The sequence below is a fragment of the Cheilinus undulatus genome, linkage group 6, assembly GCF_018320785.1.
Source record: "Cheilinus undulatus linkage group 6, ASM1832078v1, whole genome shotgun sequence".
Classification (NCBI taxonomy): Eukaryota; Metazoa; Chordata; class Actinopteri; order Labriformes; family Labridae; genus Cheilinus; species Cheilinus undulatus.
Genome location: NC_054870.1, coordinates 11,389,832 through 11,534,010, shown reverse-complemented (window position 1 = coordinate 11,534,010; position 144,179 = coordinate 11,389,832). Strand labels below are relative to the sequence as shown.

The window sequence follows — 144,179 nt, the reverse complement described above, 5'->3', positions numbered from 1 at the left end:
GTTGATATCCACATCATACACGGGAAAACTATGGTGTTTAAAGTGAAGTTTCAGTAAGAGAGGGGAGTTTCAGGTGATGCTGAGCGAGCAAGAGAGAATAAAGCAACAGGCACTGATCTGAATCATCATTCACCCATCTCTCTGTAATAGTTCCATGGTTGATATCCACATTATACAAGAGCAAACTTTGGTGTTTAAAGTGAGGTACTGGTGGTGAGCAAGCGAGGTGAAAGCAGCGAGAACAGTTTTGAATCATCAGTCACCTTGGGCTGATACGAAATTTCGCATAAAATCCAACCTGTTCCAAAAAAATAAAAAAAAACGGAACCAATAAAAACGATCGTTTCTGTATCAGTGTGCAGATATGATTAGAACATAAAACGGGCTCATTGTGCAAAGGCCTTGACACTCTGCATGCTGACCTGTGTACTGAGACACCTGCAGCAGCCTCTCAGTGTGCTGTCAGCTCGGAGACCAACACGCTTTTACAAATCTACAGTGTTGAGGTCAGTGATCCAGCCTAATGGCTACAAGATTTTTAATATATTAAATAACCTCCTTGATAGTCCATGTGTGCTAAATGGAAAAGGTGCATCTGTCTGTGTGTGTGCGCTGAAATTCAGGCTCATCCTCATCATTCCCGACAGATTGCAGGACAGCCTTCAAAATTTTCTGTCATCCTTCAAAAAAATCCATCAGTGACGGAGAATATTCGGTTAACGCGACCTCTGGTTGGCACAGACGCAAATCTTCAGCAGCAGCACGGCCCGTTGCCTTGCAGAGATCTGCTGGGTCTCTTTATAGTTAACTTACATAGAGACAACATAATGAATTATATGAATATTGACATCCTTGTATTATATTGTTTCATTTAACCTTTATTTAACCAGGTCAAATCCAATTGAGATTAAGAGCCTGCACATTAGAAGTGTGGTAGTAGATGAAACTGAATAATCTCTGTTTATGTGACTTGAGTACAGGTTATTGCAACACAACAGAAACATTTATTTTGTAGGGAAAGCCTTTGTTTTATTATTTTATACTCTTACATCAGTAGGCACCCAACCTTACTCACTCTTGGTGTTTTGCGTTAATTGGGTGGTGGTGGCCTGGGATGATATCAAATACCCGGCCTGAATTATTGTCCCAATCTGTCCCTGTCTTCAAACATATCTACATGTTTCACTGGAAATGAGTTCCTCTCCTGTTTGACTCATGAAGGTGTTATCAGTCTGATAGTCTACACAGACAGAGAGAGAGCATTAAACTCTGTGTGTGTGTGTGTGTTTGTTTGTGGGTGTGTGTCTGTAAGTGTGTGTGTGAGTGATAATACCAGTGGTAGTGGGTGTGTAGGTGTGTGTGTTAATGTTAGTCTTCTTCTATTGACACCCTCTATAACATCTTCAAACGTACCTCTGTTTCCTGAAAAAGGACCACCAGCTTTCAATCCTTTGATTGGCAGTTGAAGTGCCATATGGCTGAGAGGTCCCGTGAATTAATCCTTGTGGTCCTCTCTTAATGAACAGTGGATGGCAGCCATGTCTCCGTTTTCTGTCCCACAGCCAGTCCAAAGATGTGCCGGAACTAGGCCACAGTTGGAAGCACACTGCAGGTAATGGTGCGCTATTACTGCAGGGTCGTTGTTGGTGCTGCCACTACTGAGCCACATAACCCGCCTGGAATACACTGATGGCAATCCCGAAGGGCTTAAGTTTGTCATAGCCATCTATGTGCCACACTTGATTGGATCCTGCAGCACAATAGGATCGCCTGACGAATCGGTGCCTATGACGGAGAAATACTCTTTCTGAGTGCTTGCATAACATTATCTCGTCTGACAGTCAATGAATGCTTACTGTTGCAGGGTGTGCCACATAGCCCTGTAACCCAACAGCTGTCCTGAGCCATTCAATTCAGTCCTGATGGCAGCATTCACAGTCTCCTGTGGAGTATAACCTTCCCTCCGACTAAGGTTGAGCCGTTTCAGCCTTCTTTTAAGAGTTTTCAGGCTCATTACAATCCCATGCTTGGTTTCCAAAAATATCCGAACAACTTCGTAGGAGTGGCCCTTTCTAAATTAGTCCTGGATTAGGTCCTCCTCTGAAGCTTCATCTAAAGTCATGGACACACACACACACACGCAGCAGGCTGATTAATTAAAATGACTAATATGACTTACTGGGGGTTGATAAATTGTCGCCTTGCTGACAGCTAAAACCACGGGACATTATGATGCAGCACAGTGGAATAGGAGCACAGTTAGGCATGTTACCTGTGGGCCCGTGGCCTTCACTTGTCAATGTGGAGGGAGTCGATGTATGCTCAGCGAGGAACCCCACATTTCGCCCACATGACGGGCAAAACCTGGGAGTGTCTCCCAGTTGCATGCCACAGAAAGGCCAGAACATTTCTATCTAAAAAATAAATAAATAAATGGTTAAGATATCAAGCCTACTCTTGCATTACCAGGGCATCATTTAACACATTGTGCAGTACATTGGGCCTGGGCCTAGCCTAACCTCTACACCTCTGGATGAGACATCACATTTCACATCTCAAGCACCACCTGTTCACCACAGCCTACAGTCTTCACTAAACCACCCCTTACACTCATCCTACCCCTCACATAGTTTGGCCATGTCTATGTGTTCCTGTAAAGCGTCCTTGGGTTTCTTGAAAGGCGCTATATAAATTCAAGATATTATTATTATTATTTGACATCATATCCAATATATTAGGTGCCCATCAGCAGATAGGCACATTGAAGGTAGCATCTTTGACCCTGAGGCCTAGAACCTACTTGTTACTCTTAGGACAAAACTTTTTTAGCCATTTATCATCTGAGGTGGGAATCCTGTAGTGAATCCTCTACGTCCAGAGAGAGAGAAACATGTGGTGATGGTGCTAGGCTGATATATAGTGATTTTACTATGTGGTAGTTATAGAGTCCGTTACAGAAGAGGGAATGGTGCTAAAGAAGGGACAAGGTGTTCATATCAGCACGAAATTGCACTATGAAATCAGAGTTGACATACATACTATGAGACAGTGATAATTTTCAAAAGTAGTGGTGCGCATGAAGAGGGTGCGGTGCGCTCCACGCTCGGCTAGGGACAGCAATGAAGAAATGCCGATAATACATCTATCTAGTGGCTGGGAGTGAGCTAGCTTCAAGCTAACAACGTTTGAAGAACATTTAACAGTTTTCTGCATGGACTAATATGTTATGGGGACAATGAATGAATATGTTGGAATTGGTAAAACACAAAACCATCTGTATCAGACATCGATAAGTCTGTTAAAAGAACACTTACCTCTTTGGAAACAACTCCGTTTTGGCGAACATAAACAGGATGTGGGTCTGTCACTGATTATGGTCCCCTGGAAACATTCCCGTTTTCTGAGTTTGCATGTGTTTTCTGAGTTTGCATGTGTTTTCTGAGTTTGCATGTGTTTTCTGAGTTTGAGGGTGTTTTCTAATTTGCGGGTGTTTTCTGAGTTTGCATGTGTTTTCTGAGTTTGCATGTGTTTTTTTGAGTTTGCGGGTGTTTTCTAAGTTTGCGGGTGTTTTCTTAGTTTACGGGTGTTTTCTGAGTTTGCATGTGTTTTCTGAGTTTGCAGGTGTTTTCTTAGTTTACGGGTGTTTTCTGAGTTTGCATGTGTTTTCTGAGTTTGCATGTGTTTTCTGAGTTTGCATGTGTTTTTTTGAGTTTGCGGGTGTTTTCTAAGTTTACGGGTGTTTTCTGAGTTTGCATGTGTCTTCTAAGTTTGCATGTGTTTTCTGAGTTTGCATGTGTTTTTTTGAGTTTGCGGGTGTTTTCTAAGTTTACGGGTGTTTTCTGAGTTTGCATGTGTTTTCTAAGTTTGCATGTGTTTTCTGAGTTTGCGGGTCTTTTCTTAGTTTACAGGTGTTTTCTGAGTTTGCATGTGTTTTCTGAGTTTGCATGTGTTTTCTGAGTTTGCGGGTGTTTTCTTAGTTTACGGGTGTTTTCTTAGTTTGCATGTGTTTTCTAAGTTTACGGGTGTTTTCTGAGTTTACGGGTGTTTTCTGAGTTTGCGGGTGTTTTCTGAGTTTGTATGTGTTTTCTGAGTTTACTGGTGTTTTGGCATTTGCAGCGCACGTGTTGTAAAATCGATGCAGGTGTTTTCTGAATATGCAAGTGTTGTGGCATTTGCATGTGTTGTGACCCTTCTCAGCCACCGTACTGGACTCTGTGAGAGAGCGAATTGCAGCTGTGCATGTTGGTTAAATCCTTCATCTCAGAAAACACATGAAAAAACATCAAAAGTACACAAAATAAATTAATCTCCTTCAGTGTTGAAAATTATGCAGTCTGTATCAGCCTATTTTTGGACAGCATGTTTGCAGAGCTGAGAGGATGCACTGGTGTGCGCTCTGTGGTGCGTCTTTTTACAGTGTTCCTGCACCACTCTAAAGATGGTTCAATGTAACATATTAAACTCATTTATTGAATCGTATTACAACCTTTCCTTGCTATAACTATAGCTAGATCATGTAAAGTGAGTTAACATTTGTATTTGAAATCTGTAAATATTTAAAATGAATATTAAAAAATATCCATCTTTTTCCCCAAATATCTCGCATGGCAGATGACACCTGCTGGCACCAAACCTGGCCCGCTGGCCATCATTTGGGGATGGCTAGTGTAAGTCAGGCGGTGTGTTTACAGGTGCTGAAGAATAGTTTCTTCTTCTATGGCAAACTATCGGTAGATTTAATCAGTGCACATGTACACCTATGACTAAACAGCGCATGTCAGAAAATTTGTATTCAGATCAGATTGAGATGCATGAGCATGAGTGTATGAATTTAATCTGATCGTGAAAAAAATACTCATGTAACTGCAGCTAGTTTCTCTAAACGTTATCAAGTATGCAGAGGTCACAGTAGCCTATGATGCACTGAGATTTTTACTGAAGAGACCAAGATAATACAGTGCAAGTGAGAAGTCTGTAACTGTAGGAGTTAATACTCTACGTATTAAGGATTCTTTTGTATAATTTTATCTGCTGACTTCATTCAAATGGGAGCAAAATCATTTTGGCCTTGTACTGTTACTTATGTCACCATGATGGAGACAATTTGTACATATGCCTAACATAAGGTAGTTATGGTAATATCTGAAAACATCCATTTTTGCCTTCAATACAGAGCTCGTCCTTTGGCATGAAAGATTTCACGCCAAAAAACTGTCAAGCTGACCATGCATACAAGCTGTATGCAGAACTGTTTGTATATTGTGTATGACATAAGGCTTACAATTTAAATGTAGTTTTCAGACACCATATGAAGTCATTTGTGCTGAGTGAAGTGATTCTAGGCCTGAAGTGTATATCTGAGCAAACGTACATGATCTTTCTTTTTTATTTGCTTGCTACTGCCACCCACTTACATGGAGAAGTATTACTCTTAACAGCCACCACATTGCTGGCACAGGCGCTGAACAATTACATGCAGTGACTAAACAATATATTTTTTAACCTATTAAGTGAAATTGGATAATTTCCCACGGCACACCTGGCGATCTTTCACGGTACAGTAGTGTACCACAGCACAGTGGTTAAAAATCACTGCCCTATACAAATCTGCTTAAAAATACAGAACTATCTCTTTAAGTACAATTTTAAAATCTGACTCAATACGTGGTTGTGTAACCTCAGAGTTGCTACCATTCCTGTAAACTCCTCATCTTGTTTTTTCCTTCGTTTTTCTAGTTGCACTTGTGTATCTTGAGTGTCATTCTCATTCCAGTGTCTCTCTGTTCATATTGTGTCATTTTGATCTGCACAGCTAGAACCCAGAGAACCAAAGAAGTGCACTCTGTACGCAGACAACTCCCTCAGGCTCAGCTACCATCAGTGAGTCTAAAATATGCTACGCTGCATGAAAAAAAAAAAAAAAAATCCAAGAAAGAAACAAAACAAAACCCAAATCTTACAGTGAATAAAAGCTATCACACTCAGTACTTTCCTTTGCCTGGGGATACAAATAACTTCAAAGATCTGTCATGGAAACAGCAACCATGTAGAAAACGAACCCTTTCCCCCTTAAAGTGCTGCTCTTCCTCCTTTTCTGCTGCTTTTATTTCCATAGAGGAGGGCGGGAATGAATGCACGGACAAAGGTATAAAGTTTGCTGATTCCTCCACAGTCGTAATTGCAGATGTGATCAAAGATATTATGGAAAGCTTCCAGCATCATAAAAACAACTTGACTGGAAAAATGTAAGAAAAAAACACATTAGCAGTTTTACTTTCAACTTGCAAGCTCTTTGCATTTCCCTGGAAATCATGTCCTTCCAGCCGCCACAATAATTACGATGCAGTATGCACAAATCCATCAAAGGCCTCCGCTCTGTATGTGTGCATTTACATTATGTGCTGTGTATTGTGTTTTTAAATTACGAGCTGGAGAGTGAATTATAGGCCCTGTGAAATGAGTGATAAATGTTCAAGGAGTCCATTTGCAAAACCCCATACTTCCTCATAATCACAACTTTATTGAATCCACTGTGAGCTGTCAACACAGTTGTTTGCTGAGCCTTAAGAGCATATAAATATGCAAACACAGCATATCCAGAAAAAAAGCCTTTATGTGCCATTAAATATTTAGAAGCTCTGCATAAAATGCTTACAGACTATGTAAACAAAAGAGAGACACATGCATGTCATTCTACAAGAACTGAAAACTCATCTCATATGATGCATTTACTTCATTTCTTGTACATGCATCCACCTACCTCCTGCTGTGTGCCATCTCTTATATGTAGAAGAAGACATCATCATCATTATTAATGCAGCAGGGTTACATAGGCCTCTGACAGACTTCTACTTCAAACCGGCTAAATATCAAAAGAAATCTGCACAGCTGTCATGAATATCACACTGTGACAATGTACAGCATTAGCTCTCTTTAATGATCTCCTCTTTTTAAGATCACATCTGATGTCTGCTGCTCATCTCCCACAGTAAACAAATCACATATGTCATGATGGACTGATTTATTATTAATTTGCTTATTTTACACCTAAAAAGGAATTTGCCTTCTGCTCTGATTGCAATGAAAGCTCTTTAAATGTCATCATGTATTGAAAAAGAGCTCTGCTGTAGCTGCTTGACTGCTGAGTGCTTGGCAACACTGATGCTGGAGTGAAAAATGTATGTAAGACTCTGTAGGGAAGGTAGGCTATTAAATAAATTAATTGGCATTCAGCTTAAAGAAACGCAATGTGAGTAAAAGTATGAAGCTGGCTTTATACTTTTATAAGTACAAAGCTGTAAAGCCACATTTATTTTCCTATCTAGTTTTAACCTCTTAGAATATTTGTTGTGACTCAAAAACCTTTCCAAGTAAGATTAATACAGCTTAGTTAAATGCTAAGTTAAATATCCTGGCTGTGTTTTTCTACTTCAAGGACTTTAAAGAAGCAGTTTAACATGCTAGTAAGTATTTGATGATCATTTAAAAAGTGATTTTAATTTTCTAAATTCTGTTTATGGTTTTGATATGAGGTATAAACATATATATATATATATATATATATATATATATTTTCCCTTCGGGGATAAATAAAGTTCTTGTATTTGATTGTATTGTATTGTATAAAGCCTTTCATGGCTGACCCGCTGTGCCCCGAGAGCCCACACTGGGAATTGTTGGTATAGAGGATGAAGTGTAGACCAGCAAGTGTTATTATTTAAAAAAAGACTCTGAAACCTCAAATTTATTTTGACAATTGTGGATGTTGTAGTTGTATGAGATCTACATGTGGCTCTGCTATCACTATGGAAGGAGTTTAAGCAGCCAGCACAGTTGGCTGATGTGCCGCCCTGTATACTGTAAAGCTAAATTTCTAGACTAATACAGCTTCTCTACCTACATTGCTTTTGAGCTACATTAGCAGTAGCCATATTTGTTTAAGCTTACGTTACCAAGCTTAATGTTGCTAAGTTGGCAAACAGTGACCTTTCATAGCCGTATTTTCTTTTGATATGTAGCTAAAGCTAATGAAGCCATCGTTCATCCAACTACTTCTGAAACGGCAAGCATAATTACCATGTAGCTATGTTAGCTTTAGCTATGTTTGCTTAAGCTATCATTGCTAAAGCTCACATTGCCGTGTTGGCTTACATAGTACTGCTTACTACACAGCTATCATAGCTATACTAGCTTTCTCCACATAGCTTAAGCCTCTAGAGCCACTGTTCATCTAATTACTTCTAAAATGGGATATATTGTCACCTTAGCTTAGCTTAGCTTACCATATCTTACGTAGCAATGGTAGCCTTAGCTACATAATGTTACTAAAGCTAACATTGCTACGTTGGTTTAACAGGTGTGTTTGCCTTACAGTGGTTCTAAACCTCACTGGATGCACACCCTTTACGTCATGTTATGCCTTGTGTTCTGTTGTGATGAAGGAAGGAGGACTTGTAGCACATGTTAGAACTGGTTGCTCATTTAACCGTGCTGGTCTCACTGGTACAAGTCAAAAGAAAAAAGCCAAAGGCTCTGTGACATGCAGTTTCTCCCACACACTCCCCAGTCCATGTGGGAAGAAAAAAGAGACACCTTTTAAGTTTGCACTCGACTGACACAGCTCTTCTACATGTCAGCAACCTTAAAATAAACTATTGCACACTGCAGTGTTTTTTTTTTAAAGAAATAAGTGGTTAAAAGTTAGCTGAGAGCTAAAACCCTTATCCACTCTAGCATGGTGCGAACTGAGAGAACGACAACACTGATGTGTTTTAGGCATAATTAAGCAGAAATGTCTCCGTTTCTATCAGGATTTGGTAAAGTGACGTACATGAAACAGAGATAACTATTGATTTAACTTGGCTACACTGGCTTACTTAGTAACATTAACTACGTAGCTATCATAGCTACATTAGCGTTTGCTACATGGCTAAAGCTAATGGAGCCATTGTTCATGTAAGTACTTCTAAGAGGAAAATAAGTTGTCCTAGCATATTTCGTCACTTCCGTTCTGACAGTGGTGGTGCGTCTAATGGTCGTGGTCTGCAAGAGGGGCGTCCGAGAGCTGCTCTCTGCAGTCAGACCTGTTTCGAAACTAGAGAGGAGAAAATTAGTCAAATGTAGGACAAGTGTTGTGTTAGTTCTGACTTTGCATCAGCAGTTGCTCAGTGACAGCAGGAGCTGTAGACTACCTGTTAACATGTTCTTCATCCATTCACTAATGTCTTGACAAAAGTTGTTAAAATTGCCAGTTCAAGACATCCCCGGTCATAAGATGGGTTTGGGTGTGTAGTTTGATGGGGTCACCTTTATTTTATAATGATGCCAGTCCGTGTTCAGAAAAGTCCGAATTTCAGTGTTAACCATACCCGTTGAATTTGTGCTCCTAATGACTATTAAACTGTATAGTTTTTGTGTTTTAAGTCAAAAACCACTAAAGATGCCATCTCCCATTCACCACCATTTGATCACATGTTTCTACCCATAGCATTGTTAGGGCAAAAACGCAGATGGCTTGCTCTCACATAAATAATCCATTTACACATATCCATATGTTCTGCATGTTTGCCTGGCAGATACCACTGTTGCCAGGTTGTGTATGTTTTATGATACACACACGATCAACAATATATCAAATTTCAGTCATCCTGACCCTGCAACCTGGCAACAAACAACCTGATTCACAACGTGAAGAGCCAAAAGAGGGAACAACCTAGCAGAGGACGACACCCTGGTTTTGCTTTTTTTGTCCGTACCCCTTCTCTGCATCATCATAATAATTTCACACATTATTTAATTAATAATCAGCATCCTCATATGTTGGCTACAAGACGTAAGTATTTCATTAAAAACCTCTGAAAAACTGAAATGGTCTAGAAGTGTTATACTGGTATTGTAAAAGTGCATATTTTGATCATTAAGGGGAAAAAGAAAAACATTATTGTGACAATTCTGTGTGACAGAGAAAGAGAGAGATTGGTAGTTTCTTACAGTCAGGAGCTGTGCTAAAATAAAACTTTATCTTCATATGTTGAATTTCTGTATGAAAAAAGACACCTCAAGTTGAATCCCCTCTGTGATATTAATACATGAAGAATATTTCATGACCAACGGTGTATAAAAATACAACAAATCACCTGTATTTTAAAAACCTACCTTGGCAGGTATGCAACACTAATACATGTTATTTTAACTCTCTTACCTCCCTTGCTTTGATTGACCTACTTTTTAAGATGCTAATAAATCAGTAAGGAGATGTTTGGAGTAGGCCTGTCAGATTAGCTCACTGCAAGCTTACTTGACATTCCTGTCAGACTATTTATTGTCGATGAAGTCACTTCTTTTTAAGGTGGAGAGGCAGGAAGAGGAAGATTGAGACGTGTCACTCTGAAGCTGCAATCCCTTTTTTGTTTTTGGAACAGATATTAAGAAAAACAAATACATCTTAGAGATGCAATTTTTCATGAATAAGAGAAGAAAAGTGCCTAAAGGCTAAGTAAGCCTCAGAATTGTGGCTGACATGCCTCTCGCCTGCAAAAATGTCTTCAGATTATCAACAAGAGGAGTGTGAATTAGATGGAGGAAAGCAATAGTTTTTCAACCACATCTTTAATGGAACTACATGTAAGTAACTTTTTTACTGGAAATATCAACAGTACATACGGTGTGGGTAATTTCTCATCTAACCTCAGGCAGCTAAATTAAGCATATTTAGCATATTTTATTAGCCAGTACATCCTTTACTCCTACCACTTAGCCCTACCCTTACATTTGGAGCATTTACATCAAGAGGTAGGATGTCTCAATGCTTGTTGAAATGGAGAGGTATGATTAAGTGCTCAGGTACATGGCCCTTCGAATGAACATTTTCACATTGTAAACAGAGTTTTTCAGTTCAGGGCTGTAGATCTAGGACCCTGCTTGTGCATGTGTGAGTTGTTTATGGGCATTCTTTTAAATACAGATTGCTAGCTATTGCTATTTGTATTCATGACAGTGGTAGATTACAATCAGGGTATAGTATTTAATGTGTTAAGTATCTCACATCCTTCAGAATGAGGTGTTTCGATAAAAAAATTAGTAGGGCAAAACTAAAACAAGTACAGTTAAATCAAAAAGGACTTGAAGAGTCTGTACCCAAAAAGATTATTATCTAGCCTGTACTTAGCAAGCAGTCATAATGTTAGTGGAAAAAATATGGCTTACACAACTAAATATGCTCAAAACAGTTATATAAAATTAAGGAAAAACACAACTATCATAAAAAAAAGCACTTCAAGTGAACTTTGGTTTCCGCCAATCAAAGTTGTGCCAATTCAAGCAAAAACCACGGGTCCTAGATCTACTGTCCTAAATCTGCAGTCCATAAACTGCTGCAACTTGTTTAATTGCAATGCTCCTCCACTTCGTTGGGTAGCGCTGCTGCTGCTCAACAGATATTTTCCCTTTTTTGGACCGTTCGCTGTAAACCCTAGAGATGGTTGTGTGTGACAATCCCAGTAGATCAGCAGTTTCTGAAATACTCAGACCAGCCCATCTGGCAACAACAACCATCCCATGTTCAAAGTCACTTTAATCCCCTTTCTTCCCTATTCTGATGCTCAGTTTGAACTTCAGCAAGTCGTCTTGACTACATCTACATGTCTAAATGCATTGAGTTGCTCCCATGTGATTGGCTGATTAGCTATTTGTGTTAGCAAATTGAACAGGTGTACCTAATAAAGTGGCCGGTGAGTGTATGTCAAATAAAGTACAGATTGCCTCAGTTTACCCGGGTTAATAGGCAGGAGAAAGTTGGAATCCATGCCTCATATCCTCTTCAATTATATGTCCAAAACTACAGCCTCCACACTGCGTTCGTGTGGAGAAGTGTCTTAATCGAGTGAGAATGAGCAAATCTCAGAGATGTGTGATCATCTGATATCAGTCATTGTGAGAAAAGCTCACACTTATTTGAGTGGGGTCTTGAACCCACAGTTTGCTCTTACAGGCTGAGAGTTAATAATGAGCTCCAGCAGACACATGAAAAAGAAATGATTCACTCTTACACAGAAGAATCTCTAATTTCATATGTCAAATGCCTCTCTCGAATTAGTGATGTTTTAATAAGTAATGGCTTTATTTATGCTGTGCTAAATGATGCTTATGCCCTGCATTTATAATGGGCCTACTGTTGAATATCTCTGAATTAATATGTACATTAAAGCACTGTGTAATAGTTTGAAGAAACCACATGGCACATACAGGCGGTATGTAATCTGGCCATGCCTCACACAGAGGCAGGTGGTAAATTGTCAGCTGTGAATGTGTGAACTAAAGCACAATTATAACTTCCCCACATCACCTGCTCCACATTAGCTCGGCTGATCCTTGGATTCAGGCTTGGCGCTGGACGCAGAGAGGAAACGACAGCTTGGAAATACTTTCTGTCACACACAAAGTGGATCATTTAAAACCAGACCATTCAGCTTCTCTGTTCTGCAGCTGAGGATACATAAAAAATAACCAATACAATGAAAAAAGAAATGCTTGTTAAGGCCACTGCTGCTGCTGCTCTCTCCTTTGTGTGTGAATTAACTTCAGCCTGATCAGCCAATCAGAGGAGAGTACATTCAGTTCACCCCCTAGAAAAAGCAATTGTTTTTCTTGTTGTTGATCAATGTTCTGAAATAAGCTGGTTTACTAGTTTTCTTTAAGAGCTTTCCACATTAGACAGGATTGTTTTGCACCATGGCATGATTTTCTCCAACAACAGTAGGGATGCAAAATATCATCAATATGGTGTCAGCAGATATCAGCACAAAAAGTGAATGATCAGTATAGGCAGATATGAAAATTTCTATTTACCACTGATATTTTGGTTATAATAATCTGCCTGTTTTAACTGTAAACACTGGCCATCTAAACAAATAAGTTTGGTAAGTTTTAGGCTGGACCAACAGACATGCGTCAGCTAAAGTTGCTTTCTTTATTCATCATCATTCCTTACACTTCAAAGTTAGTTTTATGGACTGAAAGGTGTTGATTTGTTAATCCTTAAACTTGAAATCTGGTATTTAAAGGACTTAAATTTTAAGTCTGAACTTGATTTGAATACTGGTATCTATGTTGAGGTTGCCCAGGAGTGCCCAGGACCTATGAGCTGGTCCAGACGCTTGGGGCACACGCATGCATCATGAAGGAAACCGCTAAGAGATGGGGCATGGGCCTGGCACTGGCTTGGGGATGGCCAGAGCAGTACAGGACCAAGGTTGATGTAGTGAAGTGCCACAGCTGCATTTTCTCCCATACCTGACCTGACCTAGTCAATCTTTTCAATCCCAAAGACTGCTGTCTAGTCTAGTCCACTCCCCTTTCTCTGCTCGAGATACACACCAAGTATATTTTCAGTGAAGACCTGCCAAAATCCATTAATCTAAGTAAACACACGCACGAATACCTGATTGTAAGTATCACTTCATCAATATGTTTAGCCCTATTCAGTGCAAAAAAAAAAAAAAAAAAACACAGGTGATCAGTCAGTCACAGGGTTATGGAAACAAAATGATACCATGGATAAATAATAGTTCATTTTTTAGGTTAAAAGACACAGAACTTTATATGACACCACATGACCCTTATAGAAAAAAATGACCTCCGAATTTCCTAATGTACCTATCCATGGTAGAGCAAAAAAAATCATGCAATAATATAGAAGCAAAGAGTAAATCAACCTATAAAGGTAATCTGTTGTTTGCATACTATTCTCACATTGGACTCATTGTTGTGTGAATTGTAAATGTCTGGCATGAATTCATAGTTCTCCAGTGATCTTGTGATCTCTCTTCTCCAGCTGCTTGGGCTGGCCTCCACTGAGCATCACTCTAGAAACACATCCATTGGGCAAGAGTGAACACTGTAGAAACTGCAGAGTATGTGGAATTTGTGGGTTATACTTAGCCTGGATTGTTTCATTCACAAACCGCAAGATTCACTACATTCCATGCAAGTTTGGTACTTTTCTTAAGCCTTTTTCAGTCCTTTAGTCTAGCAAAAAAATGAGCTTGTCAGTTACCACAACTGGAAGAGTGTCATTCAGTATGAGACACTGTCTTTTAAAATCTCAATATCTTTCAAAATGATTAGCCTTAGGGTGTTGTCTGTACGGCCTCACTTGAATCGTTTAATAATTCAGTCTCTGCTCAAATGAAGCTGGAGGCAGCAGAAATGCCAAATAAATGAGATGGATTCAGGACATGGGATGATAAAGGCCTCATATCCTCACAGGTCAGCCCCAGACTCTCCTGTGTGATCTGACTTTATTCACTGTATAATCGTTGCCCTGTTCATCATAAATCATCATGTAGGTCAAAAAGCAGCTGAATGGTAGATTTGAGGCCTTGATTCCTTCCTCCAAGAAAATGAAGTATTTCGTTGCCTTCCAAAGGAATGATGGGGAGGCTGCATTTCTGTCACCGCTGAGATTGAGTAACCCCCCTCCCCCGGTGGTGCTCTCAGAGTTGTTCCCTTCGTTCTCTGTGAGAAGCGGAGAGCAATCACAATGAATGACCTGAAGTGTTGGCTTTCGCTCTCGCAGAAAATCATACTAAAACTGAGGCAGGAATCAGAGTCTCTCAAAAAGTCACTATGGAGCTGTGAGTCTTTTGAAAGGTTCATGTTCTTTCTCTTTTTTCTTCTTTTTTAGACAGCACTTTATTCTGAGGGTCCACACAGATAGCTCAGCCCTCTCTAAAGGGTGGTGCAATTTCATCAAAAGGCACTGGGTGCAAATAGGTGCAGACTCACTTTAGGCAGTATGGATTAAAGTGACTCTCTAAATGTATTTAAATAACTGTTTGTACTTCCATGCAAGGGCACTGATGGAACCATCAACTGGTGGGCAAGAAAAGCTTCCTTCTGCTGTACATAATGGAAAATTTATCAACCACAAACACCACTTATGTGTTTTCACTATTTTTCAAATTTCAAATGACAGAAAGTTCTTGTCCTCTGAGGAGAGAAACCCACGTTTGTACTTCAGAATCCCGTCAGAGAAAGAAAGCTCAGAAAGGGGAGATAGTGGATTAATGCTGTTAGACGTTTGGCTGTCCCTTTAGGGAACAGAAGAAAAGACTTCTAATTCTGCCATGAAATATTGTCTTAACTTGAGCAAAATATGACTGCTATTTAACTACCTTTACTGCCCCAGGACACTGACTGCAAGTTACAGCTGACAGCCATCCTGATATCATCATTAGGTAACCTTAGCTAGCTTGCTCTCCCCTGTGATTTCATGGTGAACAATTTCTTGGCCTTCACTTCCCAGAGAGCAGTATTATTGCCCCAGCCAGGATCAGAATACATCAAACCTTCTGTATTTTAGACCTTATTCCTGGCAGATGTCAAAGGGGAAGCATTTTCCATTTGGTATGTAAACCTCACTGTGGTGGAGTTCTGGTAAAAACGTTTCTCTGTTACAGAGTACACTGACCCTAGACCTTGTACCCCCATACTATGCTGGAGCATGATTGGCCCCTCTCTCCTGTTCCCTGCTGGCCAGCACTCACATTGCTTTAGCCCCAACTGGGACTTGAGCTTGGTTTCCTCTAGTCCATACATAATCAAGTAGTACAATCATGTTGTAGTCTTACACATGTAGGGTATTGCTTAAAAAGAAAGTTCAGTTCATGGAGAAAACAGAACATGGCTGCATCTTTACCCACTTTGTGGCTTACTTTGATTTTTGTTTTCAGACATGGTCCTCTATTAAGGCGGGCATGCACTGTGCAAATTTCATTTAATTCAGCCACAACTTGGAAGTCGTGATGACTTTCAGTCAAATCATGCATCATGTACAGGGGGTTACAACGACCGACCATGGCCAAACTACAGCCTGACCAGCTGTTTCCGACTGGTCGGATGGATTTCTGACATGATTGATATTTTGGTTGTACAACTTAAGACGCTCCCACAGTGAGAGCAGAACCATAAGCACAGTCCTCATCTTTGGGTTATTTTTTCCTTTCTAAACTGTCACACAGCATGTTAAATCATCATGGCAACAGCAGAAATGACTTTCTGATGCTCCCCTCCCCCCATGCCCCCTAAAGGACATAGTGAAAAGAAATAAATGAGCAGGGAATATTCCTACCTGCAGACACAGCTGACACAGGTGGCAATGCTGTTTGTGTGTGTGGGACAGAGAAAGATAGCAAGGTGTAGACATGACTAGATACGACTTCAACCTCGGTGTATGAAACATTCAGAGGAAACTCCGCAGATTTATTTTCACAGTTGGTCCCAACTTCGCTCCTACAATTTCAGCACTCCAGTCATGCTGACCATCGGACCGTAAAGTGTGAGCACATAAATTGTGCGTGATGGTCATTTGTCATAAGCGATTCAGTCGCACAGTATGAACTGACATTACGCCATGACTGTCACAGAGTTGGCTTAAAATCACACAGTGTATGCCCAGCTTTACTCTGCCTTTGTTTAACAGCAATATTGAGAGGAATGACCAGATGGAGTTATGTCTTTGTTGTTTACCTGTACATGTGCATCATACTTAAGCCCTCCTCTTCCATCCCTGCCAGGGCCAAGGACATGGACCACCCTTGACCTCCAACAGCTCCACATACAACAGCTGTGCTACAATCCACAGAACTGTTCTACTGCCCGCAATCCGGTCCAGCATGTCCCTGAAAGGCCGCTCCACTCTGTTTCATTGGAGATGCTGCATTTCTGGCAGTGGCTGCTGCCAAACTGCCTCATAGCATGTGCAGCAGATCAATCCAAACAACCAGGAAAACATGCAAAGTATCCGGTCACCTTCAAAACACAACACAATGCAGACTGCTGATTGTAGATCACTAGCAACATTACTACTTACAACCTGACCCGCCAGATCTACTGTCTCAAATATCCACTGCATGGATGTATTTCACATTCATCTGGGAAAGCTCCTATAGTGTTGGGAAGCATTTGGAAAGGGCAGGAATTTTTTAAAAATCTCAGAAGGTGACTGGAGGAATATTCTATCTGCCACATTTATGTCAGGCCAATCAGAGCACCATGAAAAAATGGAGTTTACACATGCGCCTCTGACAGCTCACAGGTTACCACTGTCTAGTTGTGAATTGTGGGACCCTTTGGTGAATAAATTCATGCCAAACTGCCACTTTCCCACAGCCACAGCCCAGCTAACAGCTGGAGCAGCAGCCATCGGCTACACCGGCAGGCCCCACCCATAATGATTGCAAACCTGTCATGAAAAGCTTTCAGTATGGCCAGTTCTGACAAAAACTCTGCCCTAACTAAGTCCAAGCTATTCACTCCACTAGCAGCTATTGTAAACAGTCACTCACAGTACAACTGACCACCAACCAGTAACGATCACAAACGAGTGCCGAAGCATTTCATGCAGAAACATGGTCCAGTTCTGGTAAAACAGCTGTTACATTGTACCTACATCCGAGCTCATCACTGCACTGGAGGCAGCCATTGCAAACGGCTAGTATAACCCTGCCCGAAGCAACCACCTCAGTCTCCTAAAATGACACTAGCTGTGGTTACTGATTGGTCAGGACAGTGTTTGGTTTGGCACAAACATTGTGGATTGGAGCTTTTTCAAGATGGGTTTGACATTAAGTCTTGTTCGTTCTCCATCTCCACAGTGTTCGACGGTGGACGTACTTGCTTAAACTCCTTTTTTCTCACATGTACATCATGCTGATCACATGACTGGAAGCTATAAGCTCTAATGGGTCGCATATGGAGTTAAAGCTGGCATTCATGCCGAAATATAAAATCCATAAAAACATTATACACTTTGACATCATTTAACTTCTTGTTTTGGTTTTATTTATGAAATGTCCCTCTCTGAAAGCACTACACATCACTCACTCCATGAAAAAAGAGCATTTCACGACATTAAGATTCCATTGTGCCCTGACCATCTGATTTGCTTTCTAACCTTTTTCCTCAAATGTTCATCTTCAATTGTTATTTTCTGTTTTATTGTAGTAAACATTCCTCTTCTCTTATTTTAAGGGTGTATTTATTTTCTGCTCCTGTGTTCCCTCTCAGTTTGATTGTCTCCCCAGGCTTGGTTGAAATATAATAAAGAGTACAGTCTAGACATTCTCTTTTTTTGTAAAATGTCTTGGGAAAACATTTGTTGAGACTTGGCACTATACAAAACAGAAATCAATTGATCGATTGTCCCTTATAACCATCCCTCCCCTGTGAATTCAGTCCATGTGCTTTACTCATTTTTTGCCAGCTCTTAGATCTCTGTGGTTGGTGCTCTGGCATTTTCATTTTAAGACTTCTTTCCATATTTTTAACATATCTTTTGCCAATAATGTTTGATCTGATTTCCTGTTTTGGATGCCTGTTTACCAAAACCAGCTCTCAAGTAAAGACTGAGATTCTCCTTCTCTGTGTCTTCAGTCTATCAAGTTTTTTGCTAATCTGGGATCAAAATAATCCCCTTTGATACTGAGTTGATGAACTCAAACTCACTTTTTTAAAAATCTGACTTCCACTGATGTTTCAGGTTCATTGAACCATTCTGCAATACCCAGGTCAGGACAGACAGGCCCATGCATTTGCCTGATGCTCAGATTGCAATGCACCCAACTTCAAAGCCAATCCATGCCACAGGGAGACAGCTACATGAAATACCTTTGGGCTGCTCTAGGTCCAGTCCTACAGTTCAAAGGCTGGCTACATGTTGCTCACACCTCCTAGGATTGGCTTTAGGTCTGGCCCCACTTGCCTCATTGAAGGTGAGCTGCAACAAGCTTTAGATAGAAACCATTTGAAGCCAAAATGTGTATCTCTGCAGGATGATGGGCCAAGCCTTGTAGATTGGAGAGCCCTTATTACCAAAACGGCTGTGGATTAATAGGCGGAGCTGGTTGTCTCTCAACTAGACCAGACCACTCTAGATAGCAGCCTTCACTGTGTGTAAATGTGGAATGACAGACAATTAGGTTGGTGCTAGATAAGCTGAGGTCCCACTCCAAGACAATACCAAAGTAAGGCTGCAGCTTCTATGTGTCCAATGCATCTAGTATTGTCATTTATTCGTGGAAAACATTGCAAGCAGAACCAAGGATAACAGATTGATAACCTATTGTTCTCTGCACTTAATATTGTAAATTGGAAGATTATAGGAAAACCGTAATTCATGTCAGAATCATAAATATTGATGTCTATAATTCTGAATCAGTCCAAGCATCAGCAATGTGTATTTTCACCTACTGCCTGTCTTCCTCTGTATTATCTTTTTCTTTTGTTTACCAGCAGTCAGTCTGAGCATGTCAAATAGTGCTGTCATATTCTTCCATGCAGCCTTTCCACCTTTTGCAGGCTTATGCAACAGGGGTTGTGTTGGTACTGACTCTTGTGCTGTGCTTTTAGCAGTAGCAGCGCAAACTCTCAACAGCTTGTACTGCCTGTGCTGGAGTACAGCAAATATGGTGCTGTAATTGTCTCCCGTACAACCTCTTCAAGTTTTTGCATGGATGGAGCAGGGTGTGTGCCAGACAAGTACTGGTACGTTAGCTGTGGTGCTAACATTAGCTTCGCTAGCTCTTAGCGTTGGTGATATTGTGTCTCACATATAATCAAAGGGCCTTTACTGTCTATGGAGCGGACAACCCTCAGCTAAAAATGCACTTTGCATCTTACATCCCCATTTGAGAAGAAGCCTGGCTAGGATATCCTGAGTCTGCTGAAGTGAAGTACTTTAGGAAAAAGTTCTTTTCAGATATATTTCTAAACAAGATACATAGTTAGACATTATTGTTTTTCATTTTAGCCTCTACCTTTACAAGCCTTCCAGGGCTGACCACGCATCCCCACAGCATGATGCTGCCACCACAGTGCTTCACAGTAGAGATGGTGTGTTTGTGGTGATGTGCAGTGTTTGGTGTCCACCAAGCATAGCATCTTGTCTGATAGCCAAAAAGCCCCGTCTTGGTGTCATCAGACCAAAGAACTTTCTTCCACTTGACCTTGAGTTGCCTTTAGGTGAACCCTTGTCAGGACTGAGTTCTCTTCAACAGTGTGTCTTTCTCTTTGCCACTCCTCCGTAAAGCTTTGACTGGTGAAGAATCTGGGAAACAGTTTTATGCAGAGTCTCTCCCATCTCAGCTGTTGAAGCTTGTAACTCCTTCAGAGTAGTCATAAGTGTTTTGGTGGCTTCTCTCAATTGTCTCCTTCTTACACTCAGTTTTTGAGGATGGCCTGATCAAAGCAGATTCACACATGTGCCATATTCCTTTCATTTCTCGATGATGGATTTGACTGAACCCCTGGGGGATGTTCAGTTCCTTGGATTTTTTTTTAGAAATCCCCTCATACTTTTCAGTAACCTTTTATTTGAATTGCCAGGATTGTTCTTTTGTCTTCATGGTGTAATAGTTGCCAGGGATACTGATTAACCAGTCACAGAACCTTCCAGACACAGGTGTCTTTATACTACAATCATTTGAGACACTTTCACTGCACTCAGGCGATCCCCATTTCATTAATTGTGAGACTACTAACACAAAATGGCTGAATGTCTGTTAAATTAGCTCAGTCACTTTGGGGGGGGGCATTATGTTGTCACTTATTTTATATTACATATATTTATATAATTGACATTGCTTGGAAGAAATCAGTTTTCATTAAACTTTAAAGAGGGTGTTTTTTGTATTTTTTGGGGGATCAAAAAAGCCCAACTATAGTGGCAATTACTAATTTATAAAATCAATTAAAGGGTGACCAGTCCCGGGGTGAATACTTTTTAGTCACTGTCTGACTCACTGTGTTTCCTTTAGAAGGAGTTACAATGAAAATGTCTCTGGAGTGAGCTGTCTTCACTAACTTGCTTATCTTGGCATTCCTGTGACACAGTGGCAGATAAGAGGGAGTAAATGGAGAGAGTGATGTACATTTATTAACATGATGTATAATGAAAGAAGAGAGATTGGCACAGTGTTAGCCTGGAGGCCGCTCTGATCTCCAACTGTTTAAATAAACATGGAGCATATGTCACTGTTGCAAACTTTGGTGAGACACAGAGTGCCAAAAGCATACAAGCATTTTCTACACATTAAAATATCTAAACCAATTTGAAGTGATGTAAAATATCTTCAACCTTCCTCCAAAGTACTGGAAAAGCAGTATGGGGAATAGAAAAGATGTATTACTGCACATCTGTGTGCTTTGCTTGAGCCAAAAACAAATCTCAACTATCCCAGCATGCTTGAATCAGCATTAAGTTAAGCATACACTACTGCCAGGCTATAAAAGTAAAACGTGTTTTATTTTGCACTGAAACGTCTACATTAATGTAAAAAGCTTGTCATATGGTACATTTATATTTGTAATTAAGTGCATTACCTCACATTCTTCCAAAGCTTTCAAAGCCAGAGAAATTCTTAATTTTTGTTGTAGGAATGGGACATGTCTCATAACAGTGGCTGTCAAGACAGAGCCACCATGACAGTACTTAACATGTTTATGACATGTTCACATTCACCAAAGTTTCCTCATCTCTGATTTGTTCTTAGCTAAGAACAAAATCTAAGAACAGCATTCTCACAATCATTTGAGTTCTGATATGAGAGGATAAAAAAAAATGCATTCATCCACACTTTAATGAGAATGACACAGAGAAATAGAATTTCTACGTCTATTTAAATGCTTTTTTTTAAATCAGTTTAACACTTTATTTGATTTACAACATGCCCAAATACAGAGCATAAGAATACAAATGTACTGATTTACACATGAAGTATTTGATCTGAACTGCAACATTTTATACAGCATCATGCATGTTATTGCTGATGAAAACCCATCTGAACCAGTGATTTCATCCAGTAAATATGGTTGTAGCATTGATTTCAGATTTCAGATTCAGGTCTCAGGAAAAAGGCATCAGGAAAAAAAGATGTCAGGTCTCAGAAAAACATGTGGGTAACTCTTTGTATGCCCCCCTCTTTGTAATGCTCTATACATACCTATAATGCTGTATAGCCTTAGCTATAAGCACTCATGACAATTTATAATGCCTTAATCATAATGATTTATAATTTGTCTATAATGATGTGTTACAGTGTGTATATATAGGTATATGCATACAGGAATTTCATTACTTTACTTCGAGCGTCTAGCAACCACTTACAGTGACTTATAATGACATTATAATGTATAATAACACATTTCATTGAACTGTATTATAGATGTACATATAAAGTATTATAGAGAGGGGGTATTGAAGATGTTACCCACCTGTTTTCCTGAGACCTGTTATGAATGGTTAGATTTGTCAGAAACTTGATAGTGTTCCCCACAAAACTCAGTGAAAATTTACCCTGCTAGGTGCACCTGAGATGGCTGCTCCCAGCTGAGAGCTGTAGTTGATCAGCAGGGCTGGGAGGCTATATAGGGAGCAGGTTGCTTCTTAGTTCAGGTGGGTCATGTGTGTCAGAGGGCCAACACCATCAGTTGGCTCTTTCTGTATTTGAATTTGAAAAAAGAAAACTTGTTTGAGTGCCTTTGTGTGTGTGAGAGAGGAGGAATCAAATATATTTTGTTATTCTATCCCAAATTTTTGACTCCCACAATCCTTATTTTGGGTCAGATTTTTAGTTTATCTATCATTTTGAGGGACTTAGTGGGTGGCAGTGTGAAAACATAATCCCTCGCCACCTTTCAGAAATCCAAGACCCGTGTTATCAAACTCCGTTATTGTTAGTTTCCCTATCAGCGACCATTGTTATAAATTTTGTGTTTCTTGGGGGGAAACTTGACAGACCTGACGGCTTTTTTCTGACACCTCTTTTCTGACGCCTATTTCCTTAGACCTGATCCCTTTTTCCTGCTGCCTTTTTTTCTAATGCCTTTTTTCCTGACATCTTTTTTCCTGGCACCTTTTTTTCTGATGCAACTTATTCCTGAGACCTGATGCCTTTTGGTCAGACGCAGTTTTTTAAGACGCCTTTTTTTCCCAAGACCTGACAACCTTTTTTGGACACCTTTTTCCTGAGACCTTAAGCCTTTTATTCCAACACCACTTTTTAAAGATGCCTTTTATTCCTGAGACCTGATCCTTTTTTTTTTTTTTTTTTTTAATTTTGGTTTCTAAGGGAGAAATGTAACAGACCTGATGCCTTTTATTCTGATGCCATTTTTCTGACACCTTTAGTTCTGAGTCCTGACACCTTTTATCCTGACACCTTTTTTCTTACGCCTCTTTTCTGACGCTGTTTTCTTGAGACCTGTTCCCTTTTTCCTGACGCCTTCTTTTCAAATGCGTTTTTTTCTGATGCAATTCATTCATGAGACCTGACGGCTTATTTCTGACACATTATTCTAAGATGCCTTTTTTTATGCGACCTGATGCTATTTTCCTGAGACCGGACACCTTTTTTTCTGACACTTTTCTTCCTGAGACCTGACGCCTTTTTCCTGTTGCCTTTTTTTTTTTTTTTGACACCTTTTTCCTTAGGCCTTTGAATCAGAGGCCTTTCTTCCTGAGACCTGACGCTTTTTTTTACCTTGACGTCTTTTTTCCTGATGGCGTTTTTCCTGAGACCTGATGCTTTTTCATATGACACCTGACACCTCACTTCAAGACTTGAGGATGTCCTAAAATGTACACCGTACTGCAGAGAAAACACTCCATGCTGTCAAACTAGGGCCCGTAATCTCTGCAACAGTCATAGATGCCTGCTTCTATTGCACTCTTTGATAAATCATTGTTGTCTGAATATCTGCATTCTTTAGTTCACACAGATTTGACTCCCTGCTGGGCTTTCTGTGAAGTTTCTTGTCCTTTACTGAACTCAAGCAGAAAGCCTTGTTGTATTGACAGTTAAAGGACTCTAAAAATGCTCTGACGGAAGAGTGCCACATTGATGGTAAACAACATCTCAGTCTTACTACATGTTCTCAAAAACCTCATTGCACCTTGGGAAGAATCAACCTCAAACAGAATAGTTCCCCTCAGCTATCAAGACATCAAATCCACTCTTAGTGGCTCTTGATAGAATGATATCAGTACAAGCTGATGCAACTCGCCGGGGAATCATGAAACTGCGCTCAGCCTCATCTGCTCAATGAAAATTTCATCAGGGGAATCTTTTCCAGGCTGGGACGGGACAAGTGTGAGCGGTGATGGTGCTGCAAACACAGAGAGGCGACAAACACAGCACAGTCAAATTACAGCAAAGGGCATTTATATTAGAGCTGCTGGCAAGTGATAAATGCATGTAAGGTCGGTGTCACAAATAATCCATCTGCAAATGATCTGCTCGAACAAAAAACAGAATAAACGGGGTAAAATACCCGTGAAATGAATGTGAAAGTTATTAAATCCCTCTTTAATAAATACCAGCCTGCAGTGCAGATTTAATGTTGGACTCTCTCCTGAAAAGTTAACAGTATTAAGGATGTGATTTGAAATATCGCCCTTATCTCTCAGGATATCATTGAGTCAGCATGAAAAGTTCATTTTGAGCTCCAGACCTCGTGACTCAAGGTGTCTGGCTTGCTGTGGGCTGTAGGTTATCTGTGCTGCTGGGGGAACAGGCGCCTGATAAATTATCAAATACATCTGCAAAGTGCAGCCTGCAACTCTTCCATCTCTTATACTCCAGTTCTCCTCAAAGTGGGGTCAGAAACCCTTGGGGTCTCAGATTTTCCCATTTCCCAACATTTTTTATCTAACACAGCACTATATTTTATTAAGAAGGACAGAATTTGAGTTTCCACTCCCTAAACTGTTGAAAGGGCTCTTTTGTGCTCAATTAAAGCAAAAACTGACTTTTTAGATTCCCATGTTGGCTTTTCTTGTGCTGACTAGGCTGCAACTTGTTCAGTGCCCCAATTTCTGAGCATAGGCTCTACGTGCAGCGCCCATATTTCTAGAACAAACACCATACATTTTTAAGCAATCAAATATGATCTCTGTCAGTTTCCTTTCTCTAAAAGTGTACTGGGCTGCTGAAATATGGATGTGACCTTCACTTACCCTCTCCCTGGCTCTTATTTTAAACTTCTGACAACAACAGTGAGGACTCTGAGCGAATTTCCTTAAAGAGGCAGACAATGGAGTCGAGTCGGTGGGGATGCTGGACACACACTGTTAGTATGAACTAGGATTTATGCTACTCTCAGGCTAATCCGACCCTTCAATTTTAAATGAAACTAGTCTTGCCTTGACAATCTAAACAGTTCAATCAGCTCCCTCATTGTTCCTACCGGAGTTACACTTCAGTTTGCCTAATTCTTAGTATTTTTAGCAGTTTAAGTCCAACTAAAATTGAGTCATTTGCTGGAGTTTGAGATCAAAAAGAACTCTATGTGTTAATCTGACTCACGATATTCTGCAGACATATGGTTATGAATTACAGCTTGTATTTAACGGTTTGATATGAAATACTGTCAGATCACCCAGACATTTTGATCCATTATTATACAGCTAAGTAAACAGAAAGAGGGAATTATTTGCTACAAGTTAGCTAAACAATGCCAGAATGCAGGCATATGACTCATAGAAGCATTTATGTCTTTTTAAAGTCTTTTTAAACCTTATTCAACACTGCATTGTTGCCATCTAATATTGGTTCTATTTTTGCATACTCCAAACTACTTTCTGTCCCTAAAGATACGTTCTTGCTTTTTTAGCTACTGAAAGGAATAATTCACATATTTACAGGTCTTTGGTCACCAGTTGAAGTGAGGTTGAAATTATGTCTGCTGACAAGACTGTCTTCAATTTGTGCCAACAAGTACTACTCAGAAATTCAAATGGAGAAAATTACATGTTTTCTTGATAATATATAGGGATGTGTACCGAGTTCCATACTTTAATCGGTACTGACCAAATTCCACCAGTAATGCTGAGTACTGATTCACGTAAAATCAAACTGTACCACATTTTAGTGCCTAACACATCCTGGTGACTGTGAGAGAGTGGTAGAGTAGGCGATTTTCCATGCCGGATGCAAACGCAGTATTGCATGCATGCGACAGCGCGATGATGTTGATAGCAGCTTATTCAGTTAACAAAGCAAGCATGGCTGATAGGAGGAGGTAGAAGGTTTGGCTCCACTTTTCATATTACGATGCAGATTAGGCTGAAATTTTTGTGGTGGGAAGAGAAGGCTGCCATGGCAATACAAAACTAGAAAAGCACTCGAAGAGTGCAGACCTCTGCCATTAGCCCTATCTCTCAATAGTGAAGAACCCTTCAAAAAATTCCTGGAACCGTCTCCATGTGCCCCCCACCACTGCACTCACTGACCACTCCCTCCCCAGTGGGTCAGAAACACAGAGAGGCAAAGCACTGGCTTCACTACGGGTGCCAACAGATGCACCCAAGATCTCACTGGATGATTGGAAGTCATGGCAGAGGGTAAATATATTCCTCTGTTCCTACCAGCTTTGTGAGTTTTCTGGCTACAATTTGCTGTCTTTCTCTCTGTTACACTCCGACTCATCTCCTCGACCAGGCATGTATCTTTGAAACTCTATAAACTCCAAAACCTTGAATAGAAACACACCCAAAAACTGCTGCTCCAAAAACGGTTGCTGGGATTGAAGTTACCATATCCTGGTGTAAAGTGGTAACCGCACATCTCCACCATTAGCCCTGTCTCCCAATAGTACAGAATCCTTTAAAAATCAGACAGTGATCCGGATCAGTCCCAAAATCTAATCATTTCTTCCTTATGCCATTTCTAACATTTCCTGAAAATTTCATCAAAATCTGTCCACAGCTTTTAGAGTTATGTTGCTAACAAACGAACAAACCCACCCAATCACATAACCTCCTTGGTAATGAAGCACTGTTATGATTGATGATTCAACACAGCGCTTGCTGCTTCCTTCTCTTTTGCTTGCTCCCCCTCCCTTTCTCTCTCCCTCTCCTGCACAGAAACCTCACCTCCAACACCCCGATTATGTGGATATCGACCATGGAAATATACCAGATGAAGTTTGTTCTCTCAGCCACCTTACAGAGACTCAATCAAGCTCAAATGCGCCTAGGCACGGTATGGACTGCCTAGTGTGAGTGTGTCCTAAAAGTTGCTCTCTATCTCTCTAACCTGGCACAGCTAGTGCTGGAGGCTCATCCTCACCGCTTAATTCCATCACAGTATGAAACAATTTGCCACATTCTACAAATTTTCACAGTAAATACAATACAAAAAGGTGTCAGAAAAGAAGTTGGCAGATCTCAGGAAACAGGCATCAGAAAAAAATGCATCAGTAAAAAAGGTGTAATGTCTCAGGAATAAAGGCGTCAGAAAAAAGGTGTCAGGAATAAAGGCATCAGGAAAAAAGGCATCATAAAAAAGGCATTAGGAAAAAAGGCATCAGGTCTTAGGAAAAAAGTCGTCAGAAAAAAGTGTCCGAAAAAAGGTTGCTTGATTGTGCTTTCTTTATGGAGGGCCACACAACCAATCAGTGTGGAGCGGGCTCTGCTCTTACCTGAGAAATTCAACATGTTAGTGTTGAAAAAGAACTGTGTGTGGAAAGAAGATGCACAGTGCATGTAGCTCATGGTAGAAGAAGCAGTTTGTTTACTTACATGTGTAGTTTGCAATACCTTATTATTATTATACCTTTATTTATTTTGACTCCATCCTCTATTGTTCAATTGTTAAAACTTACTTGCCCTCCATGGACCCCAACACACATTTTTCAAAGTGGGGAGAGAAGAGGAATAGGAGGTAGCAGGGCTGAGTTTTATTTTGTACAGTGTAGAGGTTCATTACCTTTTCATCTCATATTTTTTGTAAACGGACTTGAATATAAACGTTGACTATTAACATTTTTTCAGGTCAACATCTACATTCCTGTGCTGAATATCATCACTCATTGCTTCCTTGTACATCATTATAGCCTGAAAGCCACAGTGGTGCTGTGGAGCAGCCATTATATGTGGAAACTGCGGGTAAGATAAAGGTAATCAGAGTTTACCATTTGGTGTGCAGCTTCATTAAAAACATTGTCATTAAAGACAAAGGACTACTGGTGCTGGGCAGCAAGTTGCAGGTTAAATTGAATTTGTGAATATCATCATTTCTAATTGTTCTGAAGTCAATTTAGAAAGCAGACTAAAACTCAAAACTCTGGTAAAATCTAGTTATGCTGCTCTGTCTGATAGGATGATCTGCTGTCTTTGACAGACATCTTTGGCTCACGTTAAAGCTAGGGCTTTAGGCTGTGGACTGGTCTCTGGTTTGGTCAGAGAATCAAAACCTGTTGCTCAAGAACACAGCTCTTATGCTGTCTTGTTTGGTCTCATCACTGTAAATGTTTTTCTCCTGACACCGACACAGTTGCAGGGAGAGACATTAGAGATAAGTATAGAAAACCAAGCTTATAGTTCTGAAGGTCTTGTTTACTGCTGAAGGTCAGTATGGAGGCAGCAATGATAGATTCAGTCTTTTCATCACCAGCAAAAAACTCCACACAATTTAACTTGTGTTGATATTTTTTATATTACACTAGGGTGAGACCTATGTTTCTAAGGTCAGAGATACACTTTTGATTTTTGGTCTCTTCTTTTTAAGTACATCCCTCATCTCACTCTCTGTAGATGACTCTTGAAGACACTTCTTCCTTAATCTACTTGAATGCATCTCATGAAAATACACTGCCTGGCCAAAAAAAGTCGCCACCAAAAAAAGGTCACACACTCTAATATTTTGTTGGACCGCCTTTAGCTTTGATTACAGCATTCGCTGTGGCATTGTTTCGATAAGCTTCTGCAATGTCACAAGATTTATTTCCATCCAGTGTTGCATTAATTTTAATATTGATGATGGGAGAGTCTGACCACTGCACAAAGCCTTCTCCAGCACATCCCAAAGATTCTCAATGGGGTTAAGGTCTGGACTCTGTGGTGGTCAATCCATGTGTGAGAATGATGTCTCATGCTCCCTGAACCACTCTTTCACAATTTGAGCCTCATGAATCCTGGCATTGTCATCTTGGAATATGCCCGTGCCATTAGGGAAGAAAAAATCCATTGATGGAATAACCTGGTCATTCAGTATAGTCAGGTAGTCAGCTGACCTCATTCTTTGGGCACATAATGTTGCTGAACCTAGACCTGACCAACTGCAGCAACCCCAGATCATAGCACTGCCCCCACAGGCTTGTACAGTAGGCACTAGGCATGATGGGTGCATCACTTCACCTAAGACATATATAAGACATATTTACATTTAGTCACTACCTGTAGTATGAATATTTTTATACGGTTATTGCGATATTAGATTATCACTTGTCTTTAATTGACAGGGGTAATTTACTACTACTTTTTCTATATATCATTTGCATGTCACTATGATGAAGATGGTTCTCACCCATTTTGAGGTATTTTGGACTCACTTCAAAATCTTGGATCATAGACTGTGATCTAATAGTGTACAATTGTCTGAAAAATATGTGACTTGAAAAATGTTTACAGAATGTAATATGTGACTTGCAGATGTGTATATATATTTTTTGGTATGTCTTATCTTTTCACCGACATTATTTTGTCACATGACTTGTCAGGTGATCCAGACCATACATATATGGAGGTGTATCCCCTGTATCTCATTGTCTGATGAAGGGCTTAGGCCCGAAATGTCACATGTGGTGGTAATCTTTCTTAAATAGCCCTTGGAGCAGCTTCTGGTGTGCGGACTCATTTACCTGTTCTGCATCACTTCACCTGCCTCACTTCTTACCCTGATGCGCCCATCACTCTGGAACAGGGTAAATCTGGACTCATCAGACCACATGACCTTCTTCCATTCCTCCAGAGTCCAATCTTTATGCTCCCTAGCAAACTGAAGCCTTTTTTGCATGCCAATGATTTGACCCTTCTTAAACAGACTAACATCTTTTCCACGACCACAGGATGTGTCTTTCAACATGGTTGTTTAAGAAATGAGAAGTTACTCATTGCATCAGCTGGGGTTAAATAACTTGTTGCCAGCTGAACGATAAGCGCCCATGCAGTAATTATCCAATAGGAGGCTCGTACCTATTTGCTTAGTTAAATCCAGGTGGCGACTTTTTTTTTGGCTGGGCAGTGTAGTTTGCTCTGCGGCACTAGTCAACAGAAAGTTTATTGTACCAGCTGTTTTTTTGTGCAGGTCATTTGGGGAGAACTTTAAAGCTAGCTGGGCTCTCTGGCAAACCAGAACTGCTGTTGTGACTGTACAGTGATGATTAAAAAGTATAAAGCTTTACATAAACATGATAAATAATGCCTTTCCATCAGAATGCAGAAAAGACAGTCCTTTAACTCAGCAAATTCCCCAGGTAATGCAAGGCTAGCCAGTAATTAGCTGTCCCAATGCTGTGCTGGGTTGTATTTACAATATTCTGTATATGTTTTGATATTTACTTTGACTTTTGCTTTCTATGGAAGCTATAAAGAAGCCTCATTTATGCTGCTTCATTAACCTTAAAGTATGGCAGAAAATCTGTTAACACTGGTGCTTTATATTTGTAATGCATTCTCTCCAGCCCCAGTCCAATTACAGAGAGGGAATAAGGGGTGATATCTCCCCCCAGAAAACCCCCGTTACCAGAGTTTGTTGTTATATTTTTACACCGACTTATGATGGAGCGATACAGTGTGGTGACCGTGATGTTCTGATGACCTTGGAAAGCTTTTCCCCTGGTATTACAGTGTGTCTACAGGATTAAAAGTTAATCTGCAGTTTGTTGCAGACCTACAGTATGTCTGATGTCCTCCAAGGTAAATACAGTCGTAAAAATGCTGGGAGGCAATTCATTATAACTGTTTCAATGAGTGCTAAAGTACCATAAAAATGCAGATTATGATTTTTTTTTCAATTGCAGGTTTTTTTTTTTGTATACTAAAAGCAACATAATAACAGCATAGTACGATGACTTTCAACAGAAATTGATTTCTATCCTGTTTCCACAGAGCACTCTAGTCTCCTGCTTACAGCACTATGTAACTTTTTAATTCCCAAGAGAAGTATGGCTTTGTAGCACTAGTTCACACACCTGCCTCCAGCTAAAAAGAAGTCCATCTCTACTGTAACATTTAATGGCTGAGGCTAAGGGATGGAATAGGACAGTGACGCTGAGGAAAGAAAAAGGGAGTAAAAGCTAGTTTAGAGTAAATATTGACCAGGCCAGCCTTTCTTAATCAGGATGCTGCAGCATGTTGGGATGCCTTCTGGTATCATCAGGTTCCTTAAAAATGTGTGAATTCAACCAAGAATTAACCTAAGTTGCAGATCATTATCTATCCTGGTGTATACAATCAAAATTATCCTCAATGCCCTTCTCCTGAAATCATTTCAGGGTACGTTAATAATTTGGTTTAAGTCAACACACATTGTGCAAGAATAGTGTAGGGTTTTTCCTAGTTTGGCATGTGTCCTGAAACACATCAAAGAGTGTTTTTAAGGACTGTACATTTTCCTGAGTAAGGTGCGGTCTACAAAACCATTCCATTAAAACATAGACATTTATATTTTGCTAGGAGAGATATTTAGAGATTTAGCTGTCAAATCTATTGATGCATACATTTTTCAATAAATGTTGACATGAGTGACTTCAGAATTTTTCTGTTTTTATTCAGTGTGCCATGATGATACTCTGCAATAGACTTTAACAAATTACTGATAGCTCTATGTTACAAAAGGCTGCAAATGCCAAGCTGGTTTTGTTGCTGTTGGAAGGATGCAAATGAGTTTGCCAAGCAAGTAGATTTAATAAGTTATTCCAGCATTGATGAGAGAAAAACAAATGCCTGTAAATTTTATTCAGAGCAGACAGTGGTGTAACATTAGACTGTGTTGTTTTAGGGATGTCAGCGTTTTCTAGAATACCAGCTGCAGAAAGTCATCCATCCCAAATCATTTTATGTCAGGACTGCATTTATATCTCTTAGTTTATAAACCTATCTTAACTAGCATGTAAATTAGCCTCCTTCACAGTTAGCCATGGACCATAGCAGTGTTACAATGGAGAGCTTTTTTAAACCCTCAGGCATCACTTTAATTTACCACCCTTTAAAGCCATGAAAGACAAAAGTGTCCACTTCCAAAAAACTGCTATAAAAACTTAACAGATTAATATTTTTTTCTTCTTTTTTGCACTGATCTCTTCAACAACTTCAGCTATGCTCAAAAACTACCAAACATTCAATCGTTTTGAGGATTTTAACCCTTCATATGCCAGTTTGATTACTTGAAGTCAATGTTGTTTTTATGAAAAAAAGGAAAAAATGTGATATCTTCCTTAAACCAAATGTTGGATGGCTGGAGCACTATTTGTAAATCCAGCTTGGACATGTCAGTGATTAGCCAACATACTGACTTTGATGCATTATCAGTTTTTGTGTAGCATCCAATTTAAAATATATTATCCTTTGGAGTCATGGAGGGCAAAAACAGCAAAAAAAAAAATAAAATAAAAAAATAGTATACATTAATATTTTTTTCTTCTTTTTTGGTCAAATCTTTTGATCAACTTCAGTTCTAATAAAAAATGATTATTGAATAATTTTTAAGGATTTTAACCATTTAAATGCCAGTTTGATTACTGGATGGTCATATTTAAAAAAAAAAAAAAAACACAACAAAACAGTAATTATTTTCCAGATAACTAATGGTGGGGGGCTGTGGTGTGTGTTTTTTTTAAGTCAGCCCTGGGTATGTAAATGATTAGTCAAAATATTGATTTTGATGCATTATTAGTTTTTGTGTGGCATCTGAATTAAAATTTACGACTCTTTTGAGTCACTTGTGGACTAAAATGTCCCATTGACCCCCATTTAAACCACATTTTTGATCTCAGGGCCATTGCATGATATAATCAGGCATTCTGTATATCATGGTTTAATTTTTGAGAAAAATAGTCAAATTTGTCATTTTTACTGTTCATCACTAATATCAGCAATCATAAGTAATCAAACTGGCATTCAAAGTGTTAAAATCCTCAAAATGATTGAATGTTTGGTAGTTTTGAGCACAGCTGAAGTTGTTTACGAGATTTATGCAAAAAAAAAAAACAGAAAAAATATTAATCTGTTAAGTTTTATAGCAGTTTTTTGGAAGTGGACATTTTGTCTTTAATGGCTTTAAAGGGTGGTAAATTTGTGTCTCAGTGTTCCCCCGACCTATTGGAGCAATTGAAATTTAAATTAAAAAATGTGCCTAGAAAGAAACTTTGTTGCCAAAAATTAGAGCATGTGGACTAACAAAGCCAAAATGGTGAGCAGAGAAAGAGGAAAAAATTGCCAGAATGGACAAAAATGTCCCTAGTGATGCCTGAGGGTTAAGCTTATGCTCAGTGTTTTGATCACGTCTTTTAGTTTTAGTCTGGTTTTAGTGGAAGAAAAACTTCTCACATTATGCTCTTTAGTTTTAATCCAAGCATTTATTCTCTTGTCTAAATCTGGTACCAAATCATGGTAGTGTGTTCTCTGCACCCTGCTTTCAGAGATTTTCCCACACTGGAGATATATTATGGAATTTTCATGTCCAACAAAAACTACATTAAATTTTAGTCCAGTAGTCTAGTAATAGTCATCTTGATGAAAGCTAAACTTACTTCTTGTCAGTGTTAGTCATCATATATGTATCTTTGGCTAGTCTCAGTCTAGTTTTTGTCATAGAAAAAAAGGCTGTTGATGAACATTTTCAGTCATAGTTTTAAATTAACACTGGACCATAGACAGCATGGCTACAGCTGAACACACACATACTCCACATGCTAAGAATTTTGGAGCTGTAGAGGCTGGCAAGGTCATATTTATGCAAAACCTGGAATATCACCATACCTTGTCAGTCAGTATGGTTGTTTGGCTTGTCACAGTTACTCTACCACACTGTAAACCTGGATTTTGTTTCTAATTAAACTTTTGAGTATTCACTAACTATTCTCTTATGTTTTGTAAAAAAAAAGTTGGCATTACTAAATCAAATTAGTTGTCTGTATTATTCAGCTGAAAGATGTAATGCAATAATCATGTTAAGCTGAGAAAACTTAGTATGTTTAGTTCTTTAAGAGGGGGGAGGGGCTATTTCAAAATTCTGCCCATCAACAACGTGACGAGCTCTGTTGGCAGTGTTTTGGAGTTTATAGAGTTTGAAAGACGCACGCCCGGTCAAGGAGACGAGTCGGAGCATAACAGAGAGAAAGACAGCAAAGTATAGCGAGAATACTCACAATGCTGGGAGGAACAGAGGAATATTCACCCTCTGCCATGACCTTCAGTCGTCCAGTGAGACCATGGGTGAGACTGTCAGTGCATCTGTTGGCACTGGCAGGCAATGCCTCCACCATGACAGTCCACCCGTGGTGAAGCCAGTGCTTTGCCCCACGGTGTCTCCACCCCACCAGGGAGGGAGTAATCAGCGAATTAGATTTTGGTAGTCATCCAGATCACCATCTGGATCCAGGAATGTTTACAAAGGATTCTTCACTGTTGGGAGATGGGGCTGATGGCGGAGGTCTGCGCTCTCTGAGTGCTTTTCTAGTTTCATATATTTTTATGTAAGTTAAACTTAGCATTGTTATTTTATACAAGTTAGACTTCATTTATGTGAACTAATGATTTTTAGTAAAGACTACTAATGTACACTTGATATGCCTACTGCATAAAATTAAGGTTATCTGTTAATACAACTTGACCTCTTTAGTATCAGTTTGTGTAAAAACTAAAGTGGTATAAGGCAATCGGTTTACCCGTGCTTATTAGTAATGTCAACTAATTCTGGTTTAGAGTGTGGCTTCACCACCCTCTGTATGTCACTAAATCGCTGGCGTTGGGCCAAAACCTCATATCTTTTATTTATTTATTTATTTATTTATTTATTTATTTATTCAGTGTTGCTCCAGTGCTACTGGTCACCCTTTACATTTGTCAGTGGTTTTTAAAGATTTTAAACCAACTGAAAGTGTAAAAAAAAAAAAAAAAGCTGACCATCACCATTCAGTGTTTAAATTACCTGAAAAATATGTTTTTTGTTTTTTGTTTTTTTTTCATGCCCTGAAAAGTTGTGGGTTGCCAATATGTACCAAAGTGAATTCTGAAGTATTGTTGCTATAAAGTACTAGTTTTAAACCTCAGTGGGATGACTTGTAAGACTTGTTTATCTTATTAATTTATAAAAATATAAGATCAAGTAAAATAGAGACTAAAAACCGTTGCAAACATGAAAACCAAACATTCTTTTTCATGTCACCTATCAAACTCTTCCCTCTTCTAATCACTTAATGATGAAAAACTCCTCTTTGTTTTGGTTTATTTTATTTCTCTACGTTGAAATCTTTTGCATAAAAAAATCTAAACTACAAAAAAATGAGGTTCATGTGCCACCATGAATGACCACTGATCACCTGGCCACAGGTAATCTCCCCCAGCACGGACCAACATCATCAACAGTGAGGGCTTTAAAGAGCTTGGGCTCTGGTCGGGCTGGTTGAGTCGGTGTGAGCTGCAGCTCTGCTCAGGCTGAGAGCGCAGAGCTTCAGTGGTGTGGAGAGAGGAGAGGAGAGGAGAGCACCTTGTCCTGATCATCTGACGGCAGACGGCTCCTCCCTCCTCTCCCTCCATCAGTCTGTACGCAAAGCAGCGGCTGGGGCACAACTCTACTCGCGTTTCTGCACACAGGCTGGTCTGCGAGAGCCGAGGCTTCGGAGTCGAGTTCTCCACTTTGAATAAAACGCGGACTCCGATCCTCCCCTCTGGTGTCTGCTTACAGCCGATCCAGTGATGAGAGTGGCCGCGAGGAGAGACGGACGCTTTTCTTCAGTGGGGACCAGCAGTGCGCAAGAGTGCGCTCCGTGGTTCGGCACCGTCTTCAGCCTCGTCCTCCGCTCCTGAGATCGACCCGAACCCGAGAGGCGCGCGGAGATCCTCACCGAGACCCCCGCACGAGGTAACCAGATCCAGTCTGTGTATTTCCTCCACTTTGTCTGTGTGAGTCACATCCCTGTTGTCTGGAGCTCCTGTGGCTCACACATGCTCTCATGCGTCTGACAAAAGCATGTTACATGCTTGATGCATGATTAATTTATCACGATTAAGCAAGAATAAACCCAGGGTCGCCTCCTAGCAAGCAGAATCTGACATATTCAAGCATTCACTCATGTGAAATGAGTGATGTCTTTCCCAGCAGTTCCTGATCAAATCCTCTTTAATAGAGTATTGATCCAACTAATTAAAATGCTAAATCTAATAGATTAGCTTTATAAGCTCCCACGAGGACAATCCTCAATGGATCCTCCGGGGTTTCCATTTTAAACTACTTCACAGTAACACTTTAAATGCATGGTAAGTTTTCAGTGTGTGGTGTTCAATACATCTGAGATTCATTCATAGAAGTTGGACTGTTAGAGAGGATTCTCCGTGGATCCTCCTCATGTCAAAGGGCAGGCGTGCAGCTTCTTGTTGCCTTGATGTAGCAGCATCACCTCTCCTGTATCTGCTATCAGATCAACCTACTGAAATTCCAGCAGCCGGGGATTAACGTCACAGGATGCAAATTGCCACAGGCTGTGCAATTCACCTTTAATTATGAGCATGTGGGTGTTGGCTTACGTGAGCCGGTGCCTTTAGCTGCAGGGTTTCTCTCAGGTATCAGCTGTGTTTGACTGGAACAAGTTCTCTGGTGGGATTCAGATGAGCAGCTCCAGTTGTAATGTTCTCACAGCGACTGTGCGGCTGCTGCTTAGAGCTGCTGTGAAGGCTCATTTATGCTCCCTTAGTGTAGGAAAATAGATCCATGAATTAAAAAAAACACAGTCGTCACTACCTATGCATACTCAAGTAGACCTCCACCTCTTCTTCACAGCTCCCAGTAGGCTTCTAGTCTGTCTGTTCTTGTACATAGGCAGGCTTACTTCATGTTTATAGTTTTTTAACAACTTGAACAATCTGCAAAGTTTCACTGTTTTCAAACGTACTCTATAGGGATGCACATTATGATTGTAATGCTATCAGTAAATATACAGTGCTTAACAAATTTATTAGAGCACCCTAACCCTAACCAAAGTAAGGTTTCTGCCACAGCTGCCCTAAATTAACAGCATTGGTAATTACCAAAATCATTTTTTATGTTTCTGCAATGGTTAATACACCAATATGTAGAAGCTCTTTAACCCAAATGATATTTTTAATGCTAAAATAGAATTATTATTGTTATCCATGAATTTTCAAGTTTACTGATTGAAAAAAACTGAAAAAATAGTAAAGCACATTATTACTTCTTGATCAATATGTCAAATTATAGTTATTTACTGTCATTCCTGAACAGAAAAATTAGTTTTAGTGGTTGAATGTTATGCTTGATTCATTTCTGACTTCTCAGAGAAGCCCAGTGAGCCGGCTCAAATTTGGGTGAATTCAGTTTGAAATTCCTCATTCCTGTTCAAAATGGTAAAACGTGGAGGGCTCACTGAAAATGAAAGAGTCCACATTAAAGCACTTCATGATGCTGGATGGTCTCTGAGACAAATATGACAGGTGGTCTAATAGATTTGTTAAGCACTGTACATTAGCATTTTATCCCACTAGCCACTGTGGCTAGTACCTTTCTATAGCTAGTGGCCACTGTGCATGCTCACCAACTACAATTTTGATGGATAAATGTTTTAAATGATAAAGATTGAGTGTGGCATGTTAGAAATTACCCGAATTTACCCTCATTTCAAGTCTTTTCCTCCATCCAACCATGAAAAAAAATATTTTTGGGAATATTTCACCCTCTATGTGTAAATTGGCCTTTTATGATATGATTGAAACACAGCTTGTGCTAATGATAAAGTCCACCTGTTTAAATAGATAGATAGGGTCACATAGGTATCCGCCACAGCTGAAATTCACCATATTTTGCAGGTCGGTGGGTGTTAATGTCAAGCCCTGAATATTGGTATCAATATCAGTATCTGCTGAAATGATTTTGTAAATAACAACGTATTGAATATTGGAAAAAATCCCAAACCGTGCATTCCTATATGTGTGATCAGATATGAACATTTCTGTCCATATTTCCAACTGGAATATTGCCTGTAAAAATCAGCCTGTGACAGCTGTAGATATTGGCTGCATGCACCAAAAATGTTTGAGGAGAGTTAGGCAGAACCAAGAGATTGATGCCAGCTGAAGCTTTTTCTTTGTTCATCCTTATTCCTTAGACTTTAAGGTGTTTTTAAGGACTGAGATTTTATCTCTGAACTACAACTATAGACGGGTGTTGATATGAATATCAGCTAAATGATTCTGTAAATGTCAGAATATTGGCAAAAATCCACGATCATGCATCTTTGTTGTGTTTTTTCTTGTCTGGCTTGAACACTGCTCAACAGTGCCGTTACTACTGTAGTGTAATGTTTGGTTTGTATCTCAAACAAGGCATGGAGGGACCACGTCTTAGCAGCGTCACAGTTTGATTTTCATTTTGGCTTGCATGTTAGCCAGTCAGGGCTCACCTGCATGCAGAGCTGCTAACCTGTAGAACCGGGAAGATTCCCACTGGATTGGGCTGGTTTTGGAAAATCCAAGGATGAAAAATGAGTCCCACTTTGGCCCTTATCTCATTTCTGGAGACTTCTTTTTATGTGCGCTTGTGTGCATCTCTTAGCCAAAATAGACAGGAAAATGATTAATAGAGAGCCATATTTACCTCGTATTGTCAGATGTGTTTGTCCACATTAGTAGAATATGTTTGCAGTTTGTTTCTTCACCCTGATTGCCACAAGCTGAAATGTACCAATCTGATAAAGTTGTCTTCTAAACCAGTGGTTCTCAAATGATCTAGCCTCAGGATCCACCACACTTTAATGACAAAGCACGACCATAATTTCCCACCATTTTCACTGAAAAATGATGCAGTTAGGAGCTTAGATAGAACAAATAGTACTGATTGCAGACATGGCAAAACAACCTGTTTTACACCCCATTTCCCAGTAATAATGTGTAAATTTATGTCAATTTTCCAGAGATCTTGAGGAATTACCTCCTTATTGTGGGAAAACAGATTCATTGAAAATTATCATGCCACTCATTTATCTCAAAGAAAAGGAAATAAATTAGTTAAAATACTGAGAAAATGTTTAAATCAACCCATTATCACACTAAAACAGAGTAAAATAAAAATGTATGGCTGTTTCTGAATGCTTTCTGCTGTCACATTGGTAGAATATGTCACAGGAAAGATTAACACAGGACAAGTATATTTTTGGGTTTTCAAAATAAAAGTCAGGTTAACATTTTTATAGAGAACTCACCTTGTTTTTACAGAATGCTTTTATTCTGAACTTTTCCTCGCTAAAATTGGCTATGCAACGAATCAGGTCACATGTAAGGACATTATTAGAGATTAGATATTATTAGACATGATTAACTTAAAATGACAGACAGGACTGAGACACAGCCAACGCACAGCACACTCTCGCCCCATATGAAAGCTGTAATGGTTAGACTGGAACTGACTCGTGCCACAGCTACATGCAGCAGACACACCCACACTGAAACAGGCCTAAGATTTAAGAGAGCGTGCAGGAATATGGATGAGATGAATACATAGCATGGACAGAAGTCTCCATATCTGTATCCATGAGTATCAAACATGAGGCATTAATGAGCCTTTGAGGAAATGGGTGCACTGGAATTCCCTTTTTAGAAATCTCAATGAATTCTGGAAGCAAAAAGCTCATTAAAACACTTGCAACAAAGAACAAATGAGTTAAAAGTGAACATAATGATAGATTCAACATAATGAATGCATCAAAAGTCAGGGCTGAAAGGCTTTCGCTGTAGAGAGAGATGAAATTGGAAGAAAAGTGGGACAGACGGACAACAAAGGGCAAAAGGTCGAAATGAAAGAGGGGGTCACCCTCGTTATTTTCATACCCGACTAATCAACATGAATGAGGGTCCTGTTTACCCCTTATTAAACCAGGACATACTCTGTTTGCTTTCATTTGTTTGTGAAACAAAGCTCTGAGCAAAGGTGAAGAGAGACAGAAGACGGTCTGAGGGATGTCCTGAGTCACTGTTTAATGGTCTGATCGTAAAGATGATGGTGGTCCAGGGAGGCGTTATGATCTCTGAATCTCCAAAGAAAACTAAAGGTGTCTCAGTGATGTATGACTGGACAGACACATGGAGCCTTTGGATGTTACAGCGTCACGCTTTCATGCTGCAGGATGATAAAAAGAGGAGGAAAAGTGAGGGAGAAAAACTGTTCCTCACCAACAATTTCCTCCTCTGATGTTTTGTTTGATGGCTCCAAAGGAACAAAAAGGGGGCTGAGAGAGGCAAACAACAAAACAAAAGCACATTTTCTTTTCCTCAAGTTTTCCTAATCAAAAGCAGCAGAAAATAACAAGAGAATGGGATTAATATTTGATGAGGTTATGTTTGTTGAATTAAAGGAAAACTATTAGCAGAGGCACGCAGGGATATTTGTTAAAAATGCAAATTAATTCCAGAGTTTTTCTTTTTTTTCTACGAGTGTTGGTGTGTTGGTTCGTTCTCCCTTAGGAGATTAAAAAAAAGCTTTTATGAAAGAAGCAGAGCTTTTGCTCGTTATGCTCGGTGCAATCTCAAGGCCTTAATTTGTGCATTAAAGTTCAACTGAAATTAAAAATGCATTTATGCTCAGAAAATCACATTTACAGTACACCCTTTTGGCTTTGAATACTAGATGGTTCAAAAGGAATACATGTATTGTTTTATTTCTTTGTAATTTATTTGATGTTGTTTGAACTAAAAATGTTAAATCCTGAACTACAACAGGCACACAGATAGTTTTGGAACAGAGAACATTTGTCCTTCAGTGTTTGATTCCAGATACAGCTTGTTCTGAAGTCAAGCACACAGTGAGGCAGGTACAGGACTTCACATTAGATGTTTTTTTTTTTAAGATTAGAGTGACCTCAGAGGCTTCACAATGGAAAAACAGCTGATTGTAGCATTATCCTTTTTCTAACATGAGCTTGGGTTGACACAATGCCATGATTACAAACGTTGATGCAATACTAGCAAAAGCCAAGCAAGATTGATACCTGATTTGATACAACTACAATAAAATTAGAAATCAAAGGCACTCAAGATCAGGTAAATTCTTGCTTTTGATTAACCAAATTGCACACACAAGGCCTAGATTGAACAAATACACTGGCAATTGGCCATGAGGTCAAAAGAACTGCCTGCAGAGCTCAGAGACTGGGTTGTTGCAGGGCACAGATCTGGGGTAAGCTGCAAAAACATTTCTGCTGCACTGAAGGTTCGTAAGAGCACAGTGGCCTCCGTAATTCTCAATGGAAGAAGTTTGGCACAACCAAGGACTCATAGAAGAGCCGGCTCACAGGCCAAACTGAGCAATTGAGGGAGAAGGGCCTTAGTAGGAAAGGTGACCAGAACCTGATGGCCATTCTGACTGAGCTCCAGAGATCCTGTGTGGAGATGGGACAAAGTTCTAGAAAGACAGCCATCACTGCAGCCCTCTATAGATCTGGGATTATGGCAGAGTGGCGAGACGGAAGCCTCTCCTCAGTGGTAAACACATGAAAACCCACATGGATTTCATGGATTTTGCACTGAGTAAAGGCTTTTGTCCATAAGTGAATGTCCACGGCAGTGTGCAACATTATATGCTCTTGCCACCTCCAGGAACAATGGCCACTCATGTCTTTGGCGTCTTTATTTTGGGGTCCGGGCCAAAAGTTGTGGTGGTGTGCAGTGTCTGCAAAATAGCGTCTTGTCTGATGGCCAAAAAGCACCTTATCAGACCAAAGAGCTTTCTTCACTTGACTATGGAGTCTCCACATGCCTTTTGGGGAACTCTAGTCGAGATTTAATGAGCTTTCCTCAACAGTGACTTTCTCTTTGCCACTCTCACATAAAGCTTTGACTGGTGAAGAACCCAGGCAACAGTCATATGCAGAGCCTCTCCCATCTCAGCTGAAGCTTGTAACTCCTTAAGAGTTGTCATAGGTGCCTTGGTGGCCTCTCACTCGTCTCTGTGTCCTCACTTCCTCTGTGCTGCATACCCATAAAATGTGAGCGCTGATAGCTTGGTGGTCAGCTCATGCAATGAATTTATAGAGGCTGTTATCCTTGATGTGGGTGGTCTTGGTTCAGATCTGATCCATGGCTCCTTTCCCACTTGTCCTCTATTCTTTCTCCCTCATTTCCACTTCTCTAATAAAAGCATTAAAGAAACAAAGAATAAATCTTTAAACAAAAGTGTAACATAGTGATTTTTAGTTTTTCTCCAAAAATAAGAAAATGGTATAAAAGCATTATATCCAGTGATCGTGCACAAGAAAGCAGTTATTGGATGAGTGGTCAAAAATCTAATGTCCTTATGTTATATATCCAACAGCTGCTCACTCTGTAGAATTATGCTTCAAAAGGTTTAACACGTTTTTGAAAAATGTATTAATTGTGCATAACAGCAGCAGAATGGTCACTGTTTCCATTTAACCCAGCAGTGAGAAGTATAAACATTTCAGTAAATGTTTCTTTGTTAGAACCAGTTCATCCTGGAGACTGTGGGACAGCGTGAAGGAGCAGCTTCCTCTTGTTACCATAGTGACTGGGTTCACCAGGGAGAACCAGGTACCATAATTTCCTGTGCACCCTGTTAAATAGAAGCTGTCAGCTGTCATGAGCGTGATGATGGACTTTGATGGGAGCTAATGATTGCTCTGTTCATCTCCGAGCCGCGGGACTTGTTCATTATGCTGAGCTGAACACGTGTTTGAGTTTAAGAGTGAGCCGTCTGACCGAGCCGATCCTCCCTCTCCTGCTGGCTCCTCGATTTTGGATATTTACTCAGAAACGATTAGGTTCCCCAATTGCAATCACTCATGCAGCATTGTGGTGGTAATGTCATTCAGAGGCTATTTTTTGTCGACTTGGCTGGCTCTCTCGTCTGCCTCCCCTGTGGACTGATTGTTGATCAGACTAACATTTCATATCAGCCTTGAGGGGAAAAATTAGAGGATTAGCAACAACTTCATGCTTATTCCCCTACGCATCTTCCAGGCCTCTAAATCCTGTGGAAGCCATTGTTATTTTAAGTAGCTTGGCAATTGAGCGTGGAAGCAAGCTCTAATTCTCCCAAGTGTTTGGAGATGGGGAGAGGCAGCAAGAGCCGGCGTTTTGCAGTTACCTCCCCTGCTATTCATCCTCTTTCATGATGTGAAAGTGAGCAACAGAGAAAGGGCCGTGAAGCTGCCAGCCAGGACCCTTTCACTCCAATCCTGCATTCATACATAATAGATAAGTCACTGTAACTTACAGTACCGGGGCAGAACTAGGCTAATGCCCAGATTTGCATATTTGTGCCGAATTCCATAATTCATGAGTGCAGCAAGCAGCCATCCGTGGTGCAACGAGCCACACTGGTCCATGTGCTGTATCTCTGGGCTTGTTACTCGCCATGTGCACCAACAGCAAAGTATTAAAGCCTCCGGCAATTTGGCTTCAAACAGTAAAAAAAAAAAAAAAAAAATCAAGCATGACATCAAAGTTGAGAGTCTCATAAAAATCTGAGTGAAACATATGTTCACAACTTGTAAGAACTTGGTAAAAAAAAAGAAAAAAAAGAAGGAGGACAGTTGGCCATTCATATTTTGATTGACGCCTGCTTCCATGCATATGACTTGTTCATTTGATGTCAGGGTTTTGCAGCCCTGAGGGGTATATTTGAGTCTGGGTAAGAATCAATGGAGGAAGCATAAGCCAATCCATCTACAGTAGAATTATAGGAAGTACCGTACAACATTTTTCCAGTTTTGGATTATTATTTTTTTAAGATTCAACTTATTTCATTAACAGAATCTTTTAGTGACATTCAGTAACATTACAGACTAAAAGAAAAAAGATCAGAGGTGTAACCCACATTTGAATTATGTATAGACCTGTTTTAGGAGTAGTTGCGCTAACGGTGGCTCACTTTTAGCTTTGTTTGCTATAGCTAAAGCTAGCATAGCTTTCATAGCCACTGGTTTAAAGTTACTACATAAGCCTAAGTGGCCAAGTTATCTTTAGCAAATGCAAGCTTATTTAGCTATGTAGATAACACATCTACATAGCTTACAAAGCTGGTTTGTGAACTTAGCTTTAGTAATGTTATCTGCATAATAACATTAGCTACATACGTGATTAATAGCTTCGCTAGTGTTAGCAACATGACCTGTAAACTTAGCTAAAAATAATCTAGAAACATATAAAACATATCTATGTAGCTTACATGGCTGCTTTGCAATGTTAGCTACATTATCTATAGCTAAGTTAGCTTTAGCAATCTAAGCTTCAGCAAACGTAAGCCTATTTAGCTAAGTAGATAATGCATCTACATAACTAAATAGCTGGTTTATGATCTTAGCTTTAGCAGTGTTATCTACATTGCTACTTAAGCTAAATAGATAAGTTAACAATAGCTTAGCTAGCTTTAGCAATGTGACCTTCACTTTGGTTAAAAGTAACCTAGCAACATATAAAACGTATCTCTGTAGCTTACATGGCTGCTTTGCGAGCTTAGCTTTAGCTCTGTTTGCTGTGTTAGCTATATTATCTATAGCTAAGTTAGCTTAAGCAAAGTGAGTTTTAGCAAACTTAGCTACAACTATCTTAGCTATGTAGAAAATGTATCTCTGTAGCTTACAAAGCTGTATAGGAGTTCCACTTTAGCTACATTAGCTATCTTAGCTGCGCTAGCAACATTATCTATAGCTAATGTAGCTTTAGCAATGTGAGCTTTAGCAAACTTAGCCAAAAGTAACTTAGCTAGGTAGAAAATGTATCCATGTAGCTTACATACAGTACCTGCTTTCTGAGCTTGTCTTTAGCTATGTTAGCTACATTATCTATGTTAGCTAACAGAGCTACGTAAGCTACATTGTGTGCTTTAGAATGTTTTCTTGTAGTACAAGCTTTTTCCTGTTAGCAGATTGTTTACTTGGTTTTATTCTGCATTTTGTTATCAGGTTTGGCCGTTACTAACATAACATACTAACCCTTAATGAAAGCTCCATCTGATTTATCTTGGAAGTTTTAGCCTGTATTTCCTTACTGAGATGTACAGCGTCTCAGATGAACAGTCAGTGAGAGTGGTCATCAGAGATTAATGATCTGCATCCAGACTGTCTTGGATCAGATACCCTTATTTGTATTCAACCACAGGAAGATCATCTCCTTTTCTGAAGTTCCACAGTGGAATTACTCTGTTTTTATGACTATTTGGGGTGGCAGCTGGTCACTTTGGTTCCTACCAAAATCAAGTTTTATGTATCATGACTAAAATTTAGCCTAAATTATTGTATCTGATAACATGAAAACATACTTTCATTGAGCCTCTGCAATAAAGGTACTGCAGTGGGTTACAAGAATAATTTATAAGGACTTTAAACCATACAAATAATAGTAAACAATACAAAACTCATTTGAATAATCAGAAGATACTTGATTATATATTATTATTTTAGTTCTCAGCAGTAGTAAAACATTGCCAGAAATTTTAACTCATGTCACAGTTGTATCATGTATTTCGTCTGATCTATGGAACAGCTGTCACACTTTAAGTAGTGCTGGACTGGCCAAACTGGTGACATCAGCACCCATTCTGCCATGCCAATCACTTCCCAGTTCTAAGATGTGATCAGTGTCTTCAGAGACGTTAATGCTGTTAGAGCTGAGTTTGCTGGGCCACAAGGTATATTTACAGAAATTTTACAAAAGAAAATTTGCATTTAAGTTACTTTGCAGATGTCTTCTTTTTTTTTAAAGATTTATTTTTGGGCCTTTATTAGTTAGAGGAGGACAGTGGATAGACTCGGAAACAGGGAAGATAGTGGGGAGAGACCTGCAGTAAAGGCCGCAGGATGGATGTGAACCAAGGCTACCCATGTATATGGTGCATGCTTTTAACCACTCGACCATCTGCACGCCCAGTCTTTGCAGATGTCTGATCAAAACAATATAAACATCAGTGGCCAATCAACTGTACTTTGTGACACCGTAAACACGTGATCAACTAAGGGTAAGTATTTGAGGCTCATGTTATGGTTATAGAAGGGTTGTTTGTGGGCCCCAGAAGATTTTCTCATCTGCTGCAGTGTGCTGAAATTTGGGAAAGTCTGTCCTAAACTATACTCTATTCATTTGCTTCTTTTAAGACATTCCTCTGTAGAAATTATACAGTTGAGACTGCTTTAATTCACCTGCTGACTTTTAATATTTTGACTGGCACATGCAAATGAAGTACGCTGCCCTTACCCAGCAAAAATTGTCTGCTACAGTTGGTGTAGCTCTGCACATGCATTTTCAAAACACCGTGATCTTGATTCTGGCTGAAACTTCCTTATTTTTGATTACTGTGATTTTTATAGAAATGCATTGACAGGAGAGAGAGGCTAGATCATGAATGGGTGACATTTAACAAGAGCGAGAGCTGTGCAGAGCACTGTCTTGATCAGGTTATATCTGTGCCCCTTTTTCTTTTAAACCCCCATTCTCTTATCAACCGAGCCATCCGCACTGCAGCCATTCATAACACACCAGTAAGTGCAGACTTTTGACTGAGGTGCTCAGCTAGGGTGCTTTCATATTCATGGGCAGCATGAAGTTTGTATCCACAAGCATCAAGGATCATCACTGATTTACCCTAAAGTCTTCTTATATAATCATATCTACTTTAACACAAGAGTATGTAACATATATCACAGTAGGGTAGAATTTTTAATTTTATAAAGAAAATGTACTCCCACCGGGTGCCACCAGGCGACCACCCCAAACAAACAAACCTAGGGGAGACACTGATATATAAATCTAGTTGACACTCAGTTCCTGTGGCTGTGAATATTTGGCACATAGACACCACAAGCTCTAGGCATAAAAAGCTGAAAAACCGTCTGTGTTTTTCATATGACGGGTGTGCAGGAGGAATTTTGTGATAAATAGCCTTACTCTGCTACAACCCATTCAAACCAATGACCAACATCACATGTACAGCCAGCCTATGTACTCAGGTACTGGTGGGTTGCAGACATATACAGACCGAAATTACCTGCTTCTCACTGAAACTGGCTTAAAGTCAAGGTACACTTACACTGAGTTATTTTCTGTGTGCAGGGAACATTATTTTCAAATCAAAACATTTTAATACAAGAGGAAGTTATACTTTATTGGTCCTAAAGGGAATTATCAGTGATTCTATCTTACAGACACACAAAGACTAGGAATATACACAGGTACAAACCCTGGATATGATGGCAAATGATATTTTTGAATGCTCAAGTATTTTTTTCTTTAATTCAAAAAGTTAGTTGACTTTGATTTCACATATATGTTTTTTTATTTTTATTTTCTCATCATTCATTTTTACCAATGTCTGGTAGTACTTGGTAGAATACAGTACAGTACAAATAATTTATAAATTTAAAGAGAGGAGCATTCATTTTTGAAATACACAGACAATGCATCAGCAATTTCACTTAACATTATTTCATCAATTATCATATTTTTTGATTTTGGAATGCTGTATTGTCTGATATGAAATCTTCAGTGTTTATCTTCGTGATGCCAGTTTCTATCATGTGTTAGCATCAAGCTAAATCATTGAGATGTACATTTCAGTCTCCGTGTGGCTTGCATTGCAGTGCAATAAAGTTACTGATGATTTTTTTTTTTTATTTTAATTTTTTAAGATTGTCTTTTGGGCTGTCCTGCATTTTATATGTTGCTAGGACAGCTGAAGAGAGACAGGAAATGTGAGGAGAGAGTGGGGTAAGACATGCACCAAACATGACATGCACTGGGTCTGGAGATCTGTCCCACTACCAGTGGGTTTAGGGCCTAAACCTAAACCCTAAACTTTAGGGCTATAACCTCAGCATATGGGCGCCTGCTTAACCAACTGAGCTAAAGTGGCGCCTGTTACTGGTGTGATGTGATAAATAGGTTTTGGTATCTGTCAGTATTGGCCCTGTTTGCAAACATCAACCGTTGGCCATTTAACATGGCATGAGCAGATATTAGGTACCGATGTTTATTTGTTGTCTCCCATAAGTTTTAAGCTGGCATCTGGTTTATCTAGATGCTGGTTTAAAGAGGATATTTTCTACCAGTTACACAAACTCTGACCTGTTTTTATGGTGAATTGTGAGAAAATATTTGATATAAAGGGGTATTACACCAAAAGAAGTTATAAAAAACACAATTTTCAGCTGAATTGTGATGTTAAACACTGGTATCAGGCTCATTTTCACAATTGGTGCAATTCTGTTTCTCAATGTGAATCCATACGTCCCGCTGTGATTGTCTTGTCTGTTTTCTTTAATCACTATTTTCTGTAGTCACTCTCTTTTCTATTCTTCTTGCATCCCTAGAGTACATTTCACTTTCTCTCTGTGCTGCATCGCAGTCTGATATCATCATTTGGTGTTTTTAAAGGCAAATGAAGGTGAATGAGGCTCTGTGTTTGTTTGCATATGGAGTGAGAAAGTGTGGTAGAACTTATTTGGAATTTAATCAAATGACTTTCAAATAATAACTTTGCACAAAATTTGGCATCTATTGTACAAATGTCCTAATAATGAGATGTCACAGTGAGGCAGTTACACAAGAATAAGAGCTCTGAGCAGTTGAGATTCTGATCCTTTCTTAAAGGGGATTTCACTGGTGCCAGGAAATAAAATGGCATCTTTCCACTAACCAATCCCAGTTTTCATATAGGATATTTACACCCCGGGACTTAAGCCAAGGACAATCTGGCTCCTAATCCAAGTCTCTAGAGGGCTACTGCCACCCATGGATAGAATCTATAGTTTGTAAGAACCTGATTATTTAGCAATTTCAGCCAAAAGAAAGTTTATGTTTTGGGAGGCCATTTACACTAAGGATGGGATTTTGCTATAGTTTCAGTACTTGAATACTTGCTTGACCTCATGAAAGAGATTACAATCATGAAATAAAACATCAGTCACACACCCACCTGCTACTGACTATGTGTTATGTGGTGTGCTGCTCATCAGTTCTTCAAATCCTAAATCTGAATAAATAAGACAAGATGATCATGCAACTAAGGATTATTAACACTAAATATACAGAAAATATCAACATGGAGGACCATATTATGAATGAGCCATACCCAGCTTTATTTGGTCATTAGTCAACTCTTGCGTGGACCACAATACGCTACTCTAAGACAAGTACCTAATGGACTCCATGCAGAGATTTATGCACAAGTCTGTCTACCTGTCACTTTGACATGCCTTTCCTCATACATTTGTCCCACTCTCATAGCTGCTTGTTGTCTATGATGGTGGCTTTTACTTCAGCTTGGCGAACACCATCCGCTGAAAGGAGCCTTCTATTCCCACTGAACTTAAAATGAGCATATCTCCTGTTTTGCTATGATGAGGCTATTCTCCTCCACTCTGGTATATTCACAAACAATGCATCAGTGGTAGTTTGCCTTTGAGTGATATGTCCCCTAAGATATCGTAGCTGTCATGAAGCATTGTTGATGCTGCAGTCTGGCTCACTGAGCTGATACAGCAAACCATGGCTGGTGAAGATATATCTTTGTAGAATGACAATTATTTTCACACTTCTTGATATTTTATAAAAAGTATATTTAAGTTAGATAAACGCAAAAAGTTGAAGTAAGGCTTTTAAATGAGTTAAAATATTGTAGCCTAAAGCACTATGTGCAGAGTGCAAAAGAAATGAAAAATTGCTTTAGTATTGATAGCCACATGGTAACTGAACTCATCCCTGATTTATACAACACCAGCATTTTGAGTGGCTAGAAGTGCAGTTCTGAAAAAAGGGTGTCTCTATGAAAATCTTTGGACATGGCATTGTCTGTTGTCATGTTAGCTAGCATTTCATAGTTCATCTGAAAACTTTTGCCTCCTGTTGGTTCCAGCCAATAGCAATGCAGGAGTCAGTGTATTCCAATGGCAGTGGTGGACACCTAAGTTCTGTCTGTGCTGCTCTGCAGCAGTCAACATAAGTGAAGTTTTTGTAAGGTTAAGGGTAGTTTCACTTTGTACTTTAGGGTCACTCTGAGTAGCAACTCACTCTTGTTGTGCACCCATAGGTGTTAGCCATTTTTAGATGTTTACAATGGCTGTCAAACAATATCAGGATTTTGCATCTCAAACTATTTTTGGTTTCGTTTAGAATTTTTGTTCTGTCTTGAACTAAAGGTAACTGACATCCTGTTTGGATATAGACAAGGCCACCCATAAAGGGGGGATAATAGGGAGAGCTTTTTGGGGCCCAGCCAAATGGGGGGCCCATGGAGGTCAACAAAATCATGGTCCATTATAAAGTTAAGCTGTGGTAACATATGTTGTATTTAACATGAATAATAACCAGTCTTAAGCAACAAAAAGTGAACTTTAACTCTTTATGCTGAAGTACAACATAGTGTTTTTCAAAAGCAAACCCATTTCCTTGAAACTGAATTACCTTTTTATTTGTAATATTATCAATACGGATGGGCTTATTGGACTAAACCATCTGGAAAGTAATGTCAGATTTCATAGCCAAGCCATGGTGTGCACAAATTTAAGGATGCCAGAGAATAGATAGAAGGAACTGAGATAACTTTAAGAAACAATTATTAAATTAAAAAACTGAACATTTTCAAAAATTAGAAAAAATGGGTTAAAGGCAGTATAAATGGGTTCAAAGTTGCAAAATTGTTCAAAGAGATAAAGGGTGGTTAAAAAGGGATAAAAGCGGCAAAACTCGGCAAAAAGTTGCATGAAATGCTGGATAAAGTAGTGAACAGGGGTTACAAGTGAGAAAAAAATGTTAGAAATTGGTCAAGGGAGTTTTAGAGTTTTGAAATGGGCAAATCAACAATTTTAACATCAGAACCCAATGATAGCTTAGCACACTCCTCAGCTCCAAAATTAAGAAACTGTTAGCCAGGATGCTAGCACTAATGCTACTGATCCAACACACATGCATTGATTCCATCAATAGATCACAACTGAGGAGGGCCCGTTCTCTGGGTTTGTCAGGGGTCCAGCCAATTCTGCCCGCGTTTGTTTTTAAAGATAATGAAGAACTTCAGGTAGATCAAAGCTCGTGATGTGAATTTAACCACAGAAAAAAAGAAATTGTTATGGAAATAAAAAGGAAATAAGGGAACAGCAAAAAAATAAATATTTAATGGCACAGTTGTGTAGATGACTTGTCCACTCTGAGCTGTGTGGGTTTTTAAAGTGAAATGAGACAGTAAGGAGCTGTTTTTAGCAAAGATTTATCTGAACCCTGAACTTTTTATAAAAACAGAGATGAAAATGTAAATTAAATCCAATACTTACCATAATGTATAGAGCCTTAAATCATATAATGAGATAGATATATCTTGTTTAGGATTTTGTAGGCTTAAAGAGCAGCGTTGAAGTTGTTGTTGTGCTGCGTGTTTGTCATCAAAAGCCTCCGAGTCTGAACTCAGCCTTTGGGAAAGCCTCATTAAAGGCACACAGGATCTGATGACAGAAGAAGACAACAGACTTTTTCCTGCTTCATTTGCTGCCATTCTGACATAACAGGCCGGAGGAGGGAGCGGGGGATGAGCGGGCGAGGGAGGAGACGGCGGAGGGCGCTGACACCTGCTACTGAAACAGCTTTTACGGACCACTTTTTCATGGAGAGGTTCAAGAAGGCCTGACGCCGCTATCGTGGCCGAGCGTTATGAAGTAGATTTATCATTCCACTTGATGACTAGCAGAGTTATTTATTCATTACCTTTGTTCTCGGCTGCCTCAGATGAGCAGGCACATGCCAACCACATCACTCACCGTGTGTCAGACATCCTAAATTTTTTTCTCTTACACCCATGTCTTGTGTTTGTCAGGCTGATGCTATTGCCTATTTGGAGGATCGCAACCCTGTCAAATGAAGTGAGATTTGTTTTGATTCAGATGTCTCTGCTTCATCATATATATCTGTTTATTTTGTGTGGGAGGATGCGTATTTCTAATGGGCTGCAGAAGGATAACTAACAGACAGCGATGTATAAAATTATCACTTGTTTCTGTTCCTGGAATATGCTCCTCATCTGTCAGCTGGCCTGAGAGCAGAATATTTAAGTAGCATTTTAATGAAATAATTTCCAGGGATGAAGGCCTTTTTCATTAGCGTGGAGATATTGAGATTACCAGGGATGAGAAGGGACATCATTTTAAGGAGGATTTATGAACATTTTGCATATTGAAAGGAGTCACATTACCTGTCGGATCCTCTCAAAATGAAGATCAAGTGTTTTGTAAGACTTTTAGAAAAGAAACCCCTGGAGGGGGCAACGTTATTTCACCTTTACTTTCTTTTCTTTTGTCTGCTTTCTCTTGCTTTGCACATCACTGGGAGTCATTTTAGAGAAGCAGATGAATACTCATGAGGGGAAAATGTCGCACATTGGTCGCCTCTCGTGGCTCACGCTCTCCTTATCACCAGAAGCAACATTTGACATTTGTTCTCAAGACGAGGATCTGGGTTTGACTAAATATAAAAATGTGATCTTTAGAGACATTGATTCTAGGTTTATTGTGGGAAGGTCAGACACCTTACAAAGTCAGAGCTGAGACAATCTGTGCTTTGTTTTTTAAGTTAAGCACAGAGGAGAGTAAAATAAACTCACAGTGTCCTTCACAGCCAAATCTGTAGTCCTTGTAGTCCTCTTAACAGAACTTTAGAACTAGAAAAGTGATTACCAAGAGGTCTACGGGTCTTTCACTGGAAAAAATACTGCAATCGCAGAATAGGTTATACCCAAGACTAAGTACCAAGACAGGTACACAGTAGTCACCAAAGAAAGCCATCTAGCCGGTGTTAATGACCCCTCTGTCGTGCTTACTGATGGAGGGTTCAGCAGCCTCCTCTTCAGGCTGAGTAGGGAGCTGTCCGCGGTGCTGAAGGAGACGCTTCATCTTGGTTTGCAGGAAGGAGAAAGCCCAGACAAGCACTTCTCCCTTTTCTAAAAGGAGAATACTCTTATCTGAAACTTGGAAGTGAACTTTGGAATATGCTTTTCCTCTGCCGAAGACTTTTCTCCTTTTTAGTTCCAGTCACATAGATGATGCCTTGTGCAGTATACATGTTAAGAGTCTGGGATAAAATGCAATGCAAGCAATATGGGTTAAAATGAATGCTGGTTGATGAGTCATCGACTGCCTCATAACTAGATCAATGTTGAGCTGTAATTATAGAAGATTTTGAGTGCTAGACTTATCCTTGTATTCGGACATTTTACACTGTATTTTACTGCTTTTACCTAAGTATGGGCGTCTAATATCATTGGTTAATGCATACATGAGCTGTTAAAGGTGTACAGTCTTCAGAGATAAAAACTCCTCTGTATTGCTCTTGTACGTATTCACTTATACCAATTCAAAATTCACAACCATCAGCCCCCCCCCCCCCTCCAAATTTTGCTGTAAATGGAAAATCAGTTTCAAATATTGGTCATCAGTTTTGTGAGGAACTAATAATCAGTATCGGTCACAAAAAACAATATCAGTTGACGCCTATTTTAAAGTGGGAAAAATGATTCCTAACACTCCATGCCAGGCTTTGACCTAGAAACGCTGAATAAATGTCAAAGTGAAGCTTTGGAGTATGGTTTTGTCGCCCGTCTTAAGATATCCTCAAGTTAAAGGTACATTGTTTACCTCTTCTACCAAAATTAAAGCATAGATTCTGTATTAAGATCTGAATGCTGAAGGGCAATAATGGAGAGTTTTCTGAGCAGATAAGGCAGAGACAGTTTAGCATTCAGACATTTAAGTAATGGTACTTAAATGAAGTGCCTAAATCATGATTTGGAAGGTTTGGTAGGTATCTAATGTGTTGATACTACATCGGTATCAGTTTTCAGTTCCCATCCCTGCTCATGAGGTGAGACATGATGCAGAAACAATAATACAGAGATGGCAGATAGTATAACAGACTCTGCTATGCAATGTTGTAATGATAATATTTGCCTTCAAGCAATGCCACGCATAGTAAAACAAATTCATGGTATCAACAAAATAAATAATTACATATTGGCAAAAAGGAGCATAATGAAATGCATTCACACATTATTTAAAGTGCATTAGTCTGAATCCAGGGTGCATCCCGCCTCTCGCCCAATGGATGGATGGATAGTCTGAATCTTTCTGCTAAAATCTAACATCAGCTCACCCTGACTTTACAAGACTTCACACATATGTGAAAAGGAAACTGGTATTTTGGAGTTCTACAGTGGCTACAAATTACTTGCAGAATTGAGGATTAAAGCCTATAAAGCCTACTAAAGTATTATTCTTAAACATGTTCAATGAGAACAAACCGCAAAGCAACTCTATATGGCTGCTTGACCATTAAACTAACAGAAAATTCAAATACATGTACATTAATATGAAGTTATAAGTTAATTTAGCAGACTCTGTTGTCCGATTTGAAGCCAGTGATGTAGAGCACTGAGCTAACTAGCCCACATAGCATTGATCTTGCAACCATAAAGGGAGTCAAACCCTCATAACTCTGAGGCTGACACCTTATCCATAAGGCCTAGTGGTTGTTCTGTTGGCCCTCATCAGCCTCCACTCTTCTAGGAAGGCGTTCTGCAAGAGTTTTTCTGTGGGAATTTGTGCCCATTCATTCTATAGAGCATTTATGAGGTCAGTCGCTGATGTTGGACGAGAAGGCCTGGCTCGCAGTCTCCATTCCAGTTCATCTCAAAGGTGCTCAGTTTGATTGAGGTCAGGGCTTTGTGCAGGCCAGTCAAGTTCTTCCACTACAAACTCATCAAACCATGGCTTTTTCAGCCTTGCTTTGTGCACTAAGGCACAGTCATGTTGGAATAGAAAAGGGCCTTAGCCAAACTAATGCCACAAAGTTGGAAGCATAGCATTGCCCAAAATGTCACTCCATCCAAGCTGGGAATGGTGCCAGCTTGGTGATGTGAGGCCTGCATGCAGATGCTTGGCCATTCCATGAGGCTCCCACTGCACAGCTTTTGTGCTAACAGTAATATCAGTAAAATCAGCAGAGGGTTGGTGACTTTTTTACACCATGCACCTTACCAGTTGTTCACCCCACATTTTTTTTACATGGTTTTCTGCTTCATAGTTGAGTTGCTGTTGTTCCTAAACGCTGCCATTTCTAATAATTTCTCATTTCATTTCTATAATTTCTTTTATTCTAATAATATCACTTACAGTGGGGATGAAATGCCATAAACTATCTTATTGTGAAGATGGCAATCCATCACAGTTCCACACTTGAAGTCACTGAACTCTTCAGAACAACCAATTTTGTATCACAAATGTTTGCAAACGGAGACTGCATGAGTAGGTGCTTGATTTTATACACCTGTCTCAGTGGGTCTGAATAAAACACCTGAACTTAATAATTAACAGGTGTAGCCGAATACTTTTGTCCATTTGGTGTATGTCCTATGAATCAAATTTCCTTTCACATTCATATGTGAAATTCATTTTTAACTTACCTGTCACCTGCTATAAATTGTCAGCTGTTGTATCAAATAGCATCATCTAGCATGGATTTTCTGATGCCAAAAAAGAAACATAAATCTGAGTCTGAAATCAAAATTAGGAAGAAGTAAACAGGATTTATTAAAGGGGCACCCCCCTGGTGATGGAAAATGAAGCCAATAAGAAAGTGGCTGCTCATGGATGGCTGCAAAAACGCCCTGGTTGAAAACAGGATTTAGGTCCGAACAACTCATTGTGTACTGGAACACAATATACAGTTAGAGATGTTCTTTGAGACTCATTGGTTTTGATGATATTGACCTGAAGAGTTTGTTATTGATCAGGTTATGGTTCATCTCAGTGGTGGGAGTAGCTGTAGCCAGGAGACATAGAGACTGCCCAATATCCACCTCTTTACCAATGATCAGGTCAACCATATGAAGGCTGAGATAGTATTCCCAATGCTGCCAACTCACCTCTATAGATTGGCTTCAAAACTAGGCTTTAGAAACCAGTGGGCAATATCACTCAGACTACAGATTTATATCACTGAGCTGCAGCTCTCAACTATATTGTTTCTGTATTTTTCTTTGAAGGGGACGGCAGTTGAAGAAAGCCAGTGCACATCATAAAGTGCTCTTCAGATTATGATGGTACAGTGATGGATTGTACTAATTTTCACAGACTTTTTTTGTTTTTACAACAAAAATAAATGGACAGGGTTAAGGTGAAGTGAGCTTAATCAATACTTCAAATGCTTTTTCACTCAAATAAATATGGTTAGATATATTGATGTACAATACACGATAACTATCACATTACATAACATGAAATACTGTATCACTTTACTGCTAGAACTCTTGTGTGGAGCCCTGCTCATCTTGGAGTTTGCATGACTTGTCCATTGAATTTCCAGATCATAAAATGTTTTCAGTCTGCTTTAGTATCTGGTTGATTTTTCTGCTTCCACACCAATGATAGCCAAGGTCGAAGACATTACCTCTTCAGGTTGCTCATCTGTCATGGCCTTTTTTTTTTGTGGGAGCAAGAATGCTTTGATAGATTTTCTTTAAACTTAGCACAAATGTTTACTTTGACTCAGGGATGAAGTCATTAGAAGCTGGAGGACACAGGTCAGATGGTAAGGCCTCTGAGCTTCATGTTAATCCTTAGCTTTCTCGGACATTCAAATGTCCACTTTGACTGACGGATAAACTGGTTTGATTTTGGAGGTTAAAGGTCAAGATTACTGGGACTCATGGTCAGCTCTTTCCCATAAAATTTGTAGCACAGAAAACACTTCAACCCTTCCTTTTTACCCACCTTTTTACTTCACTGTACATGAATGCCTTTTAGAGGCATTCAACTGGTAGGTGGTAGTATTAGAAATCTTCTTTAGTGTTTGTGGCTGTAGTCTTATTATCTTGTTTTGTAAAAACATAATCAGCACTGATCCTCTAATGAAACTGTGATCTCTCATTTTTAAGAGACGTTTGGATTAGTTTCCTTTCCCGTTTTCATGTTTGTTGTGTTTAGTCCCATTCCACTGATATCACATTTGTTTACTTGTTTAATCTTGTAATTATATCGTGTTATTTTCTCTGATCTTCTGTATGTGTGCAGCAGATGTTCAGCTGTTTATCATGAAGTGGTTATTGTTTGACCAGTTTATAATTATGAGCTGTGGTAATTTGGGTTTAAGAGGATAATGAGGAAAATTTTCACATTTGCTGGTAGTTTTTTATCATGGCTGAAAGTGAGCTGAAAAAAGCCACATTATCTCGACAAAATGGGACTCAACAATGGGACATTAGCTAACACACAGCAGCTTAATCTGATTGGAATGATTTGTGTTAAAAACCTCATTTCCTCTCTGTGTTGTTACTAATATTTATAAGTTAAACAGGATGATTCATTTGCAGTGCATTTTGCTCAAATCTGTGCAGCATTATAAATGCGTAACTGTAAATTAACCCATTTACAATCCATCATGCAAATGCAAGGTAAATATTTCATGCATGCAAAACATTCTGTTGAATTTATGTGCATATTCTACTGTTCTGCTACAGGGTTTGTTCATATATGAGTAGGCTAATATATCTGTCTGAAGTTGCTCCTGCAGTGATTATTATTCAGTTCCACATCAAAACAGTGTTTGTCACTCACCAGCCACTTTATTAGGTATACCTTCCTGTACCTGGCTGGACCCTTCAGAATTGTCTTTATTTTTCATGGCGTTAATTTAACAACGTTCTTCTAGAGTTTGGTCCATATTGACAAAAAAAGCATTGCACAGATTTGTTAACATTCATGATGTGAATCTCCCAGTCTGCCACATCCTAAAAGTGCTCTATTAGATCAAAATCATGGGGACTGTGGAGGCCATGTGAGAGCAGGTGAGCTTTGAGATACGGCCTTCCAAATCTCAGTCTGCATATAGATGTAAAAACACCGCAGGGGTAGTGATTTTCACTATGTTGTGGGGAATTTGTAGTCTGAGCTGTATTGACCAGTCACGTATCAGCAGACTTTGGGGTTCTATATCTGTGTTGGCAATAACAAACAGGTAGACCTTAGACCTGCACTGCTGCAGAAACAGATCCCATCAGCAGTTTTCTTATGATTTATTTTTTCATGATAATTAAACATCTGAATGAGATACAGCTAAAAATATTGTAACTCAAATGTTGAAACTTGAGCCACAAATCTGCTTGACACCGTGTAAAGCCAGGACGGATCGAATAAAACTCCGTTCAAAAATCATGCTATTAAAATTAGCTGTTTTCTTCTTGGATTCATTGGATTGGAGCATAGAAGTTGGGGATCAGGTCACCTATCTTGGCTGCGTACTCCAACTGTGAGGCTTAGATCTTCTGATGGGTTCACTGGGCAAGGCAGAATGGTCCTTGGTCCTGTTGTACTACACTTTTGTGCGGTTTGGATGCTGACTGATGGCCAGAGATGCCAGCTAGACTCCTTTATGACAACTTCTCTTCAGTGCATTTTTGGGTATTGTTGGCAAAACCGTCTCCTTAGGAGAGTGGAAATGGGAAGAGTCAGCTGCTTGATACAGGAAGGGCAGCTGTGGTTCTACAGGTACCTGGTGTACTTTCTTGGGCCTGATCCAGCTCACTTGACCCTATGGGCAGGATCAGACGGCTGTGTGAGGGGTCGGCTGGGATGATACCTGGATGAGGCATGGGATGGCCATTGGGGGGCCAGAGCAGTACAGGGCTAGGGTTTGATATGGTGAAATGCTCAACCGGCATATGCTCCCATACCTGACTTGACCTGTCTTCTTCTACTGTAATGGTGAGACCTCGCAATGCTTGACTTTTTACAAACATGTACCATAAAATTGTTATTTGGGCAAATTCAAATAATCTTAATTGTACAAAAAGATGGAGATCACTGTTTTGGGGCTAAAAGTGAGTAGAGTCGCTGTGTCTTATGTACAGTCTGCTGTTGACTCATGAGTAGGCAGCACTATCCCAGAGAAAGAGAAATGACAGCCTTTATGTGGCAGAGGTAAACAGCACATGGAAGTCATTCAACACATACTTTTAGCTTCTCTGGAACAAGAGAAAAATCCATCTTCTGTTGCCAGAGGTAAAAACAAATAAACAATGACAGCCAATGGGTTCTGAGATTTTGGTGTGCTACACAGCTGAAGGTAGCCTTTAGAAGACATTTAGACTGTGATCATAAAAGGAAATGCATGGTCAGCAACAACACTCATGTTAAACAAAGCTCAGCTGGTACTAAGGAACCTAAAATGTGCCAAGAATATATCTCCCACACCAAAACACCAGCCTAGTTTGTTGATACAAGTCAGGATGGATCAATGCCTTCAAGTTGTTCCCACCAAATATAGTGTTTTCCTAGTATTATAGGGCAAATTTGGTAAGGCATTTTAATAAGAGCCTAATAATCCTGTTCTTTCCTAACCGGAGTGGTGCCTAATATGGTCTTCTGCTGCTCTAGCCCGTCTGCTTCAAGGTTAAAAAAATATGGGCTTCTACACCCCTAGGTTATTTGAGTTTTATTTGGGTTTCCATCTGCTTGATCCAGTCTAGTCTTTCTCCTCCGACCTCTGCCATCAACAAAGCATTTTGGCCCAGAGAACCCACTGGATATTTTGTCCATTTTGGACCTTTTTCTTTGGACCATCACCATAGAAATTCCATTAGATCAGCAGTTTGGGGAATACTTGTAGCAGCCCGTCTAGCACCAACAACCACAGCAAATTCAAAGTCACCTTTCTTCCTCTTTCAAATGCCCAGTTTGAACTTCAGCAGATCATCTTGGCCATGTCTACATGCCTAAATGCAGTTGCTGCCATGTGCTTGGCTGATTTCCATGAATAAGCAGTTGAACAGGTGTACCTAATAAAGTGAGAGTGTTTTATTGGGGTTATTATTACATGTCTGCATATTTATCCAGACATTTTACGATAAGCACTGCCCCAGTTAAATGGGTAACTCCAGACTGTGGCTGGTCTCAGTAAAGATCACAGCTTTTAGTCCTCACCTCACCGATGAGTTTTCATCACACAGCATCCTCTTTACATCATTTCTCCTCAATAAACTGCAATAGGATTACAAGTGTGGGCTGTGATCTGCTCCACAGGTCTGCAGCACAGAGGGGATTAGGTACGGTATTTGATGTCTGCGTCTGAGGGACCAAAGGATAATTTATCATCCTCATTTCATCAGTGTATGTCGAGTACAGAGACGGCGTTCTGGTTATTGTCCAAGCTGAGGCAGAGAAAGAGCTGGGGTTGCTGACATTTTTGCTTTGGGAGGAAGTTTCAATAATTTCAGATTGAAAATATTCAGGGAATCAATCGATTTGTCAAGGGATGGAAATCTCATTTGCATGGCCAGTTTTAAAGTTGATTAGTTTTACTTTTTCATGCAGAAATACCTAATGTTTACTGGTTATATGTCCTCAAATGTGAATTAATTCTGCGCCTTTATGGATTTATTCAATATTATCGAGTTTCTGACTGTTTCTCAAGCCATTTTCAAGAACTTGAGTTGAGGGCGGATAAATTTGTCAATAATTCATGACATTTTAGAGGATATATAATGAATAAATTACCATCACATTAATAAAATGTTGAATTCTTGAGTTTTCTATAAATTCATGAAAACTTTACTCAAAGTATGCTGTATCTAATAACTGTGCATTATTACATTATATAAATCTAAAATGGGCCAGAGTGCTTAAGCACTTTACTGTTTTGTTCTTAAAATTAATCGTGATTCTCTTATTTTTGCTTTACGTTTTTATGACTAAGGTGGAGAACTTCTTAATACTGACTAATTTTAAACATCACATTATTGAAGAATATCATAAAATGCCAAAACTAAAAAAAAAGAAAAAAAGAAAAAAAAAAAACATCTTTTCCATTTGACAGGGTCATCTAAGTGTGATGCATCAATAAAAAAGTCAAAAATAATAACTTCACCTCAACCCTGAGAAGCAATTTCTGCCTTCTCTTTTTTAAAGAGGCTGAATTTCTTGGTGGGAGTGAGTGCTGGCGGTAGTTTGAATGACTGTTTTAGGTGATAATCAGACATTAAAAGAGTCATTTCTCCATATTTAACTCCAACTGTGGAGGTAATGGTTTAATTTGCTGGACAATGAGTTTCCCCATGTGGAGAGCTCCTTGCATTGAAACACAGCCTGATGCAACTGCATCTGTTGCTGTAGGAATCATTACAGCACAGATCGAGCTGCGCAGGCTCTTCATAGGGGACAAGAAAGAAATGTCTACAAGTAACTCCTGTTTTGACTTTCTTTGCAAACTGCACTGTAACCTTCAACTTGTGTAGCTCTGAACATCTTTACAGGAACCGGCAGAGAAGACAGAAGAAGAGGAAGAACACTGATCTTTGTCACACTAAAGAAATGCTATACTAGAAGTAGAGTTGTTGTGAAACCAACATTGTAAACTTCAATACTGGTTAATGCCAAACAAGTTTGATACGATGTCAACAAAAACAGAAGTCCCTGGGGCTCAATATTCAAAACTTTCCTGTTTTCAACTTTCAAAAACTGAAGGCAAACTCATTCTTTCTAGTTCAGAGTTTCTCAACCTTCTTTCTGTTAAGGCACGCTTTAAAACTTTGAACATTTACAGTCATCCTGGTAAAAATGTATGAATAGAAAAAAATGAAAATTCTACATCAATATGGCAGCAACATTGTACACACAGGGAGTTGTTGTGAGACAGAGTTAGGCCTTTACAACAACTCATGACAGGAACTATTAACAGGACACCTGAGGCTAGGACAGTTCACACAAATGCCCTATTCTAAGATGCTGTCATTTCAAGAAAAAAAGTGTACAAGACTACTTTGATTTTGATGAATTTACCAGGAAAGCTGATGATTTGCATTTTCAGGATAATTCTTGGTTGAATTTAATCATTTTGAAGACACTCCTGAATGCCAGAGGACACCACAGCAACCTGGTTGAGAAGGACTGGCCTAGATTGCACAAAAACTTAAAGCATTAACAGCATGCTGTATTTATACGATTAACAAAGTTTGTAGGATTGCCATTTTTGATTGCTGAGTGAAAAGAAGGTTTCCACAATAAGTGCCTTGGATTTTTTTTTTTAAGATTAATTTTGGGGAGTTTTATTATCATTATTATTAAATATCTACATCAATTTAATAAAGACTATGTATGTTCTGTATATGTGTGTATAGATAGTACTTCATCTCAAGTATCTTGTACATTTTTTAAAGCCATAACATTTTCAAAAGGTCAAAGGTGGGCTAGTTGTTAAATCAAGCCCCCCATACAAGGGAGGCCCAAGTTCAAGTCTGGCCTGTGGCTCCTTTCCTGCTGGTCTCTCCCCCATTCTCTCATTACTGTTTCTGATTCTGTTCACTCTCCTCCACCATCAATAGAGACATACAATGCCCAAAAATATTTATATTTTTTAAATTCTAAACATTTTTACTGTAATGGGAAGTGTCATGTTGTGATGGCTGTTATGATGGAGCCACTGTGACAGACAACTTGATTATTGTTGCCATAGAAACATTGGATGTCACGTGAAAATATAGATACACCTTATGTAGTTCCGTTTTCAATGAACCAGGTCCTCAATTAAAAGAAGCTGCAGAGATGGGCCGAGCTGAGAGTGTTGGTCTCTTCCAGTCATTTTTTGTTATTGTTTTGATTTAGAACCCCAGGTGTAATTTACATACTGTTTGTTTCATTATCCGTGTGAAGGGTTTTTTTATATTATTTGAACATTAATTTGGCTGTGACCTATGCCGATATTTACACACTTTTATCATTGAAAAAACAAAGTGTCTCCTTTGCAAAGAGAAGCAAAGTCATGCAGAGCTATGAAAGAAGCAGGGAAGTAGACAGTTAATCCAGCTGTTTTATGTTTGGGGTTTCATTCACAATTGTCAGGGCTCACAGCAGACCTCCCATCCCTCCACAGTAGGGTTACCCTAACCCACCACAGTAAAACATAAAAAGGCTCTACCAGCCATTAGATGGCAAAAGAGCTAAAGTCTTGGCCAGTCAAAAAGAAATGCATTGTTACAGACCAGACAGCTACTGAGGGCCCAAGGATCGAGCATGCAAAGAAAGCTGAAGTGACACAGGTGAAGTGGTCCAGGTCAGGACTAGAGGGAGTCTGGAATTCACATTATCCAAGCTAGCACCAGCCATCAGCCCAACCGACCAGCCAAGGATGGCACAGAAGTCCAACATAATGAGCAATAACATACAGCAAAGAAAGTTGTTGAGTCAGTGGGTCAACAGAAAATACGTTTGGGAAACACTGCCTTAGACAACCATCTTTACCTGATTGTACAGTTGGACACTTTGCTGATAAAGGCAGATATATCATTTATACTGCTGATATGTATGTCCAACGGATCAGACGTAAATATCAGCAGAAATTTGAATATCCGATATCATGCTGCTGATAATGTGCAGCCCAAATTGAGATTAAACCTTTCACTGGTTTTGGCTCATGAGAACTGCAGAGCTGTTTTTGTTTATAATATGAGCAGAATATTAGCAGCATTAGCATATGTAACTGTAATCTTAAGAATCATGACTTTCCAGTGATGTATGCCATAATATTTAAATATGGGAGTTGTGTCAATGATAATGATAATAAGGAGAAGCAAACTGGAGCAGTTATCAAATTGATAGCACTTTAGCAAATGATAATCTAAATGTTAATTTTAATTTCCATGAATTTTCAGCAGAATCAATGATTAACTTTTATCATTGTTGTTAACATTTTAATGGAGTTAGATATTTGATGAACTGTGCCCAGGTTTTTATTCACTCAGAGTAGTTTGCTGTATCTGTACAGTAAAGATTCTTGCAGCAACAGATGCAGTTGCATCAGTTTGTGATTTAATGCAAGGAGCTCTCCACATGGGGAAACTCATTGCCCAGCAAATTAAACCATTACCTCCCCAGTTGGAGTTAAATATGGAGAAATGACTCATTTAATGTCTGATTACTGCCTAATACAGTCATCCAAACAATGGCCAGCACTCATTCCCACAAGTAAATCCAGCCTCTTTGCAAAATAAGGGCAGCAATTGCCTGCCAGGGTCAGAGTGAAGTTTTTATTAAGAGATGCAGGCTAAGAACACAAAAGAATTCATCTGTTCGGACTCATTATGACATGGTTCTCCGGTCCGAAGATTCGTCTTCATTATCCAGCCAAAGCACCAGGCAGATAACACTGCCTCATTTGCTTTCCGAGCCTCATTTTTCCCCGAACGATAATGCAGCTTCTCTTTTGTGTGGCTGTGTTGAAGACAAGCAAGCCATTTTCAATATGCACGCAGGATTACAAAGGTTAATCATCAATTTAAAGCTAATCTTTGTTAAATACCAATAGAGGCATGGTGTGTGCTCGAGACAGATATAATCAGGCAAACCCCAAAACAATCCTCCATCTAAATGAAGTGAAAGATGGTTAATCTCGGCTTTGCGGCGGGGGTTGATGAGCCAGGAAAGGGAGAGGGTTGCATCACACTTCTACACTAATGCTCTGATTTTTGCAAAAAGTAGTTGTTGAATCTCTTGGACTAACTTTGGGAACAGTTCCACGCAGATGAAGAAGTTTGCATACAAAGCACGTTCATGCAGCGCTTCAAAAGTCCTCAGGAGAAAATGTAAAGAATCTGTATTGCCTTACTGTTGCCATGGAGTTGAGGTAATTGTGGAGTTTTTAAGAAATTATGCAATCAAGGTCAAGATCCCCCCCCTCCCACCTCCCTGTCTGGGAAAATGGTTAATTAATTTCCCTATTTTTTTTCTCTGTAAATATGCAAGGGACTGAGAACACAGGATCCAGCCATTATCTGCTCTGCTCTGGTGAAACATGTCTGCCAAGTTGGCTAATTAAAACTGGAGCTGGTTTGATTCCACCAAACCCTGTTTATTTTGTCAAGGGGGCCTCTAAAGTATACCGATACAGACATCCACAGCCAAGGCATGGAACAGGCTGCCGCGAACAGTCATGGTGCACAGGTGTCAGTCCCACATTCCACCTGAAACTGTCTTTTCTTATGAGCAAATAAACTTGAACCCTAGTAAGCACCCTGGGGTGTGTTTGTCTTCAAATGAGGGGTGGTCCGCTGTAAAGTTGGCATCTTGGAGCAGTCTAAGGTGAGAACTACTTCACTTTAGACCACCTAAAACCAGGTCAATGTATAGTCTTGTGAGAAAGAAAACAAATGTCTCCATTATAGGAGGTTTTTATTGGTTGATATTTTATTATCAGGATTATAAAAAGATGTAAAATATATGCAAGTACATATATGCGATAAGAATATTGTGAGTCCCTACTTCTGAGTGTCTTCAAAATAGAAAAATAGTGTAAACTGTCAGATTTTCTTGGTTGATTGAAGTTAAATTTATACATTTAAGTAAAATACTGGAAAACATGATCAGAATCAGGAGAGTTAGTAGTAGGGATGCCCACAGTTAAGCTAATTACTTTTGATTTTTTTTATGAACACGCACACAAAATATAAACAAACACAGGCTTGAAATCTCAGTCGAATGTGCTTATAAAACTGCAATGAAGCCTCCTGCCACTAGTAGCCGCTGTAGCTTCAGTTAATGGCTGCTGCCTTTCTGTGAGAGCTTCCCCTGGCACTTTGCCGGACATAAACATGAAGCTTGGTGGTAAGTAACATTATGGAAGGACATTTTTTTGACCAAGAAAATGGAAATAAAGTTGTGTGTAGACTGTTGAGGGTTATACTCATGTATAACTACTCTACCCAAGTGAAACGAGGCCACACATCAAAGCACGATATTAATCTGCAAAGAGGAACAACGGCATCATATACACTGCTACAATGGCCCTGTTATAACCTGGACTGTTTTCTCCTCTTTAGACTAGTCGGTTAAACACAAATTAAAGTGACGTTTATCTGAAATAGGGAATAGATGCCTGAGAACATCCTTAGTTAATATATTGTTAAATATTTGGACACCTGGGCTGCACAGCAGTGCAGGGGTTAGCGCTGAAGCCTCATAGCAAGAGGGTTCCTGGTTTGCTTCCCGGTCAGGGCCTTTCTGTGTGCAGTTTGCATGTTTGCATGCGTGGGCTCTCTCTGGGTACTCCGGCTTCCTCCCACCACCAAAGACATGCTCATTTGATGACTCTAAATTGGCCGTAGGTGTGAGTGTGAGCGAGACTGGTTGTCTGTCTCTAGATGCCAGCTCAGTGACAGCTGGGATAGAAGCACCCTTGTGACTCTGAATGGGATAAGGGGTATAGAAAATGTATGTTTGGATGGCTGCCTAGTTAGTTTAGCATAGTTTATTCAGCCAAGTAAGTCACACCATGCTCCATTCCTGGCAGGCCAAATTCTTCATTAATTTTTTGACATGCAATATTGTCCTTTTTTGTCCCAGTATTTCTCAAAATACATAATTCAAACTACTGAATGGCAAAAAAAAAATAATAATAATAATTATTATTATTATTAAAATATCTTTTCTCCATAGCTACATGTAGTTTCTATCAGTTTCTCTGAGGTAGCATCCATCCCTAAAGGAGAGCACTACCTTGTGGTGGACACTTTGAGCCATCATCTGTATATTTACAGACATGCACATCAGTCACATATGGAAGTGGAAACAAGAGTTAGCATTCACAGTGTGTGGGGTGTAACTAGCAAAATGAAGTCAGACATCCTATTTCTCTTCACACCAAAGAATTTTCACATTGCAATTTAAAATTTTAAATAGAGCCCTTGGTGCTGGAGGTAAATTGCCTGTGTACTTTGTTTTGTCAGATTTGGCTTCTCTTGGGCAAGAATTTACAATATTAGGAAATAGAATCAGCTCACCTTAATGGCTGAGGCTGTAATTCAATAGACAAAGTAGACTCCTTTAATAAAGATAAGCCCTGCAGAAAATCAATAAACTGACTAATTTCCAAAAGGAGTCAGACTTATCTAGACAAACAGGTCCGTCACACAAAACCAAACAAACCTCACAAAGATGCTTTTAAAGCCCTTTTCACAGATATTACTCTGAGAACAGACCAGGGTTGTTTTCTCATCTTTGCCACAAGACAAGCAGGCCAACAAGCGTTCCTGCAGATGCCCTCTCTCACATTCTTTTTATCCCCCCATTAGGCCTGTGATGCTGGGTCCACAAACTTCTCTAATTAAGAATTCGTCTTCAGCAAATTCCCCCATAAAATGGGCCTCGCTGCAGACCGTGGGGCGATAAAAGGAGTTATTGGGCCTGCGACCTCCTTTGCCTCTTATCTCCCATAAACACTTCAGTTGGTTTTAAAGGGCCACGGAGGCGGCAGAACGAGCAATAAGCCAAAGGGGAGCAGTGGGGGACTGATGACTTATTCATAAGGAACAGCAAAACAAGACAGCATGGACGAAAACGACAGCGAGACGTCCTCACTATAGCACGTTGTGATAAGACTTGTCTTCTAACTGGAGCTGATTCATCTGTAGGCTGGGTTTCATTGGTTTGAGGAGGATCAGGATAAGAGTCTTCAACCTTCCAAAAATGGAACACACTTCCTGTTTATTAATCCTTGTCTGTTTGATTAGATCTAAAAATGTGAGAGCCCTCTGCAGAAAGAAAGTTTCCTGTTGTGCTTGTCACCATGGTGCACACATAACCTCACTGTGTTTTTGGGAATAGTTAAAATTGAAGAAGTGCTGCTGAATGGCTAATGGGAGATCCCATTTAACGTGATCAATTTTAAGTCTATCTTGAATAGATACAGAAATTGAGAGTGGAGGATGTGTTTTATTTGATGTTATCGTGATCCTTCTGCATTGTGATAGATCAATAGACTGATTTCAGGGATTTATTTCCCTCATTAAAAAGGCCAGTCTTGAAGCTAGCATTATGCGGGTGCCATCAACTAAAAGCCTAAGGGTTTTTTCAATGGGTTTTTGTATTATTGCTGATAATAAAATCTGTGGCAAAAGTTTTCTTCTTCTTAATCAAGATAATCTTCATAAATTTGATTTTCTTTTCATAATTTTCAAGTGGAAATGCAATCGACAAAAGTAAAAAGCTAATATTAGGCAACAAAGGAGCCACACCATGGTCAGCTGACCTCAGCATTACCACCACTAAGCTTCCACCTTTTATTTGGTGCTTTTACCTCATCTACAGCATACTTTCTTCTAAGCATAACTGTAGTTTTACTGCAAAAAACACTGACTTTATATGTTTGGTGTGATGACATTTAATATCCCCAATCACCTCTGAAGTACTAGTTTGTCACTTGTTTGCAATTGGGAAGTTAAAAAAGGTCTCAAAATCTATAAATTGGATATTTTCAGATGTATTTTTTATGTGATAGAAGAAAAATATCAAAATCTCTTTAGCTTGTGTTTACCACAGACTTTATTTCAGTCATCTAACTGAATAAATCAGTCACATATCCTAAGGACTTAGAGACCAAGAGATCGAACACACTTAAAGCCCTATAATAATGCTAATAAACTTTAATTTTTTTTTATTAAGTTACAGCAGCACTCTGTATCTTTATAAATGTTTCTAAATCCAGTATTTCATTTTTCTATCAGTCATTTTGCCTTTAAGCTGCAGCATCCCGTCACTCTGTAGCACAGTAATATGCTGTGATGCAAGAATAAAGAGAATAACATAGAGACAGCAGTGATTTTTCCTGTCTGAGGTTGACTTGCTGTTTATTTACTTCCTGTTTTGACATAATAGTGATGGGAAAAACTGTGTTTTATTTTGAAATTGACTGTATGATCTGTGCATTGCTGTGCATGTCTTCCTCCAATCTGCTCTGTGTAAATTGACCAAGAGTCAACCTCTTTGGTTGAAAATGAAGCCACTGTGAGTGTCCACAAGAGGTTCAAAACGTGAGTTTCAATAGAGGCTGAGGTGTTGGAAAGGTGTTTCTCCTGGGCCAAAACAAAGATCCAGACATTTGGGGATGCTGCCATTAAATCTGTGTCTGTGAATGATGAGCAGTGTTAATTTTGGCAGCTGTTTTTAATCCAATTTTAGTCACTTCTATCCTTTTTAGTATTAGTCTAGTTTTAGTCGATGAAAACTCAAAAACATTTTTGTCTAGTTTTAGTTCATAAAAAGTCCTCACATTTTAGTCTTTACTTTTAGTCCAAGCATTTATTCTCTTGCCTAAATCTGGTACCAAATCATGGTAGAGTGTCCTGTGGACTCTGCCAAACCTGGGGTCGCTGCTTTCTGCTGAGAGGCAAAAGAGATACTGATGCACTGATTTTGACAGATTTACCCACAGTGGAGAAATATCATGGATTTTCAATGTATGATGAAAACTAAATTACATTTTAGTCTCGTTTTACTCATCTGGATGAAAAGTAAACTTACCTTTTGTCAGTTTTAATTATCACAGATCTATCTTTCACTGATCTTAGACTAGTTGATATATGGAAAAATAGGCTGTCGCCGAACATTTTTAATCATAGTTTTAGTCGACGAAATTAACACTGATGATGAGAAGGTGGTCCAATAGTGTGGCATTCCTGATGTCTGCATGTAGACAGAGTCAGAGTCTTTTGGTCCTTGGTCCTCCCAGGCTTAATATTCTCCTGTGAGATCTGGACACTTACAGGACTGATGTGTCTACCGGATCTCAGTCCATAGAGCACCTTTGGGGTGTGGTGGAACAGAAGAACAAATCTGCAGCAACGTTGTGATGCAATCATGTCAATATGGACCAAAATGTCAGGAATGTTTCCAACACCTTGTTGTTACTGTGCCACAAAGATTTAAGGCAGGTCTGAAGGCAACAGGGGGTCCAAATCTGTTCTAGCAAGGTGTACCTAATAAAGTGGCTGGCTAGTGTATATTAAAATGACATTTTTTTTTATAGACAAAAACATATTTTCAGCCTGGTTCAGCCAGTTTTGGTCAGAGTAGTTAATGTCTTCAAGGGCACACAGTACATTGGGTGATTTTTTCACAACTCATCTGTTAGATAAGGGTATTGAATTATGCATTGTTAGGAACATAACTGATATAACCACATCCAGCACAGTAGCACAGTAGCTGTTTTTCAGAGGGCTTAGACCCACCCCAGCCCCACTTCTTTGTCTTTTTGTAGGTTGGCCTAGAGCTCGTTTAAAGCAGTGTTTTTGATTTTACTCAAGAGCCCCCTTCAGTAGCAGAAGGCTGACATCGCTCAGGGTTTGTCACATTTTCTACAGTCTGTGAGACTGAGATGTGCTGGCAGCAGCTTTGTTAAAATTACGCTTATCTTGAGCAATGCAAGGCAGGGCTTCTAGCACATGTCAGAGATGGAACAAAGAGTGTGCTGTGGAAATATGAAGGTCGAGTGAACAGGTTTGCAGTCCGCTCTGGAGTGTCCAGTATGGAAAGACCGCCAGACCTACATCAGCTAGCTAACAACATCTTTAAGCTTCGGCTAGTTTAGATTTATGATCCTTTTGAAGATACTTCATGGAAGAACTCCCTAAAAAGATGTTTGTATTTCAAATATCACAATGAAACAGTCTCTATGCTCTGCTTATGAAAATCAGAATAACTCAAAATATAAACCACAACTTTGAAAATTGTTTCGATCAACATGTTATGTGTTTTTATGGAGCAAAATGTGATGGATCCTTTTATTAGTCATAAATTTCAATACTTTCCTTGAATATTATGGTTCATTGACTTACTTTTTAGTCTTTAGTTATTCAGATGCAGATGTTGCATTTGAAGACTCCTGTATATTGCAGAGTTCAAAGCTTTAAAGAAATACAGAATCATACTGCTCTTAGCTCAGCTCTAGCCTCGGCTGGTGGGTTTACCATCCCGGCAGAAGATACAAAGCTCTGCTCTGAAAGTTACCCTGCCACTGCAATGATGTGGTGTTTTATTCCCTCTATCTTCTTAACCTGATTCTGTCACAAATCCAGAGCTGCACATGCACGGATATTGTCATTAAGATGCAGACAGGCCTTTTCAGCTATTCAAATAAGCCCAATTTCCTCACATGCATCTCACCTAGCAGCCCTGTTTTCTTTCCATGTGTATTAAATTCTGTCCAAGTAAGTGATTGTTTTTTTCTCCTCTCACCTCATCTCAGTTTGTGCGTGCTTCAGTGATTTGAACTGATGGCTAATCCCACCTTGCTATGCAGGTTGAACACAAAGAGCTAGGATTGCATTCAAACCGCTCACTTGTCTTGTGTTTGCCAGAAGAAGAAAAAAAAACAAGAGGGAAAAAGTCTAAAGTAACAGAGAGTGCCAATACTTGTGGTTAGCCTTCCTTGAAAAAGCTGGTAAACAGAGTGGGAGCTCAGCTTGGAAGCAGATGTAAAAACCAGCTGGCATCAGAGTTTTCATTTCCTCTCTGAGAGAAGAGGATTTTTGCTCTGAGGTAAGGCCGACTAGCTGCCCGCTGCTACACAGCCAATGATGTGGAGCAGCATAAAGGTAAATGCTGTAAACAATGTGATGATAGAACGTAGGATGGCTCAGCTGTAGAGCTTTTGATAGTTAACGCTGTCTCCGCTCTCTGCCCAGTAAGACCTTTGGGCTATCGCTGCCAGAGAGGGAGAGACTCGATACGAAGGAAGGAAGCTACAGATTGTTATTATAGATAAACACTTCTCTTACACTCCAATTTACCCTGCAAGTGTGAAATTACAACGATGTTGATGGTAACGATGGGAACTGATTTCATTTGCCTTAAAGACGTGAGGTGTGCACAGTCAATCTCTGCATCTAAAATAATGTTACTGAGCAGATTGCATCCAATGGATGGTCATTTTTACAATATTTTTAGGCAAGGCAAGGAACCTTATATGGTCACTCTTTGTACTATCTCTATTATCTATACTAGATTCCACCAAAGGCTCTAAGAATCAGTCATTATACCTCTTTTCACGGTTACCAGCTTACTTCTGAAAGCAGTTCAAACCATTTACCAGCTTTGACTGGTTTGGGTTTAGCCAGCAGGTTTCTGACTAAATGTCAGATTTCCAGGCTACAGTTCCTTTTCATACTCACTGGTCATGCTCTTCAGTCTGAGCAGCATCTTGTATGGTGTTGGAAATTCAAGACAATGTCATACAAGACTGCTTAGATATGCACATATCTGTTTATGGAGAGTGATAAAATGCTAAATGTTTCCAGACAAAAGACAAGGATTTGTTTCATCTGATGTGTTCTCTCTCATTAGCTCTCCACACAGACAGTTTTCCTGCTTCATCATAACCGTCTCATAGGCAATTTGTCAACATGACTCAGACTTCAAATTGCAACTAGAACACTTCTGACACCAAACATCTCATCCAACCGTCATCTTCAGATTCTGCTCTCATATGCAGAAATCTGTTTATAGACATTATTTCAGACAAACTGTAAAACGATCCCTCGTCAAACTCTGTGGAAGTGTCGGATACAAACCCGACTCATTAAAATAATGACTGAGCAACTTTTCGACTTCTGTCCTGATAAATGAGTCACCACCTCGACCCACGCGGCCCGATGCCTCTGATCATGTTCCAATCAATGAGCAGCATGTGAAGCGACAACTTGAATTACTTATGCAGATGAAGACGCTCGATACTCTCAAAGTTCCAGTTCAAGGTCGTACGCTGCAGCTAAATGGCATTTCCAGAAATGTGTTTGAGTCCGGGTTGGTCTGATCCTCCTTCATCTCTGATCTGCATACCACAGACACGCTCGGCTGATTTGTCATTCACACATACTGCACAAACAAATGAAGCTAATCCTGGGTCCACATGCTACACGTCAGAATCACTGTAGGTCAGATACTCCCTGACTATTCAACTAAAGCTCTATTCTCTTTGTCGGAGAGATAATTACATTTTTTTTCTTCATTATATGATTAATTCTATAGGCAGAAAGAGCGGAGTGTATAAAGGCTTAGCTCTCATACAATCATACAGTGCAGTGCAGCCATAAAAGCTTGCACTCCTTTTGGAAGGCTTTCCACAAGATTTTAGAGTAGCCCATTCATTCTGTAGAAATTTATGAGGTCAGGCACTGATGTTGGATGAGAAGGCCTGGCTTGCAATCTGCGTTCCAGTTCATCCCAAAGGTGCTTGATGGGGTTGAGGTCAGAGCTCTGTGCAGACCAGTCAAGTTTTTCCTCACCAAACTTATCAAACCATGTCTTTATAGTCTTTGCTTTGTGCACTGGGGCACAGTCATGTTGGAATAGAAAAGGGTCTTCCCCAAACTGTTGCCATAAGTTAGAAGCACAGCATTGTCAAAAATGTCTTGGTATGCTGAAGCATGAAGATTGCCCTTCACTGGAGATAAGAGGCCTAGCTTGAGCTCTGAAAAGCAGCCCCACACCATCACCCCTCCACCAAACTTCACAGTTTGCAAACTGCTCTGCAACCCACTTTTGGGTCCCGACCCATCAGTTGAGAACCACTGCTTTACACCACTCCATATGATGCTTGGCATTAAACTTGGTGATGTGAGGCTTACATGTAGCTGCTTAGCCATGGAATCCCAGTCCATGAAGCTCTTACTGAAGGGTTTTTGTGCTTACATTAATGCCAGAGGAAGTTAAGAAGTCTTCGGCCATGGAACCAGCAGAAGCTTGACAAATTTTACGTACCATGCACCGCTCTGTGATGTTACACAGTCTTCTACTTCATGACTGAGTTGCTGTTGTTCCTAAATGCTTCCACTTTCTAATCTGCATAGCTAGGTGCTTTATGTTATACACCTGTGGCAATGAGTCTCATTGAAACACCTGAATTCAGTAATTAACGGGTGTGGTCGAATACTTTTGTCCATATCTCATTTTCAGTCAGAATGCAAAGTGAGCTCTTGAGGGTTAAGAACAAAAAAAAAAATAAAGCTTTTATTCACCAAGCAAACTTCTCTCGAGTAACGACCTATAGTGGGGGAAAGATTGCTGAGTGGTGAGGGCACTCTGACATTATGAAGAAATCAGTGTGAGTCCTGTAAACAAATAAAAACTGCATGATGATGAATGGTGGACATTTAGCGCTGTAGGGGGGAGAACTTGAATGCAGTAGCTACATGTTGTCAGTGTCTTTTTTTTTCTTTTATTTGTGACCCTCCTGCTGTATCAAACAAGCAAAAAGTGTGTTGTAATTGCTCCCTTATTCATAAGCACATCAGTATCTGTTTTGGAAAGTTTATTCTCGTCTGGCTGTAGTCATGATTCAGCCCTAAAACCTGCCAGCTCTTTTTTTATGATTATTCATATGAGTAGAGGGCAGAATAAGAGGATGTTCGTCTTGCTCAAATTTCCAGGTGCATTTATAAAGAGAGTGGCACATGCTGGTGGGCATATGCAAAGTTATATGAGCTATAATTATTTTTGCAAATGCCACTTGCAGTTTTTGGCTCCAACAACTCTGTTTAAATAAGTGTTTACATAAATGGATTTTAGTATCCCGGTTATTAGCCTTATCCTGATTTTGATTAAAGTTGGCATACTGTGTTTCCATGTGCACATTGAAACCTGGTTAATCACATCTCTGTATACATGAGAAATACCAGCATTCAGGTTTATGATTACTGCATCATATCTACATAGGCAGCTGTAAAATCTCTTTGTGAATTTTGTGTTTCTAAAAAGAAAATGTCCCAATTAACACTCATCTATAGAATAGACATATTACTCAGAATTGTTCAAGCTGTTTGCCATACCTTTTTAGAGCTTATTGGAGTTACTACGCTGGAATAAGCCCTTAGAAAATGAAAGAGTGAAAGAGATCTCAAATGACTAGGCTCACATGACTTAGTGTGTTAAATTCTTATGAATATGAGGTGATCATAATTATTTTAAATCACTAAGGTTAGTAAAGATGCAAAGAAAGAGCTCAGCAATCCTGCAAGTGACTTGATTGACTAAATAACTGTCCCATCAATAACTTTAGATAAAAGCATTATGAGAAAACACAGGTAGCTAAGAGGGGGCCTTGATAATATCAAGCTTTTACTTTTAAAACTACACCAAGAGAGCTATCATCTCTACATTTCAGGCCTGGAATGTGTTGACAGACTTCCCTGCAATTTCCACGTTCACGTGCTCCGTGGTTTTGCTCCGACCAAAGGCCAGCGGCCTTGCACACTGGAAGCATTTCTATAGGACTGTGCAGCCCTTATCAGCTTGAGACAAGAGGGCAGAATTCACAAGAGAACTGCAAGCTCACACAGGGTTGGTGTGTCAGCAGCTGATTCTTTTGACTTCTTGGGGTTAATTTTCCATAGCGACATGATTCCAGGATTTTATTGCTTCTGCCATGGGTGAGGACATTATGAAGCTAAAAGGTTCATGTTTCCTTCTAAAGAGTTCTGTGGCTTTTCACCTTAAAAGTTAAATTTTCCCAGTCTATTTTGTCATTGTAGCTCAATGACCTTTTGCTTGTGCTGCAGGAGAAGACGTAATGTTGATATAGTGATGAGTTATGATCAGGAGTCCGTATATTGTGTTGTATTTCAAAGTTGGCCGGATGTCTTGCATGTTTTCCCAGCTGTTTGGGTAGATCTCCTCTATGTGAACTGACAAGGTTTGACAGTGGTGAGCAGTGGAAATTGACCTGCAACCTCAGAGGAGACCACAAGGCAGACCCAGAACTCACTGGAGGAGTTATACATCATCTGGCCTGGGAGTGTCTCAGAGTCCTTCAGGAGGAACTGGAAAGCGTTGCTGGAGAGAGGAGCGTCTGGGTTGACTTGCTTCACCTGCTGCCACCGCAGCCCGACCCCAGATAAGCAGAAGAAGATGGATGATTAATAGAAAGATGGACGTATCTCCAACAAAGTGAAAGGGAGTGGTATTTCAGGGACATGCAGGTGCTGGACTGAAGCTGAAAAATCAAACTGTGAAGTTCACTGTTCATCTAAATATGACCTTATTTAGACACAACACTGCCATCAACTCACACTGACTGAAGTTCAAGGAACAGTTTAACCAAAGTCACACCTGCACAGGTGCTCTGCAACAGCCAGAAAATGGGATATGGCACAGTATCCCATCTTCCAGGTAGCAAAACTGTGTTTCTTAAAACTGGGTACTGGCATATGCTGGGTCCTGAAAATGTATACATGCACCAACAGAAACTGGGATACTCAAGTCTGTGTGAACACAGTCAATTAAAACTCCAGGTAAAAGATGTTAGAGAAAAACAAAGACAAGCCTGCATTGCATGTAAGAAGATAAAAAAAAAATACACAAAACGAGATCGGTATCATGTTGATGATACGCTGGTCTTACTCATAGGTGATCAGTGATTGGCTGAAAGAAACCTTGTAGGGGCCTATCTATTAAAAAGTGTTGGAGGTACACAGAATAAAAGTATCATTTTCCTCCATATAATATTGATATATTGTCAATTCAGTCATCTTTATGCTGAAATATGACCAGATGTGTATCACTAAATACTGACTTTTCCAATGACAAACTTTGAATGTCCTAGAGGAACAGTGGGCTTCATTCACCAACTGTTCTTGGATGGAAATTCATGTTTTAAAGACTTTAGTGAAGGTTTGAAAAAGATTCTGATATTCAACAAAGATTCATTGTCTGAGGCTTTTTCTATAACAAGATCTCATCACACTTGAGAGAACTTCGATGCTCATTATTGGTGGAAGAATTGTTTTTTTCATATTATTACAAACATTATTCATCTTAGGTAAATAACAACCAGGTAGCTTGGTTTGGTTTCATCCACTTTTTGACTCGGCATCAGCATAAGAACGACAGAAAGAAACTAGAAAAGCACTCAGAGAGCGCAGACCTCTGCCATTAGCCCTATCTCAGTACAGTCCTTTAAAAATTTCCTGAATCCAGATGGTGATCTGGATCACTACCAAAATCTAACCAGTTCTTCCTTATGCCATTTCTGACATTTCTTGAAAATTTCATCAAAATCTGTCCTTAACTTTTTGTTATGTTGCTAACAAACTAACAAACCCTGCCGATCACATAACCTCCTCGGCGGTGGTAACAATAGCAGTCTTGTTTCAAATCCCACTAGTGTGTTGTGATTTTGTGAATACTAAACAGAAAGAAAATTGTGAGTTGAGAGAAATCAAGTTGAATTTATCTCTTTCTTTTCAGTAGGATATTATGTTTTGGAATTCCTCCCAAAACTTCATTGAATTGCCACTGATCAACTAAAACTAACAAGTTTGATTCAAAATACAGAATGAAATATAACATTTTTATCAAAGCATTAACCCCCCACCAAAAAAAGGCATTTAGAGGATGCAAAACTTCCTTTAAACCAAGTATTATAAATGAATGCTGTAAAAATGCCAAGCCTTCTAAATGTTTAAATATTTTTTAAAAATTAAATTGTGATCCAACGTTCCTCTGTTTGCTTTCTGAGTCTGACAACAAAACTGATCCTGCGCTGGAGAACACCATGCTTTTTCTTAAGCCAACACAGCTGAGCTTTAGGAGGAAACAACAGAAAAAGTGGAGATTGGGTTTGGCAACGTTGTAAAAAAAAAAAAAAAATCACAGATTTTATGTGCAGGAAAGCTGCTGCAAAGCAGTCAGTGTGCTGACAGCTGGGTACACTAACTGAGGCCTCGACTTTAAAGCAGGATTTTCACTTGTTGAGGTGACGTCAGGGTTTTCAGCACTTTGAAAGTGGTTCACATGTTACCAGTGTAAATCCCCACAGTTACTTGTGTCAAACACCTAACCGGCTCTGTAGCAGGATACACCTACCTGTAAGAAACACAGCTTATTGACCAATCAGATCTTTTTATCATCAGGCCCTATGTGGTGATGGGAGGAGGACAAACACTGTGTTTCCTGTAGGTTATCAATGTGACATACATTTAATGAAAGCTACAAGTAAGTGCTGAAAAATCATAAATTATGTTTCATCGTCAAATACATCTTCGGCTTCCCGCAATCAAGAAAACAAGATAATTTAGATTTCACAATCAGGTTTAGTCATGTGTGGTAAATGGGGCTCACTCTTCCTTCCTGTATAGCGAGTGCTCTGCCCCTTCCACCAAAACAGCTCTCACTTAAATTTAAGAGGAGCAGAGAGAGCCACAGCACATATTCCAACCACTGGGGTTTAATCTCTACAGGGATACAACATACTGAAATAAGAACTAGTAAACAGATCAGTTTCATGGCCTTATGTTTTCTTCTCTCCAAGAATGGCATGAAGCCAGATCATTTTTCCCTGTAGCAACTTCTTCTGCCAAACAGATTTCTTCTGCTGACCTTGCAAAAGCCTAAACATGAGACCCTTTACAAAAAATACTGTAAAATCCAGAATATGAGTCACCCTTGTCTACACGGTGCAGCCAGGTTTTTAGAATCTTTAGGGCATTATCTGATATTTTGAACAAATGTGCTTTTATTTTGATGAAAAAATGTGCTTAAGGTGGCAAAAGTAAAATTGTACAATCCAAAAAAAATGAAGGAAAGGACGCAGATGGCCTAATGGTTAGGTCACGCCCCATGTCCATGGGTGGCCCGGGTTCAAGTCCAGCCTGTGGCTGTGGCCTCATTACCCTGTGTCTCATCCCTGTTTCCAGTTTTCTGTCGATTTCTGCTGCTCTGTTGAAAAATGGTAATGCAATAAACAACAGCAGAGTCTAGCCCTCACCCTGACCCTAACCATTTACCCTTACACACGTTTCGATAGCTGGCAGAAATCGACAGATCACCGGCTCTATCAACTGTCCTATTTCTCTAATTAAGGCAAAAAGCCCCCCAAAAATCTGAAAGAAATAAAGGAAAATAAACAACTTACGCCCAGCTCAGCATTAGAAACAGCACAGTAGCAGTAACAGTGATGCCATTTGCTTACTGTGTCAGTGGAACCCAGGCTTAAGCGCTGATTGGCTGGTACTCATGTGACATCTCTCCAACCAGATTGTATTGTGCACATGACATTTGGTGAGACTCTCGAGCCTTGGTTCCCAACCTGGAGTCTGGGACCCCCTTGGGGAGGGAAGGTCTGTCTGCTCTGAGGCTGTTAAAATTAATGCCCTAATTGGTGTATGCCAAAAATCAGCCCCAATAATCAGTTGGGTCTATAATTGGTCAGCTTCTATTTATCATCTGTTTTGTAGGGGTGACAGCTTCCATTCGATTGGTCGATTGTTCAGTCAAAAAACTTTTGTCAGACCGAGATCAACCTGGTCAGCAAGTCACAACCCCCTTGTGATTTTGGTCGACCAAGTTTTTCTTTGGTTGACTACAGGCACCAACCCATTAGTCCCTCGGCCTTTCCCTGTCAGTCACTCGTCCTTACTAAGGAGTGTTTCTAGTCAAACCAGCGCTCAGTAGTACTGGTACCACTAATGGCATATGGCCTGTTTTCTTTAAACAGGTATGACAATGAATTTCCAAGGAAGAAAAGCTGTTAAAAAGTGGTGCCAAACCCACTGATCTGGTCTGTGCTGTCATGTTGTCCATTATGTATTCCTAGCAGCTAAATTGACATCTGCCATGACCAATGAGTGAGCTGAAGTTTGATGGCGTTAGGGCTTGTGCAGTGTGACAGTGGCAGCTGCATGTACTTGCAATAATGACGTTGCATGTGATTGTACTTTAAACTGCTATCAAAGTCAGTGGGGTATATAAGCCACAGGCAACATTTTTAGATGAAAAAGGGAATTAAAGGCACAGTTTACAGTCCAGATTTTACTGTAATTTCACAAAAGATCTGATTATTGGAGTGATTACAATAGTTGGCAATAGTTGACTGCTAGAATAGTCAGAGGTTGCATTCTTGTACCTAATGACACATCTGCTACCCACTGAGAAAAACCTTGTGACCCACTTGAAAGGCGTGACTCACCAGTTGAGATATTGGATCTATAGTGGCTCTTATATGGTCTAAGTGTGTTAATGGGAATTTAACAATCACACATTATCACTAAGGTACTGTAACATGTTTTAAACAGGCTACTTTGCATTCATATGAATATGATTTGCCTTTAGATTTTGGCTGGATAGTAGGTGTACCTTGGCCAAAAAAATGTGACAACCAGCAGATTTCAGGATCCAGAGTGTAGAGTGTATTATTTGGTGTAGCAAGCTAAATTGTAATCTTCAAAGACAGGCTGTGGGAGGACAGTGTGATGTTGCAGCCTTTGCTCTCTGTGTCTCTGGCACCATGGCGTGTTCTCTCTCTGGTTTATTTTCTGTCCGTGTGTTGGTGTTACTCCTGCTGCAGCAGCAGGAAGCACCAAAAAACCAGCTCTGACACATCTAACAGTGTAATACTCCCCCTCTGATGTGAGCAAACACAGGACATCCCTGTGGGAAACAGCTTTAAGTTGAATGAATTATCATCAGCTTGCTAACTGCGGCCTGCTGTTGAATCACTTCAGCGTTTGGCAGACACAAGCACATCACAGAAGGTCCAAACACTGAACTTCCAGCTCTGCAGTGCTGAATACATATTTACTATGGCGGGAAAAACACGAGCAGATCTGCCTACCAATAGGATGCCAGAGCGAGAGAAGTTTGCCAAGTGATGTAGAGGTGCATGCAGCAAGCTGTAGTTTGGGAAATAAACATGAAATATCTGAGCTGACCTCCTGGAGGAAAACAGCAGGCCCCTTGTGTACGCACACCTTACTTATTATGTATTACATGCTTTGCCCTGGAGTAAAGCTTGCACTGTGGATAACACCGAACTCAGTTGAGGTTGGATTGCACTCGGTGTGTTACATAATGCCGCCTATGAGCTGTAAGATTGATGCCGTTTAATAATCAAAGCTACAAGAGAATAAACTCTCTAAACATGGTGCGTTTTTCTGCACTTTCCTCATCAGAGCGGTGATATTTTTGTCAGCACCCAACAGGCCTTCCTGATTTTTTTCATTAAACTATTCATCACATCAGCCTCATCAAACATTAAGAGTATCCTCACAGTTCATTACAAGATGCCCTCCTTTTTATTTGATGAAGTAATTCATCCATTATGTATGTGTGTTTTGCAGTTTGCAGGATGCCTGTGAGACTGCAAAACAGCGTCAGCTTTCCGAAGGCTTACATCCAAGAGGAGAGAATAAAGTTGGTGCATTTGTTTTTGATTAAGTCGGCATTTCAGAGCGTTCCCTCTACGATGAACTGTAGAGCGATTACTAAACACGGGAAAGATCAGACTCATTGTGATAACAAGGAGAGGCTTGATGGGAAAAGCTTGATAAGGACTACAGCAGCACTGAATCAGTTTTATCGGAGCGTCTGCGATGAGGAGGCTGCACACGTGGGGAGATCAGGAGGCGATGGGAAGCAGAGGTGCTTTATCAGAAGTGGCAGGCTGAATGAGGATCATCAGGCCTCCCTCTGATTGAATTCTTTCTCATCGTCTGTTGTTGTTACTGAACGACCACTGAATGCTTCCCTGAGTGAGTCAGCTGCTCTGGGATTGGTTGCCTCCACTCATCCAAAGGTGATGAGCGAGTCAGATGGTTTATATCTGTGTAAACGCCTCCCGGGAATCCAGACAAAGTCAACTGATGCTTGAAATAAATCTCAGAGCATTGACAAATGTCAGAGCTTGACTAGAGTAAGACTTTAGTCGGGGTATACAGCTGGACAACAGAGCGCCGTGGTCGTACTGTGTCAGCTTCACAAAGCTGTGTTCAGGCTGTAAATCTGCAGGGTTAGTATCATGGGAATATGACAGCGTGGGGTACAATACAACATTGTTTATTTGCTCAGATCCGGAAAAAAAACACCTTTAATGTCTTATCAAGCAGTGATTCTCCCCTGGTGGGTCAGGACCCAAAAGTGGGTCATGAAGCTTTCTTTCTTTTTTTGGTCATGAAGGTGTACCTGGGAAAAAAACATCCCTGTAAGGATGGGTAGAGTGGGCATGCATCTATCTTTCTAATTCTACCTCATTTTAGCACAATTGCAAGTGTAGTTTGGATGTTAACATGAGATTGGAAGTTATCAAATTCATAATCTGGACTTACCAAGTCCCTTTTTCCTCATGACAATGTCTTAATTTCTTGAGATCTCAAGAAAGCAACAAAATGTATGTAGGGATACACAGACACATCAGTTAACATTGCTGTCCACCAACACTGGCCCGTTTACAGACATTGGCCATATTATGCAGCACATACAAGTATCAGTCAATGTTTATCTGACATTTCCAATCAGTTTCACACTGGCATCTGGTATTTTTAGCTGCTGAATCCAATAGGCATGTGACACTGTGATCTGTGGGAAAAAAAAAAAAAAAACGATCTGTTTCACAGACAAATGTGGGAGAAAATGTTACAGGGGACATATTTAACCCCTTTAGCACAAATTTATATTGGTCTCAGAGGTCCCCAAAACATGCCTGTGATGTTTGTTGCTGAAAAAACACTCCAGTATTGGATTTTTTTGCATGTCTAAAAACCCTCTGTTTCAGCCCTGCTCAGAACGAGCTCTCAGAAGCTGAGTGTCCATTACAGTTTTTTTGCAAAATAAAAGCGATATTTCTTAAATTTCAACTAAGTACAGTTGCACCTTGAATGTGTTTCCATTGAAGAGTTTTGGACATGAGCAAAAAAATCTCATCTCATGAGACTGCTGCAAGGAAGCTGGACGCTCAAAACCTGTTGTGTGTTGGTACGATTATGATCACATCTACAGCGGTTGCCTTTACAATTTTGAACTAAAGACGAAGGCAACGGATGATAGTTCAGAGGCAAAGTCCGTCTGTATGATAAAAGCCACATATAAGGGTATAATCATGATGTTAAGAAAAGTCTTGCCTCCTCTTCTGTCCACACGTACCATGCCATGTTGTCTTGGAGTGACCTGGTCATGCGACACTGTACATCACGTCTTGTAACTTGTGTTTCCATTGTACTTTTGCGATACATTTCTATATTAAAACGTCTGAAAAACCTCCTCATGAAAGCGCAAAAACTTTTTACAATATTTGAAAAGTTTTTCGAAATTCAGGTGTTTCCATTATCAGTTTTTTATTGTTCTGTTTAGATTTTGCACATTTCTAAGAGTAATGGAAACACAGCTACAGACAGCTCAGTGGACAAGAAAAAACATGTAATCAAACATTTTCCCTTTCACTGTTCCTCTGACTTTGTAACACAAGGCACTGGTGCTAAAGCAAATGTTAAATAAAATAAAAATGGCAAAAGATACAACAAAAAAGTAAAAAAAAAAAAAAAATTAAAAAACACAAATGGCCAAAATATACAAAACCTAAAGCTCACCTAAACACCACGAGGAAACACTGGAGAGAAAGACTGAAGAAGTCTGAACATGCAGAGGAACCATAACAGCTGACAAGGACTCAGAGAAAACCCAGAAACTAAATAGACAGAAGGTGATCACAGGTGAAGGCAATCAGGGTGGAGGGAAAAACACAAAGGCAGAAAGAAAGCAGAGATCACACACAGGCAGGCAAATTACAAAATAAAACAGGAAACAATGAAGAGAAAACTGGAGTTAAGGAAAACAAAACACAGAGGGATAGAACAAGTTAGCACATTACTAGAAACCAAAGTGGGAAACAGTCAAGGACTAGAAATCACAGGAGGTAGAGACAAACACAAAGAGCTAAGTAAACAGGAGGATATGAAAACAGAAAACACAAGAAGCAACTGGGACAGAATGATACAAACACACAATTACCTGAAGACGAAATAAAGGTAGAAACATGAAAAATACACTTAGAATTAACACAGGAAAAACTCAGGAACATAAATCAAAATCATGACAGCCTCTTTTTCAGTCCATAACAAATTCCTCGTTCTGGGGTTCAGTTTACTCCATGATCTCTGATACCTGAAGTTATTTCTTCATTCAAAACTAAAGCAGGTCGACGCCCAAACATGAGTGAATAAAGGAAATAAAATCCAAAATGAAAACAAGGTTTAAATGCAAAATGGTGGCATTTCAAACTGTGACAAAAAATCTTGATTAACTATGATTGTAAATAAAAACATTTAAGCTCAATCATATTTAACTATTGCACCTATTTCACTTTATTCTCAGGACACTGAGGTTTCTATCATTGTCATTACCATTGACATCACAAGCACATTAAAACAAGAAAACAACACAGCAAGCAAATACAATTAATTAAGAACTGTAGAAATCAAGCCAAACAGTTGAAAGCAGTGGCTAGAAATTGACATCCTACAGTCTTTGAGAAAGGGGAGAACCTGAAACCTTAGATTTTGTTGGAGGTGAGCCATGAGTTTTGTGAATCAAAGGAAAATGCAGTGAAAGTCCAGAGCAAGCTTAAATGGCATTAAGAACGAGCCAATCAGTAAAATGGGTCATAGCGTTGCCAGACCAGAGATGTAAAGTAAAAGTTTTCCAATGAAGACCTTAAAATACATAAAACCAGTGTTGTTGTTCCCTTCTTCAAGTGAAGGTCAGCCAGCCGGCTCAGACAGGACACAATGATGAGTGCTGTATCTGTCACCCGTTATAAATCTAGGGGCAGAGTGATGGACAGTGTCCAAAGGCGTGAGTGGAAACTACAGCATGTCTATGAATTACATCCCTCTAATCCATAACTGACAGTAGCAAAGCTTCAACTATTCTCTTCCTACAGGGCAATGCAAAACTTGAATTATTTCTGTACAGGAAGCCAATTTTACAGTTTTCATTAGGAACTTAAACGTGGATTCTTCATCAGGCCACATGCCCAGATATTTATACTTGACTTCATTTTGACCTATTTATGGTAGATATGTGCACCTTCTCCTAATTAATGCCCTGGAGAACATGAATTTGGTTACAGTTGCAAGTTTGTGATGGGAGAATTACAAAGCAAGTTGTTTGGTTTTGAAGTCCAATTGCAAAGAGCTTGCCATACAATACAAAACAGTGCCGTCTACATGGAGACGAGCATAACAACCATTTAAACAACGTCATTGATATACATACAGTCATGTGCATACGTTTCAGGTCGTTTTCACACCTTATAGTCCGGGGGACTCGGTTCATTTTGGACCTCAAATTGCAACACTGTTGCACTTTCCTATTGTTTGGTTCGCATTCACATCACCCTTGGTCAAACGAACCAGACCATACTTTTGTGGTGCTGTCATCCCAAACAAAGAGCGGTGAAGAGGAAAAGGAGGCGTAGAAAAACACAAAACCAGAAATCCACCTTCTTCCAGTCATTTTTTCCACATAATGAAAAAAACACCAAATTTACGCTGTCTTTGGGTTTCTGCTTTTGGGGCATTATGAGCAGCCAGCGAAGCAGCGAACTGTCCAGCATTTTGTTCTTTACATGAGACAAATGAATCCACACCGAAGAGAAAGGCGAGCCAACATGTAAGCGAGCGACTACGACGTGTTGCTATGGCTACAGATGCGAAGCGAGGTACCGACATGTATTTGAGTGTATTAAAATCACATATGTAAAACCATAAATCATTACACTTTATGCCACTTATTGGCTTAGGCTCACAAGTTGGTCTGCCGTGCTTTTACACCTCAAACCAACAGCACCAGGGTTTGTTTGGAAGGGAACTGAACCCCCTGTTTAAAGTGGACCAGAGTCTGCTTGTTTGGTCTGCACCAGTTCCTATGAGCTTCCACACCACCACTCAAAATGAACCAGACTATCTGGGAAAACAGGCCAGAGTTTGTTTAACCCATTAAAGCCTGAAAACACACATTATAGCCAGAAAATTCTCATTTTTATTACTTCCGCCAAGGGGGTTGTGTGATCGGGTGGGTTTGTTCGTTTGTTCGTTTGTTAGTTTTTTTGTTTGTTAGCAGCATAACTCAAAAAGTCATGGACAGATTTTGATGAAATTTTGAAATGTCAGAAATGGCATAAGGAAGAACTGATTAGATTTTGGGACTGATCCGGATCACCGTCTGGATTCAGGAATTTTTTAAAGGATTCTGTGCTAATGGGAGATGGGGCTAATGGTGGAGGTCTGCGCTGTTACCATTTTACACCAGGAGATGGCAGACATGAGTAACTTCAACCCCAGCAGCATTTTGGGTGTGTTTCTATTCAAAGTTTTGGAGTTTATAGAGTTTGAAAGATGCACACCTGATTGAGGAGACGAGTCAGAGCGTCGCAGAGAGAAAGACAGCCAATTGTAGCAAGAATACTCATGATGCTGGGAGGAATAGAGGAATATTCACCCTCTGCCGTGACTTCCAGTCGTCCAGTGAGACCGTGGGTGAGACTGTCAGTGCATCTGTTGGCACCAGCAGGCAATGCTTCCATCATGACAGTCCACCCGCAGCATAGCCAATGCTTTCCAGGAATTTTTTAAAGGATTCTTCACTATTGGGAGATAGGGCTAATGGCGGAGGTCTGCGCTCTCTGAGTGCTTTTCTAGTTTGGAACTGAAATGTTTAGTTCACTTTCTTCTGAAATCAGAAAAATCAAATTTTCCATAAAATTTAACATATATATTTTTTTGTATCTCATTTGATACATTAGGTCTTTTTGGTAACTGATAATTACGGCATTTTTATCATTCATCAGATTGTATTCAGAAGTTTTTTTTTGTTTGTTTTGTTTTTTTAGTAATTTATGATCATATTAATTAGATAGAAGTATCATAAAAGTATGTATCAAATATGATACAACGGGCTTTAAGGGGTTAAAGCGGACTGAACAGCTCTGGTGTGAATGTGCCCTTAGGCACGTAGAACTCTCAGGATTCATCACTGGTCCCGATGTGTCAAGCCAAAGGGCTGGACACACACTGTGTCACTTGGCAGTAAAGGTTAACCTAGATGGCATTTCTTTTGGCCAGGTTTTTTCACCCTGATGGTATGCCCGGAGACCGGCGGTCACTTTCAGTCCCTTGGGACATCAACAGCACAACCGGGGCTTGTGGCAGCCCTACTACCCACCAAGGCCGTGCTTTTCCCATCCATCCCTTGCTCCACCCTAAAGATGTAGGCTTTGATATTTTATTGATTATTTCTTCCATGCCCCTGGTAATATGAAAAGACATACAGAGCACTGCCTGGTTGTATCAAACCTCTTTTTCATCTCGAGACCATTTTCCACTGTATTCAGCTACTTTGTATAACAACTGATGGTTCAGTATTATGAACTCGCCCCACATCATTCTGTAGTGTGTAGATATAAACTTATTCATATCAGCTTTAGCTCTGTTTCACAGCTCTGTGCTATAGCTCCTAAAACTGGAGCTCATCCTTGTTTTACCCACATCACACTACTCATATTTTTTTTTCTCATTACCCAAAAGATCCAGTTTTCCACTCGGTTGCGCCCCTAATATAATGTAAAATGGAGCGAGTTGTTGTTTGTTGATACATTTCTTTATGCAGATTTTGCTAATGTAGCATAAACATGCATTTGTTTATGAGTCCTCTCCACGTTGTGTGGCTCCAGTTCCTCTTGTGCACAGATGGCAGTGGGCAGAGAAATTGCTAATTGGAGACTTTGTTGCACATTGAAGCGTTTCTGCAGTTTAAAAAAAGAGCTGAAGGATTTCTATACAGTGAGAGTTTAAGTCGACGTATAGGCGATTACTATTAAAACACAGGAATCTGACACATCTTTTAACATTTTGGCTTTATTCAAGAAACAATCCAACCATTATTTACATGTAGTTTCTCATTGTATGTTTACTCAAAGTTGTGAAGTTTCCTCCCTTCAGTGTATTCTCAAACAGCAGTATTTAGAGAAAAAAAGACAACAAAATTAGTAAAATATTTCTAAAATTTCACAAAATTATCCCCCAACAGAAAAGAAGAGTATACAAAGACATTTCAAACAAGTATAAATATCTGTTCTTAAAATGACGGAACAACAGCAGCTGGAAGTGAAGCCAAAAGGCCTGCTGTGTGACAGCAGTATGCTTATCAGAAAAACAAACATAAAATCTGGGAACATTATTAATATTTCAAATTTACTGCATTTTTTAAAAGATTATATTTTTGGGACTTTTGCCTTTACTTTGATAGGACAGCTTTAGAGAGACAGGAAACATGGGGAGATAAAATGGTGAAAGACATGCACCAAACATCACATACACTGGGAATAGATACTACACCAGTGCGTTGAAGACTATAGCTCCTGCTCTACCCACTGAGCTATAACATTTTTTAAAAATTAATTGAGCTTTTATATTATCGAATATTATGCTTCACCTGTAGTGGTTCTGTTTGCATCATTAATAAAGTTAAAAAAAGCCTGATAGAGGTGGGGGTGCTAAGCCATGTAGAATCTTATACACTAGACAGACATTTTTGTATTTAATCAGGTTTCCAAACTGAACTGGCTATACTTCTTAAGGATGTGGCAATAATGAAAACTGGTTTCTTGTCTTTAATTTGGAGTGCTTGTTTATATAATGATTCCAGTGGTTTTAGGGCTGTAGTGTATTTGGCCAACATAACACACAATAGGTGACGAGAGAGAATCAGTGAGTGTAAGTACAGCCTAGCTGCAGCATTTGTTAGGGAATTTCTGATAAACCAGAAATTTGTTACTGACTTTTTGGGTATGAATGAGTTGAACTGATGAGCCATCTTTAATAGTGCCATTTTTTAAATAAGTTCCAATGAATCATATTAATTTTGAAAAATCAATAGGCTGTGCCTCTGATCTAACTAATCTTTTAATCCATTTGGATTCATCTTTTTCTTATTGGAGCATGATGCATGTCATTTCTGATGACAGGGCTATCTAAACAGGTGAATCATGTATTTTATGTGTTTGTAGCATATCTTTAATATCCACTGGAGCTAATTATTTACCTGAATCAATCTTTTTGGTTTAATTTTGAGCACCTTTACATCCATTACAGACCTGTGTAAGAATTTCTTGTACTTGGACATTTGAACATTACTGACGACTTACTACTTCTCTTTCCTGTGTGCCTTCTGTGATTGCACACTGCCCTGCAGTCTCATGCCTTAATGTGGACATAAATGGGGCATTTGCTAATCGGGAAGACTGTGCATTACTTTCCAGCTGATGAGCACATAGCAACCATCAATTTCAGAACATACATGCAAAGAATTGAGCTTCTCTTAAAAACATTATTAACAACAAATCTAAGATAAATCATAAGATGATATTGGCGAATGAGGCCTGTTAATGTTTTATCTGTGAGCAATATCAGTGTCTGTGGGGATTTTGACTTCACCTTTGTACAATGGGAGGAGAATGAGAAGCCCTGTCCATATTCATATATAGTTATTGGTGTTAAAGAACAAACAGACCATTTTAAAAGAGCATCAATATATTAAAAAGTTGCTTTTCTCTTGTATTAAGAGGTTTTTAGGAATTATTTCTCATTCTTTGAAATGATCTTTTATCTAAGAATCAGTTATCTTAAAGTCACTTTAAATTAAGGCTCTAAAATAAAACTTCTGTAGAAAATACCATAATAAGATGAAAAGAAGTCTTGATGTGTAAATTGTCCCATCAGTGTTCAGTATCAGTCAGGACTACATGACTTCTGTGCTGTGTTGTCTGATTGGCACTTAAACTTTATATGTTTTATCAAAATATGACTTAATTATGCAAAGAGATCTAAATATCAGGAGAAACCCGCCTTATTTAAGGTATTTAGATTTTGTCAGATGATAAAGCATATTTAAGAATATATAAGATCAAATGCATGATGGGAAAAAAACACTGGAAAGAAGGGATTCCATGTCAAACAAAAAGTTAACCTATACTGCTGGAGATTTCACTTTTCGCAGAGCTGTAGTCGTCTTTGGGGTATTGCAGACTGTTGCAGGAGATCTTTGAGCCTTTTTCTGCAGAAATTCGGCCTCTTTTCTCAGTTGGGGGTTAAATGCCTTGCTAACGGGCAGCCCACTCAAGGGCACCTCTGTTGTGGTTGTATATGGAGGCGAGATCATTGCTCATTCCTCCCCTGCATCAACCGGAGCAGTGAGGAGCCTCAATGTGGCAACTCTGTCTTTTACTGCGACTGCTATTTCCTCAATATTTCTTCACATCGTGGTCGGGGGGATTGAAATTCTCAAAGCGTGCAGATATAGTGTTTTCTTGGTGATATAGATCGACACTTTCTCGTATGGAGTATGTGCTCCTGATATTAAACAAGATTATTTCTTAATATTGTTTCCTCAAAGTAGAAAATGTTAGGAGGGCTAGAGAGGGAAGAAAAGACTGTGCCCGTTCCTTTGTGTGTATCTGAAGCCTCAAGTTGTTGCAACAGAAATTAATAAATTGAGCAAGTGTGAACCAAAAAGCATCCATAATTTAAAACCCATTGCATTCGTGGGAGTACAATCTCAGAGTTACACTTGGATGTGTGTGGGAGGGAAAGATACTGGTGCTGGTTTTTGAGGGCTGGTTTGAGAATGACTGAGGAGGAGCAGAGGGAGCAGAGGGGAGAGAGCAGGAAAAACAGAAAGAAGGTGAGAGTGTTTCTATGATCGCCTTTTTTTCCTTTTTTCATTGGGAGGAGTGTGAAGGTTGCAGCATCTTACAAAAGATCATCTAACAACGCTGCCAGCCAGTGAAACAGAACCAAGAGATGGAGAGACACTGCACGAAGTGAAATCTCTCTGAGAGTTAATATATGATATGTTTTTTCCCTTTTAAATTTACATTTTTTAAGATTGAGCATTGTCTGTTTCAAACTTTCCATCTGTAGAGATCTTTAAACATTGTTAGTAATTCAAACTACCATTTAAAGTACTTTATAATGCAATCAATCAATACAGTATCAACGATTGTTTCATTCATTTATTAGCTGTTATTGATGAAGTCCTGGTGTTTTTATCTATTTATTTTCTCATATGAGTTATAGTCTTTATTGTTTTTCTCTAGTTCTGGTTGACAGAACTAGAACACATTTTAGTCCAGTTTGTCATAGGACAAAGTAACTACATTTTAGTCATTGCTTTAAGTTGAAATGCTTCGTCTGTTTAAAAAAAACCCTAACTAGAAACCATGAATACTTGATTTGATGTAAACTAATATGGAGTCATTATAGTTGCAAAACTCAAGAGCATATTTTAATGTTAAAAAGACCATGACCTGTTGATTTTGTTGTCAGTTCCTTGATGGGGGGGGGGGGGGGTGTTTATAGATCACATCCTAATCTGATGTGTTATTGAATCAAAATTATGATAGAATTTGTGCCCTCTCCAGTGACATCATTTTACAAGTACCCTCTTTAGAGCCCTAGAGTGGAGATAATTTGACAAGTACCCTCTAATGCCCTTACAGGGAGCATATGACAAAGCACCCTCTTTAGTGTCCTTCCAATGGACGAAATTGGACAAGGCGCCATCTTTAGTTCCCTTCCAGTTGACATTATTTGACAAAGCACTCTCCCAAGAGCCCTTCCAGTGGACCATCCCTGACAAAGTGCCCTCTAAAGTGCCCTTCCTCTGGACTAAACTTGACAAATACCCTCTATGGGCCTTTCCATTGGACATAATTTGACAAAGCACCCTCTTTAGTGTCCTTCCACTGGACCAATCCTGATAAAGTGCCCTCTCTATAGTGCCCTTCTGCTGGACTAAATTTAAAGTACCCTCTGAAGTGCCATAATTTAACATAGTGCCCTCTTTAGTGCCCCTCAAGTGGAAAATTGGACCCCCTTGAGTACCCTCCCAGTGGACTTCAGCGGGTAAATGTCCAACAGTGGGTTTGTTCAATATGTCTGAAACTAGATTTATTTTGAGTCTACATTAAACAGCTGAAGATGTCTATGGGTCCTGTGAAACTCCATATATTTTTATGTGTTTTACAAACCACAGGAAGTGAGTTATCTTTTATGTTGTCACATTTTTTCTAATGTACCTTATGTTTCCCCCATTATGTTGATTTGTAAAGTCTTTCTAGAGCTGCCTTTATGCAGTATGGAGAGAAAAGGCAGACAGAACACAGGAGATAAGGAGCTTTGTATCTGCACGTTATTCTGATTCAGATTTTTGTCCTAGGAAATGCAAATAAATAAGAATTGTAAACTCTTGATTGTACTTACAAGTGTATGTAAATCCTTTAAAATGTGATTATAAGTGGAAATTGAATTTTTACAATGACTAATACTTCTGATGTCCGCTCTTGAAATGACTCTTAACTTAATGGCTCCTTTGTAATCCAGCCTTATCGCAGTAATAATTATTTTGTACTTATGTCTCTAATGAGTGGTCATTAAAAAAAAACAGGGCCGTCTCTTTGGATACTCGATGATAGCAGGGGCTGTGCTGAATATGAATGAGCGTTTGTTCGAGGATGTATGGAGGCGGCTGTTTGGGTTAATTAGGGGGAACCTGGTTTCCTGTAGCACCTGTGGAGCCCTCATGTCAGCCTGCTGGGATATAATGAACAGAGCAGATCTGTGGCGGAGCTGTCGGCTCAAACGGGAGACTGCTGCCCTTTTTTGCCCCGGTGTAAGAAAAGTTTCGAAGCAGGGATAATGTTCACGGAGAGCAGCTCTCATGTGTGGCAGCTGTGAGTTCAAGTGGGAGCAGCATAGGCTGGATTAATGCTTTTGTCTGTAGCGAGTTCAATTTTCATTTTCACTGAGTCATAACCAGGGTCAGAAAGAGGTTAAAACCACCCAGTGTGTATGGAAGAGACATTTTATTCATGTGACACACACGTCCCAAAAAGATTACACAGTAAAACTAACTCCTGTAATTATCTGTTAAATTTATGATTATGGTAAGAAGACTTACCTGTCACAAAGTGATCCCTCCTCATTCCTAAAGAGATTAAACTTGAGCTTCTTATTAAGGACATGTACAAATGTCAGCCCAATTTAAAGACAGGATTAATACCAGAGGAGTTGAACGTTCATATTAGGTCATATTAAGTTACCCAACCTATTCTCCATATATCTAACACAGTTCTTCAGTGCTCTGTATTTGTCAATCCAGACGGATTATTCTCTCAGAGATTGCTGTAATGAGTAATGAGGGATGACCTTATTGATCATCAGCCAGTCATTATTAAAGGATTGTCATTAAAATACTTGATTCATAAGTCTTCTTCTAGTCCGATCCCCTACTTTGATCTGAACATAATGCTTCCCTCCAGCCCCACCACCACCTCCTATACTCTCTGGCTACATTCACACTGCAGTTAAAAGTAACTTGAATCTGATTTTTTTGCTCAAATGTGACTCATATCAGATTTTTTTCTGACATTGAATCTGACCTTTTTGAATCAGGTTTACACCACTTTTGTATGTGGTTCTAAATCAGATATGTATCATGTGAACAGGCAAAAAAAAAAAATCAGATCTGAGTAAAGATCAGAATTGAGCATCAGTATGAACGGAGCTAGAATCTCTCCCTCTTTCTCCTTCTTTATCAGCAGAATAAAATACAAAAGTTTTGTTTTTTTGCAATCCAGTTTTCCCAGCATGCGAGTCAAGTTTAGTGGCATAACATTTCAAAATGATTGAAACAAACGTGATCCTGAATGACACTGGAACTTTTCACGGTCTGTTCAGGAGTAAATCTGTGTTGAATGGGAAAGATCATGTATAAAAAGAAGTGTTTAGTGCAAAGTACAGCACATCTGTGCATATGTGACAGAAAAGCTTGTGCGCGCATCTTGCTACAGGCACACAGGCGTAGGAAGAGGAGGCATTGAGGGCAGAGTGCCATGGATCACAAATGATGTTATCACTGAGATGGATAAGATATAAAAAGTTAAAAAGCAGACAAAGTTTTGGGATTGATTTCACCAAGTTTACATATCTGTGACGGATGGTTGTATGATGAGTGAAATATGAGTACGAGTAAAGGGGATAAATTATTTCAATCTAGTCAAAATGTAGTTGGAAGTTGTAATAATTTGTCTTAGCAGTATAAAAATAACGTCATCAGTTGCCTTGTATTTATTAGACTAATTGTCTTTGGATACTATTGAAAAAAAAGATGTGAAATCTGTGACATTGAGAGGAAGAGTGTTTCTCACATTGTAATATTTAACAGCTCCAGCCACTGTCCAAGCTGCTGTATTTAACAGATTGTTTGTGAGGGTTTTGTCTGAGTCCACCTTCACGCTCACACCTGTAGGGCATTCATACAGTTTCACCTCAGGAGTCTCTGAGGTGAAATCGACGGAGCAAAACATGCAAACGCCTTCAGCAAAAAGAGTGACCCGAGCTCTTCGACTTGGCTGTGGACCGAGGAAGCAGTGCCCACACACGCACATGCTTTTCCTACTCCAGAGTCTCGGTGAGGTCGTAGTTCTTCCCTAGAAACATGTTGTGTAACCTTCCACCTGCCCCACATCCCTGGGTGGAAGTGGTTTCAGTTTAAGAGTCTTCTAGATACAGACTGCTGTTAGGCTGCAGAATGAAAAGCTGAAAAGATATGCATCAAGTGCTGAATAAAGCAACCCAGCCCAGTGGTATGTGAAACAATGGCTGCTTCCAGGTGGTGATGTGCTGCGAGAAGAGTGGGGGGGTGAATTGGATAAGACAGAAAGCTCGTCTGGCTGCCTGGCTGTTAGCATTGGACTTGGCAGCTCTCTGCCAGGGAAACGCTGACAGGCAAGCACGCCTGTCACAGCACATAAGTGCCTCCTTGCACAACCCTGAGCCCTGCAGGGCAGGTCATCTCTCCCGTGTGCGGCTCACAGCCTCATTCTAACACCCGTGCCACAGGTCAGAGAGTGATGCAGGGGCGCGTGTCATGGCCTTTATACGGCTGAAAGACTCTGTAAGGTGAGAGAAAGGCCACTGGTGACGCTGTGGAAATGAGTTCAGCACATCGGTAAATCTAATTAAAGGAAAAAACTTTTGTCATTAAAAGGTGCTTGAGGTATTTCTGCTTGTAGAGACTTAATTAATAGTAACAGCTGGCCACTAAAAACAAGTCACGCTGCAATTTGAGCTGTTTTTTTTATGTGTAGCCATTGTTGTTTTCCCTCTCTTGTGGTGTGTTGAACCGAACATAACCTTTAACATTTGGCACCAGCTAGCTGTTTATTATCATAACAACAGAGGCAAATGAGGTTTCTTACAGCCACTGTTGTAGTAATAAGCTCCAGAAATACACAGTGACAGCACAGAGCAGATAAACAAAAATGACGTGTAAATAAAATTAGATCTGTACCTGACAACAGAAGCATATTAGGACTCTTACAGTCAAGCTAGTGATAAGCTGTAGTGTGCTATAACACAGAAACAAATCATTTGTAACACTAGTTATGCAATTACATGATTAATAGTGAAGCTATGGTTGGAATAGCACAACAACATGATAAGACTACATTTTCTGAAAAAATCAATATCATACCAGAAATGTTTGATATTGATTTCACAGATAGGTGACATGGATAAATGGTAATTTCAGCTACAAAAACACACTTGTTTTAAACTTGTAGGCTTATTAAAAATCTACTGGAGCATCACTGTGCAGACAAACTAATAGATACTGGCTGGACTACTCAAATCTGCAGGGCAGTGGGTGCTTATGACAGGGTTCAGTACCGATTAGGGGAACAGTATTTTGTTATGAGCTCAGTGCCACAGCGATGTGTATGATGTGTAAAAACAAGGGGTGTTTAATCTGTAGTTTTATGAAAACTCAAAACAGCCTATGTAATTCATAACACACCTATCCTCCCAAAAAATAGCCAAACCATTATATTTTTTAAAATTCTGTTATTTAAAGATTATAATTAACCACATAACTGTTACATTTACAGGGCTTTATTAGGAATATGGGAAATCAAATCACTGGCTCTCAAAATTGTATCTACTTTACCCACAAATGTAATGTGAAAACAAAATATGAACGTTACGGTCACTGTTTGTTGTAGCCTTTTTAAACTGCCAGTGGGTTCATGTCAGCTTAAACTCGAGTAACATCAAGGAATCTAGTTATGCCAATTTTTTTGTTCGCCATGAAACAGGAAGGTTTTTTTTCCAGAGTTTTAAAACATTCCTAAAGCCATGACTCCTAGCAGAGTGGCTTAAAATGTGTCAAAACACTATAAAAACTACTTCCTGTTCCATGGCGAACAAAAAATCGGCAAGACTACAGTTTTTGATGTGACTTGAATCTAAGCTGACAATGGCCACAAGCATTTATTTTTCACGTTGATATTAGATTTGTGGGAGATTAATACAATTCTTTAAAAGCTGAAGAATTTACCTCTTCATGAACATAATAAACCCCTGCAAATGTGATAGATATTACGCTTGCAAGGAATTTTGTTACTACTTGTCAACTGCTCTTACATTTGTGGGAAATGTGTTACATTTGTGGTTGTTTTTTTTTTACGTTCTTTGGCAGTTTTAACATTTGCTGGTGTAACACTTACCCCAACAGTAACAGGACTTCAGGACTTGTCGGCTCCAAAAGTCTGTTTCGTCCTGTTAGAGTGTCATAATGAACAACAATCAAGGGCACATCTAAGACGCCTCAGGACAGATTTTTTTCCTGACCATCACATATTTCTGGGCCTCAGTGACGTGAACTCAGAGCACTCTGCACATGCAGCAGTCACAGATGTAAACAAACCAAATGGCATAGCAAAAGAAGAGTGTTGGTGCTGAGAGATTTAACTGTGAGAAAGAGGAAAAGTTTGTTGAGCTCTGACAACATCATCCCTGCCTTTATGATGTGTCATAGAGGAACAACCACGACAGACTGAAACAGTGAAATGTTGGTGAGAAATAGCAACCAGTGAGTCACTGCCATTAGCATAACATCAATAATTCATCATAACATTTGGTTAGAGAAACAATTACAATATAGCACAGTAAACACAGTATGTTGGTTTACAGTCTTCTTTCTGGTTGTGATCTAGCCCAGCTCTTTTTTCTTCCATCATCACATCATCAGCTGCAACAATTCATCGCAGGCTGTCATGTCGGTCGATGAAGTCACAGCATGAATCTATTGCTCTGTGATTGCCAAATCTGATACAGCGACCATTGTAACGGACAAAATGTGTGTGTCTGAAATGTCTGACCTTGGCTTTTGCTAAAGATTGGATTGAAGAGCATGCCAAACTTTTTTATATGTCCTATATTAGTCCAATGTTGGAGTTGTGTTACATGCACAAAAGTATTTGGCCCTTAACCCCTGTTAATTTTTGAATTCAGGTTTTTCAATTAGACCTGTTGCACGTAGCCATGCCGTCTCCATTAGCAAATATTTCTGAAACTAAATAGGTCAATATGAAGAGCTGAGTGACTTTAAGCATGGTACTGTGATGGATGCCATCTTTGCAATAGGATGGTTCATGAAATTTCTGCAGTCAGCTGTAAGTAATATTATTAGGGAGGCCAAAGGTCAATGGTTGTGGTCATGTGCCTCATGTTCATCCATGCAGTTCTTTTTCCTAAGTGTTTTAAGGGGATTTCATGAGACTTTTCAATAAGGTCCCCTCTGACTCAAAGAAAAACGGATTACAAATTCAATCAATCAATCAAACTTTATTTATATAGCACCTTTCAAACAAATTCAATTGCAGTTCAAAGTGCTTTCCAGGGTTGTACAAAAGTGATTGACAGAGAGGTAAAATAGTTTACTAAAACAATTAAAAAGATGAATCATAAGAAAAGAGACAGAGATAAAAAAAAAAAAAACAGATCAGAAAAGGGAAGAGTTTAAGAAACATTAGAATTTGCATAAAAGCAGTAAAGGTTAAAATAAAACAATGATAAAAGATTTAACATTGCAAATTGGAGGCATAAAGTCAAGGTCACTGTATCCTCAGCTCTTCTGAGCGTGGTATTTCAAGAATGCACAGAGATTTTCTTTGAAACAAATTTGCACTCAGACATGAGGGTGAACTGCTGCAGACATAGGAGGCCAAAATGTACCAAATTATAGCTCATTGGTAGCTAGTATGCTCTTGACCCACCACAGCACATTCAGTGTCTAGCCATTGCATACCTTTCAGATGCATTTATAGGCAGACAGTTGTTCCAGTTCAGTTTTTTAATGTTGCAAAGATGGATAATTTTATCAATAAATAAGTGTTTGTGACTGTACTTTAGTCTTTAAAAAAACCATGATGTTAGATGATGTGATATGTTTTCCTGGGATCTTTGCAGAAAAACACTTCTAGGAAAATAAAGCCTTCTAGCTTCAATAAATGTCAAGGAAAATAAATAATTTAAATTATCCTCCTGTCATCTCTAAACCCAAGAAGACTTTAAAACAGTCACTGCTACCTCTATAAAGTGACTCAGCGATTCTAGCAGTGTATTCCTGCTGCATGCAAAAAACCCAGAAAAATGAATTCGCCATCATAAAAGAAGACAAGTTCTGAAAAGCATATATCTTCCTGTACTATTTTTAGCATAAAGAGAGAGTAATGAATAATGTGCCAAACAAAGTCTGTGTGCTGAATGAATTCAGAGGGGACTTGTGTACCAGTGGTGCGTGTTTGCGTGTGTAAATGTCTTGGTTTGTGTAGATTACCTCACCATGACCTTTGCTGTTGAAGCTGATGTTTGCATAGCTGGGCCCTGTTGTTTTGACTAGTTCAGACTAAGCAGCGGCTCTCTCACCTTGTTTTGCTCATGAAGATAACTTGAGACTCTTTAAAATTCATTCCATGACATTTTAAAAATGCTCTGATTCCTGCAGCAGAAGAGGAACGTGTGTTATGTCTTGGTTTAGTCAAGGCAAACCATTTGACGGGGCCTGATGAAGGCAACAATGCAGTTCAAAAATACAAACTATGGTTTAAAAAATGGGACATTTTGTAAATGTGAATATAAACAGAATTTGGCAATACAACATGACCTTTGACCCACAGGTAGCACTGCATTAAAAACAAGCATTATTCTGTGATGGATATTACAACATAGGCTCTGGATCACTTCAGAAAACTATTCAGTTTACACAGTTTGTCAGTGCATCTACAAATTTAAGTCAGAGTCTGCAATTCAAAATGAAAGTCATGTATCAACAACGGTCAGAAGCACCACAGATTTCTCTGGGCCGGAGCTAATCCAAGATAGACTGACTAAAAGAGGAAAAGTGTGCTGTGGTCTGACTGATTACATTTGAAATTGTTTTTGGAAATAAAACCTGACAAATCCTCCGGGTCAAAGAGGAAAAGGGAGAAGGGTCTGGCTGCAGATCTGTACTGTCAGGCCCCCCTCCAGGAGACGGGTTTTGCTGTAGCCTGGAGACCTCTTGTGTCATACCATCTCCTCTCTTATAATACGCTTTCATGTCACACTCCCTCTGCACAGTGTCTTTGCATAACTAACTCTTGCCCTTTTTCTAACACAGTGATTTTTGTTACTCAGCATCACATGTAATCTAGCAAACTAAAAGTTTTCAGCCTAACTGAACTTTACTTAACTCCAGTGATACATTTGAGAACACAGTCTCCTCTTACGTCAAACATGCGGCTAATCTCTGCTCCGGGTCAGTCAGCTCTCTGAATTACTTCAGCAGCCTTAATATTTTTAGTAACATGATTTAGATCAGTGTTTCCCAACAGTTTTTTTCCTTGGAGCCCCCCCTACATGTACCCAAGAGAGAAGAAAAAATGACACACTGCCACCGATAATCAACATGGATTTTAATTATTTAACTTACAAAACCTTAAAAATCATGGTTTTAGTCAAAATTCGAAAATCTAATTTTCACGCCCTCAGAGCAGACAAAGCCTTGTCTCATCCTTATTTTATCTATTTTGCTTATGGTAAAGAAGGATTTATCGCTCATGTTTGTTGAAAAATACACAGGAGATGGAACCTAAAAAAAATCACATATTAAATCCCAGTTGCAATACTGACAAAAAACCAATAACAATTCATTTATTTTCTGAAACCATGCCAAGCTACAGTGCTAAACAAATGTATTAGCCCACCCTAACCCTAACCAAAGTAAGGTTTATGCCACAGCTGCCCTAAATTAACAGCATTGGTAATTACCAAAATCATTTTTTATGTTTCTGCAATAGTTAATACACCAATATGTAGAAGCTCTTCAACCCAAATGATTTTTTTAATGCTAAAACATAATTATTATTGTTGTCCATTAATTTTTAAATTTACTGATTTACAAAAAAAACTGAAAAAAATAGTAAAGCACATTCATATTTCTTGGTTAATATGTCAAATTATAGTTATTTACTGTCATTCCTGAACAGAAAAATGAGTTTTAGTGGTTGAATGTTATGCTTGATTAATTTCTGACTTCTCAGAGAAGCCCAGTGAGCCGGCTCAAATTTGAGTATAAAAAGGTGAATTCAGTTTGAAATCCCTCATTCCTGTTCAAAATGGTAAAACGTGGAGAGCTCACTGAAAATGAAAGAGTCCGCATTAAAGCACTTCATGATGCTGGATGGTCTCTGAGACAAATATGACAGGTGGTCTAATAAATTTGTTAAGCACTGTACCTCGAATTGGCAGACGATCTTGTAAAACACACTGCAGACTTTTGCAGCACAAATGTTTTTTAGAATCTGCATATTTGCAAAATCCTGTCACTCCTGATGTGCATCGAAAAGCACAAAAAAAAATAACCTCTGAGTTATTTGCAATCTTTTGCCATTTATTTGCATTATCCTTGAGAAGGGGCATGACAGTAGAGGTCTGACTGTCTTCAGAAAATTACCATCCAGATTGTAACATGAAGTTCAAAGCCAACATCTGTGATGTTGTAGGGATGCATTAGTGCCCATGGCATGGGTAACCTGCACATCTGTGAAGGCACTATTGACAATGAGAGGTACATAGAGATGTTGGCGTAACATATCCAGACAATATCTTGTCAGTAGGGACTTCTTCTTATTTCAGCAAGACAACGCCAACTAGGGCTGGGAAATTTAATTAAAATTTGGATTAAATCACAATATGTCCGATTTCAATTTTTCAAATCGCAGAAGCTGCGACTTTGAACTGAAATGTGTCAGAATAACTGTTAAATGCATTGTTGCAGTAGAGATGTTACGTTCTTTACGTTATACATTATATATATATATATATTAAATATTCAAGTGTCCTTTTTTTAATAGTTTGCAAAAAATCCCACTTGTTTTTGTATGTTATCTTGATCAAAATAACAATCATTCCCTTCAATACAATAATTCAATAAAATAATCACAATTACTGTACATATTTTTCCAGAATGTGTCATCCTTAGTTTAATCTATCTAGCTAATGCTAAAGAAGGATTTATTGCTAATGTTTGTTGAAAAATACACAGGAGATGGAACCTGAAAATGATCACATATTAAATCCCAGTTGCAATTGGAAAAGAAAAAACAATCACAATTCATTTATTTTCTGAATCTTTCAGCTGTAATGCCAGCTATGTTTTGCACAAGTTACAAAACATTTGGGTCCAGACTGGCCTGCATGCAGTCCAGACCTGTCTCCCATTAAGTCAAAGTAAAGTTTATTTTGAACATGTAAGAAAAAAGAAAAAAAAAGTTAATATATCTTCAGTAGACATACACAGAATAAATAAAACATTGAAAGTCCAAAATATAACAGACAAGCAATAATGCTGTAACATTTGACCTTCAATATTTCAACAGATAGTGTCTTCACTCTCCAAATGACTCTTGTTTGAAGAAAAGGTGGTTAACAAGCTCCTGTCCCATTTTTTTTGGAACATGTACCACTAATCACATTTAGAAAAATGTGTATTTCACAAAGAAAAAAAGAGTATCTGTTTGAACATGTTGTCTTTTTGCTGTGCGCGTTTGAATATGAGTTGACAAGGAATTGCAAAACACAGATGCGTTTTTATTCACATTCTAGACGGTGTCCCAACTTTTTTGGAATACAGATTTGTATTTTACAACCCTTGCTATGAGAGATATAAAGTTTAAAAAAACAAGGCCAAATTTTTAGGCTTTCCCATGCTTTTGAAGGTTTCCTCAGCAATATCCTAAGTCCAGTCTAATTCCCTTAATCCATCTCTGTGTGTTTGCTGGATTTCATTGCACTAGTATTGATCCGTCTTATAGGAAATCAAAGTCCCCTAGAAGTGGGAACTCATCTGATTTCCTGCAATAAATTTGTCTTTATAAGTCTCAGTTTGCCTTGATTATGATGCTCCTGCAGGCTGTGTTGAGTGTATTGATTCTAGCGGGGATTCTGACCTGGTGAAGGAAGACAAAGCACACCAGCTTTATCTGCCGGCCTTCAGACATGCTTACATATTTCACATTTCTAACAAGGTGTCTTGCTAAATTGTTTTCAGTTGCAGAAATTGCAGAATGAATTGAAAGTGACTGTACAGAGTTAGAAGAGGGAGCAGATGGCAAGAGAGAAAATGAAAAGAGACTCAAGGAAAGATGAATTGAGATTATCCTTTTGAGATGATACACTTTAACAGACACAGATTGTATTTATGGCTAGATAGCTTTTTTAGAGGAATGAAGAAAGTGCCATTTCAGTATAATACAGACATTCATTCTGCTTTATATGCCTGAAATCTAAATGCCTTTCTTCTCTTTTCTCCCTTTGTTCTTTCCCACAGATGTGCTGTGGACTGCCGATGATTTCTCCTCCTCCTCCAGGTCAAACTCAATGGCAGACAAAGACTGCACTTCCCAGCACTCTTGTTCCCCCTGAGCTCAGAAAGACAGAGCTCATCCACAGCTAAACCACTCTGTTCCTTTCACTCTTTGTCTCCCGGCCCATCACCACTCTTCAGTCATCGCCATGGCTCGTCTGCTCGCCTCTGCCTTTCTCCTGGTTCTCCAGACGTACGCTGCTCCGCCTGAGGTCATCCAGGCAGGATTTGACATCACACTGGACCCGATGGACCTTGATTCTGGACTACCAGCTAATTTCTCTGGAGCTCTGCCTTCTTCTCCACCCCCTGGGACGAGTAAAAGGGCCCCACATAGCATCATTATCGGGGTACGCAAGGGAGGCACGAGAGCGCTGTTGGAGATGCTGGACATCCACCCTGAGGTTGCCGCCGCTGCCACCGAGGTGCACTTCTTTGACTGGGATGAGAACTACGCCAAGGGCTTTGAGTGGTACCGTGAGCTGATGCCGTACTCATACCCACATCAAATCACAGTGGAAAAAACTCCAGGTTACTTCACATCAGCCCTCGCACCGGAACGTATCTGCGCCATGAACTCATCCATAAAGCTGCTGCTGATCCTTCGAGACCCGGCAGAGCGCGTCATATCTGACTACACCCAGGTCTACTTCAACCGCCTCGAGAACCACAAGCCTGTGCAAGCCATCGAGAACCTGCTAGTGCGCAACGGAGCCCTAAACATGAGGTACAAGGCCATTCAGAGAAGCCTGTACGATATCCACATGCGGAACTGGTTGCGCCACTTCCCTCTGGAGCAGATACACATCGTAGATGGGGACGCCCTCATCCGTGATCCTTTGCCAGAGCTCCAGAAGGTGGAGCGCTTCCTCAACCTGCCACCCAGGATAGTATCTTCCAACTTCTACTTCAACCAGACCAAGGGGTTTTACTGCATTCGAAGCGACGGTCGAGAGCGCTGTCTACACGAGTCCAAAGGGCGTCCTCACCCGGCGGTAAACAGCACTGTCCTCCAACAGCTCCGCTCTTTCCTGCAGGAGCACAACCGAACCTTCTTCAAGCTGGTGAAGCGCACATTCACCTGGCAATAAGTAACCAGATCAGACTCACGGGAGCCGCTGCCTTGTCTGCGATGAGGACAAAAAGGGGGATTAAAGCACTTTACAACACTAAACTTAGACTCCCCCTTTGTATAGCCTCTTAGTAACCACTGTTGGGAACTCTGGTTTCAGCAGAGCTCTTCTATAATCCCACAATAAGGCAAAAACACAACAAACTGTAACTAGGGGCGTAAGATTAACTGGAAGAAGCTTAAGTCATGCTATCTCTGCTGGAAGCGTTAAATGATCAAATTGCAGCAAAAACAAGTTTGTGAAACTTTTTTCTTCTCTTGTTTGATATTCTCGTACTTGATAATAAATTGTTCTGCTTTCAAACATACCTGAAAAGTGGCATGTTTCCGTCTCCCAGCTTTCTTTCTAGGCATCAAAAGCTGTCTCTAACGGGTGTTATTTAGAGAGTATAGGTAGGTAGGCAGAGGCATTAGAATAAGCCTTTGATTTGCTAAGGTGGAAGGTAGACATTAATGCAAGGAAATGGGTACCCTGGAGCAGCGCTTTAGTACTACATGAATCACTAATGGCTTTGGACATTGAAGGTAGCCTGTGCCTGCAGCTAAATCAGTCACATCTCCACAGTCAGCAAGCTGAACTCCAGGGAAATACTGCTGCATTCTGCTGCTCTCTCTGCAACAATTTGCTCAGGTGTTAAATATAGTCATTAAATCATGAGCCCAGCAGTGTTAAGAAACATTACAAATGCTTCTGGATTTTTTAAATGTTTCCTCTCTTTCCTCAATCACACTTGGCATGCAGTTTTTTCTTTTTTTCCCAGAAACATCTTGTCGTGTCCTCACATCAGATAGACGCGGGTCATGTTTCTTTCATTGATTAGGCTTTAAACAGCAGCCAAAGCTACAGCTCCACTGGGAAGTGATATTCATGTGATCTCCCTGCTCTGTCTGCTAGAATAAGCACTATAAGTCTCCTGAGGCAAGTAGTCATTGATGCTACATTGGATCTATATCCAGAACACAACAGAGGAGGGGGGCGTAGCTGTAGGCTACATAGAATTATGCTGAATATTTATATAAATAGTTCATGGAGATCTGGGCATGTACAGTATAATTAGACTGGAAAATGATGCGATTTTTATGTGTGTACACAACTTGTGTTTGATGAAAAGGCAGCCCTAAATCCCCTCTAAGTCATCCCACTCTGGGACTTTTCTTACGCTGCTCACCAGGGGGCACTTTGACTCCAGAGAAACTCACGAGGGAGCAGCGTGAGGAGATGAGTCTAGACGTGCTCTCTCCAGGATCCCCTCTGCGGGTGCACTCACAGGTGAAGGGCTCGTGACGGTTACCTCCTGACCCCGGTCGAGGCCTGTCTGCTCTGGTATGACTCAGGAGGAGAACGGCTTGAGTGGCCTTGGCCTATTGCACAACACGCACACACATTTTTTACACACAAGTTCCCAATCATTCCTGTGGTGTTACATTGGTTTAGCAGCGTATCCATTAAGCAGCTGTGCAGGAAGGACAAAAGGGCATGTTTTACTTACAATGTGAGAGTACACGCTGAACAAATTCCCTCTTATAGCTCTCATTTATTTGAAGCAAAGTTGACGGTGTTTGCTTGTTGTTTTGCAGAAACACTGCGAGCTGCAGAGTGCATTTGTAGCTGTCTCGTGTTGAACTGCAGTCAGCAATGCACGGGTCCTCTAAGGAAAAGGACATTCATATCAGCAAATCCCCTAAAGTAACACTGATCAAACATTGCAGTATTAACTGGACAAGTTCTGCAGAAATGTGCCTATACTTAAGAGTACACAATACAAGGAAATCAGGCTAATTTGGGTCAGATTCCCTCCTTTGACCAAAGTCAGCAAAGTTCTGATTATCTGATAGTTCCGATGTCTCAATGTCTATAAAAAGCGTTCAGTCCTTTGGATGTTCTATCATTTTACTGATGTTATAAAGAAGTCAAGGTATATAAATTATATATATATAAAATGTGTGTGTGTGTGTGTGGGTGCTTGTGCTCATAGGTGCCCAAGGGAGAAGACCATTATAGGTTTTGTAGATTTATTGGAGACAGCATTATAAACAGGTGATAGAACTGAGGCTCATCTCTTTAACAAGGCAATCTTGTCATCAACTTATTTACACAATATAGATAACATCATGCATGCATGTTGAACTTATCTCACTGAGCTCATACATTAGATCAAAGCTTAGAATAATCAAATCATACTTACAGTTGTATAAGGTAATCAGCAATAGTAGTAGCTTTAGCCTCCAGAGACTTCAGTGTGCATTGCTCCTTTAATGCAGATTGTGCTGGTGGAAGCTAGACAAGGTGACAACAACAACAACAAACTATTTCAGCTCAGTTTTACACTACAACAGCTGGCACATTATTTTCATAAGATAAACATGGGTAAGCATAGGCTGTACTTGTCTAATTATCAGCCATCAGAAGAATAAAACAATAGATGAAGCGACTTACTTGGATGACAAGTTTCAATTTATCCCCTCTGGTTGGGGTTGGTTTTTAATATTTGTCTTCAGAAAGTTGAAGGTCAATAAAACATCAGTGGGAACTCTTGATGGGGTGGGATGCAGGCTGCAGGCATCTGTGAGCTGCTATCCTCAATCAGAAATGTCCTAAAAAAGTGTTGTGAAGTCCCACTTTACAAACCTATATCACCAGATAACTAGGGATCTCTTCTGCTCAACAATTTCCCCGGCACGCTGAGTCTTCATCTGCAGAAGATGTTTCTGTGTACTTTAGGTCATAAAAGTATCCTATAGTACCCACAGTAAACAGCATGCCATCACCACTTGAGTAAAAATCATTCATTTAGTTTTGTTTAAGCGTAGTTGGTTGTTGTCTCGGTTGAAGCCTGTTAGCCCAAACAGCTTATTAAGAGGTGACGCTGTGATGAAAGAGCATGCAACCGAATGATGCATTGCAAAACAGTCTGAAACACAGAGGCTTTCTGGGTGAAAAATAAAATGCCTAAAATATTTCAATATGGCGCACAATTGAGTCAAAAGTATTTTTTGACCCCTTTATTTACCTTAAACTCATTAAATTACATGGAGTGACTGTACCATCTGTAGCACCGTATAGCCTTGCCAGTGGCCCCAGCATGCTCTCCCTAAAGAAGCAACATACCCTGAAAGTTCCTGAGGCTAAAGCCATTGTTATTGCTAAATACCTCATACAATCCAGCTCCAAAATTTTGAAATATTCCTTTAAAAATGCACAATTACAGGAGGAACATTTTCTGTTGAATCAGATCACCTGCACTGAATGATGGGGCTGCTGTGAGATAATGATAGCACATCTTTTATTATTTTACAGATAAATTTGTTGCACCTGTATGAAGGACGCAGCCAAAGTTTGAGATGCAAAAGCAGGCACTAAACATGTTTTTACACACCAGATTTTATGATGGACCATGGCCTCAGAGGTTTGTGGACTACTATTTAAAGTCTTGAATTCATTACAGTCAGAATTATCAATTATTTTGTTTCAAAATGATCTTTTTCAGACAGGAGTGTGGACCAGTTAAATATGTCTTTATCACAGTTGACAGGAGGATTTGTTAATTACTTATCAATCACATGCTGCCAATACTTTACGCTTACTCTGCTCTATCATCTCTTTTACTCTTAATTGGAGAGGAATTTACAAAATAAGCAAAATGTTTGAATTAATGAAGACCTTAGTTGAATTTATTCTGCACCAAATATGATGGAATTTATCCAAAAAAAAAAGTCAGTCAATGCTACACGGCTGAAAGAAAGATTCAGTGGGCTGCCAAGTGAGTGATTGGCATTCTCTGGGATCTTTAATTGTTGTTATAAAATTTCATGGCAACCTGACAAAAAATGTCTCCAGTATAGCCTGAAACTAATTGAAACATTAGAGCCACAATACTGACTGGAAAACACCCTGCATTTGTAGAAACTTTTATTGATTATAAATTGTATTACATTATAACCATTATTATTATCTTTTTTATGTTTAAATTGTTACACAATTAAACACCAGCGTTTCACCTGAGGGGTGTCTTCAATTTAGGGCAAACCCATCTCAAAGCCTTCTGTCTAAACCTGGCCCAGCTTGACTTTTTTTAATAAGTTGGTTGTTATGTTGAAGTCTAGACTACAATTCAAGGAATGTTTCAGTGAAAGAAATTTGTTCAGATGATGTCTTAATGAGTGCAAGAGAGTCACACCATCACAGGCACAGCCTATATTGTTTGTGATAAGCAGAGCTGTGAGGATAACAAGAGAAAGTGCTCCACCACTGTGCACTGACCATGCAGAGCTTTTTAAAGACAGCATCAGATGCTAAGGTCTGCACTGATCTTTGCTCCCTTCATTGGCAAACAGAATTACATTAGAACATCCATCCACCCATTTTCTACACCCTTCATCGCGTTTTAGGTAGCTGGGGGCTGGAGCCTATCCCAGTTGTTATTGGATGAAAAGCTGGGTACACCCTGGACTGGTCACCAATCACAGGGCTGACATATAGAGACAAACAACCAGGAATGCTCACAGTCAATTTAGAGTCACCAATTCACCTCAAAAGCATGTTTTTGGTGTTGCAAGGAAAAGACTACACAGAAAGGTAATGACTGAGATTTGAACCAGGAACCTTCTTGCTGTGAGGCAATAGTACTAACCCCTGCACTGCTATGCAGCCCTACAGTAGAGAAGAAGATTAATTCATGTTTTTTTCTTCCTTTTTCCTCAGCTTATGTGTAATTGCACACCAGAGAGAATGCCCTGATTTGTTAACATGGACACCGAAATGTAAAAAAACAACTGTGATGCTGCTGAGATGCAGCCACCTTAACAGCAGCGTCTCAGCTTTTCTCTGACAACAAGTGAAAATCATACATTTAAAGCAAACAGTTCTACACTGTTTGGTAAATGAACATCTTTGGTTTAATTTTGATTGAAAAGTCTTCTTAATTTAAGAAACAAGACCAGGGCTGAGTAGTGCATCTCTTATTTGTGCAGTGAGCCTAGACCAAGGGAATATCCCAAAGTAATGACAAAAATGGACAAGAACTCATAAATCTAGGGTACAATAAGGACGCTCTGCTCTAACAGGATGTATTTGAATCTTCCCAGGCCTAACCAGGTTTGGGCCTGAGGGGAAGGGCAGAGATTCTGGCCTGACCCAACTCCAGGCTGCTGGCTATGTAAGGCTGGTGTCAGTCTCAGGCAGAGATTCTAGGCTCTACTCCATGGTGAGCATGTGACATTGGACAATAGAAAAATTCAATTGTTTTTCAGTTGTTCAATTAAATTAGTGACTGGATTGCAACCTGGGCATTATGTAGATTTCTTATACAGTATGTTGCAGTCAAATGTTGAGATTTGGATGCTAACTGATCAGCAGCACTTATAAATATACAAGCCTGTAGGTTTTCACTGTTTGAAACAGTCATCGTCGGGTTCATCCATCCATTTTCGCTACTGCTTATCCCATTTTGGGTAGCGGAGGCTTGAGCCTATCCCAGTTATCATTGGGTGAGAGGCGAGGTACAATCTGGAGTGGTCGCCAGTTAAATGCAGGGCAGACATGCAGAGACAAACAGTCAAGTGCACACATTCACCAGTCTAGAGTCACCAATTAACCTAACAGGTATGTCATTGGTGGTGGGAGGAAGCCAGAGTACTTGGGGAGAACCTACACATGCACAGGGAAAACATGCGAACTCTGCACAGAAAGGCCCGGACCAGGAAGCAAACCAGGAACCTTCTTGCTGTGAGGCAACAGTGCTAACCCCTGCACTGCTGTGCAGCCCACCTTTGGGTTCAATTACATAAAAATCAAGCTGCAGTCTGATTCTAAAACAGACTGTCTGTCTTTAAAAGTTGTAGTTTATTATGTAGCTTAAAGAATACTCATAGGCCTCCTGGATTATAAACATGCAAAGCAGATGGATTGGCCAGACTTCATGTCTGTCATGGAAAATCCATCTTGTAAAGTTCTGATCTGAAACATTTGTGCCAGGTCTGAGAACAGATCTGACCAATCAGCACCATTTGAGGAGAATGAGGCAGCAGTATAGTCAAGTGTATGGTACAGCTTTAGAATAGCGACAGTTTTATCAAAAATGGACTACATTTTGTTATAATAAAAAGCAAAGAACAGCAATGAAAGCTTTTAATTCTGGAAAAATGTTTTTTCTCCTCTCACAACCTGCTTTGGAAAGAGTTTGCGATAGTTTGACTGTAAGCGAGTTTAAAAATGGCTGCCGCTGCTATAGCAATTAGCTCAGATGTAGCCACAGCAAGGCAGCATATCATCAGAACTGGGCCAAAAAGCTACATTAGTGTCTCTTGTCAGAGAAGATGTTTTGCACTTCTCCCCACAAGCCACAGCATGAGTTTTATCCACATACAAGCGCCACTGATCTTGAACAAGCCGGGTTCCTCCTAAAGCTTTGCATGCCCACTGCCTCATTTAGTATTATTGCTCTGATTGGCCTGTAATGAATGTAAACATTCATTCAATCTCCTTCTGAGAATTGTCTGAAAATTCTGCCTTTCCCAGATGCTCTCTATGGGAGCTGTCGTGGATGAATGTGAGTATATCCTATGCAGTGGGTTTAAGATACAGTCTATCATGGCATGTCAGGTTTCGGGGAGTTTTTTAATAAACATGTCTCTTTTTTAAACTAAAAATCACACTTTTCCTTGTTTCTGACCTGCTATAATGCAAAGTAGCATCATTTAAACACCCTAACACTAACAAGTTGCCTTAAGTAATGGTCACTATTGAGCGAGTCACTTATCACAGTGTGTCTTTGATAACTGCCAACCTCAGGCATAATTAAAGGTTTGAGGGGTGGTCTGAAGCAATCTGCTGTAGATACTTCAGCTGCTCTTGTCATCCTAGAAGCCTCTAATGATCTGTCTGGGATTGTGATTGATGAAGCACTTAGCATCGAATCAAAGCTCGAGGAACACTTGCTGCTTGCTAAGCTGTTTGCAAACTAACAGCCACTGTATTTGCACAATACAAGTCTATTACGGAGGTGTCCTTGATGTGTATTAATGACCTCCGTGTCGACATTAGAAGCTAATGCTCATTAAGTGTTGACTGACACGGCTCAGCAGGTAAACAGTGAGGGTCACTGAGCCGGGCTGTGGCTCGGTAAATGTAGGAGTTTGTTCTTTTATCTTAATTTCCACTTTGTGAACGCTGAAGCACCTGCAGTGTCTCTACAAGCGATTAATTACACCCTGGATGGTTTGCTGTTTTAATGATGATACAGAGCTCTTATAGCATTTCAAAGTTAACCTTATTGCCACCTGAATGAGTAACTCTGTGTTTATATCTCTATTAAATACAGAGCTACTCTGCACAGCTGTGCACACAGGTGTGACCATCTGGACGACGCCTCCCAGCTCTCATCACCATGAAGCTATTTCTAAAACATCAAGGTGGCGCCGTGCAGGATAAGAAAACACACTTTATTCAATAGCTGCCAAGGCATCACCAAGCAGCAACATCAGGGTGTTTTCAGTTCTCCGTTTTTGGCTCAAATGCAAAAAGCCTGTGGGGACTGATGCATACAATATCCAACAATGGCGTACACAGAATCAGCCCGCTGAAGCCTTTTTACATCTTGCTTGATCAGAAGAAGAACAATAAACGTAAATCTAATGAGATCAGGGACTTGGAAACCGACACGTTTCCCAAAATACACAGCGGATTATCACATACACAAAAGGCTCAGAAACATAAGAGCAGTTCAGATAAAACCTGTTTTTCACACATAATCTAAAGGCTCCTTGTTTTTGGTTCCTTTGTGATAACTTATTCATTTGTTTGTTGATTTATTTTTCATTGCCGCAGGAGCAGAGGGCATGTGTTTGCAGCTCTCATGGAAGTTTCACTGAAGGCTGCTACTTCATTCAGGTCAGAAGGAGGAGGAAGAAATGTCTGCTTATTTGCAGCTGAGTTATAAAAGCTCCTGATTAATCCTTTGAGGCACTGGAGAGAAAAGGATGAAAAAAAAAGCTGAGGTGAGATTAGGGCACATGCAGAGCTCGTTGTAAAAACTGTCGGTGTAGGCATGTGTGAGCGGAGACAAAATGAAGCACGACCTCCTCATGCAAGTCGATGTGTTACTCTGCAGGAGACAGAAGTCTCCTCTAAATGAATTCCTCTTATTTTGCAAATATGCACATTTCAATCTGAGTGAAAACATTTTAGATGTGAGCTTTCAACAAGCTAATTTGACTGCCAGAGCAGACAGTGACTTTTGCTTTTGTAAAACAAATGAAAAGAACAAATAACTGGAAAATATGATTGGTAGTAAGAGGCAAATAAATTACCTGGGAAGTAGGAGAAAAAAATGACTGATGCTGCTAAGAATTTCAAACTGGATTAAAAAATAGACCGATAAATATATGAAATAGACAATTTTAGCTTCCCACATCATAAAAAAGATGTTAAATGATACTCTGTCACATGATGCAGGGGCAACATGTCACCCAAAATCCTGGGGAAGCTAATACAGTACATACTCCATGGCATTGAGTGGTGTTGTTTTTGAAGACAAGAAATTTGTATGTACCTCTGATATTTGTGTCTCCACATATATTCTGAGGATAGTTAAGGTTTTAAGAAAACCTGGGTTATAATGCAGACTCCCTTCTGCTTGTTTCTACTTTTTCTAGCTTTCACTAATGAGATTAATTCCTGAAGAAGCCTGACAGCAGCTGTTTTTGGTTGAAATCATTGATAGGCCTCCATGTTTACCTGTCTCACTCAGATCAGCACTTTTACCTGCCTGATGACATCACCATCACATCCACCTCTGATTGGTCTGAAAGAGTTAAATAAAAAGGAAACAAAGCTTTTCAAAATGACCTGCTGCAAATAAAAAATACACTTTAACAGTATTAATGAATAGTTTTGAGGCCCTTACTTTCCAGATTCACATTAGTAAGACAAAATATATCAGACATGAAGATAATAAAATGTGTTATTCTGTTATGCTGCATGAGTACTATATTGGTAAGTGTGTTATTGGTTATATGATGTAACTATTTCATCAATGAAGTTTTGATTGCAGCGCTTTGACTTTAGGGGAATTCACTTGGTCTTCCTGCAATTTAAATCACATTTTTAGTAAGACAAAATGGATACTTAAGGGGTGTTTATTTACCTCGCTGATAGTTATCTTCCTCCTGTGTTTTCATCCTTTACACTGGTGCTTATTAACATTTTTCAGTTGAAGGTATTTTGCTGATGGTGGCTAGAAATGATCACATAACTATTTTCCCTCTGATTTAGCACTGATAAAATAACCTGTAGTTCTCTGGCTACCATCAGGATCCACTCAGTCCTGAACTCCCTCTATCGGTATCAAACAGGACGCTACGTTTAAACAAGTTACCAACAAGAAAGGCAGAGGGCTAGACCAGCTAAACCAGGGAAAATAAATGTTTTTAGTTGGTGAATGTGTCATATTTACATGTTTAAAAAGCTAGACACCATGTAGTCTCCTCTCCAGGAGTCCGTGCTGCTGTGTGCACCTGCTGCTATGAGCTAGTGCAGCAACTCTTGATTCAAACCATTTTTTTTTTTTCATTTTTATTAAACAGAGTTTAAAAAAAATCACATAATTATAACATTGGAGGGGAAAAAAACAGTGTCTTGAAAAATCTGTGTGTGTGTGTTGGGGGAACAGTCAAACTCTAAACATCATTTTTAAAGACCTGACTAAAACCTTTTTGCACCAACTTGTTCTCCTTTATCTTAGGGACCAAAAAGTAAAAAAAAAAAAAAAAAAAAACCTGCTGTGAATTTGAATTTACTTTTATTTTATATAATGTAGATTACAGTGGTTGCTACAGCTGTTACCTCTGGTTTGCCCTTGTCTGTCACTGTATTGAATTGTGTTATGTAGCGTGGTGCAAAACGTATAATCCATGCAGTCAGAGTCTTCATCCATAGCAATGAAGAAAATACGTTTATATACATCAGTGCTCCATATTCAAATTAAAAATCAAATCAAAAAGTCAGGCGAATCTGACCCAGACGGACAAAGTTTTAACAGTTTTATTGATAACAAAGCGATTGTGTGTGTGTGTGTGTGGGGGGGGGCGGTGGGCTCGGGTCCATGCTCGTGAGGGTTCCAGGAGAGAGAGTGCGCAGGGAGTGAGGCACTGGAAAAAAACGGAGAGAAGGCAGGCTTAGTCAATCATTCCACAACAAAACACTAGAAAATTACTCAAGTAACTCGTGAGTGAGTGTATTGAGGAGACCTTGCACCAGCGGCGTGGAGCAGACAATACTCAGGCGCTGAGGCAGAGGTGAACAGGTGTTTTAAGGAGGATCTTGATTGCAGAGTAGCATCAGGTGAGATCAATAAGCCTCAGCGCTGAGAGGGGGAGGTGAGCCTCAAAGGAGCAAAGTGAAGTTAGTGCACAACAAGCAGCAAACAGGAACCAGAAATTGCCAAAATAAAACCAAAAACCACCACAGCCAGTATCTTAAAATTTTACATCCCAATATTACAATGCTTTGTTGAAAAATCAGTTGGTCAAAACTGGCATCCTTTGTCTAGCTCCATAGCAACAGTTTGCTGCTCTGGACTCAACAATGATTCAGTCTGAAGTTCGGACCACATCCAGCATCCATTTTCAGAAAGTCGAGGGATAAATTTAACATCCACCAACGACCTGGCTCTGTCAGAAGACTGGTTTATCAGGAGAACAATTAGGAGGCAGAAACCAAACCCAGGTTTCTGGTGATGTGTGTGCTTGCTTCCCTTTTTCTCACTTTAATTTGGATGCAAATTTCAGCTGAATAAACATTTGAACAGGTTGGTGAAGAAGAAAGAGATCAAGAAGTTTTTAAGCATCTTTTTAGGAAACTAAAAAGCTAAATCATAAACACAGCTGATAACTGATGAATGAATGAATGAAAAATGTATGTTTCTTTTGAATTTTTCATTATAGATTGTAAATCGCTTTGGCAATTAAAGTAATTGATTTCCATGTTTATAGATCTATGAATTAAATTGAATAGAAATTGAAAAACACAAAGAGAAACAGCAAAAAACAGCAGAAAAGAAAAGAGGGGAAAAAAAGCCACAATTAGGAAGTATTGTGACTGCCCATGTGAAACTCTCCTGATGTTTTGTAATTTCTGGTGAACAAATTAACAGACTTTTTTGAGAAATTTGCTGATCTCATGGCGAGGTGTCATGGCGACAGTGTTGCTCCTAACTAAATCCAGGCTGCCAAGTCTTGGAAATCAAAACTGTCACAGTTTTCATGGAAAAAATGATACAGCATTGTTGTGGTTATTTGGCATGAGAACACATGAATAATGGAGGAGGAGCAGTTTTGCCTGTCTGTGAGATTTGATCCAAGGGAGTGGTGCCAGTGATGTTGAGGCAATGTTCCAGACAGGAGAACAGAGTGCTGTAAGTGATGGTATTGAAAAAACTTAGACAACCCCAGTTAATGGAGACAACCCCTGTTAATGGAGTTGCGTTCACTGCATCCAAACATGAAAACACAACCATGAGCTGAGCAGTAAACCAGAGGTGAATAAATGGCAGCTGTGTGTACCTGGCGTGAAGTCTGGACCTTGACCACAGCGTCCTTCTTCTGTTACCCAACCAGCACAGTCTTTGGCTCCCACGAGCTGCCAGCCCCGTCTGGTTGGTTTCGTTCAGGTTTTGTTGTGTTGTGGTGGAGAGATGGTGGAAATAGTGGTGCAGGTTTAAAAACACGCGGGCTAAACTCCTGCAGGCGTCTCTATATCATGGCTGCTGCAAATCCTCACTGCTCTCTGTACAGGTGTCCCCATTTTCACAGTCACCTGGTTTTCAAACACACAGACCGGAAGTGACGTCTCCCAACACCAACCTGTGTCGCTGGGATTTGTAGTTTTTATTTCCCAGGTTTTCCCCAACAATATATTTACACACAGCTGCTGCATCTCTGTTTAATACCAGCTCATAGTTTCAGTGGAAAAGTGAGAAAGAGGAAAGACCCCAAACCTATCCGTAACAGTATCAAAGGCAGCAGTGAAGTCGAGGAGGATGAGGATGTTGAGTCGTTGGTGACTTCGAGGAGGGCTGTGTCTGGACTGTGTTGGGGACAGAAGCTGGACTGGAATGAAGGTTTGTGTTGTTTTGTGTTGGCAGTACTGATAGAAATCAAGAGAAATTATAGGAAATAGTTGGGACAACTTGCATTCAAACCTGCAGATCTTGATGGGAGATGCCACCACAGTAATGATGCATTGTCAACTTCCGGTTTGTCTGGGGATTAACGAATATTTGCTCTTGCTGCAAACAAGCTGCTTCAACAGGCAGAAAAACTACACCTGCTAAAGTCCCAAGGAAACATTTATAGGGGCAATGATTCAGCTGAAAAGTCAAATCATATCTCAAGTTTTATTTATGCTTTTTCCCCTGGTGATGTTAGGTAAAACAGAAATATAGACTGGAGATTATCTCCACTAAAGTAAAAAGCCCTATAAAGGGTCATGAGCTATAGAGCTCAGAGACCAGCAATATAAACTACCATATACAGGCATAAACATACTTCACCAACATAACATCTGTGCTCGCTAAAGCCTAACAACACATACATCCTCTTTTTTAGTGTCACTTCAGACTCCTCGCCCTGTTTCTCCATATGTGTGAGTGCTGATACAGCATATAGACTGTTTGTCTGCTCCTCGGGCTGCAGTCACTTCTCTCCCTCAGCCTCTTTTATCCCTCAATCCTCCCCAGCAGCTCTTGTCTATCCAAATCAAGAGCTGGCGGAAGAGTGCCAGAAGGCATTTCACTCTGGAATATGAAATCTGCTCTCCTTTGGGTTTACAGTCAAGCCCTCAGTCCCTGCTCTGATTCCTCCACAGCCAAACAACAACAACATCAGCCTGAGTGCACGGCACGGCAGAAAGCATCACATTTCACTGCTGGATTATAGCAGGCCGGGCCCACAGGAGCAAAGTGTCACACAAATGCTATTTCCTGCCATGGCAGCGAAGGCCGAGAGGGAGCAGACTAAAGGAGGAAGGTCTCCTGGAGCTCTCTTGAAGTGTGTCAGTCGCTCTGCCTCGCTTCCTCCTCCAGCTTGTGTCTGATATTTAGCTCTGCTCTCGTTCATTCATTGTCTCTCTCTCTGCTTTTTAATGACTCCTTTGCTGCCAAGGAGAGGTGACATTTTATCTCAGCTTTTATTGTGAGTGTCGTCCCTCATCGCTGTGTGGATTTCATTGTTTCAGGCTCTCCACTTGAGGGTTGGCTGCGCTTCTTATTTTTAGAACGTTAATTCATGTTATACAAATTAACCATGCCTCACAAGTGACTCGGGCACCGTCCTATTGCTAATTCATTTCAAAGCAGCCCCTGTGTGTTGCTCCATTTGCAGGCGAGTACTGAGATGTGAAGATAAAGCGTGTTCAAAGAGATCGCACAGACTTCAGAGGCTGCGATAACATCAGCTCGGTCCCCCCGAAGTCCTCTGTAAAGTGAACAACCTTACCCTGGAGGGGTTTGATAATCCACTTGCCTTGTGGCAGCTTAAACAGGTAAATAAGCCAAACTGGAGAACAGGAAAGAGAGAGAAGCTGAAGATAAACAGGCTATCTGCATCACTCCTTCAAAATGATTGCCCACATTTTGTTATTTTCGTTCTGGCATCTGTTCAGGTCTTATTACAGTGTGATTATTTTACATTTGGCACATCAGCTCTAGAGCAGTGTGTGTTTACAGCACAGGTGGTGTGCATGTTTAACACCACAGATCCAAAATACCTGGAATTTTTCCAGCGCTAAAATGAAATGCAAAAAAAAAAGTTAACACTTGCATGCATTTAACACATACTATTCCTAATAAGCCTTCACAAGATGGTTGACCCTACTATCCTTCTGCTATCACACGATATCATGACCTACATAAAAACATTAGAGCCATAGAAGTTAAAACATATTTAGTGGATAATCATCCAAACAGTAAAATACTGTCTTTCTTCTATACAGTGGAAATGTGTGAAATCCTTTAAATCAGCAACAACTGTAAACAAGCATTTGATATAACAGGGAACAAGACATTCACATCATAGGAGGAATCTTTGCCCATTCTTCTTTGCAGAATTGTTTCCATTCAGCCACACTGGAGGGTTTTTGAGTATGAACGGCCTCTTAAAGGTCATACCACAGCATCTCTATCAGATTGAGGTACAGACTTTGACTAGACCACTCCAAAACCTTAACTTCTTGAAGACCCTGTAAAGTTAAATCCATAACATGTGACTGCATTTTGGATTCAGACCGTTAGAAAGGGTTTCACCTCTACCCTGGCTTGGTTTAATTTGGGCGGGGCAAATATTAGTGTTAGCGATGTCACGAGCCCACAGTGGGGAATGACCCCGCCCCTCTAACACTACAATATAAACTCACAGATCAGTTCATCTCAGTACAGTCTGTCCTTTATTGAAAGTTAACAGTCAGTTAAGTGCTGTTTTTCTGTTCACTGTGAGATAAATCTATCATCATTCAAAGCATCATAACAGATTTGGGTCAGAAAACTGACTTTGTCTCTTCTTCAAAGGTCAACGAAAGGTAAAGAGGCAGGCTTATGGTGTAAATGCTTTCCTCAGATTCAGATTGTAGCATTTTTTAATTCAATCATATTTCTCCTGAGTGGGCGTGGCTTCAGCTCATTCAACAGACACGCCCACACCATCCTGGAGCAGATTTTACTGACTTATTTTTCATGATTTTGAAGCTTAATTTTTTTTAAAGATGGAGATGTTTTATTAGACTGAAATGTGACCTAAGGGTTCATTACACAGTGGCCTGTCATACAACACACCTAAATACAGATCTTTTTTTTCACTTTACGGGGTCTTTAAGCCATTCAAAGGTGGACTTGCTGCTGCGTTTCAGGTAGATGTCCAGTTGTACCACCCTAGTGTGCTTAAGCTTGAGGTCATGTACTGATGGCCAGACATTCTCCTTCAGGATTTTTCAAATAGAGAGCAGAACTCATGGTTCCATCAATTATTGTAAGTCAACCAGGTCCTGAAGCAACAAAGCAGCCCCAGACCGTCCCACTACCACCACCATGTTTGACTGCTGGAATGAAATGTGTTAGCTTTACTCCACTTTTGTCTTGTACGTCTACAGAATATTTTCCCAAAAACACCTGGCCATCAGTTTGTGACCTCAAGCTTAAGTGCACTTGGGTTATGCAGCAGAGCAATGATCCAATTTACACCAGCAAGTCCACCTTTAAATTGCCTTGAAAAGAAATAAAAGCTTTGGACTGGCCTAGTCAAAGTCTGGACTTAGATACGACTGAGATGCTGTGACATGACCTTAAACAGGCTGTTCATGTTATATGGCACATGTAGAGAAATATGTTTAAAATAATGTTTGTTTTTACTACACTATATTTAAAATGATTACTAATCAACTAAAATTGAAATATGTGCACAACTACAGTCAGATTTAATATTTGGTGTAATTTTTTGGAGAGCCAATATTAAATTCAAGCACCCTCAGACAGGGTCTAAAATCCTCTATGGCACTGAGTGAATGAAGATTTTTACAGCCTGTGACAAACTTCATCGCTCAAGGGTAAAAATATTCTGGATAATGAAAATATTGAGCCCAGGTATTTATGTTCATCAAATCATCATATTCAAGAGTAAAAGTAGCCCGCTTGTTTCCTTTAATTAGAAGTATTTATTTTTCCTTGAAATAAATGAAATTGTTAAAATCTGAACTGAAGCCTCGTGTTCATGATTGAGTTTAGAATTTAAATTTACACTGATAAAGATGTCCTGAAACATTCAAATATAGGAAGCAAATTAAATGCACACTCTTGAATGTGTTGCTCAATACTGCTGAAACCCATCTTATTAGTTGGACTCACAGCAAAGTCCATTCACGTCCACTTTCCTCCTATCAATCAGCTGTACTTGGGGGTGAATGAGGGAAATTTTAAACAGCCTTGAAGACTTCAGCAATACAGACCAAGCTGATAAGACCTCCTCAGTAATGACCTTTAAAGATAAATCATGCTACTCATGGCCATGCTGATCAGCACCAAGTTATTTTTGAGTGTTTGCAACTATAAAACTATTATTAAGAAGTACCCAGATTGTTGCATGGAAACAGTCATACCAGACCAAAATTAGGATGCAAGTTAAGTAAGAAAGACCAAAAATTAATTTGACTTTCCCACTTAATGAAAGCTGCAGGAGGCTAAAGACACTCACCTGGGTCTTATCAGAGAACGCCACAAAGCCCAGCACTATCAGACCCCTATTAGCCCTCTGTGGGTGGGACGCATTCATGGTATTAACCAAAATTAAATTCTGGTGTCAGATGTGGTCACTGCTGTGTAATCTCCTCTGCCTGCTGGACGAGAACTACTGAGAGCCTGAGGTGAAAAATAAACTGTCACCTTAACAGCAGTGAGCGAGTGATCCATCTACACAGAGCCGGACTCACCGATGTTAGACCTTTTTCCTCCTGGTCCCTTTGGTGTCATAAAAGTCTCAGGGCAGCAGGCTGTCTGGGATGAGGGTTATGGATGTTTGCTGTGGAATTTTGGGGTACTGAAGTTCAGACAGTTTTAACACTTTTATCTTGTCATGGCAAACTGAAAGTTTTTAATGCTGAGTTAGGATACAAATATCTTTGCTTTGACCGTTAAATTTTTCGGAGGCATCTGAAACCAGATACATTTGACACAAACATCTAAACGTTTCACTCCTTCAGTGATCTGAAAAGGCTTTAATTTTGGCTTTCATGCATGTAAGGCATCCATCCAACCATCCATTAGGGATTGGACTGCTTTAAGTATACCTAGTCTGGGATAGTATGTCTCTTTTTCCTCTTTTTTATCTTGAAGGATGCACAACTTGTATTTGTTTGAGTAGTAAAATTAGTCATTCCAAAAGTCCGAAACTGAGTTGGAAAAAAGACTTCATGGCTCTCTTTTAGGTGGTCTAGATCATCTGGCTCAGTTCAGTAGAGCAGGTTGTTTGTTTCTTTTCACTTTTTTATAGTTTGGCTTTCATTGACACCCCTGAGTTTGAGCTAAGCCCTGGATGTCTAAATCTTCTGGCTCCACCCCTTCTGCCATTCTCAGTCATGTCTCCCTTGAAAATGAGATCTCTGATTTCAGTTGAACCGACCTGGCTAAATAAAGGTTTTCATCATTCTGACATGCACATAAATATTTGAATCTAAAAGAAATCCTCCTTGTAATTTCATTTCTCAAAGTCTGACAACACACCTTGATAATGTGCTTGGGGACTGATTTACTCTTTAGCACCCAAACTGGTCCAAACATCATGGCTGTGACTCAATTCCCTTTATATGTGACCTGGGTCTCTGGTTTAAGTCTTTTCCTTGGGTCTTCGTCCTTCCCACCAGCAACTCATAGATGGACTGAAGGAATCTCAGCGGAGGACAGAGCTCCAAGGACCGGTGTTTTAAGAGATTATGAGACAGCTCTCAGCCCTCTGCAGTGTCACGTTAAGCAACGTAAGTTTGTGATGAAGGGGCCAGCTGATCATCAGTCAGCTGCAGTTTTGGGGATAACACATTACAAAATCCTCCCTTAGAGTTCTCAGATTACTTTTTTGCTGTATGTAACATAACGCATTAGTTTTCAATTGCAGTAATCTGTTATTTTAAAACAGTATTCCATTACTGAAAGAACAATCCCCCAATTCCTGCACTGTTTGTCCTTCTTCATCACTAGATTATTAAGCTAGTAAGATGGCAGAGGACAGCATTATACTGTGGAATTTAACCTTCATGCTGGATTTTTGGATGAAAAGGACCGGATTAACATTGTGGTGGAAAGTGAATGTAGAAGGCTGTCTATCGAAGAATCAGCTGTGCAGCCATTCCAATTACACACGGCGTTTGTATGATTCTGTTTGCCTCTGCCCAGTTTGTTTTCAGATTGTGAGCAAATGAAAGAGCTGTAAAGGTTTTTATATCTATTCATGGTGTTATCAGGCTGCAGCGTTACAGATTATGGGCCATAAATCAGGCTGTACAATGACAGTAAAGTCTACAGCACTGATCAGCAACTGGAGGCCTGGGGGCCACATCTGGTCCAGCTTCCGGTCTGGCTCCCAGAAGCTTGATTAGATTCAGAAAATGTGCTGAGGAAATACATTTATAGCTGTAATTTGGGTTTATTTTCTTTATTTTCCCTTTTATGATCCTTACAGATATCTAAGAAACTCCAAAACAAGTGAGATAATTTTTTTAAAGGCTTAATGATTTGATTAGTTTTACAAAAAAATCTAACTATTATTAACCATGTAAGCAAATAAGATGCATGACAAATACATACTCTTAAGTGCTCTGCAAAGTATATACAGTTTCTGAATGATCACTTTCTTCCATGGTACAAAAAGAAGAACAGTGCCTTCCGTGGCAAAATTATCTTCATACATGACAATGCTCCATCTCATACTGCAAAGAATACCTCTGTGTCATTGGCTGCCATAGGCATAAAGGAGAGAAACTCATGGTGTGGCCCCCATCCTCCCCTGACCTCAACCCTATTGAGAACCTTTGGAGCATCCTCAAGCTAAAGATCTATGAGGGTGGGAGGCAGTTCACATCAAAACAGCAGCTCTGGGAGGATATTCTGACATCCTGCAAAGAAATTCCAGCAGAATCTCTCCAAAAACTCACAAGTTCAATGGATGCAAGAATAGTGAAGGTGATATCAAAGAAGGGCTCCTATGTTAACATGGAACTTGTCCTGTTAAGATGTTTTTGATTGAAATAGCTTTTGATTTCTACACCACTTATCCCATTGGAGGGCACAGGGGGGCCGGAGCTGTCACTGACACTAGAGAGCTACAGTCAATCATAGGGCTGAAATATAGAGACAAACAACCAGACACACTCACACCTACGGGCAATTTAGAGTGATCAGTTAACCTAACAAGCATGTGTTTGGTCGCAGGAGGAAGCCAGAACACCCAGAGAGAACCCACGCATGCACAGGGAGAACATGCAAACCCCAAACAGAAAGGCCCCGACCAGGAAGCAAACAGGGACCTTCTTGCTGTGAAGCAACAGTGCTAACCTCTGCACCACCATGCAGCCCCTGCTCTCATGTGTCTTTGCTCATTGGTCCTCAGATCTTCGTCATCGAGCCCTTTGACCAGTTTAAAAGCGTTGGATTTGTCTTTAAGTTGACGGGCCAGAAACTACTTCCAGTTCAAATGAAGACTGAGAACTGATGAAATAAACAACATGGTATCCACAGTATGTACACGCTCCTCAGTTCCAAAGCCAGGCTTTGACCTGGAAGTCAAACAACATAATGCTAACCGTAGCAGAAGTCTTGGGGCCAGATCCTCAAAAGAATTGCACTGCTTTTGCGACCGCTAAACCTGTGCAAATGACAGAAATAAATAGCGTGCAGTCCTCAAAGCATACGCAAAGGGTGAAATGCACGCAAACTGAACCCAAACTGCACTGCCACTCCTCGCTGCACCGGTCCAATTTGCATGCATGTAAATTAGGGAATATTCATAAATTCAGTGCAAAATTGCCCCCTTCCAATGCAAATGAGCCTCATTGCAAATACCACCTAATCCTCAAAGACCAGCGCTAATTGCCACAGGCAGTAAAGCGGTGCTATTTACCACCAGTGAGACCCGTGTATTAAATCCGCGCAATATCTCTTTCTCCCTCTCTCACTCTCTCTCTCGCTCAAAATGATTGCAAATTGCTCTCAATTGGTGGTAACTGTGGAGCATAGCCTATATAAGGGCTGTCATGCCAGGACTCTGTGGTAATCATGGCAGCAGTGATTGTAGCCAGGCGAAGGCACCGTGGCAGGCGAGATGGCAGGCGCGCACAAGAGAGGATTTATCGGAGGAGAGTATCACTTTTTGATCTAAGCGACAATAAAATCATCTGCAGATACCGGTTGCCAGGCCGCATGATCCTTGCGCTACTAGATGCCATGTGGCTTATTGCAATCAGAGGCGCAAATAGCGCTCAGCTGCCAAACTGTGTGGGCGTGTTAGCACCTGCATATGATTAGAGCAAATTCTTTTGAGGATAAGGCGCTAAAACGGGGCAGATTGCGTGAGCTAATTCTGTGCAAATAACGGCGCTATTAGCAGGAGCAATCCATTCTTTGTGGATCCGGCCCTTGGTGTTGCCTACTTAAGGATATCCGTATAAGCTAGAAGGACAGCATGCACTGCAAGTATGGAGCATGTAGCTTTCTTGTCAGCCGAAAGAAGGTCCACAGTGACTACCTGAGCACATCGCCACCTACCATAGCAGAGTCAACACACTGGGACAAGGTGAGCCTTTCTATTAAACTGCCACATCGGGCTATTACCCCAGCTTGAAGTAACTGTGCCCTCCTCACATGGTTTTGCACACTTACGTTTCCCACCACACGGTGTAAAAACACCAACACAAGGATGCTTTCACCAGCTTCTCAACAAGAATTAATGACAGTAGCTTGAAATAATTTCCCTCCAAATCCAGCAAATAGGCTGTTTTTAGACTGAGTATATTGTGTAGTTTGACCTCTCCTGACAGGAATCATGAGGTCAGCATTATCATGCATATAAACATGTTGTTCATTTCAGCTCCTCTGCATGCAGCTCATTGATTCAGAAATTGGAAGCCTTCCTCACACACATACACGCGCAATTTTAATGAGTTTTCCACCTCATCCAATGAGGAAAGAGTATTTGTGGTGGTCGGAAATGACGGGGTGTAGATGGTCAACTTGAACACAGCCTTGTTAAAAAGTCAATTAAAGGGAAACAAAGAAGGAAAGGGGGGGCCGGTGACTGTTTCTCCTCGCAGCTGTTTTGGCTGTGCAGCAAGACGGCTCAGCGAATGAGTGCAAGGATTATTTATAGGCGAGTACCCAGCTCTGAAGGGAACGTGTCCAACAGTACGGCTGTCTTTTCTGTAGAATCTGACATCAAACCTGCTGCTGCAGTTTACCATTCCACACCAGCTCTGCAGTTTTCCTCAGTCCTCAAGGGAGAAGTGTTTCCAAGTGTCTAAGAATCAATAAACTGCAGCAGGTTTATAAATGTGGGGATAATCTGACACAAATACTCATTTTAGCTGTTGAGGTTACACATCAATTCAATCTAGCAGTGGCATCAAGGAACAATTTTCAGGGTGTTTTAATTAAGAAGGATCATGGATGAATCAAACAAACGGCTGTCAAATTTCTTCCTAAGATAATACAGTGCCATGAAAAAGTTAGTGCATATTTGTCATGCTTAAATCTCTCAGATAATCAAACAAATTTTAATATTAGACAAAGATAACTGGATTAAATACAAGGTTCTGATTCCAAGGCGTTCCCAGGCCAGATGAGATATATAATCCCTTTAGCAAGTCCTGGGGTATTCTTCCAGTTGGACACGCCTGGAAGACCTCCACAAGGAGTCGGATAGGAGGCATCCTCATCAGATGCCCTAACCACCTCAGCTGGATCCTTGCCAATGCAATAATGCCAGTCCCATTAAATTCTTTTTATGAAATGCTTTGTTAGTTTTACTCCAAATTTAACAGGACGCTGTCTTTCAGAAAGTTTAACTTTTGTCTCGTTGGTCCACAGAATACTTTCCCAACAGTCTTGGGGATCATCAAGATGCTTTCTTACAAATGTGCGATGAGCTTGTGTGTTGTGTCAGCAGTGGTTTTGGCCTTGGAACTCTCCCATGGGTGCCATTGTTGCTCAGTCTCCTTTGTGTTGTTGAATCATGAACACTGACCTTAAGTGAGACCAGTGAGGTCTGCAGATCTTAAGATTTTGTTCTGGGTTGTTTCGTGACAGAGTCATCGATGCACTTGGAGTAATTCTGATGGGCTGGCCACTCCAGGGAAAGGTCAAAACTGCTCAAAGTTTTCTCTACTTGTGGATAATGGCTCTCACTGTGGTTTGTGGAGTCCCAAAGCCTTAAAAATGGCTTTGTAACCCTTTCACCCCTCCATTTCATTAGATGGCGTCATGATGTGTTGCTTTTTTGAGACCTTATAGCCTACTTCACTTTGTCAGACGGGTTCTATTTAAGCGAGTCTGGCAGTAATTAGGGCCTGGGTGTGGCTAGTGAACTTTGTCAATAAATCACAGTTAACTCATGGTTTAAGGGCATGCAATTACTTTCACACTGGGCCAGGCAGGTTTGGATGGATTTTTTCCTCAATAAATGATATCACATAAAAACTGCATTTTGTATTTATTCAGGCATTCTTTGTCCAATATTCAAATTTGGCTGATAAGCAGAAACATTTGTGTGACAAATGTGCAAAACTTCAGAAATCAGGAAGAGGCCAAAGACTTTTTAATGGCACTGTAGATTAAATGAAATGTTTCTCCTCCACACATAGTAGTCTTACAAACATGCTGTCTATCTTTAACCACGCAGCTATACTTCTCAATTATTTGCCATAAGTTGTATTAGATATCCACGTCTCATCTACTCTAAGAATCAATATCTGAACCATGCAGAAAATGTCCCAAGCAACCAAAAAAGAAGTGAATTCATCCCATCTCTGCCTGCTCCTTCATCCTCTGTCCTGTCAGAGCTCGGCGCTGACGAGTCCACAGAGCAGAAACACAGCAGCAGCTAACGGTCAGACAGTAATTTGTTAGCCTGTGGATGTGCTCAGGGCTGCAGAGAGGGCACTTTTGTTTATCACATGCTGCTCCATGCTCTGTCCACACCGAGAGTCTTCACTTATTCTGTTTGATGTTTTGATCAGATGAACAGTCTGAGGCTTCTGATCCATTTTTCATTCAGAGGACTACAAAACAATCATTCAGGAAATAGTCCAACTTTTAAGACATATTTATTTATTAATGTGAACTTTTTGAGGTGAGTGTTAGGGTCATTTAAGGATAAGATCTTAACAAAAATCTTGAGGATTGAGGATTTCAACTTTGAAAATGCATAGCATCCTGCCTCTAAGCTGTTCAGACAGAATACAAGTGAGCATTAATGTTAAAACCTTATGAAAGTTCAACGGTCCAACCCCTGTGCTGTCAGTGTGTTCCTCCTCATGATCACAATTTACACGACTTTGTATAAGAACTGGTCATACACCAGTAGAGAGGTATGGGTCTTGTGATTCTAACAATCTTGAGATCAAACCAAAAACGCTCTACTGCAGGCCTATTCAATTAGCAGCCTGAGGGCCACATGCCACCCAGCACCAACCCCAAGTGGCCCAGCCTGTGGTCATGCCTGAGATGCAACCTGTTCACAAGTTTTCATAAATTCCCCCAGTATTTCAGACCGTGAATGCAACACTCCACATAGTCTACCTACAATGCACTGCGTGGTTTTGAAGAGTGGCTAGCGATGCTGACAGATAAGATGTGACCACAATTATTTACAGAATTTCATTTTATTTTGTCATTCTATTTATTCTATTTTTATTCAAGTGAAAAAAAAAATTCTGCTACCTCAGGTTATGTTCAAATACTGCTCTGTTGTTGTGTTTTTAAGCACATTTTGAGGGTTAGAGGCTATGAATAAAAAGTGTATATTTTTCATCAAATTGATCTGTATTGGTTCGAATTTGACATTACCACCTGCTTACTGGGCACGAAAAATGTCTGGCCCAGCTACATTTCTTGATTTTAAAATTTGGCCCAGTTGAATTTGTAATTGAATGACCCTGCTCCCCTGGGCTCATAATATAGTCATGAAAATAAACCTGCTGCATCTTAAAGGAAAGCAGTAGTAAAACATCCAGGCCAAAAGCAGTATGTCCATAATGATTGGGAGGTTTTTTCTAATCCATTAATAGTAGACACTTTTGCGATTGACTCTGATAGAGCCCGGAAAATGTGAGTTGAAGATAAAGGCAATTTCACAATAAAAACAGCAGGTATGGGTCCTTCTTGGGAAAATGGCATTAACAGAAACTGAATTTGATAGCATTTGAAGGTTTTAACTCTCATATTTCATTAAACATCAATGTTAAAAGTAAAACCCCAATTTAAAAGAGTTGTGTGTAAAACTGTGTGGTTTGCTTTGTAAAATGTGAATGAAAACAGAATGCAATGATTTGCAAACCTCATAAACCCATTTTTTATTATTACCTCCGCCAAGGAGGTTATATGATCAGTTGGGTTTGTCTGTTTGTTAGTCTGTTTATTAACTTGTTAGCAACATAACTCAAAAAGTCATGGACGGATTTTCATGAAATTTTCAGGAAATGTCAGAAATGGCATAAGGAAGAACTGATTCGATTTTGGGACTGATCCGGATCAGCGTCTAGATCCAGGAATTTTTTAAAGGATTCTGTACTATTGGGAGACAGGGCTAATGGCAGCGGTCTGCGCTGTTACCACTTTACACCAGGAGATGGCAGACATGGCGGAACGTAACAGAGAGAAAGACAGCAAATTGTAGCAAGAATACTCACAATGCGGGGCGCAGGTGGCAGAATGGATAAGGCGTGCGTGTGTACGCAGGCGGCCTGAGGCCCTTCGCTGCGTGTCTCTCCGACTCTATCCACTATCCTCTCCTCTATCAAATAAAGGCACAAAATGCTCAAAACCTTTAAAAAAAGAATACTCACAATGCTGGGAGGAATAGAGGAAAATTCACCTTCTGCCATTACTTCCAGTCAACCGGTGAGACCATGGGAGAGACTGTCAGTGCATCTGTTGGCTAGGCAGGCAATGTTTCTGCCATGACAGTCCACATGTAGTGAAGTCAATGCTTTGCTTCACCATGTCTCCACCCCACCAGGGAGGGAGTAATTGGTGAATTAGATTTTGGGAGTGATTTGGATCACCGTCTGGATCCAGGAATGTTTTTAAAGGATTCTTCACTGTTGGGAGATAGGGCTAATGGTTGAGGTCTGCACTCTCTGAGTGCTTTTCTAGTTTATAATAGAACATAACATATCAGATGTTGAAATTGAGACATTTTACCATTTCATGGAAAATATTAGCTCATTTTGAATTTAATGGGAGCAACACATATCAAAAAAGTAGGAAAAGGGAGGCTGGAAAAATAAGTGGTGCTAAAGAAAAACAGCTTAAAAGAGTCTTTCGCCACGAATTGGCTTCATAAGCAACGGGTCAGACTGGGTAAAAAGGAGCATTTTAGGGAGGCAGAGTGTCTCGGAAGTAAAGATGGGCAGAGGTTCATCAATCAAATAAAAAAAGGGGTGTCTAAAAATTATAGAATCCTCAACATAAAATTGCAAAGACTCTGAATATCCCACCATGTATAGTAAATAATATCAAGAGATTCAGAGAATCTGGAGAAATCTCTGTGCACAAGGGACAAGGCCAAAGGTCAGTGATCTTCGGGCCCTGCACTAGAAAACAGACATGATTCTGTTCTGTAAATCACTGCATGGGCTCAGGAAAACTTCCAGAAATAATTTTCTCTCAAAACTGTTGGCCGTGCCATGGTATAACACAAAGACGACGCTATATGTGAACATTATCTAGAAGCACCACCTCTTTGGCTCAAAGCACATTTAAAACAGACTGAGGCAAAATGGAAAACTGTTCTGTGGGCAGATGATTTAAAATGTGAAATTATTTTATGAAACCACAGATGCCGTGTCCTGTGGACTAAAGAGAAGAGGAACAGTCCAGCTTGTTATTAGCGCACAGTTCAAAAGCCTGCATCTCTGATGGTCTGGGGTTGCCTTAATGCATGGCGTGGGCAGCTACACATCTGGAAAGACACTATCAATGCTGTAAAGTATGTAGAGGTTCTAGACATATGCTATGCTCCCATCCAGACAACGTCTTCTCTGGGAAGGCCTTGCAAACTGAAGTGAGACAATGCTAAACTATGAACAGCATCCATCACAACAGCATGGTTTCACAGTGGAAGAGTCTGGGTGCTGAACTGACCAGCCTGCAGTCCTTCAGAACAATCATAGATAGAAAACATTTGGAGGATCATAAAACTGAAACTTGGGAAATCCAACCATCTTACAAGCATCAGGTAGAAAATAAGCCTATAGTTTTGCCCTCCAGGGGCCTTAAACATGCTACAAATGGGTTTAGAAAAGGTTTATGCAGGTTGCATGAGTTTGCTAAACACCAAAATAGACCTCTCTAGGTGCATAAAAATTAACAAAGAGAACTTTTACATCAGGATCATATTATCCTGCTCTAGAACATTGTAGGACCTGGATGATCTGTTCTCCCTATTAGGTATTTAGCAGATATTTTGTAAGTTTTAAAAACTTATCAGTAACTTTCTTTGCTGTGTGTTATAGCCTGATTAGCTTCACATTAAACTCAAAAACCGTATCAATGAGTGTTTTCATTAAATCTAACATGCAAAAGGTAAAAAGGTGTTTTTAGAAAGAATTTAATGATTTGCTTCCTTAAATGTGGCCTTGCAAAAGCACCTTGACTGACAACATTTCAATTAGAGGAGAGATATGCAAAAAACTCAAATATTAAAATGACTTTTTGGCACCGCGAATGGTGCCTCATAATCTATTAATGAAAAGAGATAATTAATTCTCCCTAATTACAAACTCAGATATTTTTTGGCTCATCATTTGAATTAATTGAATGGATTTAGAATTAACCCCAACCTTGGCAGAATAGGACTTGACGAAAAGTTAATACAGAGAAATGAAAGGAGCCAGAAATAGAGTTAGTATCAGAGCTGAAGATGAGAATGAGCACATTTTAATTGAAGAAGTGATAAAAACCAAAGAGAGCTGCTTCAATAAGAAGAGTGTGGCTCGGCCTCGTCGAGTGCGAGCTGCTCTCTCTCCTCTGGGACGCCCTGAGATGCTTGAACTCATCTTCCTGTGAAGGGTTTGGAATAAAAGAGAGGCTGGAATGGGGTAAGAACCTGCACTTTAGCAGGCTGGATATCATGATCCAGTCATCTTCAGAGCTGCCTTTATTTATAAATCATAAAATATCATCCAGAATGATTTCTCAGTGAAGAGCGTCCCTGAGGACCGGGGTTGTGCACATCACACATTCTGCACAAGTTTCTCTGAAATATGAGTCCAGGAGGGACTTATCAAAACTCCTTATTTTCTTTTATTGCAAAAAGCAGAGTTGAAAAACTATAAATTTCCCTTTATATTTGCATGTCTTAATTGCACATTTGTTTCTTCCCTTTAGGATCCTGCTGATATATTTTACAATCAATACAAACATGAAATCTCAGTCTTTTAGTCTGATTGATTTGACTGTGATTTCTGCTTGTTCCACCCTTTTCACATCTGGAATACATTGATGCTATAAGACAACAATAAGCTTTAATTCCAGGAGGAATGGGTGGATGGTGATTATGTGGGTTGGCCAGATTGTGGTGGATGTTTCATCCATTATTTTACCATGCAAATGTAGAAATCTTAATAGTGATGTAGGTATACACATGTGATTCCTGAAGGCTTTGAACAAACATGATATGACAGCTGATTTAACAGTCAAGCTTCTGCTGTGAGATAAGGTGGCATGTCTGAAACCTATGATGAAACCTCACTGCTGCTTTTTAAGCGTAAAGAACAGACACTGTTAGATACTTTCAATGGGCAAACTCACTAACTGCTCACTAAAAAGGTACTATATGCAACTTCTCCTTATACAAATATCTAATCAGTCAATCAGATGGCAGCAACCAAACCAATGCATTTACCCATGTAAATGGGTAGTTTGAAGCTAGCATCAAAACGGGGAAAAGAGGTGATTTAAATGAGTTACACATGACATAGTTGTTGGTGCCATACTGGCTGGTCTGAGTATTTCATAAACTGCTGATCTACTGGGAATTTTAACTGAAGCATCTCTAGAAAATCTCCAGAGTTTACTGAAAATGGTCACATTTCACAAGGCCAATGGCAGGAGTTAGAGGACAATGACCAAACTGTTTCAAGCTGATAGAAAGAAAACAATAAATGTTGGCTTGACTGAACACTATATTGAACATTTTGGGAGTTTACTGTTCCATGCAGAAAGTCTCTGTGTTTGATACTGTTTTGCAATGCAATTTTTGGCTACAGGCGCCGTGCTCTTCCACCTCAGTGTAGCTGTTTGGTTCTGTGGGTTTTGTCTGAAGCAACAACAAGAGACTAGGCTAAAACTAGTTATGTCATCTCAATTTTCTTCTTCAGCAGCTTGCACATTTTCTTAAAGTAAGCATATCAAACTAATGGCTTGTCTAGTTATCAACAATCAACAAATTTCCATTCAGCTACCCTAATCGTTTTTTTTTCCCATTTATCTCTGGAAAGTTGAAGAAGGTCCATAAATGCCAGCATTCAACAAGGCAGGGAACTCTGGATTGATGCAGATCGCAGGACTCTGCTGCTCAGATTACTTTTTTGTTGTAATGCGTAACGTAACGTGTTAGTTTTACAATTCAAGTAATCCTGTTATTAGTTACATTTTCATAAAAGTAATCTATTACTGAAAGTAAAATCCCAAATTTTTCTTTTCTCTCTTTTGTGGCTTCAAAAAGAGAGAAAGGAAAAAAGTAAGCCCCTCAAGCATCTGCGCTGTTTGTCCTTCATTGTTTCCTGTAGGCACGTAGCGCTGTGCCAGTGGAAGGTAAACATTCTGTGGCATTACGCACGCATCACTAGCTTGTTGAGACAGCAAGGTGTCAGAGAGGACAGCAGAACACTGTGGAATTATCCCCATCATGTTAGATTTTTGGATAAAAGGGACAAGAACAGCATCATGGTGACACTTAAGTTTTAAAGCTCCATTTGCTTTAATTGAATCAGCTGTGCAGCTGTTTCAATTATGCGCTGTTAGGACACACAGTGTTTGAACTATTCTGTATGCCTCTGCTCAGCTTGGTCAGATTGTGAGCATGTAAAGGTTTTCAAGTCTGTTAGTGATGTTGTCAGGCTGCAGAGATACATATTATGGGCTGTTAATAAGGCTGTACTTTGACATTCGGGTCTGCACATTCAAACGCAGACGTGTGGTCGTTATCTGTTATCTGTACAACTGACGAGTTGAACGAGTAGCTAAAGAGTTTTGATATTTAGTAACGCAAAAGTACTCTACCGCGTTTGTTTTAGAAGTAGGTAGTGTAGTAACATAACAAATTACTTTTCTCAGTATGTAACGCAGTAATCTAACAAGTAATCTAGTGAGAAGTAACGCTACCCAAAACTGCCACTTACACACTGGTCCACAAGTTGTATTACCTGACAAAACCTGACAAAAAGCATTTGGGAAAGGGCAAAGCCAATGAAAAAAACTCAGTGGGTGATTGGATGAACGTTCTGTCTGTCACATCTTTAAGGGCCAATCAGAGCAACAAAACATGATGTCATAGCCGTTACCGAGGAATAGACTCCATAGAGAACTGTATAACGCGAACCATGGCGACTACAGACAGAAAACATCTCAGTGCTGTTCTTTTTTTTTCTTTTAACCAAGAAATGTTGTCAAGTTCTGATAAAAACTTACGCTATAGCAGCATCCACGCTAATGTCTCAACATTCAGACTTCACTTATCCTATATGATCCCATACACTGATGTGAGGGGGTTATTCACAAATCACCAGAGATCCCTACCCTGTACGAAAAAGGCTTAATTCCTAAATTATTAGAGGTCCACAGGTGACTCTAATCCTGTGCGAATAGTGTCATAATATGTTTTGGAAAAATACTTCCAACTTAGAAGTTTGTCACTGTCACTAGAATCTTCATGCAATGTCAAACAAAGTCTTTTGGTGCTTCAGCAGAGATTCTTGCCATCTTGTTTGTGAGTATAAATCTTGTTTCCTATCAATTGATGAAATAAAAAAGTGTCCATGAACGAGACCAACAGGTCTTAGTTTAAAAAATGGATTTCAGATGTAGCAAACCCAAACCATAATTTGATATGAGGATGTAGTGTTGAAGGTATTAGCTCTTAGATTTGTGTTTTTGTGTGTTCATGAATCAGATTCCTGAACTTGTGCTGATTTATTTTTCTCCTTAGGTCATGAACACATTTTCTAGTAAAAACAGACTTGTTAAATTGTTCTGCTGGGAGGATTTTTCTCAGCTGCACAATCTTTTACCTTTACACCTGTCTGTGTAATCTTGACACGTTCACACGGCAGAGACAGCTTTTAGCAAAAAAGTGAGTTTTGAAGTTTACGTCTCACCTCTCCACACCACCGTCACACACCTCCTCTGGGTGGTGGTGATGGACTGATAAATATATCACATCTGTCCTCCTGTAGAGCTGCTCCAGGTGAGTGTGGCTTCATCTGTTTGTGTGTATGACAGCAGCAGGAACACCTGGCCTCCCCAGCAGGAGGCCGTGTATCCAATAATGAGAGAAAGTGTCAGCCACGCACAGGGAGGTGCACAGACTCCCTCCTTGAGCCGCTACCTCTCCACACACACACATTTAGTCTCTTTTCTCCTATAGGAAATAATGTGGAGAAGGCTGAGGGGGGAGATAATCACATTTTCTGTCAAACTGAATAGGTGATGGCAGCGCAAAGGAGAGGAGAAAAAGTACAGCCATGCAAATGTGCCTGTTTGTTTCTTTTTCTGCAAGCATCAGCTGTCATCTCTGCAGTGCAGGAACTCTGTCCTTCCTGGAAGCTGCCCATGTATCAAACTCTGCTCTGCTGATTGGCAGCTCATTACCCTCCCCTTAACATACACGGCAACCTTGGAAAATAAAGGAAAAGTACAAGGATAAAGGAGTTTGTACTGGGCTAATAGGAGGGACAGATGATGGGCAATCAAGGGAATAAAGTGAAAGGGCTAATAAAAATAGCTGAAAAGGTGCAGGTTGGAGTTTCCCCTTCATGTGTCTACCTCTTTAATAACACATCGTACAGGCAGCTCTTTCATGTCTTGACATGCTGACATTACTGTGATGACATCTAACTGTAAAACTGACTTTCATTCATTTGATAAAGCTGACCGAAGACGTGAACTTACAAACTATCAACACTTTATATGTAGCTTGTATTTTAGATGAGGTAGGGGACTTAAGGAAGAACCTCGGAGCTGCTCTAATAGCCCAGGTAAACTTTTACTTTGGAAAAAACACCCTGTGAATGCACAGTACGGATGCATTTGAAATGTGAGATGTCAAGGTAAAGTTCATTTCTTTCCAGTGATTTACTTCAAAAATTTGGATGATTACCACATACAGCTCAGAAAAATAGAAAATCCACTCTCAAAATATCAGAGAATCGCAGTAAAGTCCAATTTGCAAGCTTTTCCTGAGCCTTCATTCTCTCACTCTGGTTCAGTACACACAACAGCAATCATGGGGAAGACTGCTGACTTGACTCTTGTCCGGAAGAAAATCATAAGCTGCGTTTCCATTACCCTTAGAAATGTGCAAAATCTAAATAGCTCAATAAAAAACTGGTAATGGAAACACCTGAATTTCGAAAAACCTCTCAAATATCGCAAAAAAGTTTTAATGCTCTCATAAGGAGGTTTTTCAGTTGTTTCGATATTGGAATACATCGCCAAAGTGCAATGGAAAGACTTTTTGCGCATTTACACGTCACAGGATGTGACGAATGGTGTCACATGACCAGTTCACTCCGAGACAACATGGCGCAGTACATGTGGACAGAAGAGGAGGCAAGACTTGTCTTAACATCATACTTATACCCTTATACGTGGCTTTGGCCGTAAATACAGACTTTGCCTCTGAACTATCATCCTTTGCCTTTGTCTTTTGTTCAAAATTATCAAGGCGACCACTGTAGATGTAATCATAACCGTACCAACACGCAACAGGTTTTGAGCGTCCAGCTTCCTTGCAGGGGAGTCTCACAAGATGAGATTTATCAAGAATTGCGAGGCTTATGCCCAAAACTCTCTTCAATGGAAACAATTCAAAGTGCAATTGTACTGGGTCAAAATTTAAGAAATATTGGTCTTATTTTGTGAAAAACTGTAATGGAAACCCTGCTAGGGGCACCTTCCGCAATGAGGGTGAGCCACAGAAGGTCATTACTGAAAGGGCAGGCTGGTCTCAGAGGCTGTATCTAAGCATATTCACGGAAGGTCGAGGTGCACAAGCAACAGGGATGAAATCAGCCTTCAGATGATTGTCAAAGCACAAGGAATGCACTTAGGCTGGAGTTGAAGTATCAAGAGGGAACACACAGCTCCAGGAGAAGGACTACAAGTGTCATGTTCTTAGTGTCCACTTTGCAGGGAATGTATGGTTTATTTTAACACTGAATAGTCATAGTCAGTATCTTAGAAAGACTTTTCAACAGCCTTTTTTCCATGAGAAAGAGTTGTCTGAGACTAGCCAAAATTAGATGTTTGATGACTAAAACTAACAAAAAGTAGGTTTAGTTTTGGTCAAGATGACTAAAACTAAAATAAAATGTGATTTTGTTTTTGTCAGACATTAAAAATAAAAAGCATTTGTTTCTCTTCTGCCTCTCAGCTGTAGAAAGCAGGGACCCCAGAGAGTGCATAGAACACACTACCATGATTTGGTACCAGATTCAGACAAGAGAATAAATGCTTGGACTAAAAGTAAAGACTAAAATGTGAGGACTTTTTATGGACTAAAACTAGACTAAAATGTTTTTGGGTTTTTGTGGACGTGAACTGGACTTAAACTATAAAGGGTAGAAATGACTAAAATGTAACTAGGAATAAAAGGCATTTAATCTAAAGACTAAAATTGAAAAAAAAAGCGGTCTAATTTAACACTAACTGACAGATATCAAGCTACCTTTATCAGCAGCTTTCTTACGTTTGTATTGCAATTATCTCTGCTGCTGTCACAGTCAGCAGGCAGCAATACACACAGAGGGTGAGCTTCACAAAAAAGTAGTTCTGCTTTTTGGGCTTCCCTTACCCGTGCAAATGGAAAAAGAAAGCATCTGATCCACAGAGCACTCACAAAGGGGAAATCAGTATGAATGTAACTAAGTAGCAGACAAAGATTACTTATTTTAATCTCCAAATTGCTCCAATAATCCCATTTAGCATCTCGTTTATATGCAGTTTAGACAGAAAGGACTGGAAGTTTCATGGTGCAAGGAATAAGGTGAATATAATGTTATGTCTTAACGGAATCAATATGTACCCAGTAATGATGGCAGAGCTTCATTAAATCACTGCTGCAAAAAAATCACTGTAAGAAGAGTTTTATTTGACAGATATTCATTTTTTTTAGTGTTATTCTCTGCCAGAGTTTTATTTCTATCTCCTTCTTTCAAATAACCTCTGACAAAAAAAAGTTTGGAATCAAGTTCTTTGTGATTGGAGTTAACAAATGTCTGCATTCTTTCACTTTTCTGCTAATTAAGCTGACTTTCATGTTCTGTAACTTTAATTTCCTTCTGATAAGAGATAAGATTAATGAGCGGCCCCCTCAGACAGCTTCTATATTTCTGTTAATAAGACTCATAAAAAGACATCCTGCTAACTTTTCAGCTGCCAACTCTTGCTTTCTTATTCAAGGGCAAATCTAAGAGGGATAAATCTTGATATATAATTCAATCTAACTCCAATAATTACTTTGACGGCTCTTATGACTTTAGAAAAATGTTTTGGCTCCTCTGTGATATATTTCCCAGAACAGCACAGACAATTTACCCTGTGCAGGGTCAGTGTGACCAATGTTTGGGTGAAAGTTTGTGAGATAGGGGATGTTTTTGTGCTACTGACAGATTCTCAAGGATGTGGAAGGCGGTTTTAAGCGGACTGCGTGTTGTTGGTAGTTTGGGGAAGCACAATTGTTCAATAAAACCTTAAAGGTTTTACAAAACTGTGAGAAAAATACCACATGGATTCAGGGGTGCAGGTTATGACACAAAAGCCCTGCACACACAAAAAAGACACACAAACACCATCCAGCCTTCATCCTCTCTGAGCAGTGGTATCAGAGAAGTCTTGGAACTGCGCGTTCCCTGGAGAAGACCCAGCAGCCGTCCCACCGCCCACCTTATCTCCATGTTCCCACCACAGCCGGAAACAAGGTCTTTCATACGAGTCTTATCGCCAGACTAGAAGGGAGGACGAGGAGGGGGGCCTTATAGGTGAGAGCCAAGGCCACAGCCCTGCTTTCCCATGCCCACGTTTGATCACGTGTGTCAGAAAAGATAGAAGAGATCTGCACCTTTGTTCACAGAGAGGAAGCGACCAAACAGGAAAAATGTCAAAGTAGAAACAGCTTGACAACCCCCAACACCGACCCCACCCACAGCCCAGCACGGGCACAAAATGAAGGAAGAGAAAGAGAGGGAGGGTCAGACTTCAACATCTCCAGTTCCATCAGCAGCTCTGTTCATGTCAGGGTCGATCTGTTTCTTCACAGCAGACACAGTGAACACGTTCAGGTGCTGCTCATTTAGCAACACCTTTCTGTGTGAACACATGTGGGCGCAGTAAGTGTGATTTTAGCAGGTACAGTAAACTGTGTGTTTGCATGGAGGGAGAATAGGGAGTCAAACATCCAAAAATAAAAAGAAAACCCGCAGTTCAGCTGAGGGTTTGAGTGATTTTCCATCACACTTTTAACCTTACATAACTTTGACCTTTTGTCTCACTTTCCATCAAGTTGAAACAAAAAGTTTTCAGCCAAAAAAAAGTTTGAAAAAATGCAGACATCTGTAGACCTGCAGGTGATTGTACACAGTAGAATTATGAGTTCTGCTGAATTCTTTTAAATCATTGAAAAATGTAGATGAATAAATTCTTTTACTCACTAAATCATGGAAATTTGATGAATGTGCCTTTTTACATGGCAAACATGCACCTGGATTTTTATTAAATTTAAACTCACCTTCTTTAGCATCAACTCCCTGCAGATTAAAAGAATCCTGTTGATAAGAATAAGGGATAATGAGTGCTTTTGGCCTCATGGATGTTAAAAAATATGCTTAAAAACATTTTAAAGAAACCCTGAATGATCAGACAAGTTCATCTTATCTGATAGATATTTATATCCTTTTATGTATATTGACGGGCTGCATAGCGCCAAAGGGGGGGTAAGCGCTGTTTCCTCACGGCCTGGTTCCTGGTTCGCTTCCTGTTTAGGGCCTTTCTGTGCGGAGTTTGCATGTTACCTGTACCTGCGTGTTCTCTCCAGGTACTCTGGTATCCTCCCACCACCAAAAACATGCACATTAGGTTGACTGATCACGCTAATTTGGCCGTAGGTGTGAATGTGAGCATGCCTGGTTGTCTGTGTCTGTATGTCAACACTACGATTGACTGGCGACCGGTCCAGGGTGTACCCTGCTTCTTGTCCAGTGACAGCTGGGACAGCCTCCAGACCCCCCACTGCAAGAGTAAGGAAAACTAATGTATGGATGTCAGCTGAACAGGAACACACACTAGATATCTGCATCGTAAGGAAATATGAATTTATAAACTCACCAGTAGGCCGCCATGTTTTAGTCTACACTGCATTCTGGGTCGTGTGACATCATCTGGCAGTAGCAGTCTGCGGCCTGTACTATTCCCATGCATTTGTTTTCTATCAGACCTTTATATTGTTTACCTCATCACACTTTTAGTGCAGAGAAAAATCATGACGATGTTACTTTCAGTGTAAATAAAAGTAATTGTAGTCATAGAGGCAAAAAGACAAAAGTGGAGCTGATAATATTGTGTCTGTATTAGTGCCTGTAGGGAGAAAAGAGACAGAGAGAGAGAGACAGAAAGATAGAGAGAGTCTACCTGTGCAGTGATTCCTGGCTGCTACACAGGACACACCTACACATTTGAGGCCCTGTTTACACAACCATTTGCAATTTGCATTTTCAGATGAAAACACTAATCTTTTGTAGCTTTTTGGCTGTTTACACAAGAATGGCGTTTTGGTGCCCTGAAACGGAACAATTTGGAAGCGGTCCAGAGTGAACGTTTTTCAAAATGCCCCCATCTGTCTCTGTGTTAACAGGAAAAACAACAGTTTCTAAAAATGCACATGCACTACGGCTGCAGTCAGTTGTCAAGCGCGAGTGTCGCAGCACTCTGAACTGATCCGTGGCAGCTTGGCCCGAGGTCAAGCACTGATGTTGGACGAGAAGGCCTGGCTCACAGTCTCCCAAAGGTAATCAGTAGAGTTAAGGTCAAGGCTCTGTGTGGGACATTCAAGTTCTTCCACACTAAACTCATCAAACCATGTTTGTACGGTCTTCCACTTTGTGGCTGAGTAGCTGTTGTTCCTAAACGCTTCCACTTTGTAATAATATCACCTACAGTTGCATGTGAAATATCCTGCATTAATTTTGGCAGCCCATTTTAGATTCAGCCTTAATTTTAGTCTTAAAAACAATAGTTCTTGTTTTAGTCACATTTTAGTCCTGTTCACTCTTCATAGTTTTAGTTGATGAAAAGTCCTTACATTTCAGTCTCTACTTTTAGTCACATCATATTTTCTATCTTTAAAAATTAGCCAAATTGTAAATAAATTAAACATTTTATACAATCAATAGCCTGCATGTAATAATCTGAAATAAACTGATGAAATACTAACAAATATTGAATAACATTTTTATTCATAATAGTACTCCTACTAATTTGCCTGGATTATCAAACTCTTTATTGATAATATTAGTAGTATTGATAGGAATATTGGTGCATTTTTGGTGGATAATTAGACAATATGTTTGTAACTGAACTCTTGCTTTATATCTATTTTATTTTACTAATTAAACAAACATTTCTCCTTTAAAGGACTACTTTTATTCAAATTTCTTGCTAAAAACTAAAATTCCAATTTCTCTCTGTGGCTTTGAACACAACATAATAAATTCATTTTATTCTCTTTGAATTTCCAAAAGTTCAAGCCTCTTTAAACACATCATAAGGTAACGTGCCTGCTTTTTTGACTCGTTAATTAGTATTTGTCTCGCCGATTGCAATGTCAGAGTTTTTTTTTTTTATCAGTAATCTTTTTTAGCCCATCCTTGTCATGTCTTCCTCCTTGAAAAAAGGTCATTACAAATATTTTTTGTCATAGTTTTTATTAATGAAATTAACACTGGAATGAAAGTAATTTTGAGAAAAACTAAATATTACATATTTTTCCACTGGCACATATTTAGGTCAGTCTCTATGTATGAAACAAGTATGTTCTTCACTGTTGTGTTGATAGTGAATATGTCAAAGCACAGTTAGAACAACTTTTCATCATAGGAGCAGACTCAGTCAGCCTCTTTGTCTGCCATTTCATCATTGTTTGTTTCACATTGCCCTGTCCACTGTGAAAGTGTCACTCTGTCCTGCTGTGAGCTGCATGTATGATTAAGAAGATTTTTGGCAGATATCATCTACAAAATTTTACATTTTTAGGAATGCATTTGTTAAAATGGGTAGAAATCACACTTTGTACTTGAAAAGATTATAACAAAACAAACTAGTATATCATTTATGAAAGGATCAATTCCTTATACCTCTCCCTGCCTCGTGTCAGTACTAACTTTATCACTCAAAATGTCTTTACAGCAGCTGAGCCAAAAGCCCAGAGAGGCCACACCAAGAGGCCGGGTTGATTAAAGTGCAAACTAAATATTTCATCAAACAGCACTTGATCTTTAATAGCTGTATTACTTCACTGTGATCAAACCAAGCAGACATTCAACAGCAGCACGCCACATTAAAGCGCTGCTGATGCATGGTGAGTCTGTGAACGTCAGTCAGCTCAGACAATAGAGCGACTTCACTCGCTGTCAGCTCCCTGCCATGCACGCTAATGTCTGCTTTACTCACTGCAGGCCTGCTAACAGTCCCTCATACATCAGCAGAGGAGCTACAGCAGGCCTAGGGAGGATATCATCATTCATTTACCCTGATAAACAAAAACTTAAAAGGAGCACTACTCTCTGTTCACACGGGTCCATCTTTTCTCTGTTTTAAAGAAGCTGCTTCTTCCATTCATATTTAAAGCTCTGTCTCCAAAAACAGAAACAGTAGAGTCCCATGAGCTTCTGTTCCAGGAACGATATGTTCCTTCTTCCTATTGTTCTTTGTTTGCTCACTGTTTCAGTGAAGATGACTCAGATTACTCTGCTAGTTTGGTACAACTTCTGTTGACTCTGATGAGGACCTTCAGTTTTAATGATGCATTTCATGCTCGTTTGGGAGCCAGTCATACAGCAGCGTGATGGTGAAATCAAAAGACACTTTATGTGCAAAGACTTTTTCAAAACACATAAAAAACATTTCAATCAGAAGAGATTTAATACAAGCTTAATGGGAAATTATTTTCAAAATTTTGACAGAAGAGAAATGTGCAAACTTTTTGGCGATTAGACTCCATGGTGACAACATCATGTACTTGAAGGGGTAGTGAGGCTGATGCCAGGAATAGGATAAACCCCTCTGGAGTCTAGACACTGGTGGTGGTGGTGTTGATGAGGGATCAGATGAGAAGACTTATGAGAACCTGGACCAGGACACTAAGGATGTCACTTGATGCTGATAAACTGAATGGAGGTGGCTGGGGTGGAGGAGGGTTGCTGCATCCGCACCGAAATAACAGGGTGACTGTAAAAGACAGGATGACAGATATGACAGGTGCATAATGAACATACAAATGAGATTGTGGCAGAATCTGATTATCTTAGCAGTTAAGAGAGTGAACACCCATAATCAGCTGATTTCCAGAGCGGAAGAGAGAATGAAACAAAGAAGGGAGAGGTATGCACCAGTGGTAACAAATGAAGAAACAGTCCTCTTGCTTGTACTTAAGCTTGTATAGCACTCTGACAGTCAACGTGCTTTTACACTACAGGTCACATTCACTCATTCCACCACATTCACTCACTGATAGCAGGGACTTCTGTGTAAGGTGTCCATCAGTGCTAACCAGAGCTTTAAGTAGGCTGGCGCACCAGTTCGCAAAACCACCACTTCTGAATTTTATCACTTGGCATGGATCTCTAACCTTGCACGCCAGATGGACTTGTTTCACACATCCATCCAGTAAACCACTAACAGACAGCATTTGGGAGAGGGCAGAACCTTTGAAAAAAAAAAAAAAAAAGTAAAACTTGGAGTGTGATTGGATGAACGTTTTGTTTGTCACATCTTTATGCTACCAATCTGCTGCACCACTACCGAGGAGTAAACTCAAAAGAGAACAACATAATGCGAAGCATGGCAACTACTGACATGTCGGTACACAACTTTTGTCATTTTTTGAAAAGAAAACAACTCAATATCCATATCCATTTGCTTTGCAAGGTTAATGAATCTCCGGTGCAGTACTAGAACAGATGCAGAATGAGACCAGTAGTACCTCCTCCATCAAGGAGCCTGATGCTCCAACAGCACTGTTCAGAAGTGTCCATAAAGCTAATGCCACAACCACGAAGGGACTCGAACCCTCAATCTTCTGATCCGAAGTCAGACGCCTTGTCCATTAGGCCACGTGGTCCTTCTGCTAATCACTTCGCATTGTCTGATCTTGATCTAACCTGTTGATTCTCGGCCTGTCCACACTCCACTATGATGTACTGAGGTGAAATAAAATCAGGCATTTTTCTGGCGAGTATTGTATTTTTGAAATTCAACTGGATATTTTAATTTGGTTTTGGTGAAACTTCCTTACCCGCTTGTTCTGCTCCTTGCTGAATTGATGTGAAGTGGTCTGACATCTGGCAGAAATAGAGTTCCTGTGTATCTGCCACGGAGGGCTCGGAACTGCCAGAGCCATGACAGAGCAGACATACCACAGCGTATCTGGTGGAAGCATGCTCACTGGCTAAGACTGAAACTGTTATGCCAAACAGGTGTCTGGTGGAATTCAGGGGTTAGCAGTGGTCAAACCATCTGAGCTTGTTTGTTGACAAATAACCCAACATCTTTCATCAATCTGATAAATCCAATAAGAGAAGATGATTCTAACATTATAGATAAAATTGTCCTTGCACTCACAAAGGGACTTGAAGAAAAAGAACTGCCATTGTTGAAGCAATGTCAGGGAGTCAGTACTCCTGCTAGGAACTAGTGCTGACATTAAGGGCTTGGCAATTTCTATTCCTGGCTTACATTATTGAAAGGTGACAGGGAAGCTTGTCCAGTAAGTGGCCTCCAGAGGTCCTTTGTCCCTGTGGAAAAATCTTGCTGTGATTAACAAATGTTTCTTGCAGCAGCCATCTCTACCCACTATCAGATTTTGTCTCTGCTGATATCGTTCTGCTCAGAGATTTTTTTACAGTAAGTAAGCAGGTAGGATTTTTGTGTCTTAAACTTCATTCTGACATGCAGTCAGGGAGTATTACAGCCTCAGGGTTCATCTTTGAGGAAGGCAATTCAAACCAAGTTTTATACACACAAATGTCTCACTGGAGTGTGATTCAAGTGACTCAGAGTGATGACAGAAGACAGTATGATGGCATCGGCTGAAAGAAATATTGTGAAATTGACTTGTATTGCACTGTCAACTCTGATCTGTCATTTTCAAAACAAGAGCGTTACATAAGTGACATGTTTGGAGAGTGTCAGATGTCCTTTGCCTCTAAACAGAGCTTCAAACACCAACACTTGAAAAAAGGCTTTCTCACCATGGTGTAAATGCTCACTGTATATGATGAATAACTCCTACAACATGAACTTCAGCCATCTAAGCCACTAGATATCATTTAAAAGCTTTTTTCAACTATATGAAAGAATTAGCAGTTTGGTGTATAAGG

At 39.8% G+C, this 144,179-nt stretch overlaps 1 protein-coding gene and 1 non-coding gene across 2 annotated transcripts; one reads left to right on the top strand and one right to left on the bottom strand.

Moving 5' to 3' along the window:
- The first annotated feature begins 35,658 nt into the window (after nucleotides 1-35,658).
- hs3st1l1 (heparan sulfate (glucosamine) 3-O-sulfotransferase 1-like1) lies at nucleotides 35,659-103,686 on the top strand. The gene is made up of 2 exons (XM_041790070.1): nucleotides 35,659-35,921; nucleotides 102,403-103,686. Exon 2 carries the CDS (start codon nucleotides 102,588-102,590, stop codon nucleotides 103,527-103,529), a length of 942 nt encoding a protein of 313 aa, XP_041646004.1. The 5' UTR covers nucleotides 35,659-35,921; nucleotides 102,403-102,587; the 3' UTR covers nucleotides 103,530-103,686.
- Nucleotides 103,687-142,848: 39,162 nt separating this feature from the next.
- Nucleotides 142,849-142,921, bottom strand: trnar-ucg. The gene has a single exon. It is a non-coding gene; the product is annotated as a tRNA-Arg (tRNA).
- Nucleotides 142,922-144,179: the final 1,258 nt, after the last annotated feature.

Excerpts from the sequence above, each read along its gene's own strand:
- hs3st1l1 (XM_041790070.1), top strand. The coding sequence starts at position 102,588 with ATGGCTCGTCTGCTCGCCTCTGCCTTTCTCCTGGTTCTCCAGACGTAC.